The sequence below is a fragment of the Lichenostomus cassidix genome, chromosome 20 (genome assembly GCF_008360975.1).
Source record: "Lichenostomus cassidix isolate B80296 chromosome 20, HeHo_3.0, whole genome shotgun sequence".
In the NCBI taxonomy this organism is placed as follows: Eukaryota; Metazoa; Chordata; class Aves; order Passeriformes; family Meliphagidae; genus Lichenostomus; species Lichenostomus cassidix.
The window spans coordinates 8,864,194-8,988,853 of record NC_139500.1 but is presented as its reverse complement, the minus strand read 5'-3'; the positions used below and the strand labels follow the sequence as shown (position 1 = coordinate 8,988,853).

At 46.7% G+C, this 124,660-nt stretch overlaps 5 protein-coding genes across 10 annotated transcripts; 2 read left to right on the top strand and 3 right to left on the bottom strand.

Moving 5' to 3' along the window:
- The first annotated feature begins 6,875 nt into the window (after positions 1-6,875).
- KCNS1 (potassium voltage-gated channel modifier subfamily S member 1) lies at positions 6,876-19,997 on the top strand. Of its 4 annotated transcripts, none has more exons than XM_085079072.1 (3): positions 6,876-7,775; positions 12,777-13,769; positions 17,685-19,997. In XM_085079072.1, exons 2-3 carry the CDS (start codon positions 12,804-12,806, stop codon positions 18,138-18,140), a joined length of 1,422 nt encoding a protein of 473 aa, XP_084935198.1. In that variant the 5' UTR covers positions 6,876-7,775; positions 12,777-12,803; the 3' UTR covers positions 18,141-19,997. The 4 variants fall into 4 exon arrangements, with proteins under 4 accessions (XP_084935198.1, XP_084935199.1, XP_084935200.1 ...); XM_085079073.1 differs by lacking the exon at positions 6,876-7,775 and adding an exon at positions 8,145-8,251; XM_085079074.1 differs by lacking the exon at positions 6,876-7,775 and adding an exon at positions 8,391-8,497.
- Positions 19,998-23,502: 3,505 nt separating this feature from the next.
- On the bottom strand, positions 23,503-68,920 carry STK4 (serine/threonine kinase 4). Of its 2 annotated transcripts, XM_085079584.1 has the most exons (12): positions 68,793-68,920; positions 66,105-66,185; positions 65,136-65,264; positions 63,159-63,273; positions 62,466-62,630; positions 61,904-62,071; positions 61,207-61,344; positions 60,408-60,536; positions 59,909-59,962; positions 57,908-58,094; positions 45,583-45,740; positions 23,503-26,618 (listed from the first exon to the last, which is right to left on the bottom strand). In XM_085079584.1, the coding sequence occupies exons 1-12, from the start codon at positions 68,822-68,824 to the stop codon at positions 26,460-26,462; spliced, it is 1,515 nt and encodes a 504-aa protein (XP_084935710.1). In that variant the 5' UTR covers positions 68,825-68,920; the 3' UTR covers positions 23,503-26,459. The 2 variants fall into 2 exon arrangements, with proteins under 2 accessions (XP_084935710.1, XP_084935711.1); XM_085079585.1 differs by lacking the exon at positions 59,909-59,962.
- An 11-nt stretch (positions 68,921-68,931) lies between these two features.
- Positions 68,932-73,314, top strand: TOMM34 (translocase of outer mitochondrial membrane 34). The gene is made up of 7 exons (XM_085079586.1): positions 68,932-69,092; positions 69,177-69,276; positions 69,389-69,541; positions 70,150-70,310; positions 70,564-70,708; positions 71,337-71,463; positions 72,261-73,314. Exons 1-7 carry the CDS (start codon positions 68,978-68,980, stop codon positions 72,357-72,359), a joined length of 900 nt encoding a protein of 299 aa, XP_084935712.1. The 5' UTR covers positions 68,932-68,977; the 3' UTR covers positions 72,360-73,314.
- A 1,497-nt stretch (positions 73,315-74,811) lies between these two features.
- On the bottom strand, positions 74,812-86,504 carry PABPC1L (poly(A) binding protein cytoplasmic 1 like). 2 transcript variants are annotated; one of them, XM_085079091.1, is made up of 16 exons: positions 86,042-86,504; positions 85,130-85,341; positions 84,191-84,384; positions 83,591-83,706; positions 82,677-82,816; positions 81,790-81,884; positions 81,403-81,540; positions 80,824-80,919; positions 80,367-80,633; positions 79,786-79,876; positions 79,333-79,527; positions 79,052-79,191; positions 78,628-78,721; positions 77,736-77,866; positions 76,875-76,964; positions 74,812-76,296 (listed from the first exon to the last, which is right to left on the bottom strand). In XM_085079091.1, exons 2-15 carry the CDS (start codon positions 85,320-85,322, stop codon positions 76,881-76,883), a joined length of 1,974 nt encoding a protein of 657 aa, XP_084935217.1. In that variant the 5' UTR covers positions 85,323-85,341; positions 86,042-86,504; the 3' UTR covers positions 74,812-76,296; positions 76,875-76,880. The 2 variants fall into 2 exon arrangements, with proteins under 2 accessions (XP_084935217.1, XP_084935218.1); XM_085079092.1 differs by having other exon boundaries at positions 74,814-76,296; positions 79,399-79,527; positions 86,042-86,500.
- Positions 86,505-88,476: 1,972 nt separating this feature from the next.
- On the bottom strand, positions 88,477-102,513 carry YWHAB (tyrosine 3-monooxygenase/tryptophan 5-monooxygenase activation protein beta). Its single transcript, XM_085079666.1, has 6 exons — positions 102,370-102,513; positions 94,561-94,861; positions 93,426-93,549; positions 92,271-92,434; positions 90,843-90,938; positions 88,477-90,370 (listed from the first exon to the last, which is right to left on the bottom strand). Exons 2-6 carry the CDS (start codon positions 94,852-94,854, stop codon positions 90,314-90,316), a joined length of 735 nt encoding a protein of 244 aa, XP_084935792.1. The 5' UTR covers positions 94,855-94,861; positions 102,370-102,513; the 3' UTR covers positions 88,477-90,313.
- Positions 102,514-124,660: the final 22,147 nt, after the last annotated feature.

The following is a 124,660-nucleotide window of genomic DNA, read 5'->3' as shown; positions in this document are numbered from 1 at the left end:
TTCTTTCTGAAGATACAGGGGTGCTTTGGCTTACATGGCCAGGATACACCAGTAACCTTTCCCAGGGCCCCCCCACCCTCACCAGTGAGCAGCAACACAGGACACCAACTCCCACCATGCTGGGAGGGCTGAGGGGGATCGTCAGATTACAAAGTGGGGGAGACTGCATCTGCCACCAGGGAACCTTTGAGAGCAGGGGTGGAAGCTGTCTCTTCTGCCTGGCTCTGGCACATCACCCCAGCTGTGCACTGCCCCAGTCCCCTGCGTGGTGGGAGCCCCAGAGCAGTGGGGGTTGGCAGGAGATGGAACCGCAGTTGAGGGATGCTAGAGCAGCCTGTTGTGACTTCTCTCCTGCCTAAAGTGTTGCCAAAGCTCACAAGCTGCTTGTGACAAAGCCCTTCAGTCTGGCAGGGAACAGCTCTGCCTGCCCCAGCCAAGAGGCAGCAGAGCTGTTCTGAGCTGCTTGGCTCCATCCCCTCTTCATCCCACCAGGAATCCTCAGCAGGCTGCTCTTTGCTGCAGCTGCACAAGGTTGTGCACACCCAGGAAGCCTTTCAGATGCTGGCAGGACTTCCCTGAGCCAGGGAGCCAAAAGGAAGGCAAAAAAGATGAGGCACTGACAGCACCCTGTAGCTGAGGGAGATCCCTCATGCCAGCAACCCTTTTCCCCATGCAGAAGGAAAGAAAAGGAGACATCTCTTTCCTCTGCAGTAAGCCACACTGCATGAAGACACATGTGAGAGCTCAGCAGGAGGCTGGCAGTGGCACAGGCAGGGCAGCTGGGCTTCCTTGTGTCCCATGGCAGGAAGGGCAACTGGGCTCCCTCATCCCTGCCCTCTCTATAGCCCCATCTCTCAGCAGGGCACTCCCTCCACAGTCCCTCAGAGATGCTGATGTCTGTGCTCAGCCAAGCAGCTGGGATGTTCCACAAATAACAGCTCTGGCAAAGGCTGGTGGAACACTCGGAGACTCACATGGAGCAGTTTGCAAGGAGGAAAGCAGCTTCCATAGGCACCAGCTCTGCACCAGCCCCTGCTCACACATCAAACTGCAGCACAGATCCCAGCATGGATCCCAACTCGTGGCCCACACATGGTCATAAACTCATAATCTCTCCCAAATCCACCAGCACAGGAACAAAGGTACCTGCACACCCCCTCCCAAATGAGGCTGCTCGCCTGCAGAAAGCCCCTCCCAGCTGAAACCAGTGCCTCCCCATACCAAAGTGTCCTGGAAGAGGAGGATGGGCTATTTGTACTATAGGGCAGCCCAAAGAGCTCCTGTCTCTCCCCAGCTCCAGCTACAGAGGGAAAGCCATTCCTCAGCTCCTTTGGGTCCCAGCAGCAGCGTTGCATGGGGGATTTCCTGTCTCTTCAGCCCTGCCTGTGCCAAGGCACACACAGATGCTCCTTTCCCTGACACTATGTAGGTTAATAACATGCAATGTGATGGCAAGGCACAGGGAACCGCAACGCGATGTCAATATTTAGCTTTTACACATTTGGCTAATTAGGAAGCAACCTGTGATTCCCTGAGAAAGCGGCAGGGCTGCTTTGCCCCTCTCCCTCCCCTTCTGTATGTTCCCCGTTCAGATGGGATAAACGTCAGCTCCCTATTTCTGGAGTTCGCTGGTCGCAAACGGTCTGTCCCAAAATGCTATTCCCAGGCAGTGGATGTCAGAAATCATTATACTAAATAAAGCTTCATGAATGATTCATGAGGCTGGATTTCACATTAATCAGGGAGAGATGGGCAAAAGCAGCAGAGCATCGCAGACCGCCCTGTCATGTCCCTGCACAGCCGGGCAAACGGGAAGGTTTGGACCTTAAAGGCAAAAATCAGAGATATGGTGCCAATCAGAGGAGCACCCTGGTCCCAGCATGATTACAGCCTGACCCAGCAGAGACAGAAGAGGCAGCGGACTGCTGCCCAAATACCGTTCTGCTTCAGGAGCTCCTGTGACTCGATCATGTTAATGAGCCCAGGGCAGCCGGCTGCTGCTCCGAGCATCCTGAGATGCACGACTGCTTTCTGCATCAGCTTGGGACTCCTCTACTGACTCCCTGGCTCTGTGCACGATGGCCTCTAAAAATAGAAAAATGCTTTCCTGAAATGTCATCAGGAGGCTCCTTCCAGGGCTCAGGCAAATGGGGCTCCTGCCTGCATTCCATGCTGCATCCCAGAAAACCAACAGGGATCTCCTTGGGACACAAATGCTACTTCCAGTGCTCAAGAATTTGGAAAGAAGGTAGATGTGTCCTCTCTTGGTATCAGAATCTGCCTAAAAAGGCAAGCCCTGAACTCTGTTAGGATCAATGAAAGAATGAGGGGTGCTCTCAACACTGCAGCTGGTGGCAGGAGGTAATGAAATGTGGGATTCTGTGTGCATTTTGCAGGAGCAAGTGCCTGTGCTTCCCCTGGCCATCCAGACTCAGCCAGCAAGCTCTCATCTACCTGCATCCTGCATCCTTGGCTTCTCCTCTGCTGCTTGCTTGAAGATTCCTGGTGAAAAGCCTTCAAAACTACAAAAATCTAGCAACAAGCATCCAGGAAGGCTGTACAGCAGGGAAAAATCCATAGGCAGCATAGCAAATCTGGGCTCTGATATGGAGACAGCAGTGATTCTCCATGCAGCAGCAGAGGAATATCTATCAGGAGACTCAGGAGCTGTCAGACACCCCTGCTTCCCCCTGCCGAGGCTCTGCAGCCTTCCCGGGGCTGGCAATGAGTCACCAGCCCTGAACCACAGAACCACAGCAGGGCTGATCTGCTGTCAAGGGCACCCTGGGGGACTTGGGGGTTCCCATGTTGGTCTGGCCCCCCACAGCCACCCTGAAACCCACTCCCCAGTGCTCCAGCATGTCCAGCCCCCCACCCTTGGACTGAGGCATTCTGTCCATGCAGGGATGGTATCTACAGGAGGGAGAGGCAGAAATGGGATGGAGGAAGGCAGTAATTCCCCTGGCATCCTTCAGAGCTTAAAGACCTGAAGAGACTCTGGCAGCAGAGCTCTCTCACCAACCTCAGCATTTCCTGAACCTTCTGCAGAGAGCCCAAAAGACAGCATCCTTGCAGAGACAGGAGAGCAGACACTTCCCTGCACCCAAGCATCTCCAGCTGTAGTTGTTCCTGCATCTTCAACCCTGTCAGCACAGAGGCAGCTGGAGGCAGAGCTGGAATGGGAGCAGGGCGCTCACCCAGAGCCTCAAACCACTGGGGTACTTCCACCTGCAAAACTATGATAGTGATAATTCACCAGCAGTTTATAGTTTTGAAATTTTCAGCTGTGTCATCACAGCTGGGCAGAGACTGAAGAACCCCAAACCCAGTGGCCACTCTATCTCTCCAGCTCTGGTGAAGAGACAGAGCCTCAGGGCAGGTTTGCTGCCCCTGCTTCCACCACTGCCAGGCCCTCACCTGGGTTTGCTGTGGAATGAAATTGTCCTCAGGACCAGATAAATCTCAGGGGAATCACCCTTTAACTTGACCTTCTTATTGCATAAAAAGACTGATTTCCAACTTGCCTCGTATAATTTCTAAATGCTACTTTAGAAGACATTTTCATGTGCAGTGCAGTGCAGCACAGGGGCAGGTGATGGACCTCCCTGCTCCACCCAGCCTGCCCTTGCTGGCAGGAATCAGAGGCCACCTCTGGCTCTCTCCATGGCCATGGCCTTGGCTGTGCACAGCTATCAAAAGCAAAATGCAGGGCAAGTGTCTTCACGGCATGAGCTGAAGGAGAGTCAGAGCTCTGCTGCACTCTTGGTTACTCAAATCATTCAACCTGCAGTATTGTAAGATTTAATTGCAATTAAAGTTGTGCTTCCATCTTCACCAGTCTCTCTCTCTCCCAGCAGAGAAAGCCAGCAGTGAGCCCATGCTGCCTGTGCACGTGTGGGCATGATGATTGTGGCTTTCTCTGTACTGGTAAATGAAGGGTGACTGGGCTGATCCCAGCACCAAAGCTGGGTGTCAGGGAACAGACCAAGTCCTGCTATTAACCTCTCCTCTGACACCACACTGCCCTTCTGCCAGCATCCCTGCCTGTGGCAGCTCCTAGCCCTGCTGGGAATGGTCTGGAGAGGGCTAGGACCAGGGGAAGCCCTGGCCCGAGATGCTCCAACAGGTTAATGATGAGCCTGGGAATAGCCTTTGTTTTTGATTAATTCAATTTTGGCGATGTGTCCTGGCTGTTGGAGGACAGTGAGACAACCTGGGGCAGAGACAGAGTGGATGGAGGGACTGCAGCACATGGAGATTGCAGGTTGCTGTAAGATGGAGGCAATCCATATGCTCAAGGCGTGGGGAGCCTGCCAGATGGTAAATCAGTGCTCAGAAGTGCCTGACCTTACACTGCAGCATCTCCCAGCTCCCTCTCTGGAGGCTCTCCATCTATATAAAAAATAGCCACTGCTTTGGTATGACTCTCCAGATTTTCTCATGTTTCCAGTTAGAGTTTCAGAGTCCAACTGCAAGCCAAGGTCTCCATCAAGTTCAGTGAACGTTCATTAATCTTTCCTGGCTCAGGCACTCAGTGGGGTCAATAAAACTCGAGTCCAAAAGAGTTCCAGGCTGTCAGAGGGATGGGTTGTTGCAGGTCATACTAAGAGCCTGTCCTATGCCTGCTGCAGATGGATCCCAGTGAATCATCTTACTGCAGGGGGCTGGATATGCAGGTGTATCCACGAGCTGAAGAGATTGAATGAGGCTGGTTAAATAATTTCCAGCATGGAGCACACTGATATCCCCCTGACAGCACCATCTACAGACACTCTTTGGCTCTGGAAGGAAGATGGGGTTTGTAGGCATGGAATCCCCTGGAGTTTGTGTCCCCACTTCCCTTCTCCTGCTCGGAGGATGCTGACACCACAGCTCAGCTTTCTCTCCCACCATCCCATGGATTGGCTCCAGGGAGAGGCATGGGAACAAGGACAGCTGATGGCACAAGAATGGGAACAGCCAATGGCATGGGAAGGAGAAGCCCAAAGCCCTCTGGCTGGAGCAGCCCCCTCCCAGAGCTCGGGAAATAAACACACCAGCAAGCACAGAAATCACCAGGAAAAAACAGTATTAAGGAAAGCCCATGTATTTAGTACTAAGTCTTTACCACTGAGAAACACAAGACCAGGCTTTTGCATGCATCTGCCCTAATTTAGCTCTTTCCCTCTGGAAAGGACTATTTGTGAAATGCTTTGTGCTCATGTCCCTGGCATTAATCAGCCCCTGTCAGCCGCCGGCTCCGCGGATCCCCCTGCGCTCGCAGGTGTGCTGCTCTATCCCACCCTCCCACGTGGCAGGTACCCGCCGGCTCCGGCCTTTCACAACAGATATCCAAGGGGCTCAAAAGTGCTTGAAGATTTTTCTTTTAATTAGAGGAGCTCTGGAGACATGCTATATTCATATGTATTTTCTGCTATTTTTTAATTTATTGCTACATCAGCTATTAAAAAAAAAAAAAGGCAAAAAGAAGAAAGGAAGGGAGCTGCCACAAGCTGAGCGCCTTTCGGGATGACTCACTGCAGCATTGAAATGGCTGCTGGCTTCAGACTCACCCTGCCTCTGCGATTTGCTTCCAGACTGCAGAAGAGACCACGGCAAGAGGTTTTGCCCCCCGTCCCCTCGTGGAGGATTTGCTGTGTGGTTATCGACATAATCCGCCCCGGGCTTCGGCGGGCGGAGACCTGCCTTCCTCAAGAGAGGAAGATGGGGGGAGAAGTGAAAGGAAGAGATGGCGAGGCATTTCCAGCTGACCTGATTTTCTGCTTGTTCCCATCTCCACATCAGTGCCAGTTAGCTCAGGAGTGGCAGTGGGGACACGGGGCTGGCCCGGGCCGTGGGGAGATGCGTCTCACCAGGGCCATCGCAAACACAGCTGTGCCAAGGAAGAGCCCTTGCACCTCAATTTGCTGGAAAAGAGCCTTAAAATGGGAGTCTCCTTTTCCTGCCACAGCTTGCCAGTGTCAGTGTGAAGGCAGGCCAAAAAGCTGTGGTTGGCTCATGGCAGAATCAGGGCCTTTGCCTCTGGATTTGTGCAGAAAAGGGAAAATTCACCTCAGGTGCCATTGATGCAGCAGCCAAGTCCCCTCTGAAGGATGCTGTGATGCCAGCGCCAACCTGCACGGGGCCTCTGCAGCCTGGGAGGTGAACTTCCCTTCTCTGCAGTTGCTCCCAGCCAGAGCTTTGAGCTGCAGCAGGACACATGGTGGTGTCTCCCCTCTGTGTCCCCCCAGCCCCTCCCCAGGGTGATCCCTCCTATCTGGGGGCAATGAGGGCAGAGACGCAGCAACTCCCTTCCCATTCATGCTTCAGCTCCTCCACATGGCCCAGGGACACTCAGCAAACCTCCTGGTACTGAGAGAGCTGATTTTGGGGGACACAGGGCTGAGGTCTGCTCTGTAGTAGAGTATAAACGGGGCTCTGGTGCCAGATGGAGTGGGTGCCCTTGCAGCGCCAGGCACAGCTCCTTCCCTGAAAAATGGCTGGATGAGAACTACTTTCAGTCGGGAAAAGAAAATTCACCCTGATCACCATATGTCAGTGACAGGCAGAGAAAACCCCACGTGGGAGCAGCCCTCCTCCTACCCCGTGGGCTGCACCCCGCTGGGGCTCAGCACCCACCAGGCTCACAGCTGCCTGGAGCAGACAAAGATGGGCATGTTTATCTTGCAGCTTCCAGGGATGCTCAGCCATCTCTAATTGCCATAAAAATAAAAGCTTTTTGCTTCATATCACAGAACACAGGAATTTCCCTCCGTTTTTTTTCCTTTCCCCCCCCCCCTCTTTTCTGAGGCCTCCCTCAAAGTCATCCCTTCCCCCTCCCTCCACTGCCTCCTTCCCATGTAAACAAGCCCAGGCACACACAGTCTGACACATCACACACATGGAGACACGCTGATGGCCCTGCAGCGGCCAGCACTGCCTGGCACAGGGACAGGACTGGCAGCACACGCGGGAGGCGGGCGTGCGGGCAGAGGGAAGGATGCTCGCCACCAAAAAGAGCTCTCAGTCCGCCTCGTGCGAGCCTGGAGAAGGTTGAGAGCCCTCAAGCTCCAACCCCTCGGACTGCAATCAGCAAGCCGATGGAAGGGATGCAGAGGGTGGTGCGAAGTCTCGCCCCGTGCGAGCCGCCTGTCTGACACAGCTACTCTGTGCTGGCTGCCGGAGCAATGAGCCATCGCTGCGGGGACATGCAGCCCCGGCCGTCACCCTGGGAAGATCCCTTTTCCATCCTCTCCTTCCCATCCCTCTGCTCCAGCAGCTGATTTCTGGGGGAGCTGGTGTGCTTGCAGTGCTCCCCAGGCTGTCTGGGGATGGCCCCGGGCGGTGGCAGCTTGCTGACCTGAAACCCAGCGTGTGCCATGCCCGGGACTCGCTGCCTTCACCCACCTCCCCGTGAGCCTTTAAAGAGACACCGAGGAGCTCAGCAAGCCAGGGGGGCTCTTCCCCGCGGGGCTGCCCCTGCTCCCTACACACTCCCCGTTCCAGGGAGCAAGATGGAGATGGATCGCATGGAGGGCGACTGCGAGGGCAGGGGTGCACCGTGTGCCCGGGGCAGGGCAGCACGGCTGCAGGGGCCCTGCTCGGCCTGAACGCCCTCGGCACGGGACCGCCCGGCACTGCCAGCTCCGGGGGCTCAGCCCCAAGGGCAGCGCTTGCCAGCCGGGCAGCTTCGCAAAGAACTGGGGTAGCCCCCGGCCGGGTGAGACGGGTACCCCCCAACGCGGCTCCCTCAGCCATCCTGCGAGCTCTCCCGGTTGCCAAGGGACTTCCAGCAGGTAAGACTTGAGGAAAGCCGGGGGTACCCGCGCCTGATCCAGACTCCCGGCTCGGTTCCGCGTGACAGCTGTGGTGCCTTCGCGGGGGACACCGCCAGCCTCGCACGGAGCTGTGCCGACCTGTCAGCCGCTTTTGGCAAAATCAGGTCGCCGGTCTTGTCCGGTGGGCGCCCCCCGGGCATCCTTAGCCCCGTTCCCTATACAGAAGTCGGGAGGGGCTGCTGGGAGGCAGAAGCAGCGGGGAACCGGGTACCGGCGGTCTGGGAGCGGGGACTAGGAACCGGGAATCGGGGACCGGCTATCCCCGACTGCTCCCGCTCCGCGGCGCCGGCGGGCGGGCGGAGGGCGGCACCGGGAAGGGCGGCGGGCGGGATCCCCCGACCCCGCGGAGCTTCTGCCGCCGCCGCTGCCGACCCCGCAGGGCTCGCGGCTCCGCGCCGGGCGCGCTCGCTGCGGCGGGGGCGGCGCCGAGGCAGGTGAGCGGCGGCGCGGGGCCGGGCTCCGCCACCGGGGTGCTGCGGGCACCGGCAGAGCGGGCACCGCGGCACCGGCACCCGGGGCGGGCGGGGACAAGGGCAGCGGCATCCCGGGGCGCGGCGGGGACCGGCATCCTGGGGCGGGGTGGGGACCCCCGGCATCGGCATCCCGGGGAGCTGCAGGCACCGACATCCCGGGGACTCGCGGCACTGGCATCCCGGGGCGCAGCGAGGACCGTAAGATCGGTAACGCAGGGACCGGGGCACCTGTATCCCGGGAAACCGGGGTACCAGCACCCCCGGGCATTGCAGGGGTCACCGCCCTGGGGTGCGTCGGGGACCCGGGACACCGTGCCGGGGTGAGAGGGCAACCGGAGCAGCGGCATGCAGGGATGAGCGGGGAAGCGAGGCACCGACATCCCGGGGTAAGCAGGGAGCCGCCGTGCCAGCACCCACACCCCGGGATGCTGCTGGGTTCCGGGGCGCAGGGACACTCCGCCCCGTCCCTCTGCGGGCGGGTGTAGGGGAGTCCCTCGCCCCGGAGCCTGCCTCCCCCGGGGGCTGCATTCCCCCTCCCCGGGGAACGGAGCACGTTGGTCTCTCTGGAAAGCTGTGCGCACGCAGCGTGAGACCTGGGAGTGGAGGCTGGCACAGGGCAGGGATCATCTGCAGCCGGCGCTGGGCTGCTGGTAATCACCCTCTCCTGCGGACAGCCTAGTTGTTGGTAACCACCCTCTCCTGCACCCCGAGGCGAGCAGGGAGTCCCCTGTCATCTCCATCTCCAGCCCTGGGCATTTTGGTGGCCTCTCCGTGTACAGCAGTAGCTCATGCTCTGCCTGTAGGGAGCAGCCAGTAGTGGGAATCCCCTTCCCATTCTCCCCACTGCCTGCCTGGCAAACCCCCGCACCGCCCAAGGCAGGGCTCTATCCTGACCATCTTCAGGCCGATGAGCACAGAGAGGCTCAGCGATGAGGATGGGACTGCGGGGGCAATTTTGGATGACCAGAAAGCAGACGTCTCCCTCGTCCTGTCCCAGCGTATGGGGACACCACCCTGCAGGAGCTGGGAGGTCACCCAGCCCCACTGGCCCCTTCAGGTGTTCAGTGTAGAACTCCCAGTCCTACCCCAGTCCCATGGATATCCTGCACAGGATCTCCCCAGTGGTTTGCAGACACCACCCCTGCACACCTGGGACGTGCACGGTCACAAGCCCCGGGTGGCAGGGCATTGTGGTCTAGGCTACAGGCAAAGGATAAGAGATTCCTCCTCCTCCACGCATTTCTAATGGCTCCTTTGAGACAAGCCACACGACTCCCTGCTGGGAAGCCTCGCTGAGCTGTAAGTACAGGGTTTTTTATTTGGGCTGTTAATCTAAATCCATTGTACCTGGTTGGAAAAGACCCTGTGTGCAATGCTTCCTGCACTTGCTGCATCCTCACTTGAATGTCTATTAGCACCTTCCTTCCCACTCCCTTGAGTCCTCTGTGCCAGGTAGAATAAATATACATAACTTCCATTTGAAAGCCTGGGGAAAAAATATGTTGTCAAGGGAAACTCTTCTAGCATTTCTCATAGACATGCTTGATCTGTTTTATATTTTATTTTTACTGTCATATATGCATATATCAGGATTTTTCTTTTCTCCACAAGATAGATATTAATTTGAAAGCCCAACACCCAGCTCACACTGGGCTTGTGTAATTCTGACGGTTGTCTCAAAATAGCTTACAATATATTTCAACATTTATCAGAACGGGTCTGGCTTTATCTGTTCCCTTTTTCCCAATCATTCATGGAAATTTTGGGTTAACCAAAGCGAAAATTTTGCAAATTCACTTTATCCCAGACAGACACATTTGTATTCTCTGTCCGTCATGCTTTTAAACAAAAATCACCCAAGCTTCCCACAGTAAGCTTCTGTTTCCCAGCTGACACCCCTGCAAATGTGAATAGGGTGCTTGCTTTGATGGTCCAGTAGGGGAGATCACACTGGGTCCCAGTTCAAAGCCCAGTTTTGTTCTAAAGCTGAGCTTAGCTGTTCATGAAACAAATAGGCAAGAGAGTTATAAAACTATTAATTGCTGCTTTGGATTCCTAGATGAAAGCTGTATGTGGGCAGAAATAATTTGGTCTTTTCAGAAGCACACATCAGAAAGGAACACCTCTGGGAATTTGTGACCCTTCTCACTCTGCTTGCAGTGCAGAAGGGATAGAGGGATTTCCCTGGGGTACAAAGCTTGCAGGGTCCTGACACCCCCCTTTTTATTTTGAGCTGGGAGAGAGGTAGGAGCAATCTCCCTTCTGGCTCTCAGGGTTTGGAATGTCTCACCCAGAGCCACAGCCATGCACTGAGGATGGTCCAGCTGAGCTGGAGCAATGCTTCAGGCATGTCCTGCCATCCTGGGCTGTCCCGTGCCCCAGCCCAGCCCCAAAACCACCTTGCCCTTGATTTTGGTGGCATTTGGCCTGACCTTCCAGAGAGGCTGCTCCATAGGGAGGGTGCAGAGCGAGTCTGAGGCTGGTTTTGGGATAAGCTGGATCCCACAGATGCACCTCCAGGACCCTGTCTGTGTGTGTGTGTATGCTTATAGCCTGAATGCATGAGCATCCTTCTGGAAGGAACCTGGATTAGTCATCCCTACCCCACAGATGGGCTGTGTGATGTCTTCTCTGGAAAAGCTAATCTGTCACTGAAATTCCAATTTATCCCTGAAAAGAAGTGTTTACACCCCTTCTTCTCTTTTGCTTTTGGCTTAAGCATATAAAAGAATTGATCCTTCTCCTTCTTCCCTCCCCTTTGAAAGGCAAGACAATGAGTCCATTAAGCTCTGAGGTTTATCACGAGCTGGTTGCCTCCTCCAGATGAGGTGTAATGGAAGCACTGGTTGTGGTGCAAAGCTGTGTATTTAAGGAGCCCTGGCCGGGAGATGCAGTGGAGTTCTCAGATGCCTTTGACAGGCTGTTTCACGAAAATCTGGCATTTCCTGCACCCACAGCTCTGCTCAGCTTAAAAACACCTCCTGGGCTTAACCATGGCTCCATTACCTGTTCCTCTGCAGCTCTGCTCTGACCTCCAGATTTAGATGTGACTGTGTCCCCCAGGTCCCTCCCAGTCTGACAAACCTTTTACACCAAATTTCTCAGACACTGGAAAGCAAGTAGAGCTCTAGTGTTTGCCCCATAAACCCTGTAAGATGGCTGGTGAGCAACAAAGGGTTGCAGTGGGGTCCCCAGGACTCCCCTGGGTGGAGGGACCCTCCTCATCTCACTGACCTGGTCTTGGCCCTTGGTGGCTGCTGTGACACCAGGCTGTCCCATATGGGGTTTGCTAGCACCTTGGCATCTCTGCAGGGGCTGCAGCCTTTTCCCTTGGCTCCTGCTGCCTGTCTGTGCCCTCTGTCCCTGCAGCCCCTAAAAGTTTCGAAAATTCTGTGGGTGACACAAGACAGGAAAAAAATGTAACTCCTTGACCAAGAGAGCAAAGCAGTGTCCCTCAAACCACTCCATGCCAGGAGCAGGGGGATCCTGTGAGTACAGGGCTGCTCTGTGCATCCCCTGGTTGTTTTGATGAATAAGGTAGGGGGGAAAATCTGATTTCAAGGTGGTGCATAAAGATCACAACTTTTTTATTTGCCTTTTTGTTCTAAACTTCTGGTCAAGACAGGAATGCTTCTCTTTTTTTAGATGCTTTAAGTGCTTCTCATTAGAAAATAGAATTTCTGCTTACAAAAAAGCCCAGCTCCCTGAAACTTATAAATTCCTAAAACACAATAGAAATCAAAACTCTGGGCTTTTATTTCCCCATTGACATACAGATTTTATTCAGTCAACAATGATTCTGAATCATGTTTTTGTTATGTTTCAACATTATAAAGAGAATCTTAATATTTACATGACAGAACACACAAAGGAAAACAAAACAGGCAGACTAATTGTTTTGACACTACTTCCTCTCAAATTCTCCCTAAAACTGACACCTTCTGTGACAATACTTTGATTCTGGCAAAACTGCCTGTGCTGTTGGAAAGATTGCACCATCTAAGGACTTTTTGACCAGGTCTAATTAGCAGCGTAGGTAGTGGGGCTACAAAGCACTTTGGCAGAATCGCAGCAGTGGTGATTTGACAAGATCTAATTTTTCCTCTGGGAGACTCTTTGGGGAATAAATCCTCTCTTCAGTGACTAATTACCTGTTTGAAGAAGGAGAGCCCCATGAATGAAGTGCTGGAGGTGCATTAATCTGCCTTCCTCAGGCCATTAACGACCTGCAAAGGGAGAAACTCTCAGAGGTAAAAAAAGCAAGGAAAAGTTTGGAAAAATCATTGGATTTCTTTTTTTAGCTTCCATATCACAGAAGAACAACTGTCTAAAGCTGTTTCTCTCCCCTTCTCTCTCCTTGGTCCTCACTTTTCAAAATGCAAACATCCCTCCTCACTCTCCAGGGTGCTTCTGGCCCCCCTCACCCAGGAGCACCCAGACCTGGGGGAGCCCTGCGTCCCCTCCAGCCCCACTGTCTCATCCACAGGTGGAACCCACTCCTGCTCTGCTGATCATGGTCAACAAGACCTTAAACTACTGGGGTCCCAGTTTTGAGGAGGACGTTATCAACATCAACGTGGGGGGTTTGAGGAGGCGGCTCAGCTCCAGCGCCCTCTCCAAGTTCCCCGACACCCGCCTGGGACGGCTGCTCTCCTGCGACTCGGAGGAGTCCATCCTGCAGCTCTGCGATGACTACGACGTGAGCGCCAGGGAGTTTTACTTCGACCGAAACCCTGGCTTCTTCCTCTATGTCCTCCACTTCTACCAGACGGGGAAGCTGCATGTCATGGAGGAGCTGTGTGTCTTCTCCTTCTGCCAGGAGATCGAGTACTGGGGCATCAATGAATTCTTCCTGGACTCCTGCTGCAGCTACCGCTACCACGAGCGCAAGCTGGAGAGCCGGCACCACAACTGGGATGAGGAGAGCGAGGTGAGCAGCGTGGACACGTCCCCTGATGAGATCTCTGACATCAACCACGACCTGCTGCGCTACAGCACCCTGCGCTGCGGCAACGTGCGCAAGCGGCTCTGGCTCACCATGGAGAACCCCGGCTACTCCATCCCCAGCAAACTCTTCAGCTTCGTGTCCATCAGTGTGGTGCTGGTGTCCATAGCCACCATGTGCATCCACAGCATGCCCGAGTACCAGGAGGTGGATGAGAATGGCAACGTGCTCGATGAACCCATCCTGCACAAGCTGGAGTATTTCTGCATCTCCTGGTTCACCTTCGAAGTATCTTCCCGCCTCCTGCTCTCACCCAACCCCAGGAAGTTCTTCACGCACCCGCTGAACCTGATTGACATTGTCTCGGTGCTGCCCTTCTACTTCACCCTCCTGGTGGATGTGACCATGGGCAGTGACTCGGAGCTGGGCAACCTGGGCAAGGTCGTGCAGGTGTTTCGGCTCATGAGGATATTCCGGGTGCTGAAGCTGGCTCGGCACTCCACTGGACTGAGGTCGCTGGGGGCCACCTTGAAGGTAAACTGGCTCTCTATCTGCTTATCTACTCCTTTAGTCTCTGGGCAAGAAGGAGACCTCTGGCGTGGCTGGGGATGTGGAAATACCTATTTGCAGGTGGTGCCTGGGGAGCTTGCTGGGGGTGGTGGGTTGGTGTCTGCTAAAGCAAACAAGTGTGAGGAGAACTGACTGCATGAGTCCTCTGCACACACACAGCACAATTCCACCCCATTTTGCTTCATGCAGCGCTGGTGCTTCCAGGGTCTCAGGCAACCCACTGTGGTATGAAAGCCTCATTGCACAGCACTGGAATGGACTCAGCCAGGCATGGGTGGATGGGGATGTCCCACCAGAAGTGAGTCAGTGTCTTGTTGGGCTGAGTGACCTGCTGAAGCACTTGCTGAAGCAATCTTCATAACAGAGCCTGAAATTCAACCAAAGGGACACTCTCCTGCCACTCAGTGCGTGTCATGGGAGGGAGCTGCAGCTCCTGGTGCTGCTCCCTCTGAAGGGCCATCACAGGGATGAGTAGCTGGGGACACCCTGTTTTCACTGCTACAGCAGTGACAGGGCTGGCATGGGGTGTACTGGCATTGGCAGGATTCGGCTGCTGGGGTTGGACCCATTCCCGAGGCTGAGTCATGGAGAAAAGCAACCGTTGAGTGTGAATGGGGTTGAGGATGGGCAGCAGAAAAGTCTTCTGCCAGCTTCTGCTGTGAAGCACGATCAGCCCTGCCCAGAACTAATCCTGCAGAGCCCACAGAGTGTGAAAATATTCCTGGCATCCTCAAAACCTGCTGAAAACAGGGTCCCGGGAGGGTTGTTTAAAATGAAGATTCCCAAAGTCACACCTGCATGATACTAACTTCTGAACACTCACCTTGAAGGATCACTGACGAGTGACAGACCCAGGTAACACTGCTGGTGAAATTTCAGTAAACTTTCACACATGGAAAGGGCTCCCTAAGTCCTGTCAGTGCTTCATCTGAGCACGAACAACACATTTCAGCAGAGCAGGCACTGATGGACTGATGAGTACATTACTAAGCAGCAAACGAGATCCGGGGAGCCGGCAGTGTCCCGGCTCCAGCTTCTGACGAGCAGCTGATTCACCCAGTGACGTGCTGGAAAGTGCCCCTTCCTGGGGACTCCGTAGCCAGCTCTAAATGGGGATGAGCAAAGACACAAATCTGATGCAGCAGCTTGGCACTGTGATTTAGTGGGCACATAAATTACGACGTCTTGTTCATCATGATTTACTTCCTATTGCAAGAGCAGAAAGAAGGAGCAGAGCAGTGAAGGCTGTTAACAGCCAGGAAGCGGGAGTGATGACTCTGGCAAGCTAAGTGATTGTTCCCCTGTGCCACAAAAGTGCTAGCAGAGGGAATTCTGTCATTTGTGCATCATAAACCCTGAACAGTCCTCAGATTGCTTGGGGCCTGATTCCCAGCATGTTTAATTTGAAGAGAGGTTTCCTACTTGTCTTTGCTCTTCCTCCCTGTCATGCCGGACATCCATTACTGCTATTGCAGCTCTGCAGATGCAGGTTTGGAGCCCTTTTCCCACTGGCAGTCTATAGATGTTGGTCCCTGGGTAATTACAGCACATACAGGGATCTACAGGAGTTGCTGTCTGTCCCCTCAGGGGCCTAAATATGCAAAGAGGTTGGAAGAGCTGGAACTGCACATCACACATCACCCTGCTGTCGTTACCACAGGCCATCTTTGCTTGGTCTCCACACTGGTATTTCTGGCAAGACTCTAACTAGGCTCTTCCATTCTGGTTATCTTCTGCTGTACTGGAGGAAAGATGTGCATTTGGCAGAAACTTGAAGTGATTGCTGCTTGGAGGGCTTTTTGCTGGAGTCTTTTATTACCAGCATTGCCTCCCCCAAGGCTGGCTACTTGCTAAGCCTGCAACTCACCCGAATCCTGGTTAAAACTGCATCCCACCTGAATGCTGGTTAAAACTGCATCCCACCCAAACCCTGGCTAAGCCTGCATCCCAGCCAAACCCCAGCTGCAGCTGCCTTCCCCCTCAATCAATGAGTAAACCAGAAGTTTTGCAGACAAATGGCTGCAAATAGGTGGCAGCCAGTGCATGAGGATCAGCAGGGAGATTCCTGGAGCCTTCCCTGTGCTGCAAACCCTGACCCTGCTTGTAAATTGAAGCAGCAGGAGCTATTGAGCTGTCTGACTTCTCCTTGCCTTCCCTCTCCAACACATCCCAGGGCCAGAACCGATACTCTTTAAAAATGTATGAGGTTATTTGGTGCTGCTGGTCCCCAGCTGGGATGTACAGACCTGCTGTTAACTTCCAGCCAGGAGCAAGTCTTTCTTGGCCAAGTAATACATCCTTGAAACTCAGTGACTCTGAACTGTTTGTCCTCCTCAAGGAGCTCCCTTGGCACTGCTATAGGGCATTTTCAGCCACAGGTGGGGGAGGAGAAAGAGGAGGAGAAGGAGCAGGAAGGGGAGGAAGAGGAGGTTATTTGGTATTACTGACATTAGCTAAGTAGCTTTTGCCAGCTGTCTAAGCAAAGCCTTCTCACTCCCTGCCATGAATCCACCTCCTTTAAGTCTCATCCTGACCACAGAAGCCTTTTCCCACATCTGCTGCTGTTTGCTTTGCTCAAATGTTGTTTCCTTTAGCCATTATGTGGTCTCCAATAAAGCATTCTCTGTTTGTTAGGAGACTGGGAAAAAAATCCCCACAATCAAAGCTCTGCTTTCCTTTCCCCAAAAGATGAAGAGCAAGCTGGCAGGTCAGTGGGCAGAAACATCCAAAGAATTCACTTGTGGCTGTCAAAAAGTGACTGGACAAGCCATGCTGGGAGGATGGTGGTGGCAGCCTGTCCCTTGGCAGTCCCTTCCCAGCATGACCTGCTGCCTTGTCATGCAACTGCCCGCTGCCTTTTCCCCCTGGGCTTCTGGCACAGGTTTACACTTTGTCGAAATATTAACAATATGCAAAGATTGCAGCACAAAGGTTTTAGGTTGAAAGCAGAGAAATGATGGCTTCTTCAAGAAGCATTGCACACCTCTGCCATCAGAGTTGGGTGTCCCATGGCTCTATTCCCACTAAGGTTCCCAGATCCCTTGGGCTGTCTCTCATCAAGCTGGGGCTTGCAGCACCCTGTTGGATGGGTGCTAAGAGCAGCCCATGCTGACACTGGAGGGACCCCAGGACTTCCCTGATTACCAGTTTGGATGCATGTCAGCATGATGTTTACTTGGATCTCTGACAGAGAACAGCAAAACCTGAAGGGAATGTCATTATCTCAGAAACTGTAGTTTCTCCACCTGTGTAACAAAGGGGTTTGTGGATGCTGAGGCTCAGTGAAGTTGGGGTACAGGAGGGACCCTGGGGGTCTGGCTGTGGAATCCCCAGGGAGCCTGGGCTGAGACCCAGGTAGAGCTGAGCTGAGCCTGCAGCAGAGGCCACGTCCTCCCTGTGAGCAGTGCCAGCGACTCAGGAAGGTACAAATTGCTTCTTTTAGTGGCTGCCTATTAGGTGGTTTCTGGGGACCTGCCAAGATAAAAGGAAAATGTGCTAAATATTGTTCGCTGAGATCGGGCCAGAGTGAGTGCTGGAGGCAGGGGAGCAGCCTCTGCTGGGGATCACTGGCTGGGGAGCACAGATCTGTGTTTCCTTAGCACTCATAGGCTGGTGGAGTGCAGAGGCAGCAGTGGGTGCCAGGAACGATTCCTGGCTGTAATGCTCGCTCCAGATGTGGGTCACACTTGCACTCCCTGCCCCTTCCCAGCCCATCCCTGGAGCAGGACATCCCACAGCAGAGATGGATAGAGGCACTGAGATCCCTGACAGAGGTGTGCAGGGAGTCTGTGTGCGGGGCTGTTTGCACTGTGGGATCTCAGGTCCTGGCTGTGCTGGGTGTGGTGACCTCACTGACCAACGCTCTGCTTTGCCTTCCAGCACAGCTACCGGGAGGTGGGGATCCTGCTGCTCTACCTGGCTGTGGGGGTCTCTGTCTTCTCTGGAGTGGCCTACACTGCTGAGAAGGAGGAAGATGTTGGCTTTGACACCATCCCAGCGTGCTGGTGGTGGGGCACGGTCAGCATGACCACCGTGGGTTACGGCGACGTGGTGCCCGTCACCGTGGCGGGGAAGCTGGCAGCCTCGGGCTGCATCCTGGGGGGCATCCTGGTCGTGGCACTGCCCATCACCATCATCTTCAACAAGTTCTCCCACTTCTACCGCAAACAGAAGGCACTGGAGGCAGCCGTGAGGAACAGCGGGAAGAAGGACACCGAGGAGGTGGGGAGCATCTCCAGCCGCGACCGAGACTCGGAGGCTCTGAGCGAGACCTCCCTGGACAGGGGCAGCCCTGACCGCCGTGGTCTGACCCCCGGTGCCCACCCCAGCCCCTGACCCCTGGCACTGCACCCCTGGGGCACGTGGGACCTGCCTGCTCGTGCTGAGCATGGCACTGGGACATGGAGGAGCCACAGCCAGCATCGCCCCTGCCCTGCGAGGGACAGGAGGGGTTGGAGGAGATGCCCGGTGGGTGCTGGCTGCTTCCAGACCTGGGTCTGCTTGGACGTGTCTCAGCCTTCACCCTGCTCACCCGTGGCTGCAAAGAGAGGCTGTGGTGCTGGATATACCCCTGCCAGAAAGAGAGGCAGAAAATAAGAAATACAAGTGACCCCTGATCAGGCACTGCCCCAGCTGTAGAGGGGGATTTTCCTCTGTCCTGGGGTTTTTTTTGTGTTGCCCAGGGGGAGGTTAAATAGCTCAAGGGTGAGGCAGCCTTCAGTCAGGCTGGCAGCCCTTACAGGTCCTGTTCCAGGTTGACAACTCCAGCCCCAGCCTTGTCCTACCCCCAGCTGGAAACAGCCTCAAAAGGCTCAACTGCCCCCCCTGAGTCATAAAGGAAAGGGGCCTGGGAATGAGTCTGTATGGAGGAGAGGTAGTGTCCAGCTCAGGGTGAGCCCCACTGTCCCCAGGCCCTGCAGTGGGATCAACTGGACCTCACCTTCTTTCCATTGCAGCTAGGATTTATCTGCTCTCCTGCACTGCCACTGCTGGGACCCCCAGGGATCTGGGGCTGGGGCTGTGCTGGGAGTGTGGCACAGCTGGGAGCCCTGTCCACACAGAGGGGAGGGACACCAGCCAGGCATGACCAGGCAGAAGGAACACTGTCCTCTGAGGCAGGAGCAACCAGGGGGGGATCAAGCCAGGGGAACTGAAGAGTCAATCCCAGTGGGTCTCTCCCCCAAACCCTGGTCTCCCTCACCACAGCCCCCAGCCTGGCTTAATTCTGCCACTTCCCTCTGTCTCAGGGCCAGGCAGGGGCTGTCAGGAGGGTGTCACACTGCCCCGGGTGTCCCCACAGGTGCTGCTGCATTCACCTTCCCTCTGCAGGGAGAGAGCTGGGGCAGAGGGGATCTTGCACTGCTCCTTGTCATTGCAGCCTCTGAGCACCTCACAGCCAGGCAGAGAGGTCAGCCTGGAACACCAAACCCCCTTCCTGCCTGGACCCCCAGCCCACCTGAGCACTTTCAGGGCTGCTCCCAGCACAGCATTAATTCCCTACAGAGCTTTTCCTTGCCCCCCACCCCCCGTTCTCTGTTTGGAAATTGTGCAGCTCCATTGCACACAGAGGAGTGCACCCAGCAATGCCTGTTCCAAGCAGGAGAAACATGAATCCTGCAATCCCCAAACCACCTCAAACATGTTGATGGCTGCAGGATGGCCCCAGGTACCTGAATCATGGGGTTTGCCACTGATTGTCCTGTTTGGGTTTCAGCACAGCTGCAGTTACTGGTGCTGGCTCTGCCTGTTGTGATCTGCTGGTCATGGGCAAGAAAAGCCAAACCAACACCAATGCAGGTCCAGCCTTTCTGAAGCCCAGAGGAACTCAGGGAGGGTTCCCAAGGAACAGTGGTGTGGGATGGGAGGGTGCTCATGCTTTTGGCATCATCAAGTCTTCCAGTACCGATGGTTCATGGTCTGCTCTGCGCTTATTCCTGCTGGGAGCTGGGACTGGAGAGCAGCACCCTCTGCTCTGACCAGCTCCTGCTGCACTGTTACTTGAATACAGGAAGGAATTTCCCCTTCTCAACATAAATATTCCAGTAGCAAAATGTATTCAAATGTGAAGAGTAAATTACATCTATTAATGAAAAAGCATTATGCAAATAATTAGGAGCATGTAAATTAATTTTCTATCTATGCATGGGATGCATACTGTATATTTTATTAAAGAACTCAGTGATCTGCTGTGGACACTGGTTTCTGTTTTGTGGCAGTTGGACATGCCTGTGCTGCCTGGCTGAGCCAGGGCCAGGCTGAGGTGAGCAGGAGCAGCCAAGCTGCTCCCACAGGGCTGCAGGTCCCTGTCAGCCAGCTCCAGCACCACCTGGGAGCACAGCAGCTCCCCCCTCATCCCTGCTCTGGATGGTGTGCAGGCAGCTGGTCCTTGTGCCTGGACCACTGCTGTCATCCTGGCTGGAGCAGTTTGGATAACCCACCTCCCTGAGGCTCAGTGAATGAGGCATTCCTGGGTTGTGAGGGAATGGGTTGGAGCTGTGGGCTCTGGGAAAAGCCACACAGGGAGCCAGGCATCACTGCTGGGAGGGAGGGAATCCTGATACTGTATGTGGACTCACTGATGCTCTGAAATGATGGAGGTGTTTCTAGGCTGTTGCTCCACGGGGGCTGGCTGGGGAGGGCAGGACCACTGCAATCCATGTCAGGTGCATTCCTCTGCTGGGTGTGATAGGAGTCAGGGATAAAAACAGAGTTTAATTGATTTTATTTATTCCTTTGAGAGCTTTTTTACTTAAAAAAATTCAAAATCCACATGCTGCTGATCATTCCAAGGCAGAAAACCTTGGGGGCTAGAAGCAAGGCAGGACCTCCTGTGAGCCCCTCTGCCACATGGCAAAGCCACATCAGAGCAGGATGGTGCACAAGAGCCCCAAGCTCAGGCTTGGGAAAGCCACGAAAGATGTTTTCTTTTTTTAGCCTCCTGCTCCCTGTGAAGACATTAGGATTTGTATGGCTCTGAGTAACTGCACTGGGAAAATCCTCCCACTGCTGTGCAGGCAGCTCTTGCAGAGCTCGAGTTGTGCAGAGCAGGGAAGAGCTGGGAGCAGGAAGGTGCCCAGCAGCAGAGTGGGTGAGCACAGCCCACGCTCACCAGTGAGACACGGCTGTGCAGCACTGGGCGGCCAGGACAGGCCTGACTTACTATTTCTAAGGCAAGTAGGAAACTCGTGCTCTTTTGCTAATCCCTAATCAGTTTTTCCTGAGTGGCTGCATTTTCATTTGATACAGTGGGTAAATCAATTACACACTTTATCAGGTTATTCCTACAAAGCTGCTTTCCACATTCAGAAAATGATTGACTAAAGCATGACTCTCTTACCTCCAGGGAATGGTGATTAAGGAGTGACCTTATTAAGCTATTTAATGCAGCTGAGAATTAGACAACTCTGGTCAAAGAGACAAAGTAAACTTCATTACCTTTGTTTAAAACTTCTTTTCCTTTGCCAACTTTCAGATCCATGACTACCCTGAGCATGGTCTTTGCACTCAGCTGGTAATTAGAAAACCAGCTTTTAAAGGGCTTCATCTGTAGGAAGGAAAGACTCCTCACTGGCAGTGTTTCTGGGATCTCTCCTGCTCACAGATTCCTACAGCCCTGCCGACCTCAGCAAAAATCAGATCTCATTGCTTGAGCACACTGCTTGGAATGTTAAATCAGTGTTACTTCTATTTGCTGAACTATGTAAGGAAATCAGTAAAGACAAACAGTGCAGTAATTCTACTTTTTTTTTTTACAAAATAATGCAAAACCACTTTCACCTTGTAGTGAGACAGCCCCAAGGTCTCCATATACTTATGGGTTCACTTTAGCCTTTATCTGAACCCAAGCTGTTAACTTAGTCGTAGGAAACACACAAAATCAAGACTTCCAGTCTAGCCATTTGAGAAAGCCAAATGAACAGCCTTGAAGGCATGAAATGAAATTAACCAAATATGCCTAGACAGGTCACACCATTTCAGGGAATAAAAACCATGTGTCAGGCGTGCAAGGAGGCACAGCACCAGCAATGCATGCTCACATGCAGACCTCAAGCAGAGTGGGAAAAACTTCCCCATGTTTCTTTCAAGATCATCCTCTCTGTGGTGAAGGAGTGCTAATCCAGAGCTTGTGAGCCCCTTGGGCTGAGGAAAATCCACCCTACAGCTCAGTTGTCTGATGCCTGTGCACAGAAAATTCTGCAAGAGGCTGCTTTGACCACTCAGGATGGGACTCAGGGACTCTGGGCTCTCTCCACTTTCAGCACTGTATTGGTTTGAACAGCAGCAACCTAGAGAGGAGCATGACAGTCCTTTGTAGATGGAACTGAATTGTTTTAAAGTTTTTAAACACATTGGCTATCTTCCTGAGCTCTTAAATTAAAGAGCAATTAACCTTCAGTCTGGAAAGAGCTGATGGGTATTTCCTGGTTTGACTCTTCAAAATTTTGCCAGAGTGATTAGTGAAATGAAAAATTGTCAACTCTCGAGGCAGGGCTGTCAGCCAACACTCAAAGTATTTATCCAAGCTCAGACTCTTTTGGCCTGTGGACAGCAGGAAATGATAGCAAATGAGGGTGTAGAAAATGGGTAGGTAAGCAAAAAGGACACTGGCACAGCAGCCCCTGTACCTTAGTGCTAATAGTTATTAAAAACTGCTGGTGCTATGGGCTTAGTGGAGAGCTGACTTTTTCCCTCATGGGGGAGAAAAACATGGCTAAACATCAGTCCCAGCTCATGAGAACCTGTTGTTGGTTTTGTCAGTCACATGCAGGAGTTTGTGCAGCAGGTGCAGTGCTGTCAGCATGGAGGGAAGGCACACAAACACTCCCTAGGTATGGCTGCACAACCCTCCCTCCCTTTGTTCTGGGGCTCCACAACATCCTGGTAATGCTGCTGAGAATATGTGAGAGCTCCAGGCTTTCCCAGTTACTAGAAAAGCCGGCAGCCTCCCTCCCTTTGATTTCCATGCTCCTTCCCAACATTTAAAAGCTCAGATCTATTTTGTTTCTTCCGGAATTGCTAACCAAAGCTGACTCCTGAATGAATTCTGTCTCTGCTCCAGTTAGTCATCCCTCCAGGACAGATTTAGTAACTGCTCAGGGAAACCACATCGAAGCCAACAGTTCAGCATTGGAAGGCAGCACCCACTCACTGTCAGCTTCATCTTTTTCTGAGCTAGAAAGCTCAAAGTGCACCAAGTGAGCCAGAATTAGGAGTGAGCCTCTAGCCTCACCTGTTGTGTAGGAAGGTGGATAAATTGATATGTAGCTAGCCCCAAACCTGCCTGCAGGCTCAGGGAAGCTGCTGCAGAGATGGCAAGGACCTAGAGCAGAGCTTAGCATCCCCATCTGCCAGCACCCCGTGGGGCAAACAGCCCTCCTGCATGACTGGAGCTCCAGGCAGGGCTGCCCATGCTCCTCACTGTTGGAACTGCCTGAGCATCACCTCCTGAACCCCCCAGAGCTGGCAGCACTCAGACATGCCCCTCTACTCCAGCAATCTCACCCCGAGCTGCAGAATTAGTAATGTTTTAAAATGCATGTCTGACATGTTCCCTGCCTGTGTTCCTGAAAGCTTGTACTCTCCTCCAGAATGTTGCATAACATTGGCTGATTAGAGATGCAGCATGTTAAAACTTGTTCTGATAAACAATAACACCCCACAGTATTTTAGTGCATAAATATGAGTCACAACACTGATGTTTTCAGGGAGGGACAGTTTATTTGCCCCTTTGAACAAATAAGGCGAGATATTTGAGAAAGATCAAACAAAATCTCCTGTATCAAACTGAGAAGAATGCAATAAAAGTTACTGTTTCATACATATACAAACTAAAGACCCAACACTATTATATACAAACAGCCAGATCTTACAAAATACCATTTCAAGTCAGCAGTTTATGCCAGTGTTGCTAATTTCTTTGTTACAAAAAAAAGTTAAAGCTACGAACTTCACATTTGTAAATCTCACATGACTGACACCATCAGTATCTCTGGGTTTTAGGAACAAAGAGAACAGTTTGTCCAGAACCCTTTCCACAATGCAGATGGACCCACGGAGCACGTGAATGCAGCTTCACAATTAAGCAGTTTTTTGCTTAAAACTTTGTCAAAACAGCCTTTCCTTATGGTACCAGCCTTGGTCTTAGCTTGGGAGGACTTTGAGAATTGAACAGGTACTGTGCTCCCAGACATTCTACAAAGGGACCAAAAAGGGAAATATTTTCTCTGACAAATTGAAAATCAGTGAAGGAGAAAATAATTCCTCTGCATTACAGCTCCAAGTGCAAGAAACATCATTAAGTCTCACCCACTGTATGCATTTAAGAAAGGTTCAAAGACAGTTAAGCCATTGGACCAGTTTTAGTTATTTTGGTTGTTTGCTGTATTTTAAGACAATCACGTCAGCAAAGCAGAGTATTTCAAGAGTGCTTACATTCAGTTACAGCAGTCACAGGTTGCATATTCTGTAAATAGACACCACCCCGTGGTGTTTCACCTAAACGTTTGGGTTACTAATGCCCTCTGATCTCCACAAAGTCACCTACACAGTGCAGAGGAAAAACTCCTTCCAGCAGAGCAGGCTTAACCCATGTCACACACAGGCAGTGCACAATTCACCATGCCACAGATCTCTGTCTGTCACACCAGAGGTGCTGGGCCACGTCCACCAAGTGACTTATACAAGATCTGACACTGACCAGAGAAGTCCCTCCTCAGCTGGGGGAGTTTCTCTGATGCTGAGGATGCTCATGAATATTGCTCATCATAAAGACATGATTAGGGCAAAGCCTATTGCACAGATTCAGGATGAGCATGGCATGAGCCCTCATGCTCCCCAGCACCTGAGGCTATCAGATTGCTGATCATCCCAGGATGTACTCTTCCTGCAGCACCCTACATACACTGCTTACTACCTGCCATTTGCTTAGGGACAGCTGTGATCCCACTGCATTATCAAACTGAGACAAACTGATGCAAGGAGCCCTGCAGAGGGTAAGAATGGCTTGGTTCCTTTCACAGCTGTGGAGCAGAACTCTGAGCAGTAGCCAAGAGTCTGCTCCAGTGGGGAAACAAGACCCTACAGAAACATGAAACGAGTATGTCACCTCTGTAGCAGCATTTGATCTGGGAGACACTGCTGTTTAATCATCCATGTCATGTACCAGGGCCCTAGTTCAGAAACACAACGTGGAAACCGTTCCCTCTATCAGAGCAAAATAAAAATATATTGATAGAAACACTTGCTCTGTCCAAACATTCCATCATAAGCTAGGAACACCTAAAACTACACAGCTCTGCTGTTACAGCCCCAAGGGCAGAGGCACTGCTGAGTCTCTGCCCTGCAAACAGGCTTTGTTTTACTCTCCACTCTGATGTGAGTTGATTGCACTGTCCTCACAGCGATTGTACATGCTCGGGGCATTGTGGCTGATTGAGTTATGCTGGGTGGGGATGGCAGGGAAATAAAAAAAAAAAAAACAACACAAGAGCATCCAGAGGAACTGGAAGAGACTGAATCTCCTCCAGCAGGACACTGGTAATTGTCTTCTCATCCAGATCAACTCTGCCTTTGCTCCACCACCATAAATGCACATCTTTGTTAATTCAACAGTCTTTACTTCCAGTTCAACTCTCCTGATGTGCTAAACTTGGCAGAAATGTGAAGGATTGTGAAATCAAGTCTTTATTCAAGCATCTCAAGATGTAAATTTGAAATGAAGCCTATAAAATATTTCACAAGCTATGGAGGTTTTTAAGTCCTCTTAGACACAGCCAAAGTACCTAGTTCCTGAGAGAAGTTCACACAACTTCCACCCATTCAAATACTGTTTCCTTTTCCCACCACTCCATTCTCAGCAGGGTCTCCCTGAAGGACATTTCCAAACAGACAGACAAAGGGGTATGAGATCACTGACTGGCTTTTGGTTTTAAGTGGGTGTGGATTTTAAATTATAGAATGTAATTTCTTATGGAGGCACAACATGCTTTATCTACTTGTATAAATTCATAAAATACACAAAACGAGGACAAAACTGAGGTCTTGAAGAAACAACGCTTGCTTAAAGCACACAGTGTAAGGCATGGGGCTCATTACAGGCTTTTTAAAAACTGAGATTTAAGTTTCTTTCCAAAGGCTGGAACAGTCTGTACATATTCTCACCTGCTCTCTTCAGTGACCTAAAACTTATCAGTACCTTAACAGTAGAAAGAAACAGTTAACAGCTTGAAATTGAGTTTGTGCATTCACAAAGAAAAACAAAAACAAAAACCCCACAAAAGAATCAGCTGTTACAGACAACAATCTGTATTAACTTAAACCAAAATGGACTCCTGAAAGTTCAGTGGAAAAGAGACTGAGCCAACTTTGACCAGCCTATTTCTATCTGGTTCCTCTGGTTTAAAAACAATCCTCCTAAAAACAGTAACAGAACTCTTTTGGAATAATGTTTTAAATATATGTCTAACGTTAAAACATACAATCAGGATTTTCCACATACTGGCATTCCTGAGTTCACAAAGGTGCTATGGAAAAATAAACGAGCAGAAGTATTGCCCTCTATTTTGCTAGCATATTTCAATAGAAATCAATCTGTTCAGTAGTCAGAAAAGCAAGGGGCTGATTGTTTTGAGGATGGAAGAATGTTCTACCCGTGGCTCAGAAGTTCTGCTGCCGCCGCTTCTTGGCTTCGATGGCATCGAGGATCGGCTGCCGCTTGGACTGGTACTTCTGGCGAATCTCCTCGATCTCCTGCTCCATCATGGGGTCCAGGGCTGAGAGCCTCTTCTGAAGCTCATCCACACTCCAAGTCTTCAGCTAGCAGGGAGACAAAAGAGGAACAGACATCAGTATCAGTGCAGCCGCCGCTCACACACCTGCAGGGATCCTGCTGCTCCTCTGATGGCCACAGCGCATCTTCCAGCAGGGAAAGACATGAAGAGCTCTGCTCCAGGCTGCTGCTCTCAGGGAGACTGGCGTGAGCCTCAGGATGCTGCTTCTGCTCATTTCACAGGTACATTACATGCTCTGGTTACTGGCAGTGTGAGCATACAAACAACCAGTGAAATGTTTCCCCCATGGAGCTGCTTTTCTAATGCTTCGTTTTGCAGGCTTAGGACAGAAATGCTGCATTGAGATGGAAGAGAAGCAAAGTTCTCTTCCCCTTTCCTTGCAACTAAACCTCCTTATGCTAAATGACAAAAGGAGACAGAGGGGAACAGGAAGAAAATAATATCATTGACAAAAGCTGCATGTCAAAAAAAAAAGGTAATTATGTACAGCCAGGCTGAATCTCAATCATGGTGAGCAATTCACTCTGCTAAACTAGAAATCCCAGAGCACAAACACACACCAGGTCACTTTGGGTCAGCCTCGTACTGATAAAATATGCAAGTACAATTTGTATTTTCCTGTCCATGTGAAGATGTCAGGCTTGTCTGGACAAGCTCTCTCCCCCTGAATTCTCTCTCTGCCTGCCCTTTGTTAACTGGCTGTCTTGTCCATGCCAATTTGCTGAGAACTGGCACAGCAAAGTTTTACTCTGTGATTGCAGATGCCAAGTGTGGCCTGTGACAGTCTAGCCTGTCCACAGCTACACCTTTTATGTCATGTTGTAATATTATAACCTGTGGAACAGACAGGATTTTAGGATAATGTTAAAAAATATGGACACTGGAAGTGCTTAAGCACCAGTCCTTTTCCCATCCAAGACCAAGTGACGACAGGAGAGGCTGTTTTACAGCCACTGCAGCAGGACAGAAACAACTGTGCAGCACCTGCTGTCAGTGAGCACCTGCTGTGGATGCTAAGAACATGCAAAATAATTTTTCTAGTGCACAAAACCTGTCATTTCTTTTACTGTCAACAAATGTCATAATTTAGTGACTTTATTTTAGTTACATGTGAGTGGGGCTGCCCTAGTTTAGCTGTTTATTAGTCAGCTGTCATGGTTATTCTTCAAGCCATTTCTGAACCAAAACACACAGTGAAATGTTTGCTGCCTACTATAAGGCAACAAATGAATGTTTAATGACAGTTTGTATCACTCCTTGAAACTAATATTAAGATATGGAAATCCTGATCCCTTTTCTTGAGGTGGAAAACATACCAGTCCCCAAATCACAGTCACCTGCTACCTGATTTCTCATAATGTCTTTTGAAGTTCTTTAGCATATTCTGATAAACAAGATCTTTTTTAGTTGCTGTATCAGGATTACAAATCCATTTTAATAATCCAGGCACAAGTAAAACAACCTTTCTGCCCAGGGTATACAGTCTTTCAGCCTCTCCAATCAGGCAACTGTTCATTAGAAAGACAAAGCACTTCCTCCACAAAGATATATATTATTTATACACATTAATGCAACTTTAACAGACAGCAGTTTAAGTTGATGCATGGCACCAGTTGCCTTTTCACACTAATTTATTAAGGAGCAGGTAATTATTCAACATTCCACTTCCTCACAGTCTAGGGAATTGGAAAGTCAAATAAAAATGCAAACCAGAAGAAAATATTAATACAAGTGCTGAATATATATACTAAGCAGCTACAGCTCTCCCAGTGCTGGACTGCTTAAAGAGAGTATTGGAAGAAATCTGAAACACGTTGCTCAAGGCTTAAGCCAACTATTAGACGTCAGAAATTGCCCTGGGGCTGCAATCTTCCATGGATGCCCTCTGAGCCTTCTCTACCATCCTCCCGAAGTGTTGGGTGCTGCTCAGAGCCAGAAACAAAGAGCCTGAGCTGGCAGGGCAGATGTACAGCGATGGTCCCTCCAGAATATTGCACGAGGCAATAAGAAAACACTGCCCTGCTGCTGTCCTTGAACAGGATGGAGCATCACAGGACAACCTTCATAGACATTGAGACACAAAGTCTTCCTGCAAAGTGTAACAACTGCTTGCCAAAGGACACAACAGCTTTGACAATTCCCGGGACTGTGTTTGTCAGGACAGATGGCTAAACAGTATGGAAGATGCTGGAGCACAGCTAAGTGTGGAGTGGGCAAAGCCCACAGATTTATATTAGTATGAGCCAACTGGGAAGTGGGTTACCTGCATGACGCAGAGCAGAGTGGCTGCTTATGGAGCCTGATCACGGGTTAGACAGGATGGGGATGGTGGGAGAAGGAAGGGAGGCAAGTCCATGTGGTGCAGCAATCTGGGAGCACAGGAACATCCTGTGTGCAGTGCTGTGTCAGCCAGGATGAACTAACTGCAGAGCTTTCATCTGGAATAACAGCACCCTGGCTGTGAATGCCACTCTACTCCTGCAAGAGGGGGAGAAACCAAGGGGCAGCACTGGTGAAAGGTCCAGGAGGTGACTGCTGAGCCCAGACGAGCTGATGGGAGACTGGCAGGTGCCCCCTGGCTAATAAGAGCCACGAAGAGCAGAGGACACCCAGCCCTCTGCTCCTGCTGCACCTCAGGCTGCGACAGCAAGAGCCCAGGGACTGGCTGAGCAATTAATCAGCCTGTCCTTCCACTCACACACACATCTTTAGAACAAAAAAACCCAAAACCTGTTCAAAAAGCGACGGCCTCCATTTCACTTTGCTGCCTGGCATTTCACTGTGAGCCAATGCCACAGACAGACTTTCTGCCAGAAATGAAGTTTTCGACTCCAGTATATCTGTTTCTGCAGTGGTGCACTCCTGGGACACTGACATTATTCTCTTAGAGAAACGCCAGGAGCAAAATAAGACAAGAAGGACAAGGACAGCATCTCATGACAGACGGTTACTCGGGGTAAAGTCTCAGTGCTGAGCAGCTGCAATTAGAGCTGGGTTTAGCTACAGGCTCAGTCCCATTCCTCTCCTCACTTCTCAGCAATTCCTCCACTCTAAGAAGTCCAACTGTATCTGTAAAAGCTATCTATTTTTGTCCATGCTGATCAAATACCTAAGATAAACTTTTAAAGGGAGGGATCTCATTTCAAATGTAAAGCCTGATGCAAAATACTTCTTCTAAGGTTGGCCAAACAAATATATCAAAATGGTGAGGAGGCAGCACAGTGAAACTCTTCCAGCAAGCTTGTATGTTGAGAAAGCTAATTTTTAAATTGATTAACAGTTGTGTTTTTACTCGAGGTTTTGAGAACGATCTTAACTCTGTAAAAATGCCCAATTGAAGACAAATGTCAGAAGTGGAAGTGTCCATCTGAAAGCCTCTCACCCACGGCTGTGCTGTTTGTTTTCTTCAGGCACCACTGACAGCAACATCTTGTTTTAATATGCTGATGATTCCTACTATATAATTCAGAAGGACATACATAATTATATCCTGTGGAAGGACATAACCTACAGCCTTTCCATGCCTACACAGTAGTGAGGGACAAATCAGAAACAGATAATTTGAAATACAATTTCTTCCTCAAGGAGAAGATTTGTAAGCTATTCATGACATTCCTTTGTCAGCATTTCTGACAGATTTGCAGACAACTACCCCACTGAATAATGTTCAACTCAGCAAACTCCTTCTGAGTTGCACTTCTTTCAAATCAGCATTTTAAAAACAGAGGGGAAAAAAACCCCACTTGCATTTCTTACAGTCAGGTAAAGTGTCACAGCAACATGATATTCTACTGAATGTAAATGAACCTGAGCAGCAAAAGGAGAATAAATAAAAGCTCTCTGCAGATATGTGAGACACAACCACAGGTCTGATATTCAAGGGCACCATGGTCTGAACTTTGTAGCTCTGCTGTTCTGTCCTAAGCAGGACACAATCCAAAACCTTGCCATGGTATTTTAAAACAGACCATGCCAGATTTCTGTTTCACATAAAACAACAAAAAAAAAAATCTGTTGTAAAACACAAAGCCTGGAGAATAACTCAGCCTCTGCCCTGTACTCACAAAAACCAAACAAAAACCCAAACAGTGAAAACTTTTTGAATTAGAAACTGATGCAAATGATTTATCACAGCCCTCACACAGAGGAGCACCCGTGCTCTTTGCCTACAGCAAGGTTTGTAGCTTGACCAGTCTGGGACTTGGCACATCCCCTGGTCCCTCAACAGCTCTTGAGCAGCACAAAGTCACCACTGCCTGCATCAGCCTGCACTACTGACATAAATACAGCCATCCAGTAACCCCTGAGTCACTTCAGCTAGCATTCTTATTTGCTCCTCTAGCAAAAACACTGCCAGCAGAATCCCCTTGCTGCATGAATTGAGAACATCAAACAGAAATGAGCTGTTTCCCTGCAGCTTTCACCCACTTCTCCCCCAACAAAGGGTTTTGGCCAAGCTCTAGCTCACTGACTGCACAGGAATCAAAAAATATTATCTTGGGGCAAATGGACAACATGTTCCTCCTGAAACTTTCTTTCTACTCACTGACACTGAATTTGATCGCTGCATTTAGCACAAAGCCTTTGCTTGGCTTGTCTGCAGCTTTTCAGGCTATCTGGGCTTTGCTTTTAAATCCTATCTTTGAAGCCCTGAGGCTTGTGCCAAACACAAACCCTCCATCCCCTGGGTGGAGATGCAGTTGCTCTACCATCACTTTTCAAACATGCAGATGGATCCTGACTTCTGGAACAAAATTGGAATATGCATGACACTGGTGAGATGAAGTTACTTTCCTCGTGGTGAAAGCACTTGAAGAGAGTTTCAGAAGGAGGATATTTTCAAGTCTTGATACTACAGCCAATCCCACAAATAAAATTAGGAAGTTGTTCTCTCCTTCTCTAGCCCTCTAGTCATATCCCTCTGCCATAATTTCTGTGAGTTTGAACACTTGTCTTCCACATGGCTCAGAGTATTTTCCGAATATCCTCCCACTGTTACCAGGAGCCCATGGCTTTTTAGGAAGAAAACACCCAGCTGCAGCAATCCCCCTGCCTGCCTTTCACCCAGATATTCCAGGTGGCATTTACTGCTCAACATAACTTGATGTCAAACTTTAAAGTTTTATATAGCCTTAAGAAAAACTGGCTTTAGCAATTATCACTTCATAAGGGGCAGTGGGAGTTTGAAGACTAAAATACAGAAGTAATAAAATTGCAGCTTCCCACGCTACACAGGGAAATAAATTCTTAGTAGAAAAGATACGAGCTAGATGGGAACTAAGGAAAAAACAAATTAATTGTCTATTTAGCACAGCTTTTATTGTTACAGCTTCCTTTTAAGCCTACTTTTATGCTGCAATCTAACAGTTCTTGACTGCATACCCAGTGATCAAACCCCCCAAGAAACTCATCAATCCCATCATCAGGGAGCACAACCCATCATTTATTTGTGTGTATTTAGACAGGCAAACTCTAAACACGGCTTGAGAAGGGGTTTTACCCAAATCAAGTTACCCAAGCTATGCTAAACATTAAATGCCAAATAGGAATTTGCTGTTAGAGATAATGAAAAGTATTACCACGGTAATACAGTAGCAACTCTCTACTTTGGAAAAGCAAAACCAGAACAACCAACTGGTACTAAAACTGTGTGGAAGCTCCTGGGAGGCTGTTGATGATCACACTCGACAGCAGAAGTGGCTACATATCAGAGACAAGTACAAAACAATTCCTGCAAGTTCACTTAAGTGTTCAGGTGTCCTTTGGGAAGGGAGGCTCTTCACAGAAGAGAATAATTAAACTCTTGCTTCACCTGACCTTGGCTATCACCAAGGCTATCAAGATGCCTCCCTTCTGATAAAACCAAGGGCACACTCACACCTCCTTCTGCAGAGCCCTGCAGATCAGTTTGATGTGTATCCACCTCAACTCCTGAACCTTTCTTCTGTCATCTCCTCACACAGGGTTTTATTTTTGGGAGGATGCCACTTGCTGTGCCTATTTGTAGCAATCCCCTTGGGGCAGAGCTCAGCCTGCAGCACCCAGTGGTGCCACAGAGACCAGGAGCCAGGGAGGGATGTGAGATCCCAAGGATTCATCAATGTGAGCTCTGACAAGTGCAAGAGCTGAGATTATCCTGGAATTAGCTTTCTGTAACTTGAAAGACTGGTTAAGCACAGTATCCATTAAATGCTCACATCAAATATACTCTGAGGACACAGATTACTCAAAAGTATGATGCGCTTTTTTTAAGCCAGGGAAAAAAAAAAGGTACTCAGTTTCTCTGGCCAAAATTAAATGTAGAAGGTGATTTCTCACGCTGAGCAGTGCTCCAGACTTTAGATCTTGAAGATGGTGATATAAATTGGTGTTGGAATAGCATGCCGTTTTTTCCCATAGCATTTTTCCTGAAATGCTGCCTCAATACCACTTGGCATACTTTCAATCACTGCTCTAAAAATTAAGTGCCTTGTTCTCATTTACGTTTCCAGCACAAGGAAGCCTTGATGTAATGTATGAGCAGGCATTAACTATTTATTCACTTTAAGTTGTCAAATGCAAAGGACACAAGGAGCTAGTGGCATTTTCTGGCCATTTTTCCTCATCCATCAGGTCCCTACAACCTCACAGATCTGTCAAGCAGAGCAGCCATGCTACAGAGGGGCTGCAGTAAATCAGAACAAGCCCTGGTGCCTAGACAAGCACTAATTATCTTGATTTTCCTCCCTTTTAGCATCAGCATGTCAGTGAAGTTTCTCACTGTTATGAAAGCAGTGGATGAAACGCACTCATTGCGGGATTTCATGCAAGATTAAAAATACAGATATTAATCTTTCAAAAGATTTGAAAAATAAGTCTCAGCAGCACAAGGTTCTGCTTTTAACGGACCTTAATTATTTAGGCAATGTACTGGCAAAACATACCACGGGCTGCAGCATCCAGCACCAGCCAAAACAGCACTGCAGCTACAACTTCCCAAAGGAAGAGAACAGGAGCTGAGACCAGGGCACATCTGGGGACTGTTCTCAGGCACCTCACCTGAATAGCAGATGGCCTTCCACAAAGAAATAACACTGTCAGTGAGATCATGATATGACCTAGAGGTCAAGTCAGCTTAAGCCAGTTAAATATATCTAGGTGCAATCACAGCATCACTTTTTGTGGAAGAAAAGATGGACTACCACACACTCAGCTTCTGCTCCCCAGCTGAACTGGAAAAGTGTATTTTAATAGAGAATTGTATCAGAGGAGACTCTTGAGTGAGGTGTTTGGGATGGCTCTGCCTCACTTGCACAGATGTGGAGCTTTATGGCTACTGGAAGTGAAGCACCTTATTGCTGTGATGCCAGTAAGGATTCCAGGTAATTTTCTGTTTAGCTCTGCTTATTTGATTAAAATAAGGGTTCACCACACCAGACCAATGTACTATCCCTACAGAATTACTGCAGGGCCATGTGTGCCATCCTTCTCCCTGCCAGACACACCACAGACAGCAGGGACTGCAGAGCTGTGGGGACACCACAGCCTGGATCAGCAGCACTGACATCCCTGGGCTGCTCTTAGCCAAGAACTGAACTTCACTTATCCCTATTGTAATCCTTACAGGGCTCAGGAAAGTTTTGGTGTCCCAGGTAGTACAACCACAGAACCTCTGCAAGCTGTTATTACCCTCAGCATTGTCCTGAAGTATTAGGGAAGAAAACCCATCTGAAGGTCCACTCATTGATATGAGTGCTGAATGGTTGTTAAAAAAATAAAGCTTAAAAAAAATAGCAATTCATTTTAATCATCTAAGCTCCAAGATTAAATTTCCATTTTTAGCCTTAGTAGCAATTATGAGTATGAATAGCACCATTCACTTCCAAAATCATCCCAAGTACTGTACACACTTTATCTAAACAAAGGGAATGACAAATTGAGTCAGTGTTATTTTGCAGCACTGAACTTCAAGAAGTCCAAACCTTGAAATCCTTTAGGAACTTAGAAAGTGGCTGACTAATCCTATAACCACAAAGACAAGTTATCTCACTGTTATTCTTTTCTCAGTAACTGAATTACAAACCAAGCTAAAAGGTCAGCCTGTCTGGACTAGCAAGCGAAAATAAAAGAAAAAAAGAAAAAAGTGCAAAAAAGGAGCACCATTTGCTTTTAAAAAGCACTTGCTTGCCAGAGGTTTGATTAAATAAAAACAGCAGGGATTTTTTCCTTCTCTAAGTGATTATGATTTAATTTTCTTAAGTAAGAGTACAAAAATACCTCTGAACATGCTAAAATAAATCATGTCATTGGGCTTTGAGGATCTGGCTAGCTGCAGATACTATAAAGTACAGAGCTGACCAACATGGGGTTTTGCTCTTTTTTTTTCCTTAAGAAAAGCAATCTGTCAGAAAATGCTGATTCCTTTAAACCAAACAGAATTTTTTTACAAATCTGAAAGGTCTAACTAAGTTCTGCTAGGAAGGGTACATATGTCCATAACAGAGCTTCCTTCCAATCCCAGGTACCCTTCACCCTCTCCCCCTTGCTCCTAAGGGCTCTACTTGCTGAAGGATTAACAATTAACTTCTTTATTCAGGATCACTTATCCTGAATAAAGCAGAACAACTGAAGGAGTAAGAATACCTGAACTAAGAGCGATTCATTCATACAATATTGCTCAGGATAAAACACAAATGAAGTGGTAACCAATTAATTAACACTAAATCAGCACTTGAATACAGCCTTCTTTAATGATGTAGAGCAAGAAGCATCATTAACATATCTGAAGATTTCACACATTCAAATCTGCAAGGCACAGTGAAGGCTTAAAACACACAGTTTCAGTTTCAAAGGCTTGAGACTACATCATCCATGGCAAGAAGCCATTACAGCTTTAAATAACTTGGGCCTATTTATCTTAACACTTAAGAGTATTAAACTTTATTCAACAAACATTTTTGAGTCTTAGTCTCCCATTTTATTTGCAGCTCCAGGAGAGCTGCTGAAAGGGGTTTGTTCCCAGGAAGACCCCATCTTGTCTACCCAAAAGTGAGGCTTATTACAAAACCTTGGTCCACAGCTGCTCTGCCTCCCCTCCTTCACTGAGGGAAAGGAGGAAACAGCTGCAATTTGAAGGCAGAGAAGACAGGAGAGAGAATTAAAAGATTTTTGAGAAAATATTGAATTACAGAGATTTCCAGGGCATTCTGAAAAAAAAAATAACTGCATGTCCATGCAGTTGTCTTTAAAACCAGGGGCAGGTGTTTAATAGAGGCAAAAGGTTCTTGGGGCAATGTCCCAGTGAACCATCTCCATACAATCCATGTCACATGAACCTGCACAATTCCCTATGAAAGGTTTCCTCAGTTGCTCACTATTACTTGGGTATCCATTTATAAGGCAAGGCACAAAACAAGAAGGAATGAAACACTTAATTTCTGAATAATATTTCTTTCAGACTGTATCAGTCTATGTGTATTATGCTGCTCTCTCTCCCTCTTCCTGAAGGTCAAAGCTTTGATTATGAATCATAAAATGGTTTGGGCTGGAAGGGACCTTAAAGATCATCCAGTGCCACCCCTGCCACGGGCAGGGACACCTTCCACTGTCCCAGGTTGCTCCAAGCCCTGTCCAGCCTGACCTTGGACACTGCCAGGGATCCAGGGGCAGCCACAGCTTCTCTGGGCACCCTGTGCCAGGGCCTCAGCACCCTCCCAGGGAAGGATTTCACCCCAATATCTGACCTAAGACACCCCGTGGTTACACACACCAATTATGCCAGCAGTAAGAAACACCTCGATGTTTCTGCAGGTTTTGAAGTAATGCAAGAAGAGGCTGCACAAGGTCAAATGCACCAGGTCCAGCAGCCAGAGCTGAGATAACTTTGCTCTTCTCACACTTCATCATTTCAGGCACTTGTCCAGATCACACCCTGCCTATTGGAAAGTGTTCACAGAGGGCTGATGGAGACTTTATCTGTCAGCTTTTCCAGATGGTCCAGACTCCATCCCTCAAAAAGCAATCCAGAGCAGCTATAATAGAGTCCCCATGCAAAGAGTCTCCAAAAAGAGTCCTTTTTTGCTACAGATGAGAAAAACCTGGACAAGCTTGTCTTTTTAAGCTACATTACCCTTTACAAACATTTGTACTGACAGATGAGCTGGAAGAAGATTTTAGAAGCATTTCAAATAGATCTCGTTTCAGCAGCAGTGTTCTTTCTTTAAGGGAGATGCTTTGCCAAGAACACATCCAGCCCTGAAAACAGATCTCAAGGCGTAACAAGGCTCAAAGAGGTTTGCTAAAGAATTCAGTGTGCTCAGAGATTATTTTTCCAGCATCACACCTTCAATTACTAATTCCTCTCCCCTTTCTCCCAAAGCACAAATGCATGTTGCAGCCTGAACTTAAAACATGCAGCAGCAGTGGAACAAATCCAATAATCACAGACCCAGGATGAAGTTCTGTTAGTTACTTAGTTCATCCACAAAACTTTCAGTCAGTGTCTTACCTGATTAAATCTGCAGCAGGAAAAGGGCCTCAAAGATAGTCCAAGATATTGAATTTACAAGTCTGAGTGCTATGAAGTCGATTTCAGGTTACATTATTTCAGTCTCCATTAAGGGCTATGACCTAAGCAATTCGACATAAACTACAGCAACTCCTTTTACTTCCCACTCACTGCAGGTTTCATCTAAAAGCCTCATGTCACAGAAGGCCTGCTATATACAAAAATATAGCAAAAAATGAAAATTTGACAGCAAGTTGTGGCAGTAAGTGCTTTGCAATCAATGTCAGTTTGCACCAAAGTGAAAGCAGGTGGTGAGCAATGACCCTGTTACCAAATGGAAGAGAGCAGGAATCTATTCTCTTCCCCAGCAGACACACGAGTCATGTCACTGAAGTACCTTTTTCAATTTTAAATATTGCTAACAAATTTTAAAACCAAATGTGGTATATATTCTTTTTCTTGTTGTTGTTTCTTGTTGTTGTAAAGGGAATTTGGAAAGGTTTATAAAACCTTTCCAATACAGAACTTGCTGTGAATCACACTGGTGGTTTGACACAGCCACAGATCCGATGAGGTTTGCGGTGAGGTTCAGAGTGTCTTCCTCATGCAAATGTTACAGGAGATTCAAGACCACTTAACAAACAAGAAAAGAGAGAAGCAAGCTCCTCCTGGGTTTATTTTTAAAAAGACTGTTTGACTACAAGGTGACAGAATGAACCATTTGTCCTTAATAAAGATGTCACAAGTTAAAAGTATTTGCTGGGAAGAACGTACTAAATATTCTGGAAAGGTAATGCTTAAAAGAGACATGAACAATTAACAGAGCTTTAAAAAATCTTGGCAGATGGCTGAAGAGAAAAAAAGAAAGGAAACCCATTCAAGGGATGTCAATGTTATGAATCAAGACAGGTGACATTTAAAACCAATGAATAAAACATCACGAAAACCTGTCTCTTTTTATAAATCATACTTCACAGTGGAACTACATCTAGGTAATACACTTCAAGATCTTCCTCAATAAGCAGGAGATACCATGGGGGTACAATTCAGGTTTGAAAGTTAATAGCTGTCTATCTTGGACTGCCTCCTGTTGTCAGAAAAACTGTCCTTTTATTAGAGTTTGTTTCCCTCCCATGAAAAAAAAAAATGTAGCTTTAATACTCTTCCACAGAAAGAAATCTTTATTTTAGATTCAGCACAGAAGAAACAAGTATCTCAAGTTTTCTTGCTTCCCAACTAGGAATCTGCCCTAGCTCCATTGGCCTGGGCAGAGATATCTATAGCCATCCCAGATCTGGCTTTATCTCTCACACTGATGAATGCACTAGCAAATAAGTTCACTTTATGTTCCAAGTAAGACTATTGGAAGAAATCAGTGCCTGAGAAGCAATTTTTATTCTAGCCACCACTGGGAAAAAGGAGAGTTCATGATAGATGAAGGGAAGACACATTTGGACAGAGAAATCCCTGAAGATTCACTCAGAGTGTTTAGTTTAGTCTTCGAAAAATGGTATTGAAAAAAGCTCTACTTTACCCAAACTTTTTTCTTCTTCTACACAAAACTATACATATTCAAATGAATTTTTTGAACAATCCATCTTCATTCATGACACAAGGGTCAGAGAAACTCGCTCTCTTATAAAATAAAGAATGTAATCTAAATTTCATAATAATTCAATAGAAGTCTCAAGATTATTTGATTTTCAGCAATGCCATTTAAATGACCTAAAAATCTGCACACTCTAAAGCTTTTTTTTTTTGCTCCTGTTCAAGCAGACAGACTTTCTGGTGTGTTAGTAACCAGTTCAAATTACTCACTTAAGTAATTTGGATGGGAAAAAGGAGGAACAGAAAAGTTAGTGCAGAGCCCTGCATCTCAACACCTTTACCAAGCTGCTTAAAAGGCAGGAGTAAAAAGAAGATCACAGAAAAATCAGGAAACACTATAAAATGATAAATTATAAAAAGTCACACGCCAGCAGCTTACCCACATAATGCAAATGCTCCTAGCACCTGCCTTAACCCTATATCCTCAGCATGCCTTCTCCCTACTGCTAGCAAAGACCCAAAACCAGTTTCAACAAAATTACAGCCAATCATTCAGTCTGCCATCATTTTCAAAGCTGGCAAATGCACAGAAAATACTCTCAAGTTTTTAATCGATTGAACTTTTAAAAGGACAAAAGATAGTAAAGCTATAAAGCATCAATATTAGACTGCTAACAAATGCTATCCAAATGGATGTTCAGAGAAACCAAAGATGTTGAATGTTCCAGGTACTGGCAGACAACGAGCTGCTCACAAGACAAATGACACCTTCACAGACAGAATACAATAAATTAGAGACTCTGGTCATTGTAAAGCAGCATGTGTTTACTGATATTGATAAGCAATAAATCACTTGCCCTCCAACAGTTCCTCCCTATAAATCACTTCCAGTGAAAGAAACAGATGGTTCCAGCATGCAGGCATTCTTCACCACAGGCTGAGCTGGAGAGGGGATGAGCTGTGCTGAGCAATGACCACTTTAGCTGCAGTTGTTCTGCAGGGTGCAGGGGAGCAGCAGCAGCTCTAATTCCCTGTTCTGAGATTCCAGCTGTGACTGAGGCCAGGCTGGGCCAGGCTGAGCAGCAGCTGGTGCTCCAGAGGGCATCCTCACTGCCCTGCCCTGGCTTGGGCTGCAGCCCACTGCCATCCATCCTGCCTGGACCACACACTCCAGCAGACTCTGATCCACAGGCACTGCCAGGCTGGTGTCACCCCCAGAATCCAAAATACATCATGAGCCTCGTGCTCTGACAGCTTTGCTCTGGAACAATTCAGCTTTCTATACACTTCTCAGCAACTTCAATTTCTTGCTATCACACCAATACCTAATTTGTCTAACTGGAAGGAAACAAATTCACATTTTCACTGCAAACAAACAGCCTATTGTTCAGGCTGAACAAGCTGAAGTCAGCATTAGTCCAACACAGTTTCCTTTTCTGCTGGCAAAGATGCCAGAAGTGGGTTTACTTATTTATTTATTTTTTTAATCTGTTTCCAATGTAACCTTTTGAACTACTGAGTAAAAGCATAGAAAGAAGGATGTGAATAATAACAGAATATCCCAAATGAGATCAGCATAATGAAACACTGTCTCCAGTAAGCAGAAAATTATGTTTTTCTTTACTACTTCAAGAAAAAGATTTACACCTTCACTCAGGGAAGGGCAAGGTTTGCTTTTATATATATTATACTTGTAAAAAAGAAAAATCTAAGCAGTAGCTCTTAAAAGCTCTGTCTAGAAGTTTCTTATGGACACACAAAAATCACACCTTCCTACCAAGTAATTATAAATGGACATACAGTTATTCACCTATTGAAAGGAGACCACAGCTGCGATACCAACTGTTGCACTGCAGGTAATTTAAAATCTCCAAAAGATGCAAATACACTTTTAGAAACTGGACTTAATTAAGATTTAAGTGTTTTGATGTTTTGCTTCAACCACTTGCCAGACCATTGGTTTGTCTCTTATCTGAACAAACTTCAATTCCAAGTGTGAAATACATTTCTATTGTCCACTCCTTTGTCCCACTGCCTTGGTGAGCCAGCAGCCAACCCCTAGAGTTTCCAGTTCCAAGGAGCCCTGGGCAGAACTCAGGGCAAGCAAACAAAACCAGAGACCCCAGCAAGTGGTCTACAGACACTCTTGAAATGAAGATGTCTCATTTCAAAACTGGTCTATTTTAAGGAGCACATTCCACAGAGAAGTCACATATGGACAGCAAATTGTGGCCTCAGCACTTTGGAAGCAACAGGCCAAACAACTGGAAAGGGATCTATAGCTGGGGGAAGAGCTGTGTGTGATCCCACAACTCCTGCAGCTCATTGAAGCTCCTTCTCTGCCCCTCCCTGACAGAAAGACTGAGGAGCCCAGAACTTGTACCTGGGGCTCTGCCTGTGCAGCCCTGACAAGAGTGGCAGCTGATGAGAACTTGTATTTTTCCTCCCAACTAGAGGCAATTAACACCTCATCCTCCTTTATTTTGCCCTGGAAAAATTTCATAAGCCACAGCTTTATTGCTTGCAGGACAGCCTTCCCCAGCAGTAGAGAAACAGATGACATTGTGCACTGAAAAGTGATGAAGTCTGTTTTGCAATCCAGGGAAATCACAGCAATCTTTCCTGTCCAAAGAAATTCCCGTCAGCAGCCAGTGAGACACTGCTCAGAGGGAGCTAAAAGATGAGCTAATGCAGAGAATGGCACTCCCAGCATGGAAACACAGAGCTGAAACACAGCTTCACTCCCAGCACACTGCAGGGTGGTGGCACTGTGACCAAAGGCCACTGCAACAGTCACCTTCAGCAGCAATCTGAGGTTGGCCATGCCTACTCCTTCCACTCCTGCAAACCCTGAGATTCTCAAGGGTATTTGCTAGTTTGATTTTTGTAAGGACAGAAGCTGTGCTCCAAAGTGTTTCTGCTTCAGTGAGAGGACCTGTGAATGCAGATCCTCTTCATTAAGCCAAAGAGAGAGAAGGACAGACCCAAATTATGGCTGTTGATAATTGCAGGAATGGGAAGGGTCTGACTCACCAAGACCTTGCAGATGCAAGCAAATCAAGGTTTTCCCAAAAGAAGCAGTATACTTTTTAGGAAAGAGACATGAACCTTGTTTCTTATCTTCCTTCCCAGCTCAGAGGCAGCAGGATGGAGATTGCCAGTGCAGAAAACAAGGAGGTCCTGCAGAGGAATTGCACTGCCTCCCTTTAACAGCCCAGCTCCCTCCTGCTGCTATTCCAGGGCAGCACACAGAGCAGCTACAGACAGTGTGGAAGTGTCTGTACCAATTCAGCTCTCAACAGGCAGGTGTCTTACACAGGTACAGACAACACAGGTGCTGGAATCACAGAAAGCCTCAGAGCAAACAGCTCCAATTCTGTGTGTAGAGCCTGCAGAAACACTCAATGTCTTGCAGTACTGCTGCCCTAATCTCTGCTAAAAGTTCATGTCCTACTTGACTTCACATCCAAAATGAGCCCCCAGGACAGCAGAAATTCAGTGATAAATGTAAAACTTGTGACTTAGAATTACAGCAGAACCTCAGCTCAACACTACAGATATTAAAAAAACCCAGCAGTTGCATCATGATGGCAAAATGTGAGACTGACTGGGGGTCACCTGCCACTGATTTTTGCCTGTGGAACCACACTCCTGAAATAAAATTGAAAAGGTTTCAGTGTTGTGACAGCTCCCACAAGCCAGGAGTGGCTGGCACCTGCTAATTTGCTAACAAAACAGGCTTTCAATAAAAGGATTACTGATGCAATAGAAAACATTCATGACTGGCTGATCCACAAATATGTGCTACAATAGGTTTGGCAACAGTGACGGCCTTTCAAGCAGGGCCAGAATAAAAACAAGTAATTCTACTTTAGCCACAAGTGATATTAGAATACTGACCTGCTCAGAGCAGTTAAAAGGCTTTTAAAATAGGTAGTAAGTAAAGGGTTTGTTCTGTCTAAGGGCAGGAAACACTGCACAACTAATTTTCCTGTATGTTACAGTACTACTGAAAGATTAAAGTGAAGAAATGTAGGACATTGTCTAAACAAACCTTCTAACATTATTAAGTCTGTGCAACAGCATGTGACTAATGCTCGCTGGCAAAATTAAATTCAAGTATAAAAATTCTGAGATCTGATTATGGCAATTAGGAATTCTCCATACAATGCAGCCTGCCCATCATCAGCCTACCCCTGCAGCAGTCTCCTCTTGGAGTTTGTTATATTCTTCCTAAAAGCAATAATTTTTGCCCATAATTAGTATTTTTCTCCCCATGTTAAATAAATCATAATGTTGTTGAAAACATTGTTCACAATCAATCAGGGTGTAAAATATTCTTGTTCAAACGTGAGAGGGGATAAACATTAACAGCAGCAGGCATTGACTAATCAGTTAATAACAACTTCTACCTCAGAATTCCAAGGCTGGAAATATTTTCCTGGAAATACTCTGGATTAATGCCATCTCTGATCACAACCAGCACACAGCCAGAGCATCACATTTAGGAGGACTGGAGTTCATCACCTTTCAGAAGAGGATCTCTGGGTTTTCAGCTCTGCAGTGGATGGGGTTGACTCAATCTAACCCTCATCTAATGTGACATTGCCATTGTGATATAAATAGTGTCTTATTTGCCTGCTTCAGAAGAACAATGTTAGTCAAGAAAAGGTCAAATGGTTTTGCCACAGGGAAAAAAAGAGCAAAAAATCTTTTGTAATTTAATATTGTCCTTTTTTTTTTTTTTTTGGAAGACAGGAGACTCCAGGTGCTAGTCACACAGGAGGGAGAGGAATACAGAAAAGAAGAGAAGGCATATTTATCTAGTCTGCAGTAGCAGAAAGCAATAATATTTCAATCATTTCTTAAGGCCCAGAGGAACTAATATTTACCCTGCATCTCACTGATCTCATCTCTACTTGGAATGCTGCAAACTCTGTAGAAAAAGGCTGCTCAAACCTGCCTACTTTGACAATGCAGAAATTATAGCTGCAGGCAGGTCTAGGACAGATGTACTGGGTACAACTGATGAATGCTTTTTTCTTCATATTCCCCAGTGCTTATTGCATTGATGCTTTCAATTAAAATCATTAATAAATATGACTTTTACCCATAGTTAGCCATCAAATCAATCAATTTTTTGCCAAATGGGAAAAATACATGATTTTAAGTCTTTGAATACATTACACAACGTGAGCTTGCTACTAACCCTCAGATAAGGGCTACACAAACACCCACATTATTTATTAAGGCTGCTTTCAAGCAATTTTCTCATCCTACAGAAAAAAAAAAAGTAAGTAGCTCTGTTCCAAAATTTATATGCAAGGCAGGCTGGAACGTTCATACATAACTGAACTGGAGAAACACATACAGCTGGGAAGTGAAATTTCTACAAATGACTTCACAAAGGTGACCCAAAGGCCGATTTATTGCTCGCTTTTATTGCTTCCAGCACACTGGGAATCTGTGCACATGGCAATACTGCAGTACTAAAGGAAATCAGTAAACAGGGTCACGTGTGTCACAGGAGCTGCTTTTCATGTTCTAAAAATATTTGTGGGTCCTGTTTGCTGGAAAGGCACTGACCTCTGCTAGTGCTGCCTGTGCTCGCTGGGTGTTCCCTGCACCTCCACTGTGCCCAGGGGAGTGCATCCCACTCACAGCAAACACACTGCTAAACTTGTTATTCACCAAATTAGGAAGTAAAATAATTACAGCAAATTTCCCCCTGGGCCATCCTCTGCAGACTACAAAAGACTCTGAAGATACTCCGAAGCAGACCAGCTCTCCTGGGAGATGCCACACATTGAAAAACAATTGTTTATCATTCAATTAAAGTACAGCATGAAGTGAATGAGATAAATGAAGTATCTGACTTGACTGGAATTGTGTGCTGGGCCCAAACCCTGTGACACACAGGCAGCTTGAGGGTTATTTTTGCACAAAAATTATTTATGCAGTGACTTTATGCCTTGAGAGCAAAGATAAAGGAGCACAAAGGGCTAAGAGGGAGGGAATGCAGGAGGTCCCCCTCAGCTATTCTTTGCAGCCTGAGTAAGAAAAGCAGCAGCAAAGACAACAAAATAACAGCAGTAAATCTATACAATCTATAGAAAGAGAAGGAAAAGCTCCAGCTATTATTCCAGCCTTGAAGTGAGGCATCTCCTCCAGTTGTGAATAGCAGAGGGATTTTGCTTTCCACACTTTGTGAAGGAGTGAAAATCACCAGCTACTGCCAGACTGACAACCTGCACCACAGGCAGTGAAAGGGCACAGAGTGCACCAAGTGAAAGATCACTGAAGAAAAATGATGAGGCAACAATGTTCAGCATCTTCTGGGTTTTTTTGAAATCAAACACAAAATTTTACATCCCCACCAACAGAAAAAAGAATAAATCAAATTTATCAATAATTGTTCCTTCTCTGAACTTCTGAAAAGTTCCTGAAAATTCTGAGTATGTCAGACTTAGTTACAAAGAATGAAAATATGGATTTGGAAAGATAAAATGAAGACAAGCTTGATGTTTATATAATAAAATAAAACCTGGTGCCAAAGCTTGAGAAAAATAAGGAAATATAATGGTTCTAGCACTGTTCTTTGTCAAACACTACACATTGAGGATTTGCATTTTCCAACTGCCATCTGGATTTTTTTTTAATAATTTTAAATGCTTAATGGGGAAGTAAAGCAAGACAGCTTATATCTTCATGTCCTCAGGCTTTTTTGTTCCTTTGTTTGCTTTTAAACAACGAAAGTTTACAGATAATGACTGGCTATGATTACTGAGAAATACATAAAGAAAACGAGTTTTTCAAAATGCCCCATCCAAATGCATTAGCAATTAGAACCTCCTCAAGTTTCCATTAGTCTGTCAAAACAAGAAATAATCTTATGGCAGCTGACTAAAATTCTCAAAGATTGTCACATTGATTGAATTTCAAAGTATAGACTTACAAATTCGTAGTCTCCATCCTGTGGTACTTTCCAATCAGATGAATTTTTTGTCTGGCCAGACACATTCTTCCCAAAGCTATTGATTTGATTCTCCTTCTCCTTCTGTTCAAAATATTCAAGGAATGATGGTCTGGCTGGCTGCATCGTTTCATCCCTCCCTGGAAACGTTAAAAATAAGAAAACAATAGTTGTTTTGAAACATACAGTTTTGGTTATACAGCCCTGCATCATGCCCAGAAGTGATTTTATTTATTTAGCACGCGCTAAATCACACAGTACTGCTAAAGCACTTGCTAAAATACTATTTTTCAGCAGCTTTTCCATGATAAAACTGACTGCACAGGGAGAAAAGTGGAGAAGGAGAGCTGGAAGCCCACCACAGAAGTGATTACAATGCTGGAAGCCTTGGCCTCTAGACCTGCAATCCATCCCTGACAGCACTCCAGGTAACCAACTTCATGCACTGAATGCCAGAACTGAGCAGCTGCTGGCGAGACAGGCTGGGATTTTTTTCCCAGTCAGGTTTCATGCACTGCAAAATAAGCAAGCTTTGAAAACAGTGCTGTTTTATAAGCAGAAATTCACCTTTCTATCTGTGAACAGAGAAGGACAAAAATAAAGCTTTCAAAGTCCACAAACACCTTATAAATACCACACAATTTGCCTTGGGTACAAGTGGTCAAGTTCTCTATATTGTTTGTATAGAAAGGCTTATTTAGCTTGCAAAACTACTTTTTTTCCCCTTTTTATAAATACTCAGTAGGTTTTCAAGTTTACTGCCATAGTTTTCTTTTTGTAAATTAATTCTCCTGAACTGACTTTCTTGGAAGAAAGACTTAGACTCAAACAAGCCAGATATATAGATTAACCATTCAATTCTAGACTCTAATTAAGAAATTTGGGGTAGTAAGAAATGGGAGGGCTGCTTCATTTGTAGGGTGACGACAGCACAACAAGGAAGGAAGTGATGAAATGTGAGAGGATGGAAATGCTGATTCCTAACACAGACAGCAAAAAAAGCCAACGCAGGAAGAAAACATGAAATTTAACTTCACAGCAAGTCAAGGTCAAAAGGCTTCCAGCATCTCCAAGGGAAGATTTCTTCAGCAGTGCAACCAGTCCAGCACCAGATGCTGCCCAGGCTCTGCACACTTAAACTGTCCTATCCTGAGTTACAACTCAGCTAATACCTTGAGAAGAGTCTCAATCCAAGCTAAGAGGCAGGCTTGCACAGCAAACATGCTTTACCAGAGCTGCAACACAGGACCATGGCAGCTGCAGACACAGCTAAAGGCTGCTCACAGCTTAATGCCACTGCACTGCTCTTGATGAATAAATGCTCCACCAAAACCTGTGAGCATCACGGAATCAAGCACTGCAACCTACTAAATGGTTTTGTTCTGTAACACAAGGTTCTCTAGACACTAGAATGGGTTACTCATACTTGAAAACATATGTTTTAGGTGATGCAGAAACCATAATTTTCAGAAAGTAGGATGAGGACTGCAGTTAACAGAAAATGGCATCAGAACAGCCTAAGTCTGGACTGCGGAAATAAGTTCACTGCTGAATGCCATACGTTTGAAATAAATATAATCTGTCAGGCAGGCAACCAACCAAGAGTTTAGAGCTTCAAACAAGCACACAGGGGATGTCCTGTGATGGGTTGGCAGGGTCTGTGTAATGCAGAGACTCTCCCACAAGAATCTGTACAGAAGGCAGGCTGTCACAAAACAGTCCTCTCTAAGGACATTCAGCAGTGCTTTCCTCTTGAAAAAATATTAGCTGCTCTGGAAACTCATTAAGATTTAATCACAGAATATTAATCTTGCATATAAAATTGCCACCCAGTGATCCAGAACTTCCCAGGCAGACTCTGTCTGATCCTCAGAGAAAGGGATGAATTCCTTGGTCAGCTTCAAAATACTCTAGGAAATTGTTTGTCTATAGACATGTTAAACACAGAACAAATTTCCACAAAGTATGAGAAATTCTGGCAGGACATCTGGGTTGTGATACTGAGAGAAGTGTGGCTCTGCACAGCCCTAAATGTCACGATGCATTTTGAAAAAGCCCTGCATCGTTCTGCCTCTCCAGGGCCAGCTGAAAGCTCAAGCATGAACTGAAGTGCTGATACTTTTGCACCATGACAACTGGAGCAAAGACAAATTATTATACCCCTGGCAGCAGTTCCCCTTTTTTTAAAAAACAAAACTAAAAAAACTCATCATACATAATTAGATGAAGAAAGACACCTTCAGACCGGCAGCGTGAAGGTCAGGCAAGGAACACGTCTGCGAAGTGGAGAACAGATTTGCTGTTGGGAATAATTACTGAAATACAATCACAATCCAATTACTGCTGAGTGATAAAACATTTATTTAGAATGAAGTAAACACACCCCTTGTACTCTGCTGCAGCTCAGCCTGCTTGAAGCAGGAGGTAAGTTATTATAGACAATCATGGCAATGTTTAATACCAACTAATTTTGTAGGAAGAGAGGAATTCGTAACTAGCCAGGCTAATCTATACACAGCTCACTGATAGCCAGCCTGGGTCTTGGTAATTCAGACTTCCTAGGGGGAAAGAGAGAGAAAATCTAAATCATGCTTGTATTCTGTTTTGAAGATTATTGTTTGCAGCACAGGAGACTTGGAAAGCAAATGTTTCGCTCTGGTGACATTGGCTTATTCAGTTGTTTTCTATTTACTTTTTAAAAAACTGTTCATTCCAAACAGAGCTTAATTGAGACTGTCAGTTAAAATAATCATGCTCATTTCCTCACATCTTGTGTTTCACCAAGAACTGCAGTATTTGCACTTAGTATAAGAGATTTTCAAAGTCCCACCTCTCCATTCTAACCAGGTCCCTCTGGATGGCATCCCTTCCCTCCAGCATGTCAACTGCACCACACAGCTCAGTGTTGCCAGGGATAAAAGGAAGAACAGGGAAAATGACATACCTATGGAAGCTTTTCTTACTGCCCTTGATGTCCCTGGCCATATTTAATTGTCAGGGCTTTAGCTTTCCTAACCTGATCCCTGGCTGCTTGGACAATCTCTGTGTATTTCTCCGAGGCTACCTGTCCTTTCCTCCACCTTCTACAAGCTTCCTTTTTGTGTCTGAGTTTGACCAGGAGTCCCTTGTTCATCCACGTGGCCTCATGGCATTTTTGCCTGACTTCCTCTTTTTGGGATGCATTGCTCTCCTGAGCTTGGAGGAGGTTAGCCTTGAATATGAACCAGCTTTTTTGTGCCCCCTTTTCCCTCCAGGATGTTATCCCATGATACTCTACCAAGCTTATTCCTGAAGAGGCCAAAATCTGTTCTGCTGAAGTGCAGGGCAATGAACTTTCTGAGTGACCTCCTCACTCTCCCCAGCGAGAGGATGAGAGGAGTGGTGTGAACTGCAGCAAAGGGTGACTTGGCTGAACATAAGGAAGAAGGTTTCACAACAGAGGTGGTTGTGAAACACAAGGGGACTAGAGTGAATTTGCAAGGCCTCACACAGCCAGATCTGATGTTGTACTTGTCCCACTCCAGGGAAAACCCAAAGAGGGAATCAGAATGATGAGCCACAGAGGTCCCTGCCCAGCCAAGTGCTTTCGTGGCACATGCTCTTCACACCCACCACCAGACACTGCTAACCCTGCAGTCACCTTGGGCCTTGGAAACCCAAGCAACATTTAGTCACCAATTTAAACACATTTACTCATCAATTTCCATACATTTCATTGCCAATTTTAGTACATTTCTACAAATCAACATATAGCACTGCATCTTTTTTTAGTGCTGCTTTGTTTTTTAACTGACGTAAAACGGAGATTGTTAGCTGACAAAAAATAGAGAAAAAAGATAAAAAAGGAGAAGTAGCTGGGCTGCAGATCTAAGGTATCTGAAATTTCAGCTGCTGCTGTGATCTCTGTAGGGGTGCAGATGCAGCAAGACTGACAGAAACGCTCACAGAGACAGAAAGACATTACACCAAATCAATTATCATCCCAGCACGACTCAGTTTCTTTTAGTCAATCTTAGCACTTAACAGCAGTGTCATCTTTCCAAAGATGACCTGCTATTAATTCAACACAAGAGTCACACCACTACACCTTTAAAATTTTGATACCAAGCAGCCGAAGACAAAAATCGATCTCTGCTATTTGCAGAAGCAGATGCTGCTGAAAGATGACACCGCACCAAACGTGCCTGTGCCAAAAAGCATTTAACTCCCCAATTTTATAGGGTTAGGATAAAATATGAACATTTCACAGAAAGTGAGATCACAACTGTGGTAGAAAAGAACCTTTTATGAGAAGGTCACCCTGCGGTGACAAGAAAGGCTGCACTGTTGCATCTATTTTGGAATCTAAAGAGTTGCTCATAAGGATGAGCCATGAGAGCTCCCTGGAGCCATTAAAGGCCTATCATTTAGATATGCAGTCATCTTTTAGGAGCTATATTAATTACACAAATGGAACACCACAGCTCTGCTGGGGCTGGTCCAGCTGACTGCAGAATTGCAGGTTCAGAGTGGCTGTGCAGAGCCACAGGCGCTGGGAGAGCTGCTCAGAGCTCAGTCTCTGTCCTGTGAGGAGCAGAAGCTCTCCATGGAAAATTCGTAAGTGTTCTCTGGTTATAAAGCCATGTTTAAGGAAGTATAAGAACATCAGTACTGCTGCATGTGAGAACAGAAAAAGGTGTGAAACTAGTGGGTCCAAAGGTAGAGAATGCTGTAAGCTGTGCACAACAAATACCCCTGAAAAGTTTGATTTCTGTGCTATCCTTCAGCACTGGAAAGGAATGTCCAGCTGGAACAGTCCCTCTCCAAGCACCAACAGCCCAGACAAGCCAAAAGACAGCTGACAGGTATAGGCAGGGCTCTGCAAGAAGACAGCACTGGATCCTTTCCTCTGCCAGGCTACAGCAAGGGCAAGTTGTAAGGAAAAAAACTGAACAACAATCTGCTCCTTTCCAAAAAATGTCACCTGTCTGAATAGTTGAGGGAATGGAATAGGTCAGTCTTAGAGGCTGCCAGCAGTATACAGACCACCTCACATCTAGCAAAAGATGACAAAGAAGGTGTGGAGAGCCTCCAAGTCATTTGCATTTCCATGTGTTGCTGCAGAGAAAGCAGAATGATAAAGAAGAAACAGCCCAGTCAATCAAACCAGCAAGGGATTTACTTTTCATTCCCAGCAGTAAAGAAGGTCCAAGAAACCAGATCATTTGCTATCATCTAGCCCCAGAAATCAAAAGACTCATTTCGTTGATTTTGTCAAATTAGCTCTCTCAATTGAAAATTCTCTCACGAGCTTCAAAGGATGCTTTCAAAAAAGAAAGGGAGATTTACAAAGTCCTTCTATCTATCTGAACAGGCTTGCTGAGCAATGAAACTAAAATTTCTGCTTTTCTCTAAAATTATTCTTCTCTACTCAAACTTGACATCAGAAGAATCCTTGTTTTATTATTCTTTCCTCTTGGAAGGGATTGCTAAGGTCTACCTAGGGTGAATATTCTGGAGTTACAAAGCTTGTGATGAGGGAGAAAGATACCCTCAGGAATACATTTCGTGTGCTCTTTACTGAAGCCAGTTTATACAGTTAATACTTAAATGTCAATTCTTGAAGTCACAATGGTTAGATTTCCTCCCTATACCACAAAAATTGGAGCAGGAGTTATGGCTGGGAACAGTCAGGATATAATGCTGCAAATTAATTCACAATGACACTGACATAAATCAACAACAATGAAGTGATCAAGTGCTACATTAGTGATTTTGAACTAAAATGTGATGCTTAGTACATGTATGTGTATTTGTCAAAAATTCACAGGCTGCAATCTCTACAAAGCCCTAGTCCTCAGTAGTCTCAGTAAGCTGCTGCTGCTTTATATTCAATTATGTAACTTTAAGACTGAAAATACATGTTTAGGATGCACAAAACAGTGCCTGATGGTCTGTAACCAAGACTTCATTAATATTAAATTTCAGATGGAACTGTAGTTTTATGTGCTCTGGGCTATTTTTCAGAGATCACAGGTGAACTTTAGCAGCTGGACAGCATAATTTGTACAGTCTGAAGAGGACTGAGTAATTTTAAGCAGCAGAGCAGAGAGATGTCAAATTATTCAACCAGAGCAAAAATTGCTCCATCATTAATAAGTTCAAGACGAGCTGAAATTTCCTCCTATTAAAAGCAGAACGTGTAACACTTTTAATCTCTTTACGAGGACAAGTCTCCCCATAATTATGGCTTATCTCAAATTAAATCAAAGCAAAACACTCCCAACAGGTTCTGCTATTAATAAGAAACTCCTAAATGAACATAAAAATCAACACTAGGTATCCTAAAACTCTTAATGAATAAGGTGTGAGAGACATCTAAGGAGAAGAGTACCAACACTCACCCAAAGCTGTAGCATCTATAGTGAGAACCCTTCCAAAAATAGGGGAGGAAATCCTCGCAGTAATTGAAGGTGCTTACGACCAGGTTACCTCCTTTTGTATCTCTTTTGCTTTAAATCTCAGACATGGTTATAAATATAAAGCAGCTTTCTTCCTCCATCACAAATTTTCAGTGGACACTTCGTGTCTTTCACCTCATTAGCTTCAATTGCTAATTTAGTCCAGCAGCCACAGCACAGTGACAGGCAGAGAGATGTGAAGGTACATCGAGAAAGAAGTGAATATTTCCTATTCTGCATCCTCTGGCTCTGCTCCTGATAAATCATAATGAGAAACAACCTCCTCATCAGTTTCCACGTCCAGCACCTGTGGGTAACAGCTCAGGCTCCCCAGATGGCACAGAACCAACTAAGCACTTCCCAACTCCCTCTCTATTCATAAGCCAGAAACTCATTTGCTTATCTAGAGAGAACAGAAAACAACATTGCAATGAACATTTTTTCCCCCCGAAGCTTGAAAATCTGCTGGTAAAAACAAATTTGGTTTTGAACTTCTGCAATGAATGAATTTAAGAGTTTACACTTTTTCTTACTCCTGCTCAGGAGTAAGGCTTTCTCCAGGGTTTATTCTGGTCCAGTAGAGAGTGAGTTTATTTTTAGAAGAGGCAGGTAGGCTCCAGTTTGCCTGTATGTGCATATGTATGAATGTGTATGGGACAGAGATGCACTTTTTAAGTGATTTACTACTACTCTGTCTCTTGGTTGAGTCTCCTGAAGCACACTGCCTCCTGTATATTGCTCAGGACTCTGTTACTCACACCTCCCATCTTCCCCAGGAAAAATGCTTCTGTCCAGAAAAAAAAATCCCCTACTTTCTATCCCCCACCAGCCTAAATACACAAGTGCTCAATAAGAAACAGTTAAAACCAGCAAAAATAGCTCTGTTAAACACATACATCCTTCCTCCAACTTCAGTGTCTCTGAAAATATAAATATTAACAGATAATTAACTTTGTCTTAGCATTGAAGCTTTGTCAAATACGCAGGACAACCAAAGGTGGATAAGCATCCCACTTATATCCTGAACTTAACTTCTCTTCATGCTTCAGTTTGCACAAAGCCCCTACTGCAATTACTAGGGCCAGCCTTCAAAAAGAAAAACAAAACACAACAAAAACCCCACAACAAAACGACAGCACACACAACTCCTCCCATCACTCAGAAATGCTGTCTGCATGTCCACGCAGCTTAAATACTCTTAAACAAATTTTGCTGGCCACTGCTTATGTCAAGCTTGCCAGCAAGGCTGCTATTAGAAGTCAAAAACCAACAGAACATTTATTTCTCTGTGAGGATTTGTATTCTCTACACCCCGAGAGTGGCAGTAGGATGATTCTTACAGTTCGAGAACAATTTAATCAATGTAGGAGTTTGTATAAGCAGCATGTTATTTAAAAGCATAATGCTGAGAGTGTTTTATGGCTCAATTATGACTAAATGGACCAATTTGCTTTAAACACAGAACTGTACCACTGGACATTAATAACACTAAGTAGTGGGAAGCTGCTGCAAGGAGCTATTATTGTCTATGGAGAAAACCAGAGGCAAAACAAGCACCTTTGGCCAAAATCTTTGACGCACACATGATGTAAATCCTGACAAGACGTGGAGTTATTCTCCACAGTAGCTGCATGAGCAATTTGGATAACGTGCCAGTGCACTTTTCTGGTCATCTAATGGTATTATCATCTATGGCTACCTCAGCTATACACCAGTGATACTTCAGTCAATTACAATATTAATGCAATCACATAATCCTTCTGCCACCCATACTCATTCTGCTGCTCACCTTGCAGCTTTTAGAGTCACTGCTTTATGTGAAAAATCTCAGGTTAACTCATGGGGAAAAAACGTTTCCTGAGTCTTGGCAGAAGCATTTCTCTGTCTTAGGTTTAAGTGTCACCCACTGGATGTCTCACACAGCCACCAAGATGACAAGCTTACTGTGAATCACTTTTCAAATAGGAAATTGCCAAGTTTGCATCTTAGCCCATTTAATTTGCTAATGAAGCTCAGTTCCCCCTCAAAAGGGGAAGTCCTTTTTAAAAAATGACACAACCATGCTTAGCAGTGTGGGCATGGTAAAAGCACAACAAACCCCAAATCACCCCAAACTGTGTATGAAGCCTGGATTTTTTTTTTTTAATTTTAATTTTGATTTTTAGCATTTACAAACTATTAAGAATTTTAACCAGCACATTACATTATGGAGGTAGAGACAACAGTGCTATTAAAGCTTCTGGTCTCCCTGTGCACCAGACACTGTATTGAATGTGTGCCACATGAACAAAAAACCCACACCCCACAGTCCTTCCCCTGTCTCCAGATTCCTCATTCATCTCAATCCAAAGACCAGACAGCCCAGCCCAACTCACACTACTGCTGGCAGTTCTGCATTCTCCAATATAATTCACCAATTATTTGATGCTTAAACAAGCAAGATGTATTTTAACAGAGAAAATAGGGCAAATTATAGTACTAGACAAACTAGATCCAATTTCACTTGGATCTGATTGTAGTGCAGCGTTCAAAGGAAGGCAACATTATTATAAAATTATGTTCCACTCTTTAAATCAAAGAGACAAATTCATGCCAAGAGTTCACTATCTAAACCAGTACTGCAAGGAAAGCAGAAAAAGCATAAAAAGGAGTAAAAAATGCTGCACTGTTTACTAGCACTATATATTCTCCCATAGAAAAATTAAAAAAAGACATTTCCAGACATTTTAACAGCTCAAAAGTTATTCCAGCTCTCAGACACAATGGAAATGTCTGTTATTACAAATCATTGCTCATCTATAGTCCTCCAGCTACATTTAAAGTTTTCCTGGAATAGTTTAACTGCAATCCATAAGTAATCTTTCAGCAATCGATTTAGAAGTAAAATGTGTCACAGCACAATTTAGGATCTGCAGTCTCAGGCAATCACTTGAGTGCTTTCAGAATGTGTAACAGAATGTCACAGTGACATTTTTAATGCTGCCTGACTATTTATATTGAGTGCCCAGAATAAAGCCAAGCAAATGAAAGAATTTAAGCAAACACAATTACAACTCAATTGACTGCAAAACAAAACTTCCCTTGCAATGTGAAATACTGGAATTTAAGATTCCTCTGAGCCTGAGAAGTCACAAATTGATTTATGCAAGAATCACTTTCAAGTCTACTGGAAGTTGTTTGCACTTTCAAAGCTATTGGAAGTTGTTTGCTAGAGATTTCTAAGACAATCCTATCTACAAAACATTGAAATATGATGCTGTAAACACTTTTTGCATTAAAAAGAAATATAACCAAACAAAAAACTAGTCAAGACACAGATTTATTTTTTTTAATTAGAAAGAAGGGCTGGAACACAACTTCAGAAACCTGAAGTTAAAAAGCCCAGGACACCTAGGGAAGCTATAATGCCATATAAAAAAACCCATAAGTTTTTTATTGGCTTAAAAATAGGTTCTATTGTGAGTCATAACACAAACAGCCAAAAAAATATATAGATCTCTTTAAAAATATGAATCGATGAAGCTCCTTCAAACTCAGTTGCTCCCAAACATTATTACATTTATATTTAAGATTACAAAACACCACTTGCTCCAGAGGGTTCTGCAGCAGGCTGATGAGCTTTAGGGCTAAATCCATTAAACTGAATGTTATGAATATGTAAATGGCAAGCTGGAAAATGGAGCTGTAGGCAATTCTCATGAAGGGTAAGCTGCTCAGAGATGCTGCCTTGCATCCCCAAAACAAACTGAGAGCTGCAGCAGCCAGCATTTCAGAGTTACACTACCACGGAAGGAGGAAAAACAGGTGTCAAGGAAAAGTTACCATTTTTATCAACATCAGATTTGCTGGAATCAAGCTACAAACTGTCAAAGTGCAGCAGAGAGGGGGATCACTGGGCATTGCTGTGTGAAGCCCATGATGGAAGTGTCCCTTTGTCACCCCACCTGCACCCAGGACCTCCAAACTTCCTCCAGCTGCTGCATCTCTGCCCACACCCAGCTGGGAACAGCTTGCACAGCAGCAGCTGAAGAACAGAGAGTTTTGAAGAAGCCTGAAGTCTAAGGAGGGATTAAAATAAAAGCTCCACTTTCTAGTCACGGAGATCTCGAGGTGCTGGAGCTGGTTGTGGAGCTCCCTCTGGAGGGTAGAGACTGCCCTGTAGTAAAGGCATTGCTGCATCCTCCTAACTCATCCTGCTCAAAACCAGAGCATGTCCTTGCCAAAGATATACTATCAAAGGCATCTCCTCGAGCCTCTGAACACCACTTCACAGACAGCACTAGGTGCTTTTGAGTTGCAAGCACTGCAGTCTTCAAAAGACAGCGAGAAGATAAGCACATGTCAAACACAGGATAAACTCAAGAAGTGCTTTACTTACACACAGTGCTGGCAGTGCAGGAGCACCAGACAGCAAAACCTCTGATATTGTGAGCCATTAAATGGAACAATACACAGTGATGATGAGAAACTGTCAGTGCTGTCTGTTGGTAAAGAAACTGCAGCTTCACCAGGTTTATTTAATACTGTTGAAATGTCCCTTACTTGGGATGACACTTTAGCTACTCTAAGCATCCATCCATCTCACCAGACTGACCTTGTTCCACCACACCATTGTCTCTGTCACCCTAAGCTGCTACACAGATTGACACCTCTGGGTTTTAATGTGCTGAATCATGTTTACCCAAGTTTGGGAAAACCTCTGAAGGTTTTCACCCTCAAACCCAACATCATTCCACATGCTTCAAAGGGCCCTGACAGGGAAGAAGCTTTCAACATAGAAATTCCTGAGGAAAGGTTTTTCAGAACTCCTGTTAAGAATAGCTAAAGGCTCAATAACAGACAGCCAAGGAAGTCTTTGGAAGCAGTGCCAGAGCCAAAAGAACAAGCCTTGCATGTGATGGTCATATTTGAGTACTGCTGAGCCCCCAGTCAGCACTTTCCTTAGTCCTTGAGCAAACAAACATCCAGGCTGGCAAACTGAGTCATCCCTGACTACCTCTGCCTCAGCACTGTGAGGTTAACAAACCAGTGGGAACAGATTTCTGTGAGAATCTGTAAATCAGAAAAGATTCCTTTTCTTGTAGACATACTTTTCCAGGAAGGCTCTTCCTGCCGTTTCTTTAATCAAAGAAATATTTTCAATCCTTTTCCAGCTCAAGCTGTAAGGTCTTCCACAGACTATCAGTCCCATAATTTTAAATCTTACATCCCCTGACAAGGCTTGTAGTTTTAGTAAGCTTTCCTCTTTTAGGGCAGAATGGATTTCAACTTGAATGTCTGAAACAGCAACACAGCTCATTTGGCTGTCCTCAGTGATTACAGTAACAATAAAGAAACACACCAGTCTAGAGAGATGCCAGTCCCTCCCACTGCATGTCCTGCTGTGCTTGAAGCCTGCAAGATATTTGTCATTCCATATATCTGGCTCTTCATTGGATGCATCAATCCTAAAACAGACTTGCTGCTTTCAGATGCCAGGTTACAGGCAGATCATCTTCTAAAGCAACACACTTTTTTTGATTAACCCTCTGTTAGGGTCCCTCTCTACATTCTGTGAAAAATACAAAACCAGCAAAAATGAACTGACCAAAAAAAAATTACTAGCTAGAATCAGATCTTGTTTGATTAACACAGAAGCTTGTGGAAATTGTGCACATCAGCTATACCAAGTGCAAGACTAAAAAGCATGGCTTGAAACTTGGACCTAGAAAGGTTTCTCTGTCAGAGAACACTGACCTAAGAGTTTTAGCTCCCTAGAACCAAAAGACACAACAATCTACCAAAAACATCCAAGCAGGTTGGGAACACATATCACAGCCCACATGAAGATTTAAGTCATATTCCAGAAATCAGAGATGTTTCCTTACTTTTCATGGTGCCCTCCTCCTCCTCCTCCTCTGTGTTGATGACCATTGTTCCCAGCTGGGACTCCAGGGTGCCATCGTGCTCTATCATGGTGTTGGCTCCATCCCCCATGGTGCTCACAGCTCGGATTGTGCCAGTTTCATCTCCACTCGCCCTCACCATCGTACCCGAATCCGTCTCGTCCTCCTCCTGTTCAAACATGCCACAAATATAGATTTTACTGATGGTGGTGAAGCACCATGAAGAATGGCTGTGTTTAAGGATCCTGGCAAGTCACACTAATTCAGAGGTTTTTACAGAGACACACACACACAAGTGACTTTTGGTTTATGCACTTTGTTCTCTCCCTGTCATCTCCAAACAGGTAATGAAAAGTAATGAATACTTTTCTGCTAGCATGATATATAAGAGAATAGATAAATCATCAGCAGGAACTTCTCAATGCAAGTTGTACCTCATTTCTGAGCTGGTGATGTGTCTGTAAGAGTAAATTAGAAAACTCAATCAGTCATTAGTATTTCTATTCATGCTGCCAGTTCTGACCCTAAACCACTGTCTCCAGTGTTACAGCTACTGAGGAGCCACCAGTTAACTTGACAGCAATAGGTCTAAGTCTGGAGATTATGAGGCACATGGAAGGAAAAGCCTCATCCTACTTTTTTTCTACTTTTAACATTTAAGTAATTTTACTCGTTATAAACTTGAGGAGCACTGAAGAAAAACGAACTGCATTAGCAAATCTTTGAAAAGGATTCAAATAAACTATCAAAGTTTGGTAACTTTTTTCAATGAAAATTATTTTTATCTTTCCGTTTGTTAACAGGAATTAATAATAGAAGTTGGAATTCCTGCTGCCAAAGCTTAAGAGACTGACTCTGTAGGAAAACACAACCTCTTCAAACCAATTCCAGCAGAACAATTTTCTGGCAGAGAGCTATGCTAGACAAAGGCAGCAGTTTCATCAGGTGATGTGTGCTTCACCAAATATGGATTGTGACTACGATTTCATGAAGAACAAGGTCAGGATTTCCACAATCCATTTAGCTTCTTGGAAATGTGGACCAGCTAAACAACTGCATGAACAGAAGTCCCTTTCTAGGTTTACAGCACAGTTTTTAGGCATCTCACTTTAGATGAGATGCTCATGTTTTGTTCTCAGGATGAAATTCACATTCTTTATGTGACCATGGCCTTACTGATCTGTGTTAGTGTTAGAGGGAAAACACACAGGTATTGCACATCAAGCTGTAATATTACATCTCAGTATCATGGAAAGAGAGAATTCACCTCTCCACATTCTCGTGTTCTGAGCATTTTACCTGTTGTGTCAAGAGTGTCTATGAAATTTACTTTCCAACCTCAAAACCTCAAGAGAAAAGGAAACTACACAAGATGTTAACTGAGCAAAAGTAATTTTGTGTGGAGTTGAGTGGGTGAGAGGAAGTAATAAATTTGTTAGCTACACATCATTTAACAGAGGACTACATCAGAACTTTGCACGGCACTTGGGAAGTGTTTGGGAAGCTTTTCTACCAGCAGACACAGAGTAGAGAAGCTTCAGGAAAACACAAACACTAACAGAGAGGACTCAACTCCACGACACAGACACCATCTCTCAGCATGGTGACCCCAGATCAGTCAGAAATGAAGAAGGGACAGCAGGGACAAAACTCAGGGCAGGGACAGTACTCATAGAATTGACATCATGGCAACATGACCAACCAAGTTACTTCCACACTGAATAAATATCCAGTCCTAGACTGCAAAACCAGATGCACAATGTGTTCAGCACAGATACTGTGGACCATGCTGTTCACGTGTCACCCCTGAACAGGGCTGGCATACAATGCCTTGTGCTGCCCATTTCATTTATTCAGGCTGAAGCAGGCAGAGGCTCAAACCCCAGCTTTCAACATGCTTCCCAAATTCACATGCTGTAACCACTGAAACAGAGAGCCAAACTGAAATTCACAGCAAGCCCTGGACACTTCCCATGCCCTCACCTCAGGCTTCTGTCGGTTGCTCTTGTGTAGAAGAAAGTTTCTATAAGGGATGTTCTAAAGCACAATAGTAAAACAACACAACAGACTTACATCACTGTCCATCAGAAATTATATTATTATTCTATACGAGGAGAGCAGTCTAAGGCCTCAATCTACAATGAAAAAATTCTCACTTATAAGTAACAAATAACAACATAATCCAACTAGGAAAATGTACCAAGTCTTCTGCATACAGTACTTTGTAGTCCTACTTAATCTTAGCTCTCAAGCTACACTCTAAGGTGAACAGTACCCCACACATGCTGCCTGTCCCACTCAAATACAGCTTGAGCAGTGAGCCAGCATCAGGTTTACACATTCATAAAGCAGAAAACTCCAGAACTAAGTCAAATCCACTGGCAATCGGACAAAATATTGCAAAAACAAAACCCAAAGTAGTTAAGTGTTATGAAAGGAGCAAAAGTTTGGACTTTGCACACTGTTGCTAATAAATACTCACTGAATTTTCTTCATCCTCCTGATCGAGCTCACGCTGCTGTGCCTCTTGGCGTTTCAGCTTGATGTCCATTGCTTCATTAATGAGGTCCCGCAGAATTGAGACTCCTTTGGCACTTTTAACAAACGGATGCTGAGAAATAGTTTAAAAACAAATTAAGCACTGCATCCAAAGCGGGATATAACAGTAAAACACTGTTGCTATGGCCTACTTCAAATAAAATTAAGGTTTAACTCGAAACATTACTTAAATAAAAATCCAGTTTTTCTGTTTGGCACAGGAGGGAGACCTTCCACCCTCCAAGCAAGATCGTGCTCCAAGGGCACTACTGATGTGAGACCTTGGGCTCATTCACCTCCCACAACTCCACTTACTTCTTTCCTTAGCTTAGCTGTCAAGAAGCAATTACACAGACCATTACCATGCCAAGAACATTCTGAGCAACCACTTACACTCAGCTCTGCCCTGTTTAGTGTTTTAAGAGACAGTTTCTTGGCAGTGCTGGTGGGAATTTGAAAGCAAAACAACAAATCCAAACCAAACAAAACCAGCAAACCAACAACAAACTCCGAAAGCCAAAACAACAAAAACAACCCAGAGAAGACAAAGGAAGTTAAAGTCAGACTGGTTCTTAGAGGAGAACTGAAAAGCTGAAGTTGAGTGTGAGATTTTTAAAATGAGTTATTAAAAAGTAATATCTGTAGTGAGCAAGAAATGAAACCAACATCTCAAGAGCCACACAGCACAGCCTACCCTGGGCAAGCCTCCCCCAGAGCTTATGCTCTCCTAAGAAAAGGCAGACCTGCAGAAGTTGTGTTGCAGTGGCTCGCTGCTCTGGGCTCTTCACAAGGCACTGCTTCACAAAGTCAGTAAAATTGTCTGACCAGAGCTCTGGTTTCCGGAATGTTGGAGGTGGATTGGTAGGAATCATGAAAATTGCCTGAAAGCAGAAGAATATTCCAGATTTTCAAAACAAAGCTTAAAACCAACAATTCAGAATAAATACACCCAAACACTAAAGAACAGTGTACTTTTCAAGGTGCTGCCTCTGAGGAGTTTATGCCAATATTACATACAAATCTGCTCACAGGGATCAAGTAGCAAGGAAACAGACTTTTCTCACTAGGTGCTCACACATGGCTGAGCCATTATGTGCCCCCACAAGTGTGAATCTGGCACTTTTAAGTCTTTAAAATTTGAGCTTGCATTAAAAAAAAAAAAAATCCACTTTGGATAATCCCACTGAAAATATGTTTCATCACATCCAACACAGAGCATCAGCTATGCCTTAAGAGATGAAGATTGTGATTTTTTAATTCCCATGCAGATTCTTCTTGACAAACACCTGTTTTTCATTTAATCAACAGTACAAAGAACTGACAGAAAACAACTTGCTCTATACATTAAAAGCAAGGCTACATGCTGATACTTGGTTCAGCCAGCTATAACGGCAAACCTTTTCCATATAGCAATACATTTAAAAAGGCCACAGTCCTTACCCTCATGGGATGAATATCTGCATATGGTGGCTTGCCCTCAGCCATTTCTATTGCAGTGATTCCCAGAGACCAGATGTCTGCAACACAATTATACCCAATTTCCTGAATCACTTCTGGAGCCATCCAGAATGGGGTCCCTATGACTGTGTTCCGCTTTGCCATGGTGTCCTGAGAAAGAGGGAAGGATAAAGATACAGACTATGGCAACTGTATTAGCCACAAACAGTTATTAATGAATTATCACCCTAATTATCTTGCACAGATGGAGATTATTAGACTTAGCAAGACTGGAATATGGAAGCCTGCAAAGAAGAATTAAAATGTGCTCATAGAACTTAAAAATATCCTGAAGAAATCAGCAAATGCAAACCATTACTTAAGTATAACAGCTTCCAAAGAGGAAGATCTGTTCTAATCTGCTGATGGTTTAGCATCTCATGCTGATGCAAAGTGCTAAAAACCAGCTAGGAACAACTTGCCAAAGTCTCCACAAGTCCATCACTCTAGCATGGAGGTTAAGAAGATAAACTGAAATGTCCACAGCTGTCCTGCTTTTACTTACTGTAAGCTGTCCTGCCACTCCAAAATCAGCAAGTTTAGCATGTCCTTCTGTATTTAGCAATATATTTCCAGCTTTGATGTCTCTGTGTATTTTCCTCATAAAATGCAGGTATTCAAGTCCTTTCAGCGTCGATTGCACTATCGTAGCAATTTCCTCCTCTGTGAGCTGAAGAAGGGAAGAGTTACTGCCAACGTATCAGTGGCTGAGATAAAGCACCATTGTGCTTTGGTCTGTATTTTACTAAGATTCACTAATTGCCACTTAATTGCCTTCACTAAAGGCTGCCATACTGATGGGGAATTAATTAGTGACTTACAGCATTATGTAGCAGAATCAGATTGCACACATATACAAAGCTATAATATTTCAAATGCCATAACCCTTTCTCAACTAGTAATTCTTACCCTGCAATAAGCAAAGGCAAAGTAAGGTCTTATTTGGAATTAATCTGGGTTTTCAGGAAAACCAACACACCAAAACCTGCTCCACCAATATAACCATCCAGATAACCAAAACTCAATCAATGTAATCAGTTTTCTCATTTTCAGAGGAACAAAGGACCTGCATCTCAAGTTAGGGCCAATGGTTGTGTCAGGCACTGAACACTGAGAATTATGCCCAAACTACTCAGCTTCCCTGAGCTGCTGGACACCCATATTTCCCATCCACACACTCAAAGGAGAAAGGACATACAGTTTTGTTTCGTAACCGAATAATGTCAGACACAGATCCAGCACCACAGTATTCCATGACTATCCATAGGTCTGTGTTCTTAAAATAGCTGCCGTAGTATTTCACCACATGTGGACTGTGAAAAAAGAAGGAAAAAACAAATGGTCAAAGACCAGTTAACCAGCATCACTGAGTAAGCACAACACACTTCAGAGACCCCAAATATGTTTTAGAAACTCAGTGCTGAAGTGCCACTTAAAACCTGATCAAAAGTATTCCAGAAAACCCTGAATTCTGCACAGGGCTAGCACAGTCCTGCCAAGCCTGTTCACACAGCAGGGCTCATATGACCTGCCAGTAAGTCACTCCAGGGAGCTAAACTGTCCAACAAATCCCAGGGAAACAAGGAGCGATTAGCCTTCAGTCTGCTTCAGCTCTCTGGAACAGGTTACAGCAGGGTCAGTGCTGGGGAAGATGAGGGAATGGGAAACAGGTCACAGCAGTCCCTGGTAAAGCTGCTGCAGAGCATTTGCAACCAATGGGAAACATTAAATAAAGTCCACAATTTGCTGGAAAACAGCTATCATGGTCACTAAGACAAATTTTCCCCCACTATCACATGAACCTACTTGTCTCTATAATTTAGTACAGGAGATATTTTAGGATGTAAGTACAACCTAAGACTCCCTCTCAGTCAGCTATCTGGTTGCCCAAAAAGCAAACAAAGTAGTAAAATACATTGGTCAGAAAAACTATGCATCCTCTGGAACAGGTAAAGCAGAAACTTAACAGAAAGACTGTCTCTGATTTGATGGAAATGGAGCTAAGGAACAAAAGTGTGTTTAATCCATTCTCTGCTGAACATTTTCTAATGAAAAACTCTAAAACTAGCACATCAGTCACACTGCATAGTGTCCCTTAATGCTTGCACAGAAAATGTGATGCTCCAGTGATTCACTCCCTCTGCTGTTCACAACAGCAAGGTCTCATTTTAGGCCTTACAGTACTAATATTTAATTTAAGAGACATCTAGTAATGCATTTCAAGTTACACAGTGAGATTTTTCAGGAAAAATTTCAAGGTACACTCTGCTGCCTGCCCTTAAGTCATCTTCATTTAAATATAGTGAGAGTGGAATGCAACAGAGTGACCGGGACCACAGTTCTATATTGCTCTTGTAATTTATTTTAAAAGGCTTTCCATGCAGGAAGTCCTTAAAAGTAATGTTTCTTAAGGCCAGATTCATAATACCAGAAGAAATGAGTGCATTTTAATCCTTCAGGATTGGACACACTTTGAGAGGGTCTTCCCTACCCACAAGCTCTTCACTGGCTAAGTCACTGCAGCATCTTTTCCCATGAAAACATGCACAGAGAGGGACAACCATCAGCCCAGAGAGCTGCCAGCAGGTTATTCTGGGGATGCTCACATCAGCAGACAGCTTGTACTGCAGCAGAGCCTGCACAGGCACAACAGGACCAGGACAGACAGTCCTGCCACCGCAGCAGGTGACAGCAGGGAGGCTGTGCCCATGCAAGAGCAGTCATGCATTAGTGGCTCTCATCCACGTGCTCTTTGAAAAACAAACCAAAAAACCTCCTTCTAACAGTTTTCCGTGCCTTGTTGGGAAGCCACCACCCCTGTGGAGAGGGGAGCTGCTGCTCAGCACCCAATCAAGTTACCACTGTTCAACAAGCAGCAGTGCTTGGGCAGAACAGTGACTGCTCACACGCTTGGCTCTTGGCTGGCAGCAGTGCAGGGTTACTTGACTCAGCTCAGTGCTGCTCTTGCTGCAAGCTACATTTCTGTTGTCTTACCTTTGCACTACCCAAAGGGTCAGCTAACATGGCTCAGTGCATACGAGGTAACTTGATTGTACAAGTCCTGCCTTTTAAAAAACATTTAAGGCAACATCATGGCTTTCATTTGATTAAATGCCAGGTGACAGGTGATACTTTTCCTTGCATCCTGCTACAGGGTTTTGCAGCACACACTTACCTGTCACATTGCTGCATTATGGATATTTCCTTTATGATCTCTTGCAGGTCAGACTCCACAGGAACTTGTTTAATTGCAACAACTTGACCCGTTTCTTTATGGATGGCTTTGAACACGCTGCCATAAGAACTAGAAAACAAAATATTAAACAAACACTGAATAAAGTAACAGTTTAAAAATGCAAATGTTATGGCTTTGCTTTTTGCAAGTGTAACCATCAGCTAAAACATTAACTATCCTTTTATTAAAAACATTTTGTATTTTAACGTAAATAATCAGTCCACTAACTTTTAAACACTGTAATACAAATATGTCAGCACAGTGAGGAAAGAGTCAACCATCATTATACTAACCATAGCTTTGGAACGGCCTTTCGCAAAATTCAATGACTAAAATTCTCCTTTTCCCGCACAGAGTACAAGATGAGCATCAGTAAGAACTACAACTCTGGTCAGAGAGGTTTGCTTGTTCTTGTCAGATGTTATCATTCTTACTTCCAGCTTCTGTACTTACAGCAGCCAGGCAGATTTACAACTCAGTCTTTTCAAATGAACTGCTTAAGGCAGTGGACATGTCACTCACTGAGCATTACCATGCTGCTCTGCCTCACCAAGTGGCACAATGTCACTGAAGTTCGCTTCCACCAGGCAGATCTTCCTCAAGAGGCACCAGGGATGAACTACAAAACCTCTTGAGTTCCCACAGGTCTACCAACTCCAGGCTGGCATTTTTCAATGTTTTAACTCCCTACTGCTGACCCATAACCTACTATTTGGATTAAGATATTACACTCTTGGAAAACAAATTCTTTGTTCTGTTACTAACCAAACACTGTCGCTGTGTTGGTACATACTTTTCAGAAATAGGACCATGACAAAGTGAAATATCAGAGTCCACTGAACACACCCCCATTACACAGATGCATTCTTAGAGAAATGTACGTTGGGCCCATTGGAACACAACACATACCCTTCTCCAAGCTTCTCCAGTACATCAAAAACTTCTTCAGGTTGTTTGGTTAGACTGTCTTCATCTAACTTCTTCAGCTGCCTGTATGGGTAAGAAGAGAGAAATTATTACATTTAATTTCATGGTAGTTTGGGCTCTGCTGAAATAGAGGAATAAATAGCACCACTTAAATATAGAAAAGTTTTGGCATTGAGTAAATTGATTATGAAGTAAGTTTATTTCACCTGACAAGTAAACAGAATATTATTAGCATCCAATAGTAAAAAAGGACTGGGAATTACAAAGAAAAGAATGTGATCAGGCACCCAAATCTACAGCTCCTCTTGGCAGAAATCAATTTCGGGATCTATGTGCTGGTGGTACCATGTCAACACAGGACAGCAGAGTCTTGAAGCCATTGAACACATCTGCTGAACTGCAACATCTGGAATGGAATAATACCTACCCAGGCCATGCAAAAGAGATCATCTTCTCTGATGTTTAGAATATGTGTGGAATACATTTGCTGGGAGGCAGGAGGCAATACTGATCTCACCTGTACATTTCTAACATCAAAAGTTCAGCTCTTAACTTTGTGGGCTTGGACATATACTAGGAAAATTCTGTTGGGAAAAAGGAAACTGTATCTGACTATTTTAGGATCGTAATGCCATCCCTGTTAAATGTGTTGCTAATCAGAGTCAGCTGAAATAATTTCTAGGGAAAAAAATGTGCCATGTACTGGGATTCTTCATATACCCCCCTGCCCCAGTACAGCTTTTAAGGAGATTCTGTACACAAGGCAACAAGAAGATCAATCATATTTGTTTGAGTCTACACTGGAGAGCTGTTCACCAAACCTCCTGAAACAGCTAAGGACTACATAACACAAAGGTCTGAAAACAGTATTTTATTGTCAATGGTAAGAGTATCCAACAGCCCACAAACAAGCGCTCTTTCATTTTCACGTGAACTAAAAAAAAATCTGAGACAACAATAAACAAAAACAAAAACCACCCAAGAAAAACCCTTCCAAACTCCCCAAACCAGCTCATACAAGTTTTTAAAACACAGAAACTTAAGAGTCTCAGAGTTTTTAGTGCAGACTGGTGTTTACAGTAAAACACACGTGGTTGCCTGCAACTGGAAATTACCCCTGAAAGCTCTTACAGCTGCTGCTAAAGATCAGGACTGCAGTAACAGGAATACTAGTTCTTATACTAAATATATAACATTTTTTTCTCCAATTTCTTCAGAAATAGAGTGAAAAAACATTAATTGATCGCTGGCTATTATATTTACGTACAAAAGCCACATGGGAGGAGCAGCTCGCGCATGGAGCACATACAATGGCTTCCTGAAGCAGAGGAAACACTATATAGAAGCAGACTCAGGAAGTGGTGAAATACTGAAAGTAGCTGCTAGCTTCCCTGCTCAGATAAACATTAAGTAGAATGTTACTCGTCCTTGTGAAAATGAAGAGGGAAGAAGGTGTGGGAAAAGGGGAAAAAAAAGTAGTACATGCACCAGAAAGCACATAAGGCACCAGAAAGCACACAAGGCACCATTTCCAAGGAGCTCAAAAAGTGGCAACACAAGAGGCAAACCCTTCTTGCTGAAGTTAAGATGAGGCCTAAATTCTACTAGCATAAAAGGGAAAAAGCTTTGCACATACCCAAACACCATAACCAGGCAACAGCACGGTTTGCAACAAACAGCCTAATTTCTACTACAGACCAGGAGCCCAATTGGTTTGCACTGCCCTGCTCCATCGGATGCACTCCCTGATGTCTGACACGCTCTGTAATTCTGCATGCTTACACCACACGGATGGAACAGCAACACAAACCCAATCTCACCTTTGTTGTTATTCAGATCTAATCTTAATCACCTGCCCCACAAACACTGGCATAAGCAATTATAAAATAAACCAAGCTTTTTGTTTGTTTGTTTCATATCAGATCCATCACTGCTTAACAAAACGGACCGATGCCACTGGGGACCAGCGCCAGCAGCTTCCTTTGTTCGCTGCCGGAGCGTTCCCTGGGCCCCAGCTGCAAACCACTGATAGCATTCTGACATTGACACTTCATTCAGGCTGCCGCCAGTGTCCAGCTCTGCCCCGCAGCCCCGGCAGCCCGAGATAAGCACTCACGGCTTCCTTCGTGCGGGGCTCGCTCCGAATCCCCGGGGTGCGGGCTCGGTGTGCTCGGTGTGCCCGGTGTGCCCGGTGTGCTCGGTGTGCCCGGTGTGCTCGGTGTGCTCGGTGTGCCGGCGGCAGTGCCAGGGCTGGCACCGCGGGGACACACCGCACCGAACTCACCCCGGAGAGCCGCGCCGGGAGAACAAGCGCCGGGGCTTTGTGACTCCGCCGGCACGGGCCAGCACACCTCGCACAGCCGCGGTACCCTGTTGGAGCTCCGGCAGCAGTGCAGGCAGCGCCTTCTCGCCCCGTGTTTCAGTGTAAGCGCTTTCCCCCTAGCCAAGCGCGGTGCTGTCCCAGCAGGGACCTGCGGGCGCTGCCCGGTGCGAGGCGACTGCCGCCCAGGCACCGCGGCTGCGGGCACGGCAGCGCCCCGGAGAGCCAGGGGGCCGGAGCTCGGTGTGTCCGCGGCCCCGCTCCCGCCGCTCCCGGCCCCGCGCCGACAGCAGGGCGGGTGACAGGGACCGGAGCATCCCCGCCCCCGGCAGGGACACACCCGCGCTTACCGGCGCGGGTTCCGCAGCTGCACCGTCTCCATGGCGGTCTGTCGGCCAGCCGGGTCCGTCCCTCACTGCTCCATGGCACCGCTCCGCGCTCGCCGCCGCTTCCGCCCGCCGCCGGATGCCAGCAGGGAGCTCCCGCCCCGCTCGGCGGAGGGGCGCGGCTTCCCGGGCGCGGCGGCAGCGGCGCGATGGCAGCGTCCCCCGGTGCCCTGCGCCGGGCCGGCAACGAGGAGTTCCGCCGCGGGCAGTACGGCCCCGCCGCCGCGCTCTACTCGCGGGCGCTGGAGCAGCTGGAAGCCGCAGGTAGGGCACGGCCCGGGGCGGGATGGCGGGCGGGCGGGCGGGGGGACCCTCTGAACCGCGGCTGTCCCGCTTGTGCCCGCACAGGGGATGCCGCCGCCGAGGAGCGCAGCGTGCTGCTGGCCAACCGCGCCGCCTGCCACCTCAAGGACGGCGCCTGCAGCCTCTGCGTGGCCGACTGCACCAGGTGAGCGGCAGCGGGAGCGGGGCATGCCCCGGCTCGGCTGGGGCGGGCGGAGAGCCGAGCCCGCGGCAGCCCCGGAGCCGCGCTGCTCACGGCGCTCTGTCCCTCCGCGCAGCGCCCTCGAGCTGGTCCCGTTCGGCATCAAGCCCCTGCTGCGGCGGGCAGCGGCGTACGAGGCTCTGGAGCGGTACTCGCTGGCCTACGTGGACTACAAGACCGCGCTGCAGGTGGACTGCTCCGTCCAGGCGGCGCACGATGGAGTCAACAGGTAACTCCGCAGCGGGGAGCACCGAAAGGCTCCGGTACTGCTGCTGCCAGCCGTGCTCGTTCTGCAGCGCTGGCAGGAGCAGGCTGGGTCCCAGGCATACGAGTGAAGCAAGGCCTGCCCGTGATCCCTGTGCCTGCTAGTGCCTATAGCTCCTTTCCAAGATGCTGTCGAGGGTTGGGAATGATTTCTGTGGGACTGTTGCTCCTTTGCTCAGTGTCTGGTTTAAAGTAATTAATAAACTAAAGCTCAGTACTTTATCCCTTAAGCCTCCCTGTGTTTACTGTGTTTCCAGGCTGCTATAGTCCTTTTCCTGGTGCTCTCTGCTTCACTGCATGGCTTGCCAGACCCAGGAGGGAAATGCATGTCTCTTGCTCACCTGAGCAGTGACAGCCCCAGCCCTTGTCCTATCATATTTTAAGCTTTGCTGGCATGAAGATAATATTTTCATAAATGTCCTGTAGAAGGAACCTAGCTGAGATGTGTATAAAGAAATCAGCAGACAGAGAGATGCTGTTCTTAATACACGACCCAGGTTAAAAGTGACCCTGCTGGCTACTGCATGGCCCATCCAGGCAACAGCCAGGGTGACTGGGAGCTGTCTCTTCCAGGATGACTAAAGCCCTGCAGGAGAAGGATGGCGTGAACTGGCGTCAGAAGCTCCCGCCAATCCCCACAGTGCCCATTTCTGCCCAGACGAGGTGGAGCACTCCTTCTGCCCAGGCCCCTGGGGCAAACACTCCTCCTGCAACTGCACCACAGGGAGAACGAGGTAGGAACATGCCCTTGGGCTGGGCAGGGAGCCCTGCAGCTCCAAGTCAGCTGCCACACCTGCTTGCTGTGTCTACTTCTGGGGCTGAAGCCTGGAGAAACCTGGGCCTGGTTCTGCCACAACCTTTTTGATTGATTCTGGTTCCTTTGATGTCTCTGTGTATCACCGCTGGTATGGGGATATTTGTTTTCTGTGAGGCTGTGATGTTCTTGTTGGGTTTATAGAGTTCTGTATCCTTTCACACCATTTCCAGACCAGACTGCAGCTGGCAAGGAGAGAGCTCAAACTCTGAAGGAAGAAGGAAATGAACTTGTAAAGAAAGGAAACCATAAAAAAGCAGTTGAGAAGTACAGTGAGAGTTTAAGGCTCAACAAGGAATGTGCAACTTACACCAACAGGTATTGCTCGGCTCTTTGCCTGTATAAAAGCCACCATAGTACTTCCTGGCAGAACTGTTTACTGTTTGCTCCCAAACTAATGAATAAAACAAAAACACCCACTCATATTTACGCCAAGTGCAGGTTCCCCTGTGGTATAGAATTCTTTCATCAGGTACTGCAGAACCCCTTGGACACACTCCCCTGTGGGCTGCTAAGGGACTTTTCCCTTTACTGCTTTGTCTGCCAGGTCTGGGGTATTTTAACTGAATCCTGCTGCACTACAAACCACAAACTACAGACTGCTATTCTTAAAGGTTCAAAATAATTCTAAGGCAGTTGCAGCAAGCAGAGCATATGCTGCACTGGCATAGCAGGAACCTGCATCCTCTAAGTGCAAGTGCAGGTTCTTTAGCTTTAGCGCATGTTGCTCTAAACATCTTCCTTTTTGTTTCTTTTAAGTGTAAATCCCATTTCCTTTTTTTTTCCTCCCTGTAAACGAAACAAACTTGAGCTCAAGAAGTAAGATGACGTAACACAAGGGTGGTTTAGGAGTCCAGATTTGTGCTGCACTGACAGCTGCTCTGTGTGTTGCAGCAGTAGCTGCTGCTTTCAGCCAAAGCTCTCTAAGCAGGTGTCTGTGTTGCAGAGCTCTCTGTTACCTGACCCTGAAGCAATATAAGGAAGCAGCACAGGACTGCACTGAAGCTCTGAAGTTAGATCCTAAGAATGTTAAGGCACTGTACAGGCGTGCTCAAGCACTTAAAGAACTGAAGGTAAGTCAGGAGGTTTTGAAGGGCTTTAGGCTAGGACTGGATGGCTGTTGATGCATGATCAGAGCCAGAGATGCCCTTTAGGGCATGTTTTCTGTGCTAGACAACATCTGCTGTCAGATAGCTGAGACCTGTAGGGACTAAGAGTGAAAGACATTACACTTTGCTGTTTGAATCTCATGAGTTTGTCAGCATCAGACCATGTTCCCAGAGGTGCTGAAAGCAACTGCTTGTTCACAGAATATGGTGAGTTGGAAAGAGCCCACAAGGACCATGATGTCCAACTCCTCACCCTGTGTAGCACCACCCCCAGCAATCCCACCATGTGCCTGACAGTGTTGTCCAAACACTTCTTGAACTCCAACAGGCTTGGAACTGTGACCACTTCCCTGGGGAGCCTGTTCCACTGCCCAGCCCCCCACTGGGTGAAGAGCCTTCCCCTAATGCCCAACCCAAACCTCCTCTGACACAACTTCAGGCCATTCCCTCAGAGCCTGACTCTGGTCACCACAGAGACCAGTGTTGTGTTGAGCTTATCTTTTGTCTTAGGAGAAATTCTGCAGTTAGTGGTGGAGCACATACTGCATTGGTGTTGGACTCAGAACCTGCTTGAGTGATGAAATTATCTTCTCAGCCCTAGTTTAAGCATGTTTTAGAGCAGCTACATCAATGCCAGTGCTTGAGCAGTTACAGAGAGGGAGTCACAGGCTTAATTCTGTTGTCTGCCTCTGTTGCTGGCTAGTAGTGCTGCCTTAGACTGCCTTTTTAATGCACTAACCCTTAAAAAATACTCTCTCTAGGATTACAAATCAAGTATTGCCGACATCAAGAGCTTGTTGAAAACTGAACCAAAGAACACAGCTGCACTGAGATTACTGCAAGAACTGAGCAGAGCCTAGGGTAACCAAGCAACAAGGAAAGCTTTCTTTTCCACTGCAGAGGAAAGCTTTCTCCCTTCTGATGTTGTTACATGGACCAGTCGATGCAGGATTGGTATTGAAATCTATCTTCCAGTGCTGTTGAGATTTAAGAGGTTCTGTACCAGCAATGAATGTAAAGACATAATCTGTATCAAACTCTATTAAGCTGGCTCTATGATCATGCATATTTTTAATGCCCCTCCCCGAGAGGCATTTAGGTTAATTTTCCTGGTTGAAGTTAACTTGCCTCTAACTGTTGGCCTCAGGGACTCTTCACTTGTTGGTTAAGATGCACAGGAAGTGGCTGTTCCTGTCTGGAGAGCTACAAACAGAGGGGGTTTAGTCCTTATTCAGGTGACAGTTTTGCTGCATTTGGGCTGCTATTACTGAAAGAAAGTCGCTGCAGGAACTGCTGTAGTTTCCAGAGCACCACATCCCCTTCTTGGAACAGGGGCACAGTTACTTGCACAGGGCCAAGCTGTTCCCTCTCCCCCTTCTCATGCCTGCTGGCCCTCAGCTGTGTTCTGCTGCTTAGTGTGGCTGGGCAGATGTTTACAGTAGCAGCTTTCTTCAATTATTCTGCACATTTAAGAAAATAGCAGCAAGTTAAGCCTGCCTTGTTACACTGTGCACTAGTCTTTCAGATTCTGGGTGCTTGGGATTTTGCAATGGTTTTTTGTCTTGTTTTTTTTAAAAAACCACTTTAGCTCCTCTGTGCCTTTTGGAGCAGTTGCTACAGGGTGTTACAGGGAAGAAAATATGCAGTAACACCCCAGCTGAGGTCTGGCTTGCTACTTCAATGCATGTTTATACTTCTCCTGATCTGGTATTGATGGCACTGATTTTAAATGGTAGATAAAAGAGATATTTGGAGTTACTTTGTGAACTGTTAAAACCTGGTCTCAATAAAGTCATGTTTATTTTCACTCTAGAACTGTGTTTTTGTGATGGAGGGAATTGGGGAACTGAAATACTCATTTAACCACTTCATACTGTCCCCTCTGTTTGTCAGAGGACTTCAAGCAGTGTACAGTGCCTTGCTCTTTCAGACAGTGACCTCAGTTCATACTTGCCATTACAGGTCAGAGAAGCAGAAAGCCTACAGCTCCAGGGATGCTGGGGCTGTGGAAAGGCATGCCAAGGAGAGCACAGCACTGTGTCAGGGCTTCCAGCCATTGCTCAGCCTTGCACACTGCCTCAGCTAGTAAGTCAAGATGCTGGGCAATGCTAGACCTGGTTAACTCATAACCAGGAGACAGAAGCTAGTCCTTGGTCAGGGTTAAAAAAATCTTTTTTTCCCACCTTGCCTCTCCCAGCAGTGTTTCAGGCAGGTACCCTACTGAATTGAATTTAGAGAGCAATCCCTCTAATGCCATTTAAGATGAAGACTTCTTACCTTAGCCTGATATTAAACAGCTTTTTGTAGGTCCCAGGGCTGTACTCCATCAGCTGTAATGGGCCAGGGCTTGAAACAAGTCATCCCTGAGGGGCACAAATTGCTCCATTCACTCCACTCCTGCTCTAAGCATGGCAGTTCCATTGCTCCCACAGCCAGCACTTGCCCAAGCTCTTAGCAGGTATGATGGATTTCAGAGTGGGGAAGCACACAGCACTACACTGATAAGCAGAGAAAAGTCACAGAATGCAGGAGTAGGACTGGCTTCACTTGATTAAGAGCTATTGTTTTGGCAGCCCTGCTGTTACCTGAGTGGCAGATACCTGTCCTGTTCAACAGCAGCTCATTACAGCACCCCTAGGCAGCAGCAGTCACCTTCTTCTTTCCCTCAAAACTGCAGTTTTGTTTGTGCCTGATATCAAAGATTTTCCCTATTAATAGCACCAGGTAGACAAAGATCATGCACAGCAACAACACACTGCAAGCTCAGGGTCACTTGTGCTCCTGTTGCCCCTTCTGCTCCAGCTGAGCTGCTGCTGTCCATGCAGAATACTTCCCAGGTGGGCAAAGGTAGTGCTGGCCACAGGACAACAGAGAGTTTGTCACATGGACACACCTTCATCTGCCCCTTTCAGAAACAGCAGCTTTTCCAGACTGGAGACTCCTGACTCATTTGTGTTGCTGCCTCAGCTCCCTAAAGCCTCAGACTTCCCCAAGGACTTCAGCCAGGGAGCTGCTCTGAATAATTTCCAGTAACATCAGGGATCCAAGAGCCAGCTTTACCTTTTCTGATTAACATTTTAAAAATCCTTGTCCTTGTTCACATCCTATCTTAGGCTATTCTGTATCCCTGTGTTCCCAGCCTGCATTTCCTCTGTCTTTACAGAGGAATTACCCAGCCCAGCCATTTGGCACTGTAGGTGGTGTCACAGGCACACCTGAACTTGTCCTGTTACACCCAAAAAAAAGATTGCTGCCAAGCTAACCAACAGCAGACTGAAGTTTACCTGTACAGCTCCATTCCAGCTCCTTATGTGCATTACACTCATGCAAATACATGTTTTTCCTCTAGAGACCAAGCAGAAAAGCTTCCAGCCAGTGACACTTTGAGGGAAATAACTGCAGGTCCCAAATATTAAGTGAATTAAAGTCCTTTATAAGCATTGCACTGAGGAGGCAATGTCTAAACACTGCACAGTTCAGGCTGAGGCATCCACTAAGAGGAAGATAAATATTTAAGGAGGTCAGAGGAAGAGCTGGCGAAATTAAGGTGAGAAAAAGGAATGATGAAAAGCTCCAGTGAAGAGTCCCAGCAGAGCAGAGCAGACACCATGCAGGAGCAAATGTGTAAGTGGTTCTATTAAAATGCTGGAAGGAAAACAAGAGGTAGGAGGGGTGACTCAGCAGGGAGCTGAAGCGAGAGTATGATACAGCACAGAAGGAGGATTGAGACAGCAACACCAGCACAAGCTGCACAGAAAGAGGGTGGGTGGTGCTGGCGGAGGTGTGCTCCTGTCAGCTCGAGGAAGCAGTCAAGTGAGGTCAGTGCATCACCAGCCTCAAGTACCAAGGAGTCTCTAGGGACTGAAATGCCTTTCCTAACTAGGAAGGGCAGAGGATTAAGGCCAGGGTGATGACAGCAACACAGTAATAACAGGTTCCAGCTCCTCCTGCAAGCAGGGAGTGTCCCCATGGGATGCAATGTGGTTGTAAATGTTTGAGGGCTCTTTAGTAGCTCCTTGAAAGCTCTGGCCAGGGACACACTGGAAATGCAGCTTTTGATTTACAGGTACTCCGCAATACCTCAAAAACTTGCTCTTGTGCACCACAGACACAAAGACACACCCTGGGGTGACCAGCAGGAGACACTCGAGGCCAGTACTGCAGGTGTACACGGTTCATTACAAAAGGAGAACAACAGGAATCCATCCTGTTTTGCTAAATCCATCCACCTAGAGAATTAGAAAATATCAGAGGAGCCTGTTGGTTGGCACATTGTTCGTGTAATCCTGTATGTCCCTTCTGTCAGCTCTCCAGACTGCCACCTCTCCAGCACCACAAATTTCAAACACTGATTACCACAGCCCGAGTCCATCCTTCCACCTGCAGGAAAAAGTATTGTCTGTCTTTCTGCCAAGGGAACTAACCTGTTTTTGGGGGGTGGAAGTATCAGTTCTTTTTTAATGTCAGCTGCGTGAACAAATAAAACTACAGAGCCCAGTAAATTCACTAAAATGATGATTCATCAGCACTCCTTATTTCCTGGGTAACTGACCCAGGCTGGGTTCCACACTACATTTCACAAGGTGCTTTCATTGGTGAGAAGAGTTTTAATGTGGGGATTTTTACAGGTGCAGGAGGAAGCAATTCCACAAGGGTTACAATACACACAAACAATAGGATGGGGCATTTGAAGACAAGCCAGGGTCACTGTACAGGCATGATTCCAACAGCATGGTGGGGTTCCTGCTCCTGTTCTTCAACAGCAACATTCTCAGGGCTTGCTCCCAGTCCCAGAGCCTGCAGGAAACAGAAAACCCACAGATACAGTTTTCAACTGCTAAAGGAGGAGTTTCATTCAGACAAGATGAAATTCACCTGAACTTGGATTAACACAGTTCCTTTAATTTCATAAGTCAAGAAAATATCTGAAATATCTTCAAATGGGTACATACAGTCTGAATTGCTAGTGTGTCTATCCTAGCCTCAGCAGCAGGGCCAGCCCTCCTGATCAAGCACACAAAGGATATTTTATAGGATTTCTACTGCCAAGGTTCTGCAGTCCACTGGAACTCCTGGAAGTCTGGGAAGTCCCAAGAAAGATTGTGCTGGTTCCCACTAGACCTACACAAAAGCAAAGACCTTTCTGGTCACGCAGTCATTGCTCTCATCAACATAGAAAGGACCCACACACAACCAGGTCTCTGCAGTACAAATAAGTCTGGAAAATGGTGGATGCAATTTAAGAGATGGAGTATTACACTGGAAGATACTGATATTGCTCATTAAACCTCGCTTTGCCTGGATGAGAAACCCAATCCCCAGTTTCAGAGGCAGAAACCAGAGACTCTGAGCACAGCAGAGCTCCCAGCACCCACCTGGAGTCACTGCAGGAATGCCCCAGCACCACCCTTGTGGGGTGTCTCGGTGGTCTGGTGTGCCTGGAGAACGGTGACAGCTTCCTCAATCTGACAACAGAGAGCACAAGGGGGAGAAGTTGAGTTGCCCCAGTGTAGAAGTGAAATCCACCAGGAATTCATTATTTCAGGTCCCAATCTGGCCTCTACACAGATCCACTTCCAAAAGCTAAAGGACTTGAATAACTACAAAATCCAAGCCTGCTGTTTCTGCAGGAGGTTGATCAGCCCAAAGACCTTCTCCTTCTCTTCCCAAGTGAAATTCTGGGGCATCTCTCCTTTTCTATCAAGACAAAACTTGCTAGAGAGAAGTCAGTTTTCAAAGGTGAAACTGTTTGACACCACCCAGCAGAGCCCAGGCTCCTCAAAAAAAAAAATATTCAATTCACTACAACTATTTTGATGGGAATCAAATCTAAATATTCACCAGGATTAAGAAGGAAACTGAAGAAACACTGCAGAGGGGCAGCAGTTTATCTTGTTTCTATTCTGAGGAAAGAGCATCTCCCTGGCTGCTTCCACGTAGAGACACCACCCTGCTTTTCCCCCTCTTGCTTCCCAGCCACCTCCAAACCACCCTCAGAGTTGGCCTATGCTTTCAGGGAGCTGCTTCCAGCTTCTCCTTTTGCTGAATGCAGGCAGACATTCAGGCACTGGGTGTGGTGACATCAACCCGGGGCTCCTTTTTCACTTGAAAATAAAAGCAGCAGCTGCTTGCCCTTCCTACGGTGATCCCTGTCCTGGGCTGTGCTCACCTTTCCTTGCAGCAGCAGGTCATTAGCCCTTTGGAAGGGATTTGTTTGGTCACCGAGTCCCTCCTACCTTGGAGCGCAGGGAGTCTGGGGACTCCAGGAGCAGCAGCAGCTCAGAGTTGTCTATCTCCAGCAGCATCCCAGTGATCTTGCCAGCCAGCAAGGGGTGCATCACATGGATCAGAGGGTAGAGGCGTTCACCTGCTCCAAACATCAGCAAGGACATCAGCACTATGCAAGCCCTCCTGCCCTCTCAACTGAAATGGGATACAAGGGCGTGGAAAAACCACTGCTCACAAGCAAACCCATTCCAGCATATCAAAGGAACAGGAAACTGCTGGGTGAAGTCAGCAGCAGGCACCTGCAGTGGGCACAGGGCACTGGAGCTGTGCACATCTGCCCACCAGTGGGCAGGTGAAAGTGCCACTTTCTGCAGGAGCAGTTTTCTCCTGGGGAGGAAAGGGCTGGTCTGTGACCTGCTGTGCTTTGGCCAGGCCAAGTGATGCTGTCCTACACCAGGGCACTGCTTGCTCCACCACAGGGCACCTGAAGCCCAAGGGTTGTGTGGCAGAGCTGACCTTAACCCCTACGGCCACCAAGCTGTTCCTCAGTGCCCAGGAGCAGCAGTACAGGTTGGTTCAGAGCTCAGGGGAATTGCCAATGCCCTGGCATGGTCTGGCAGCACAGGCAGGGTGGATGGAGCTCTGCCTCTCTGCTGAGCTTCCCCAGACGCTCTCTCACTGCCAGGCAGCTCACACAGACAGGGAGTGGTTTTATTGCTCCCATCCAGTTCCAGCACAGACTGAATTTATTATTTTTTTTAAAGCAGCATACTATCAGAGCAATCCCACAAAGCCTTACAGCTCCTCCCAGCATTCAAGTTTTCCTTGGTGCATGCAAACCCACATGCCCCCAGGGCCTTGCAGCTGGATCTGCTCCAGAAGAGCAGCCATGACACCCACCTATCATTTGCTTCTGCTCCTGAGGAGGGGCTGCTGCAAGCAGGGATGCTGTCAGTGGCTCCTGCCCCTGGACATGCACAGCAGGTTCTCCCACCTGGAGGGAAAACAGGGAAGAGCAGCAATCAAAAGCTGGAAGGGATGTGTGGCACCTGGCTTGCAGGAATGGTGCTGGATACCAAACACAACGAGGCATTTCAGCCTTCCAAGATGCTGGATTGTCTGTTTCTATTCAAACACCAACTTCCAGGAAAGCTGGAGTCAGGCATTGGAGCTGTGTGGCTGCAGGATCCAAAGCCCCACAAAAGCCCCTGGGAAGGTCCCCACAGCACCAGCCACAGAGCCATGGGCATCCCTGGGGTCAGCAGTCACATTACCCCAGAGCAGGACCAGGAATGTCACATTATGGTGGCTGCAGAGCACTTACCTGTGGGGCCACCACGGGTGGCATGTGCCCCATGGGCTGCATGTTCCTGACAGAGGAGGAGTACTTGTACTGTGGGGGACCCCGTGGCAGGGCAGACGAGGAGGGCATCCTGGTGCTGACTGTCTGTGTCCCAATGTTGGCTGCAACGGGGACAAGAACATGTGACTTCCCCAAAAGTTACATACTTGTTTACTACAGACACCACCCCAATTCCATCACACCAGACTCCTCCATGAGCAATCCCACAAACCAACCCCTCCTCAAAGGAGACCTGAGCTCACTGTAAGCACCCTTGCCATCATGGTGATGTCCCAGCTGGATATCATGGGGGTCCTTCCCCCACTCACCCACTCTCTGGGCCTGGGGGGGCACACGGGGCACCTGGGTGGCAGCCTGCCTCGTGGTGCTGATGTTGGACAGCAGGCGCCGGGGTGGCACAGCAGCCCTCAGGACGGGTGTGGCTTCAGGATACACTGCTGCAGAGAGAGAACATACAGATACTGAATGGAAGGAGACATGGGGGGAGTTACTGTGGCTGGGGACAGTTCAGGAGCACCACACCTCTGGTGTCACCGCCAACACCTCACCTCTTACTGGTGCCCATCACCACAACCCTGCACACTTCTCCAAGGTAAACCCCCATGCTTACACACTCTGTGCTGCTTTTACAGACCCTCAGCTCTGACTGAGCCCAGCTCGTGCCAAGAGCCCCAGGGAGAGACAGGCAGACTCACAGGGAGGCCGGGAGGGCTGCGCACTCCAGCGAGTGGCAGGGCGGACTGGGACAACAGGGCTGGGGCCGTAGAAGGCAGCTCTGGTTTGTGGCTGGGAAAGGAGAACACATTATCTATCCAACATGCCTGGGGAGCTGGGCTGAGCCAGAGCTAACACAGAGCCTTTTGGTGGCTGCTGCTCATGGACAGACAAGCCAAAACCATGCTCTGCAGGGTGCTGCAGCACTTTAAAGACCAACCTCTAGCCCTCCTGCCAGCATGTCCTCCAGCAGCTCCACTTAACTCCTCCCCAGGAGCTTGTGCACCTCTGTAACCCTTCTCCCTTGCTCTCCATGCTCACACTCTCCCACCAAACTTCTTTGCTTCCCTCCTCTGAGCAGGAGCAGTAACTGCTAAATCCCCAGGCTATTACCTGGAACACCTGCACCCCAGCCTGCTGCTCACACAGAAGCCCAATGCAGATCCCAAAGGGTGTGCCCAGGTCTGCACAACCCAAGCCCTGCTTCTCAGCCTGACTGCCACCCCACTCCAGGGCAGACTTTGGTCCCTGTGCAAGGCTGCTATTGGGGAGCAGGACTCACCTGGGGCATGGGGGGAAGAAAGTACCCTGGGGGTGTCTGGAAAGAGCCCAGGAGAGGGCCAGGCAGGGTCCTCATGGCAGCCAATCTCTGCATGTACTGGCTGGTGAGGATTGCTTTCCGCTCCTCTTTCCTTTGAGCAAGTGCAACGTAGAGAGGCTTTGTGCTGACGATCCTCCCGTTCATTTCTGTCACAGCCTTGGTAGCCTCCTCTGGGGAGGAAAAACATACAAACCCAAACCCTTTGCTGCGGCCACCCTCTGTCATCACCTAAAATTGGATTAGAACAAGACAGCTAAGTCCACAGATCACTGCAGCACCCACAAAACACGGTGCAGTTTTGGGGGAATTACAGCAGAGAACTGTAATTCAGCAGGATAATAATCCCAATCCATTTCCAAGGACCGAGTGCACTGGCTGACTGACACCAAGAGCCCCCGTGGCAGCCCCAGTCCCTCACCTTGGCACTGGTGATGGTGCCATAGGGAGCAAACTCCTTCCTCAGCCTCTCATCATCTATCCCATCATCCAAGTTCTTCACATACAGGTTGACTCCCTGCACACAGGTGAAAAAAACCAGCTTGGGATCTGAGTTTACAGGAGTTTGTCACCCTGGATGCACATTTTACCAGCAGCTCAGCCCCCAGAGATATGCCCTGCAGGACCAGTGATATGGAGAGGGACCAGGACTGTGCATGTGCCTCACTTGCAGCACAGACACCCCAGGTGAAGAGAGCACACAGACCATCACTGTGAAGCTGCTCCAAGACCTCAAGAAGCTGTCTCATTTCTCGACTAGTACTTCTGGAAAGGAGCAGACCCATTTCTTCACCTCCCAGTGTCATCCTGGGTTTAAATCTCTCTCTCCTCTTTCCCAGTATTGCTTCCCAGGACGTCCCCACCCAGTTATTGGACTCCAGTGCCTAATTGCCGGAGGGGCCAAGGATCCTGATATGCTCTGGAGAGCTCTGTGCCATCCGCAAGATGAGGATGTCCCCAGCGCAGACCTGCAGGATGGAGCACTCTGCTCCCTCCTTACCTGGTATCTGTTCACTCGTTCCTGCTTCATCTGCTCAAATTTCCTCTTGAGCTCGCTCTGGCGCTCCAGCCGCTTCTGGGCGCGGCCCACGTACACCACCCTCCCATTGATCTCCTTCCCGTTCATGTCAGCCACCGCCTGCCAGGGGAGGAAAGGACTCTGAGATCAGCAGAGATCCCATAGCCACAGCTCTGCTCTTCACCCACCACCCCAGTGCAGTCCCACCTCAAACAGAAACCTGCTCCCCCTTGCCAGGTCCTGCCCATCCAGGCACCCAGCATCAGCTTTCAGTCAAGCACAAAGCTGGTGAGGTTCCCCCTGAGGAGCAGTGGGAACATCACCAGGGGACAGTCTCAGGTGAAAGACGGGCAATGAGGAGCTTCTTGCCTTCTGTGCTTCTTCATGCTTCTCAAAGTTGACGAATCCGAAGCCCTTAGAACGACCAGTGTTGTCCATCATGACCTTGACACTCAATGTCTTTCCTACAACAGGGAAGGAAAGTATAGTCCAAAGGATGCCCACCAAGGGGGTGCTGCCAGCTTGCAGCATTGTGCTGGGGAGCCACCATGAGAAGCCAGCCCAGAGAGGAGCCTGGATAGCCACAGAATGATAGAAGAGCCCAGTGGGAGGACAGACAATGGGATCCCTGTGAGGCAGGGACAGGAGGCTGTGGGTGCTGGTGAGAGCAATTCCTCCCACCCTGGGTGCTGCTCTCATTGCCCTGGGCTCTGCAGCCTCTGCAACCAGTGCACTGAGCTCCTTTAGCTATGAAATCTTATCTCCTTTGCACATGAACACATATATTGGCTTCATGTGAAGGACAACCACAAGTTACCTGTGATGGCACTGACCAAGCATGGACAGGATGGCCCATGGGTTGGCACAACACTAAACCCCATCACAAGAAGCATTGCCCAGCAGTAGACTAAACTGAAAAGCCTTTTTTATTTTAAATTCAGACTCAACAATTCCCAGGGCTCCTGTAACCAGAAAGCACGCTGGTAACAAGGCCATTTTAAAAAACCATCCAAGAAAGGAAAAAAAAAAAAAAAATTTTCAAGAGAGCACCAAGTACAAGTCATCCTCCATCACAGCAGGAAAGCACATGTAACATCCTGACAATTGAAGTGACTGTGGGGAGGATGTTTAAACAAGCCAGATGCCACTGACAGAAGGGGCTTGCTGTTTCAGCCAAGCACTCTCCCCACCTTCCTTTTCGGTTGCCCCAATTCCAGTTTGATCAGACACGAGGATACTTCAACAACTGTACTCACCAAACTTGGAGAATATCTCCCGCAGTCTGTCATCATCCATGTCATCCCCAAAATTTTTGATGTAGACGTTGGTGAACTCCAGTGCCCTTGCCCCAACCTCTGCCTCACGCTCTTTGCGGGATTTGAAGTGTCCAACAAACCTGCAGGAAGAAAGGAATAGGACTCAAACCCCGCATGTTCCCTGCAGAGGGAAGATGGACACAGGCACACCTGTCTCAGTACAGGCCAAGAGACACCCCATCTCCTCAGGCCATAATTTGCTCACCCACAAACACACCATGAGTTTCATATACAGAAACTTCAGCATGTCCTACTCTGGTGTATCTCTACCCAAACACCCCCTTGTCACTGCCAAAAGTAGGGATGTGTCACTACAGGAGTCATCAGAAGACCTCAAAGGATGCCACCACTGCAAAAGACCCCAAAGGATATCACCAAGTGCCAGCTCTCTTCCTCCAAAGTGTTCCCAAACACTCTGGGCAGCCCTCTTGCCTCTGTGGGATGTAGAGAGTGAGGTGATGCAATGCAAGCAGAGAGAGGAACAACAACAAAACCTCTTCCTGCCCAGATTATCTGATGCCAACAGCGAAGATCAAGGATCAGCCCTGCTTTGTGGGCACTCATTACATTGCCTCAGCAATAAAACCCAGACTGGGGTTGGACTCCTTCCTCACCATCTGGGAACAGCTCCAAACCACTATCACACTTCCACCAGCATCTACCACAAGTGACTCATTGTCCCAGAGAGCAGCAGAGCCACTGTGTCCAGCAGGGATGGAAAAAGGGAAGAACACAGAGCAGCAGGAGGGGGTTGCCCAAGGAGGGCAGGCATTTGCTCCTGATGGCGCACCAAAGCAAGAGAGGAGCAGAGCCAAGTGCAGAGCCCAGAACAGACTCTCCTCTCTGGCACTTACACCTTCCTGTCGTTGAGCAACATTCCATTCATGGTCTCAATGGCCCGAGTCGCTGCCTCGTGTGTCTCAAAGTGGACAAAGCCATAGCCACGGGATCCATTTTCATCACAAACCACCTACAAACACGGAGAGAGGGGAAAGACAGACACTGTTTTTCTCCACATTTGTGCACAAGTACATCACAGAAAAACCCATCCCCATTTTCCAGGGGAATTTTTCCTCCCTGACATCCTGCTCCCACTGCAGCTGAGTTCTGTTGGGGTGGTGGCAGCAGGTCAGGGAGGGGGGCAATCCCAGGACCAGATCTATGGTGCTTTATATGATATCCAGGAACTCAGTGCACCCCAAGACCCACATGCTGCTGGTGCACTGAGCTGGGACAGGAAGACACATGATATCTCTGTGGAGGGGCTGGGGGGAAAAGCCCCCATTCTGAGGGGAAACACAGCAAGACCTTTTGGCTTCAAAGCATGTGAGAATTGAAAGGAGATGTTGCATGAAATGAAATGAGAAAGTGAATTTCAGCTGGCTGGAGCACGCTTCCCAGAGCGAGGGCAGCTCCACAGCAAGCCCTCTCCTGCAGGGCCTGGGCACACCTACCTTGCATGACAGGATGTTTCCAAAGGTAGAGAAGGTGTCATACAGGGCTTTGTTATCAATGGAGTCATCCAGGTTCTTGATGAAGATGTTTCCAACCCCTGATTTCCTGAGCCCAGGGTCCCGTTGTGACCACATGATGCGGATGGGTCGGCCTTTGATCACCTCAAAGTTCATGGTGTCCAGGGCTCTCTCAGCTGCCAAAGAAGGGGGAGGAGAGGGGAATAACAGAGCCAGATCTCCCTCACACCCTGCAGCAGCTGACATGGGCACAGGAATCAGGGACTGGGGCTTGTTAACCTAAATGAGATTGGCAGCTCTGTCTCCCCTGCTGCTCTCCTCCCCACCCCTCCAGCCACACCACTCCTTGATTAATTGTTTTTTTCCTCTCCAAAGCATGTCTGACTCCCATTGGACCATCTATTTCACTACAAGCTCCAGTCTGGCAGATATCCAACTAAGTTATCCACTCAGGATTTTGGTCTCTAGGGCAACTAACTCAGCACTTTCCCATCACTGCAGCTTCACTTCAGCATGGAACACCTTCCAACTACAGTACTGTGTTATAGCAACGCCTGCCAGAAGAGCAGCCTCACTTCACACTGTGAGCCAGTGGGCAGCTGGCTGCCCCAGGGAAGGGCAGAAGGGGTTTTGGTGCCCTTCTCTGATGGAGAAGGAGGATGGAGGCAACTCTTGCAAGTCACCTTCATCCCCTCACCAGAGCCCAGCTGCTGCATCCTTTCCCAGACCCTAAAAAGAGATGGAAGCAGGATGGGTCACCATCAGTGAGCAGATTGGGATTAGCTACAACCAAGCCCCAGCAGTTGATGCAGCATTCAGACAACTGCTCCCTCCTCTTCCATTGCCAAGCCTTACATGACTTGCATACCCCAGGTCCCCAGTATGAGGCAGTTCTTCAGAGCAGGGTTGTGGGGAACATACCATCCACAGGCTGCTGGAAGTTTATGTAGGCATAGCCCAGTGAGCGGCGTGTGGCCACATCCCGGCAGACTCGGATGGACATGATGGGCCCAGCAGGTGAGAACTTCTCGTAGAGCATGGCTTCAGTCACATCTGGGTGCAGGTCTCCCACGTAGAGAGAGGCTAAGGGATAGCCAGGGCCACTGGCATTCATGGTCACCCACAGAGCTCAGCTGCAGAGGGAGACAGAGCCAAGGGTGCAGGTTTCAGATTATCTGCAGCAACCCCAGACCCACACTGGGGCTAGCCCCACTGCAGCAGCACAAGTGCAAGCAGTGCCCTTCCCTTCCCACCTGCAGCACTAGGAACAGGAAGCTGCAATCCCAATTTTTTTTCAATTACACTGTTGGACATTACAATATTGGTGTAAAAGATGAGCTGGGGTAACCACACGGCCCTTGCACATCCTGGAAGCATGCAGAAGGACACACCAACACACACAGAGATTTGCTCCTTTCAACACTCAAACCCCAAGAGAAATAAAATGGAACTTAATTCCTTGGAAGGTAAACACCCCTTCTCCACCAGAGACTTCCATTTTAACTCCATAATGGCTCCCTCCAGCCAGAGCAGAGTGAGGGTTTGCATTGATGCCCAGGGAGCAGACCTGCAGCCCATGCCACTCCATGCAACTGACTCCATCTCTAACAAGGCATACACAGGGTTTTAGCCACCCCTTCCCAGTTTCTCAGCTTGCTAACTAATGTTCCCAGAGCAGGCAAATTTATGCTCAGTCTCTGCCTGGCTTAAGTTGAGTATAAAGTTCTGGGTGAAGATGACAGTCACAGGTTGAGACCCATGGGGTACTGCCTGGGAACACAGAAATACAGGTCCTGCCTTAAAAGCTTATAAACCTGTCCTTGGGGCTCTTACCTGAAAGCTCAAAAGTCCTGAGACACTTGTTTAGATACCTACAGATACCCAAAATTAACACACATATAGAGGAGAAGTGCATCGAGCAATCCCCCGGCCAAAGGCAGGTCCCCACCGCGGGCAGCCCACGGCAGAGCCGCGCACCGGCTCCGCAACACAGCCCCGCTCCCAAAACAAGGCCAGAGTAACAGAGCAGACCCAGCGCCCCTTCACAGCCAGCGGGGCAGGCGGGAAGGGAGCTCAAAGCGGGACGAGGCGGCCAGAGCCCAGCGGGGACCGGCCGGGCCGAGGCGGCACAGCCGCACCGCGGAGCCAAGGGCAGCGCGCACCGCCGGCAAGGGGACAGCGCGGCGGAGGAGCGCTGCTCGCCCTGCCCAAACCCCGCCGGCGGCCACCCCCGGCCACCCCCACCCCGGAGAAACGGCCCCGGCAGCCGGAGCTGGGTGGTGGGAGCCGGGCGGGCACTCACACCGAGCACTCGCCTCGCCCGCTCCGCTCCGCTCCGCTCCGGCTGCGGGCACCGCCCGCCTCTTCCGCGGCGGCCCCGGGGGCGGGACGGGACCACCGCCCACCGCCTACCGCCCACCGCCTACCGCCCCGGCCAGGTGCGGCCCTGCCCCGCCCAGCCCCGTGCGGAGCGGAGCTATGCGCTGCGGACACCCCTGCGGGCAGGGCAGCGGCGGACCCCGCGGAAGTCAGGGGTTCAGGGGTTCAGCAGTTGCATCTCCTCATTTTTGCGAATTGCAGCTCCTGCGCGTCTCGTGCCTTCCCAAACGAAGAGCAGGGGAATTGCGCTGCGTGCCGCCCTGGAACATTGACAGCGTGCCCCACCCACGCGCTTTTAGGAAATCACATGCACCTTCTGGTATGTAATTCTCTGAAGTTAAGGAGTACAGACAGGAGCCTTACACAGCTCGGTTACAAATTCCTCATCACCGGGCGCTCACGCAATTCCAAACTCCACAGCAATCTCCCTCAGGACCCAACAGAGACCCAGAGGATATGGCCTCTGCCATCCTCACCTCTTGTCTATATGGCCCAGGGGTGCTTTCCTCTATAGGGATGACACCCCAGCTGTTCCGGACGTAATTGTGCCGTTGAAACGCTGGTGAAAGCACACAGGAACCTCGAGCCCCAGGCAGTGCAATTCCAAAGCAGCTCCCCCAGCATCCGGCTCCACCCCATCCCGTACCCTCGGAAGGGGCAGCTGCGGGGCAATCAGGAGAACCCTTATCTTTACAAAAGCCTTCTGGTGGTTTCCCACAAAAACATGCCTCACCCAAAGGTCAGTGCCAAGAATGAGAACTGCAGCAGCAAGTTAGATGAGTTACACATGTAGAATGCACCTGGATTCGTACTGCGGCTGGGCCAGCTGGAGTGCCCTTTCCCAGAACAACGAAATTAACTAAAAAATTGAGACACCCCCTCAACTAATGATTTCTGCAGACCAACCTCCTCAGCTTTTGATTTCGCCAAAAGAGACAGTAAGGCTGTTATGTGAAAGGACTAAGACAGGTGGTCTCTGAACAGGAGCAGCTAGCAGACACAGGAATTTTTCTTAGAGCTGACAATGTCATCAGCATGAGTTAGAGTTAGTGCACACCATAAAATCATTTAAGATGTATGGTATGTGCATACATTTAGGTTATGTCCCTAAAGGCTGAAGAAAATAACAAAATATAGCAATAATTACAGACAGGGAGGGACCACCACGAAAAGCCATGGCACAGGGCAGAGCAGTAGTCAAGCAACAGCTGGTTAGATTTTGGTCTAATACCTTCATGGTGGTCAATCAAGAGCAGCTGAGTGACAACTTCCACCATGCACACTTCAGTGTTTCCCCCCTGCAGAAGCAGGAGGCTCTGGAAGCAGGACCAAGCTCCCCTGAAGCTTTTAGGTTGCCTGGCACCTCCTGCCTGGTTACTGCCATCCATTCCTTTGTGTGCTCTTATGTGCAGGAAGATGCCTCCACTTATTTTCCTCTTGGCATTGCTTCAGCACAGCAGTCTGAGACATGCAGAGCAGGGTGTGCAGAAGTGAAGCCAGCCCTGTGTTCAGAGTGGGTATTTAAAAGATTCCCAAGAAGAATCTCTAAATGTAACCAACAGACTTTTCTCATTTACAGTGTGTTCAACCCTACAATATGCAATGACTCATGGCAAGTTAAATGGTTATTTAGAGTTGCATTTAAGCCCTGCAATGACAATGTATTACAAGTATGCCCTCGACAAAAAAGAAGAGAAACAGTGTTTTCTCCTACAAATCTGGGAGGGTGTGTGGGAAAGTCTCTCGGCAAAGGAATGAGTAACTCAGTATTTGTAAACCATGAATCAACTCATACAATCCACAAACTGAGAACTGAATACAAATGGTGATTTTACTACCACAGGTTTTGCCCCTACTACGGCAAAGACAACAGACACAACCAAATGATAAAATTTTTTTTTATTATTCACTTTTGAATTCTTTTACACTTTCCTGATTATTTTGTGTAAGGTGAAACTAGAACTGTTTAAAAGACATACACAAATCTAGTACATCAATAACCAGGTATTTCTTTTTGCTATACTATTCTCACAACCACGTGTGTGCTAGGCAATATAACCGTCACAGAAGCAAACTTTAGGCAGAATACTGGTCAGTAAAAACAAAGCGAAAAGAGCTACCAGATATACAGACAGGCTCGGTTCCACATTCACTACTGCATTTATCAAGCGCCAAGTATTAACTGCACAATTTGTTCAGCTAGTAGAGGGGAGTTTTAAAATCAGTGCATGAAATTCTCTTCAGCAGACAGATGGACAAACAGATGGATCCTATACCTAAGTGGAATGTGAAGGCAGGGGATGATACCACGGGACTGATAGGTGACTATTCCTAATCTTTTCCACTGCATTATTCACGCAACTCTTGTTAGGTTTTGTTTAATGGGACATGTTTGAAACATGACAAGGTGAGGACATTTGGAGCTCAAAGTTACAAGCATTACAGATGTGTAGGTCTGCATTCCAGTACAAGATGGGAAATCCTGAATATTTGAGCCAGTACTTGAGCCAGTTTCCTGGTACTACCAAAGAACGGCAGACAAGAGCTGAAGAATGCATCAGCACTGGCAGCTCTTAAACATCCAAGGAAGAAACCTGTCCTTGGTGAGGTGCAGGCCTCATCCACCATCCTGACATCACCAGGAACCAAAGAAAGGATGATGCATATGTGGGAGTCCAAAATTGCTTTAATGGAGTTTAAACAGGTGAGAGGGTCAAGGATGAACAGAGTCCAGTGGGAGAAACATTTCTATAAAGTGAACTTAAAGATGGCTCAGTGGATTACTTAAGAAGTTTTCAGGATAAATTGAGAATGGGAATACCATGGAGATTTTGATTCACCTAAGAGCAAAGTAATGCAAAAGTGGCAGATCACTTCATGGTATCATCCAAACTAATAAGGCCATTCAAAAAATTGAATCTTCTCCTATTGCAAGTCCATGGCAGCGAACCAAGAGTTTTCACTACTGAAGAATATCTAAGTTGTAACTAGGTAAAAGTTATTGCTGTGGGAAGGGGCTTAGTCATGCATGTCATATGAGCATGAAAGCACTTTGAGAAGTCAAATCCCAGTTATCTGCCAGTGTAAAGAGTTTGGAAATCAAGCTGCTAACTCCCCCATTTCCCTCCTCCCCAAAACATACCCCATCCCCAGAAAGACAGGATTGACAAAGTGAGCTTTTGACTGAAAGCGGTGCCTCAGACTCGGTTACAAATGTCTACAGAGTGTGCCTGTTCAACTACCTCATAGCAGTGTCCCTAACTGGAATGCCATACATTGGATTGTTTTCCTTCCATGCCCCAGTGTCACAATAGAATCTCTATAACTTTCTGTACAACTTTACAACAGAATTGTACTTCGACTATTTTGGTGCCAAATTAAGCTCGCCAGAGTTACATAATTGATGTCTACTTTTCTACCAGTAAGAGTTTTGTAAAGTCAATTGCAATCACAAAACCCATTATTATTATCACAGTGTTCAGTTAAAAATATAAACACGGTAATCGGAACTGTAAATGTTCAGAATAGGAAAGTTTGGAATGCCATTGGAATAACCGACCTCCGCTCTAGGTACACAAAACACCAACCAACCGGTTTTACCCCACAGACAGTTTTTGCTACGTTGAGGTTGTGAAAGTCGATGTACTATTCTTTTTGCTTGTCGCACAAAGGGATTATGTGTAGGATACAGGGTGACATTGAACATATAGTGAAGCGTGACAGCCATTAGTTCTCTCCCTCCCCAGCATCCCCTTCATCTCCCTGGTTTTCCGACGTCCATAGCTGTAAGGAAATACAAACACGTGTTTATACTGGAAGCACACAGTTCATTACAGTTGTCAGGAAAGGGAAGAGAGCATAATTAGTAGTAGCTGTGCAATTTTCTCAGCTAAGAGCAATGCAGAACTTAATAGTAAAGCTGAAGAATAATAAACAAAATGAGAACATGAATGAAAGATAATTAGTAATAAGCCAGCACAAGCTTGCAAATTCCACATAAAACTGTCTGTTGAGAACAAACTCTACTCTGTGTTACAAAAAGAATCTGAGTTTGTTACACTAGTTAACAGATGATTCCTAGCTTGAACAAGCAAGTCTTACTAGTCTGGTTACAAAAAGCATTGCAGTTAACACATGCAGTTAATGCATCAGAGAAGGCTTTTATGGTACAGAACTGCATCAGCTTTCAGATGCTAAATCCCACTTCAGGGAGTGCAGCAGCCTAGAGTGCAGTGGTTTGTCCCATGGTACTCACAGTGAGGTTGTCCCTAAGCAGCTGCATGATCAGGGTGCTGTCTTTGTAAGACTCTTCATTCAGCGTGTCCAGCTCTGCTATCGCTTCATCAAATGCCTAGAAACACAAACACAGCCCTTTCCCACTCTGCTTTCTGGACTCACTTCTGCTTACACAGAGCTTACAAATTTGCCACATTACTATCCAAATTCTGTAAGAAAACCTTCCAGTATTTTTCTTTTCCACCAAAAGGAATGTAAACCAAAGTGAGCACTAGATCCTAGACAGCCAGGAGAAAGCAGATGTCTTCACAGGTGTCCAGATTAAAGCCCAAAAAACTTTACAAGTCATGCCAATCCCAAATACTGAAGAGGCAAGAGCACTCTCTGTGTCATGCTGAAAAATGGTTCACATAGGTTGAAGTCAGGTTTAAGAACAACACTTAAAAAAAGAGACTTCCTTTAAAACGAAAAGTCTCACTGGTCTAAATTCGCAGTGAACGACAAAGGCACCTTTACTTGGATATATATATATAGATGGTACATGAGTAAGTAGACAAGAAAATGGAACACAAGATTTTTCGACAGTGAAGAGGATGGTTTTCAATTTCTTTTCAAAACAGCAGAGGAAATCAGGTATGTTCCACTAGAGATTAACAAAGCCATTCTTCCCATCCATCTGTTATACGTGAAAATCAATACTGTAAGTCTGAGAGCTGTGAATAAGTGCTATTTTTTCATTCAGGTTCCAAACACATGTAAGCATTTAAACTAAAAAAAGCAAGAACAGCAGCAGCATTTTACAGCAAAATATCTTACTTACAAAGTCTTACTGAAGTGCATATTAAGAACAAAAAGATGCACCTAATGCCATGTTATTCAAGTTACTACCAGACAATTTTCACAGACACAAAAAGCTCCATTTAGAAGACTAATCCTATTTTAGGGAGAAGGCTAAGGAAAAAATGACTGTCTATTTGTTTGGCACAACCCATCACAAAAGCTCTTTTTGGTCTCTGGAGAGAGGGGCACACATGCATATGGATAACAAGGACATTTAGGGCTACAAAGATGGGCACACAGACAACACTTCATGTGCTTGCTAAGTGCTCTGATTTAAATAAATATTTCACTTTAGAAGTGCTAAATTAATTCAAGTGTTTTCAATTTTGACACATACACATTCTAAGAGAATTAGGTGGACATTAAAAGAGGCAATTTGTCTTCCCTGTCACTGGAACAACTGCAGCAGCAAATTTAGCTTCACCTAAAGCTAAGATAGTCCAGCAAACCAACTTACCTGAAAATACACTGCAGTGACAACAGTTTAATGATGGCATTTTTAAGGAATTTGATATGAAAAAGCACAATCATCTACAAAGCACTACTGCAACCCTGTAATTACCTCCTCAGCCTCCACAAAAATGGGTGATATGAAGAGTCTGCTTACCGTCTTTGCCAGATTACAGGCTTTTTCAGGAGAATTTAGTATCTCATAGTAGAAGACAGAGAAATTTAGGGCCAAACCAAGTCGAATGGGGTGTGTTGGCTGCATCTCTTTCTTGCTAATTTCAAATGCCTCCTGATAAGCTTGCTGGGAGTTTGCTACCGTTGCTGCAAGAAGCAATTACAACCATATAAATACACAGTACATGTCTCTATTTCATGGGGGAAGCAATTACATTCTTATCCTAGACTACCGTGCCACCAGAAATTCACACAATTACCTATGCACAGACACCTCTTTCAATGTTTTACATGCAAAAGTCTTTCACTTGCTGAACTATTAATTAAAATAGATTTTTCAATTAATAGTTTTTAATTAATTTTTTAGAGATTTAAAATAAAATTTATTCAACAAATTCCAACCAAACAATGGACACAAACTCTACCTAAGTCAAAGTGTTCTGGTATTAAACACTCATTTCCAGCCCAACTGAAGAAGTCCTGATTATCAATAATAAATCCAGAAAAAAAACATAGGGGGAAGAAGAGACAACTAAACTCTGCAGTTAGGTCATGAACTTTGTATTTCAGGTTGGGATTTCAGAACAAAGCCAACAGTTGCTTCCTGGCTAATGAGTAACAATAAGCTCCATACTGGTATCAAACTAAGTTTGCAAGACATGGACTGCATCAGATACTCAGAGGAATCCAGGCACAGCTCATCACTGCTTTCCCATTTCAGAATAATTGGACTTAGAACCCAGGAACCCAATATCCCATATTTGCATGCAGAGAATTTGCAAAAAGTGGGGCTAAATTCATAGTTTAAACAAGAGATCAAAGGAACAAAGCATTTTCCATGAGAAAAAAAACTACAGTCTCCAGGAAAATGATTTTACACTGCCACACAGGTTTGAAAATTAGCCACTTTGGCCAGGGGCTGCAAGTAGAGTTTGCCTGTATTGATGAACGTCTGTCAATCACTTATATTCATTTCAGTGAAGTTGTTCTCTAAAAGTGACTTGCACTGCACCTATCTTCATAACTACAGAGCAGTAGTGAGAAGAAATAAATATTTGACATTGGGGAAAAGAACAAAAGAGTTTTTTATATTTGATTCTGCTTGGCCCTCAGAATGAGAGATTTAGTTTCTACTTACTTTGCTTATTGTCTCCAGATGCCACCTCTGAGAGGTATCTGTAGTAATCACCTTTCATTTTCAAATAGAAGACCTTGCTTTCTGGCTGCGTGGCGTTGACAATAAGGTATTTATCCAGGAGTTCCTGAGAAAGATTTTTAAAAAAGTGATGTTTCCTGAGTCATAAAAATAATGTCTGAAACAGAGCCTTTGTTACAATGGTGAGCATGAACTGTTCAAACAGTAACAATGACTTCTGTCATGACTTACGTAGACTCATGTGTTAATCACTTTGCCTACTATTGTCCAAACTCTGGAAAAAAAAAAGAGAAACTACTTGCAGCCTAATCTATGGTGAGCTGAACACTTGCTACGTTGAGGCTACCCACAATTTCCTCCTGCAGAATCTAATAGCTATCAGGGCTTAAACTTGCTGATGCAAACTCACATCCATGACCAAACTAATGAAAAGCAGCAGCTGGAAATTAGCACATCTGGGCACTTTTGCTGCCACAAATTTGAATTCTATGCAGAGCTGTAAAACTGTCCACAAGAAACTGATTCTATCTCCAACTTCAGCTGAAAAGCTCAACAGTGGCACAAGGCAGTACATGCGCATTCGGAAAGAGATGTAAAGATTGACTGCACTGACAGCATCTGCTCCTGACTGATCTTAAGCAAATGGAACAGCAAGAAAAGGAATCCCTCTTGTCTGAGTGAAAGAAAGAGCAAAATCAGTTTGGGAGAAGAACTACACACCTTCTGCATTAGAAAAAAAAAAGCACTAAACAAGCCTCAGGATGTCAACATTCATTAATGAAAGAATTTAAACAGCAGGCCTTTTAGCAGGACTCATGCCAGCATCCCAGATCTAAATTTGTTTTCATGGTGAACCCCCTCCAGCCAGTAGCCAGGGGTTTTCAACATAGCCTTGTTCGCTTTTCTTCTGCTAAAAAAAAATATACTGTTTTATAACAAACTCCCTAAGAAGCAAGCTAAATGACTTAGGAGCTAGAATTGGACCCAAGTATGTAGCTATGCAAAATTATTCCCCTGCTAAGGTGCTGCAGTGTCTACAGTACTACTAAAATTCTTGAAGCCTCTCTGAAGAATGCTGCAGTACTAACTACTGTTATTTTTGCTGTTGGATTATTACCAGAACATCATTGCAGATATCCTGCAATTCAGCCTCAATTTTCTCACGATATTCTTTTCCCATCTGCTGTTTCTTCTCGTTTCTCTCTGTTTTCTGTTCGATGCTGGAAATCACACGCCAGGACGAGCGACGGGCACCGACCACATTCTTGTAGGCCACAGAAAGGAGATTCCTTTCTTCATTGGACAGTTCATGTCCCTGCTCGGTGACAGCCTTCATAGCAGCAGCCATGTCATCGTAACGCTCGGCCTGCTCAGCCAGCTTGGCTTTCTGTACCAACTCACTTTTATCCATGGCTGTCCTGCAATGAGCGAGGAATAAAAATAGAGAAAAATGTCTCGATTGTCTGCACTGGGGAAGTTCAAGTTGAAGGGTGAAGCAGATCTTACAGTCACTAATAAGAGGGAAATCTATCAACTCTAATAAAGTAATACAGAGGATTTAATTTTAAATATATATTTGATCTTTTGCCAAATATGGATAATTTCCATGTGTAAATGACTAATGACAATCCTGAAGATATGAAAGCATCATTCTTCAAAATCCAGCAAAATATTGGCATTAAGCACAGCCTTGTGTGAATCTCTCCTCTTTCCTATACCAGCCACACCTGAGATGGAGATACTAACCAAAAAACCACCGGGTTGGTGGGTTTTTTTCAGGTTTGTTTGTTTGTTTTGCTGTTGTTACCCTCCAGTGCAATACAACAGCAACTACTTAGGAGAACTGAAGCACTGGACAGCTCCTCCTGACACTGAAGATTTTTGGCAAGTTAGAGGAGATGTTTCTGCAGGTTTACATAAACCACACCTGGGAAACCTGTAGTTGTCGGCAGCCATGGGCAGTACACTTATACTGTTCTGCCAGAAAATAATGTGGTTTTTTTACATATGCATCAACATACACATAATGGATGATTCTACACAGCCAGGGTGGCTGCAGTCTCAGGTTTTCAAGACTTTTTAAATAACATTGACATTCATAAAATTAATAAAATCTGAATGGGATGTGGCCCACATGGTGGTCATTACTACAAAACAAATTGCTTATATGGAAACAACTTGTTTATCATTTCTGATAATGCAGTGCAGCAACCAAAGCCATAAAAAATACATCACATGACTACAAGGTCACTGAAGAGCTTAAGCCATGGAGAATGAATATACCACCCAGGCCAGGCTCACAGGAGAAAGTAAACAACTTTCTTTGCCTTTATCAAAACGGACCTAGACACCTCACAAACTTACAGACAAACCAAATTCATCTGTAAAATTTCTCCAGGCATGCAGGTTCACTTTTGGGCACATCCAGAACTGTTATTCTCACCAGTACTCAGCAGCAATTATCCTCTCCTACTCCTGCATGCTAATCAGGGCTCTTACTGTCTAGGTCAGTTGTTAGGCTAAGACTTAACAGCCTAAAGACAACTTCTAAAAGAACAATAAAAAGCAAACAAGAACAGTAAGTTTAAATTTGTATTTCACAGACTTCTGTTCATTACAGAAGCATTAATAACATACAGTCCTATTAGAAAGAACCAACATGCTGAAAGTGATTGCTGCAGCCTTTTCCTGGCTCTAACCTTTGAAGATTCCAGTCTGACAGGCTTCTGATGGAGAACATCTTGCACATCCTTGTATTTCACTCCAAGGATAACCTACCACACTATTATAGAGGAAAACCAGTCCCCTGTACCAAATCCTCAACCAGGACAATGAGATGCAGACCCAAATTCCCATCGAGTGTATGAGCAGTTTCATACACTGCTCACACTGCCAAGGACGAGTCCTAACTACAAAATTATTTTGAGATGAGCACATTCTGTCCCTCCAGCTGAAGATATTCCACTTTAGCCAAAAAAAAAAAAAAAATCACCCAGGACATCAAGTCAAACATTGCTATTTCACATAAAAGTTCCTGAGGTGAACCCAGCAACCAAATGTACCTGTTCTATACCTGCAAGTCACACTCACTCCTGCTTGTGTTTGATCCTGGGTAGATCCTTATGCATCCATATTTGTAAGGCACTCACAGGAAGGACACAGAATGCTAAAACCAGCCTTCTGGAAAGGGACCTTTTGCAGACTGGTAAGTAAACTTGGGCTCTGGTTCAGCTCTGTTTCAAGTACTGTGTTTAAACCAGTGGATTCTGGGACCTATTGAAAGGTGCCACACAGACTTCAGATCAAAGCCCTCAACAAGACAGGGTGACTGTGGGCAGCAGTGTGACAACTTGTGGTAAGGCATGACTCATTTGGTTCTCTCCTCCCCAGTAAGCTTTCATCCTGAGGATATTATCATTGGTTTCCACAGGGTTATCAAACAGATAGATCCTGATGATGGAAAAGGTTAAGTGGGATTTGTGATGTGAATTGTTTCTCCCTACTTTGAAGGCTATTATAACACCAATGCAGAACAAGCCCAAGGAAATCACTGGACCATCTCCCCTTGAGACAACCCATCCCACTTTTCCCTGCTGAGTCTATCAAACCTTGTAAACCATTCCCTTAACTCAGCACTAATTGCAGACTATGTGCTTAAGGCAGGAAGTAATTTGTGAGTGGTATGTCTCTGCCCACTCACTAAAATCTGAACACGAGCAAAGTACACCTGAAGAATGCTTTTTACATTACAAGAGCCAACTTTAAACAGGACATCAAAACTAAACAGTTTCAGAGCAGTTTTAGCTTCTTTATTGTCTGCACAGCTTCCAGAAGTATTTCTACTGCAAACATCTTATCTTCTCCTCTTTTTCTTATGGAATGTGATTGTTATGTGGAAGCAGCCTGCCTGTTGAAGTGCAGAGGCAAGTAGCTCCAACTGAGTTTACATTTTGCCATTGAAACGTCAGTTTTATCTTTGATCTGCACTTTGCCAATAGTGGTCTAATCTGTAGACAAGTCATCTGTGCAGAATTCCGTTTACAAACAAAATAGAGTTTAGTTTTGAAAGGGTGCAGAGTTTGTTTTATCAAGCTCACTGACATATTTATATTTAGATGCAAGACAGTTCACGGCAGTCAATGGGTTCATATAAGGACACATGAAGGAAATCACAAAGGGAACTGCACATGAAGGAAAACGCTGGGGCACAAAGACCTAGTGGATAAAAGAGATCCAGAAACTAGTTTAACATATCAATTATACAAGCAAAATACCAGCACAAAGACTAGAATGTTGCTTCTCATCAAACAACTTTCCTCAGCAATGTAACTAATTTATGTACATGAAACTCATTTATGCATATATGAAACTCAAACTCATCACTAAAGATGGAACTCTTGAGAACTTCACTGGCTTAGTTTTGACATAAGAATTCAGTGTATAGGGGCTTGAGTTTAGCTAATTTGTGTTGATATCAGTACTGTTAGTAGGCTTGCTATGAAACACAAGTATTATTCAGTAACATGGATTTAACAAAACTTAAATGCAGTAAGAAATTCATTGCCCACACCAAAATATCTGCCAATGACAGTAAGCCTACCATTACTTCCTTCCCAGGATGCTGCATAAAGGAATACTTAAAATCCTCATTTGATTCTCCATTGCTTACCTTGATAGAAGCTTGGAGAGAGCTTTGCAGAGCTATGCTGGCTTGAGCTCCAAAAGAGGGAAGTGTTTGCCAGAAGGAAAAAAGATACAAGGAAAGGAGTGATGTTTGAAAAGGCAAAGAAGCAACTATCAGTTATAACTGGTCCCTCCCAGAGAGGAGATGAAAGCCACACTCTAACAATGGACCAGTGTGCCACAGTCTGAAACAAGCAAAGCCTAGAGCTAAAAATACACCTAGGCCACACACAGAAGCCATCTACCAAAGGTTACCTGCAGCTAGGAGCAAAACACACAAAGGTGATGAACAGGAGGCTGACAGGAATGATCTATTCTAGCACTAATAAAGCCATGCCATGGCGGCAAGGGGAAAAGAGGGAAGATGGAAAAAGGAGCAGAGACGTGCAGATCACAGCCATGGAGGAGTCCTGAAAGTTGCCTGTTCTAAGCAGAAGATTCTGATATTAGATGCATTAACACAGTTCAAATTCTTAAGACACTGTCTTCTTAAGAATCTGTCCAACACAACTTAGTAGCCCTCCAAAAAGCAGTGGCTGGACACTGTTCACAATAAGGAATGCCAACCACTGCCCAGCAGTCACAGCCAATAGCATCAGCTGCCAGAAATTCGAATCACCTGAAGTCCCACACAAAATGGGATTTTTTTACTATTTAGTTTCCTCTATCTCCCATACAGCCTAGAGCCCTTTCAATCTCTCTCACAAATGCAGAAGAGCATGTGTGCAGGCACTGTAAGTTACAAGTGCTTACTCCCACCCAGAAAAGCTTTACACCTGCGTAGACAAGACTGAAACATATCCCAAAGCATCAAAAGTAAAGGTCATAACCTGTAAAACTCAGCGTGTAGCTGCCTGCATCTTTCAGTGGAAGATGCAGTAAGAAGGGGATGGTGTGACCAGCCTGGGAACAGCACCTGAGACAGTACACCCACGGATCTTTCAAGAGTGGATGGACACAGAACTGGAGGTTTACACCCCATTAACAGCTCAGGGGTAAAACATGCAGCTACTGTTCTTCAGAAGGCTGCAGGATTTTGAGAAGTATAGCTTACTCCTCAGCACTTACTGCATCTGCTCTGTAGCCTTTATTGTTTCCCGTTCTAATGGGCTCTTCAGGACAAAGCCAAAATGGATCAGAACTAACAGTGCTTAAAGTCTGTAGAAATCAAATGAAAACTGACACTGAAAATAATCTGGCTTATATAACATATCGAACTGACAGGACAATACTAATAAGCTTACATTGGTCTGAAGTCTGCTGCTCTTGATGACCTGTTCTTCTGATGCTAATTAAGTCATCGATTTTTGTGCACTGTTTTTCTCTCTCTACAGCAAGCATGAGAATCTATCAGACAAACACTTCCACTTTGTAAAAAAGAGTTGGTGAGAAAGCAGTGTAGTTATTGGTTTGACATACTGGTCCCTAACGATGCAAGTAGAGCTGTAGGTTAACAGACCTGCATGTTTCACAGTGAAAATGGAATACAAAACCATATTTGGTGAAATGGGAGGCAATCATACATCCCAGTCACAAGCTCTGTAAGTCCACTCAAATTCTAACAGGAAAAGCAGCAGACTGGTACAGAATTTGCAGTTCAGTATTCCAACAATATGTGAACATACCTTATTTGATTTCTGGATGGGCAATTCATTCTGAAATTAAACATTCACGTGAGGTGAATGGTATTTCAAATTTGAGTTCTATAATTACAGAGAGTAAGCATTTTGGAGACATTATTTCTAAAATAAATAGAAAATCCTTCCCCATCATTCAGGCACACACATGCTGACACAAGTATGTGCATGATGGGGATGGCATTCCCTGTCAAGTAGACAATGCTTCCAACATTTATTTTTTTACAGGAAACAGAGTGCAACTCTTTCAACTGAGCACAAGGAACCTTCCTTACTTTACTGCAGTGTCAGGCATTTGATTTTATTAGCTGTGTTTCTCTATTTGGTTCCCTCAAAGGCTACCATGGATTGTTAAATAACTAATTAGAAAATTAATGGCTCTGGTAAGATCTGGACAGTAAAATCTTCCTGTCAGAAGCTTAGGTATAGCAAATTCAGTAAAATATCCTGCAATCATAATGAGGAAAAAAGGAAAATGACTTCACAGCTGTGAAATTCTTGTTGACCTTGTGGAGCACATAACTTTACCCTCCTCTGCATCTACCCTGGCCTTCGGCTCAAATCTCTATGCAAACGTTGAGATAAAATTAACATTCTATAAAGCCATGCCTCACCCTGCTCTGGCCATCTGCTGCCATCATTACTTGTTGCTTCCTAAAATTGAATAAAATGACACTCAAAGGTTTGCAATCTCCATTGAGAATTACGAAATGCCTATGCCCAATATCAACAGCATGTGGGAACACTGATCTTGTTTGGACACCTCAAATTTAGTGACAGCAGCCTTGTTCTTCCTAATGCCAGGCTGAAAAGCAGAGCTCTGCTGCCTGCCTATGGCCCTTTGCTCAGGACAGCTGCAGGTGGAGACACGCTGGCACTTCCCCACAGCACAACATACCCACATGGCAAGACCTTTTTGTTCCAATGAGCAGAATTGGTTTTGGCTAGAATCCTGGTGGAAATAGTGAGTTAGCCCAAAAAAATCTTCCCCCAGGCATAAAGTTCATGCCAAACTAATGAATTCATATCACAGGTAAATCACTTTTGTTAATAATAAACTGACAGTATTTATATTACAGGGTGGGGCAAGAAGTGTGGCCATATAACAGACACACTACTGTAATGCCTGGTATTAGGATACCACACGGATCAGAGCAGGAGCTTTTACCTCATTAACCAAATAATTATTTACTGAACTCCTCCTCATCCGAGTTTATTCACATGCATCACAAAAAGCTGCATACTGGCACAGGCCTGCTCAGGAAAAAATAAAAAGACTCAACATCAAAATAGCAGAGATCAGAACATGCGGTACTGACATAATGAGGTTGAGAAAACTGCACCAGGCCCATCTGTGCAACGAGTCTATCACTTTATTGGTATCAATTTAATAAACAAAATATGATACGGGGGATATTTTTGCAGTCCTTTAATATGAAGGGGGGAAAAGACACTTGTGTTCTTGTTTTCTCTTCTAGACCACATTGTATCTCATTATTTTTTTTAAATAAAAGCTCATCTTTTTTATATAAAAGTATTAAAATTTCTAACTTACGTGTCCTGCATTAGTGAACACGTGAAAACACAAATATTTCTACAGCCACTGAAGACACAAAACATTACACACATTCCCAAAATCGCTGATATTTTTCCACAGGAGTTTAGTTTTTATGGCACTGCATGATGTGTATTTTGTTTTCCTATCAGTGAAAAAGGTATTTTAGCTACTAATAAGAAATCTATCTGAGACTAACCAATTTATATTGTGATCTTTGTGTGAGATGCATTTACGCCGACACAGTGACTGTGTGCCACTGTCATTCATCCTCCCAATGAATACCTGGTTATACATACCTCAAACAAAGCCCATGGCCGTTAGATTTGGGCTACTGCCCAGCCTTTTTGTAGGCTGGGACTAGCTCGAATCAACCTTCACTCCCTGTGGAGTCCTCCCTAAACGCATCTCTATTCCCAAACGGACACGAATGATTAAAATCGGAAAATAAAATAATTTGGTTCCCTTCTAAATCGCTCCTACATTGCCACGAGCGCCTTCGGCCCTACGTGGGCCGGCTCACCGCCACAGCCCGGGCACGGCAGCTGCGCTCTGCCGGGCTGGGCACGGAGCTGCCGGCACCGGGAAGCCCGAGGCGCCCCAGCCCTGCCGCGGTCTGGGCTCGCTCTGGGCAGCGCGGGCTGCCGGCCCCGGTGTGGCGGGGCTCGCTGTGGCTCCGGGCGCGCAGCCCTTCCCGCCGGGCGGGCCCAGGTGAGCGCGGCCGCGCCCCGGGCAGCGAGTGACTCACCGGGGCGGGGCAGCGCCGGGCGCTCGGGGAGGGGGCGGCACCGCCCCTCCGGGCCCGGCAGCGACCGCCGAGCGGGGGTCACACCGTTAGCGGGGCGGGGACGCGGGACAGGGGAGGCAGAACCGGGAACCCTCCCGCGGAGACTCCCCCCGCGGCGCGCCCGCCGCGGCCTGCGGCTCCCCGCGCGGGGAGGAGCGGAGCGGGCCGGGCGGGCGGAGGGCAGGCCGGCGCGGGCTCCCCCGCGGGTCGCGATCTCGATGCCCCGCGCCGATGCCCACCCCGATGCCGGCCGCGGCCCCTCACCTGGCGGCGCGCTCGGATCCCACGGGCGGAGGCGACGGGAGCGGCGGCCGCTCGCACGGACACGCGCACACACCCTGCGGCGCTCGGCCCCGCTTCCGCCGCGCGACACGCCCCTTCCGGCGCCAGGGGGCGCCACCGCCCCGCGCACCGCCCCGGCGGGACCGTTGCCATGGCGACGGTGCTCATCGCGCCCGGCCGGGCAGGCCGCGGGGCTGAGCGGAGCGGGGCCGGTCGGTGCCCGCCCGCCGTGCGAACGCACCGGGAGCGGGATAAAGCCCCGAGACGCGGCCCGTGGCGCCCTCACACCGCGGCACCCGCCGCGCTGCGCGCTCTTTGTCTCCTCGGAGCTCCCCGGTGCGGCAGGAAGCGCTGGGTGGGAGTCCAGGCAGTGTGCTGCTCCACCCTGCGAGTGCGGCAGCTTCCCCGGCAACAAAAGAAATAGAGTTTCTGGCTTTCTAGCCATTTGTCGCTGTTGCTCTTTGGCTGGACCTCACCGTATCACGGAATCACAGAACTGATTAGGGTGGAAAAGACCTGAAATGATGGAGTCCAACCTGTGACTGAACGCCACCATGCCAGCTAGAGCATGGAGCTGAATGCTGCACCCAGTCAAACAGCTCCAGGACAGTGACTCCAGCACCTCCCTGAGCAGTCCATCCAAAGGGACATAAAAGGGGCATATCCATGGAGAACAGGCAGTGGGGCCATTCTGCACCCCCTTACAGAAGTAAAATTTCATTGTTTTGAATTGCAAAATCATCTTGAAATGCTGCTTTAGTAGCAGCTCCTCCCTACAATTTAAATTGCATGTTTTCACTGAAAAATCAAGATTCTTATTGGCTAGATGAGTTTTATGCAACTAATAAACTGCATTTTCTAGAGAAATGGCAAGAGAGAACATTTTTCGGGCATGAGGAAAAGTCTAGCTTGGTCTCCAAAAAGGAATCCAAGTAAAAGAGGTCAGTTTTGTAATCCATATAATCCTTTTGGGTAGAAGTGACAGGACACACAAGCCCCTTGCTGTGCGCCCAGATCTCAAATTCATGGCAGCAGCACTTGTCAAAGTGTTATTATTGGGGCTCAGTTCAATTACAGCATCCCAGAGTCCAATTTTGTCTTCTACTTTCAGATACGGTCCTGGGCCCATCAAAGTTGCTGTCAGATTCCTTTTTGGTGATGGAAGGACCTCATTAATTTCCTGCTTAGTCTCAGTCCAAAGGTTAATTACTTTGGAAAGTCAGAAGGAAAATTACTTGGCACCCACAAGTTATCTTAAGCTGCAAACACCGATTCAGCTCCATCAGTTGCAGTCATCGCTCTCTTTTTTCTTTTTTAGGCAAAACTTGTTTTTTCCCCCCAATCTTCTCCATGGTCCCTATCTTCTCAGTTTCCATTTGGGCCATTCCCCATGTTCTTGCTGAGGCCTTGGGGGTGCTGATTCATGGCAGAATTACTTGGGGTTGATGCTCCATACACTCCTAGCATGCGTATCTGTGTATCATACTCAGTTTGCAGAGGTGTGCTGTCAACACCTGATAATTTAGACTCCTGCTGTGCCTCCCTCATCCTTCTCCCCTTGCTGCCTGTGTTGTCACAGCTCATGCCTCTTACCTCCAGCGAGGTGCACTAAACTCCCTTCATACCACTTCTCCAATTTGTCCGCATAAAATTCTCATTGCAATCCTTCTTAACTGGTATTTTTGAACTGTGCTATCTGCACTGCAATATCCAGGTGGGACAATTCCACACCATGTAGTCGCAGAGGTGAAGTATTGCCCTCTGCTTTCACAGAGCTAGGTCCCTGTTGGGCCAGAGGCCACCGAGACATAACTGTGTTAATGATACAGGTCATTCCTCCCTGAGCTCTTCCTACCCTGGGGCCTTCCCAGTATTTGTGTGCTGGGTCTGGCACAAGAGATAAGCAAGGCACCCTGCAGTTCCTCCAGGCACAGAGGGGTGAAGGCTGGAACCAACACCAAACCTCAGCTTTGAAAAAGGTTGCAGCAGCAGTGAGTGATTCAAAATCTCACCTTTCAGAGAAGGAAGTGCACGTCGGCTCAAAGGATCTGAGACAGGAGATCCAAAACTCTGTGCAAGAACAGCCTTTTCCTCAGGGACAGGCTGGATCCATGAGTAAACAAGCACAACAGAGAGACCAGCCTGGCTGGCTCTCCAGCAGAAAATGTCCTGCTGTCTGTTGTCCCAAAGAGCCACATTTCAGGTAAAAAAGTGTGAGGTACAAATGGAATTCGGGTTTAGCAGCTGGTCAGTGTTAACCCTCACTGCCCCGGGGAGCACAGAACAGCTGCACAGAATGCTCACACAGAACTACAGCCTCACAGAGAGTAAATCTAGAAGAGAGGAAATCCCGGGATTAACTCTGAAAAAGGACACAGCTCATGGCCGAGGTGGAGTCCCCTCATTAGAGGAGCAGTTCATTACGAGGTCTGTGAGACCTGAGCTCTTCCCTGGCTATACCACAGCTTCACCTTTTGAAGAAGCCTCTCTGCAGGCAGCTGGGGCTGCAAGGACAGTTGGTTCCTGTCTTTTGCACCTGCTTCGCTACAGAGGGAGGATTTCAGTCTTCAAAACGCTTCTCCAGCAGTAAGTATGCAACATCAATAGCAGTTAAAAGAAGTGGAATGAGCTCTTTGTCAAAAATGTCAGCTGCCAAACAGGGAGGCCTGACTCTGCTCTCTGTGCGAGCAGCAATGTCAAAAGGAGCTGTTCCCAGCAGATGGCACAAGAGCTCGAGCTGTTCAGTCTCTGCTCTCGGCAGCCTGTACCTGTCCTCAGGTGTGCGGCTCCTGGCACAGGAAAAATGAACCTGAGATTTATACTAAAATATTGTATTGCAGTTGGTAAACCTTTGTTCAGAAATGCCGTCCTGACAAGTCTCTCAATTTTTGTGATTTTTTTCTCGGTCATTCGTGTTGAAAGCAGTGGGGCTCAGCTGCTGTGGGTACCAGAAGCAAACAGTTGATGGCACTGCATGATCGCTGTCCCTGCAGTTGATGTCTCCCTGCAGGCTGACTGAATGAAAAACGAGGGTGTTACCATTCCATGCTGTAGGAAAGACACGCTCAAAATGTAATCATCACCAATTAAGTATATTTTATTTCTTGATTCTTCTGGTACTCATTTTCTCTATCTTCTGCTCTGTGTATGAGAGTGTACAGCCTGGCTGTTCCAATTGTTCTGGAGCTGGATCTCACAGGTCACTAAATGATGGATTAGGTGATGGATCTTAAATGGAACTGGTTATAGTGGTTTATTGCAGCTGTCACGACTGACCAGCTGGAGCTGCTGGCGCTGACAGCTGGGATGTCCACCAGAAGTCTCATCAGCATATTAAGAATTCCATCATTTGTCAGTGCTGGTTGTAGTGTACTTTAAATTGTACATGGTGGCCCTAAGGAGGAGACTTGTAAGGAAGCAACAAGGAACTCAAAAGAGGAAAACAGTATGTTTTTTTAATCAATATTTCTGCAATAGGAAATATAAAAGAACTCCAAGGGAAAAATTTCTTGTCTGTCTTGTATTTTCTCTGTGCATAAGCTGCTTGTGACATTATAGACTACTGTGATGAAGTTAAAACTAGAATTTGGTTAGTTAGAACTAAAATTACAACCAAACTGGGTTCAGGGGTAAACATCTTGCATAGGATAGAACTATTATTAACTTTAATTGAAGCAACATTTAAAGCAAAGAGCAGCAGGTTTTCCTCACGGTCCCTGCCAACTAAATGCTAGACTAAATAATACTTTGTTTGGGCATCTTTCAGTTCTTCCTTCTGTCCAAGGAATGCAAGTGGTTTAGTGCAGCTTCTCTATTAAATGTGATTTGGACCAAAGTCAAAAGGCTGTTTTAATTTGAAGGTGTTTAAAGGTCTGAAGGTGACTTTAGAGAACACAGTTAAGAGCATAATTGCAAAGCAACTTACAAGAAGTAACTGTGGGAGCATGAAAATATAAATGACCTAAATAGTATAAAATAGTATGATGGGAAATATGGTTGGAACAAATGTCTTGGATGGGATAGGAATTCAGCTCCAGGAATGCAATTTTGGCAGTAGTGCCCCAAACAGAGAATGCTATTTCTGGGGAAATGCACTGAACTCTGGGTCATGAATTAAACTCAGGTAATTTATGTTCTGCTCATAAAAAGTGGCAGTGCAAAAAAACAAGTAGAAATGGAATGGAATATATTGCTGTAGATTTTGTAGCTGCTGAGACCTGGGGAGTTGTCGTGTACATCTGGTGCCAGGTTATGCCTAAGAAAAATTCAAGCCAAGGAACACATAGCAAACCCTTCAAAGCTGCCAACTCCGTGACCCTAGGGAAATTCAGTTTCAAAGCAGCATGTGAAGAGAGATTTGAAGAGGTGACTTCCCAAACCCTGAATTATATTTATTAGCTGTTTCTGACAAGCCCAAAGAAAGGCAAATGTCTCGATATTTTGAAATTGCATGGCATGTGTTCATTTTCATAGGAAACTCTGTTCTTTAGGAAATACCAATTCTATTCCATTTCCTGATTTCTCATTCTTTTCTCTCTTGGTATTTAATACCAGTCTGCTATGCAGAACTTCCAAGCCAGTGTCTGTTCCAAGACTTGGCTGCCTGGGTCCCACAGAGCTCCAGCTTCCTCACAACCAGCTATCTTCCAGGTGCCTTTGAAGTGGGATTTCTGCTAGAAAAGCAGCTATGGAAGAAATAACCCTCCCTGTGGTAATGACAGTTAGGTCTGCTAAAGTTTTGGTAATATTTCACTCCTTGGTGTGGGTAGGTCAGCTGGAATTCCTTATGGGGAGATGCAGCCAGAGGAGAAACCTCCATTTGGCAGAAGGATGGGTCCCTTTGGGATTTGGTGAGATCAGCTTGGGCAAGTCCAGGCCCCTTATGGCAAATGTGGGAGAAAACTCTCCTTAATACACACAGTGTAGAGCTCCTTCTTTGGTATAATGCATAGGGGAGCCTGGCATGACGTTATCTCTGGATGTCTCTGGGGAAAGGCAGCTTCTCTCACAGCAATTTGTATCTCTTTCAGGCCATACTTCAAAGTCCAGCCTGGGTTTTTGGTGTTTGCTTTTCTCTTTTTAAACAGGAACTATCCAAAGGGCTAAAAATCTGAAGTTTAAAGAACTATACAAGCTGCCTGGAGCTCCAAAGTGTTTCTTTATAATTAGTATAAACGCATTAAATATTGAACCTTCATCCTGTGAAAACCCTGACTTTTAAAAAAGAATTTACAGCACAGGGTGGAGTTGTATCTGCTCGTAAATAGGACAGTGATTTCCTTCCTTCCATTTCTGCCCCAAATCTCAAATTCCAGAGTGCAATGAATCAATTGCAGAGGAGGAGATGACTGTTCATCCACCTCCCTGTGCAATTGACTCTAAAAAACTTGATTTTTCTCCGACGAGTCATGATAAGAGCTGTGAAGTAGCACTACTCCAGCAGAATATCCGTTCTTTATTCTGGTTTGTAGTTCAAGGTGTCTTTTTCTTCATAAGCACATGCTACCAGACCATTAACAGCCTACAGCTTCCAAAGAAGTGCTTACCAGCAGTCAGAGCTGGAAAATAACTTGGAGAATGGCATAGGTCTGATAAAAGGATTAATAAATCACAGTCCTGAGAGCTGTGAGTTCACTTTTGTCTGACACTGGCTCTAAGGATTATTTTGTACATTCAGTGCTCTTAATTGCTTTTTCTCCCTAGAAGTTTGTGTGCAGCTATGGGATAGATTTGGAGAGTTTTCCTAAGCAAACTGAACTAGATTTCTTCCTAAATTATATTTAAACTCTGGTCCTTATAGTAGACACTTGTATTTGAGCTGTACTGAGGGGGCTGAAAAACACAGGAAGGAGTGACACCTTTTCTCATGGCAAAAGTAGAATATTTTTGCAGAATAAAACTGCCAACCATTTCAACCTAGCTCTGCTATTCCACTTTTACTGGAATTCTTCCGTCTGTTTCTCTGAAAATGAAAGTCTGTTTCTACTCCTGCCACCTGCTATTTCCATATGAAAAAGCTGTTTGGTTATAATGAAGGTACCATTTCTCCCAAGGGCAAAGTAAGGACATTTCATCACACTGCTCTTCCTGAAATTTCAGTAACCAGATTCAATATGTTCCTAGATTTGATCTACTTTTTCACAAAGCTTAAAGCCTGTAAGGGAAACCTCAAATTCTGTCTGTGAGTATTTACAAAACAAAATGTCATTTCCCTGCTGAACTGTAAGACAGTCTGATCTGGCAAAACAAGAAAGAGAATCCGAAATCAAGATTCACTTTAGCTTTGAGACTTACCCAGTGACAAGCATTGGGAAATCACAATGATTTCCAAGCACAGACCATATTTTTATCTGAGGCACAAGTTAACAACAGTGTAAACAAAAAGTTCCATCATGCTGACCTCGATGTGAGCAATGGGGGGCCAGTTGAGATGGCCAGGATTTGGTCTCCTGTGCAAATCAGCTTTTGCAGATTCATTTGTGTTTTTTAAGAAGCTGTTTACACTGTCCCTAGACTCCAGGAAAAACTCTCCAACTGAGTCACTTTTGACACCCACCTTTTAGTGAACCCCTTGATATCATAAGCATTGTTCTCCTGCTTTCCTGGAATGGAGCAAGAAAAGTCTGTAGGCTGATCCTGGGCCACCTGAGTTTCCCCAGCAGGATTCCTGGAGAAGAATCAGGGAAAATTGATCCTCCTCTTAACATTTGTATAGATGACTCGAAATCTAACCTGTGGCAGAGTGTACTCTTGAGTCCATGACCCCCAGGAGTTTTTAACAAAGTTATTTCAATGTTGCAGGCCTGGATCCACTGCAGGAGATGCCCAACCGGCTGCCCAAAGGCTTTGGCAAGGGAAAGGGCAGGGGGTCTGCCCTGGGCCATTTGCTGCACTTTCAGCTGTGCCTCGGGTCACCTTTTCAGAGCAGTGCTGACACAAACATAAATCAGAAAAGATTGCCACAGATACAAAGCTCTTTTCAGTACTTTATCCTTTCTCCTGGTAGCCTAGCAATCCCCTGGGCTGAGATACACTCTCTGCTTTGTCCAGGGTTAATAGGTATCATCAGGGATAGAAAGGTACAGGCTGCACTGAAGACTAAATAGAACACATAGCAGAATTTTTTCTCAAATTCTCAGAAAGCCATCAGTTGTCACTAGAGCTCTGGTCAGGATGCTACAGCTCGTTGGAGACTATCCAGGTTCATAAAAACACACTAGGACTATTGCTTCTTCTTTGACTCCTTTAGGTTCCTGCCTAAGGTGAATCCTGAAGGAATAAGGCTTGGGGCCCATAGCAGCCTGAGGCTTTCTTCAAAATCTCAACTGACACTTCCCTATTAATATTCAAGATCTGCCTGGTTTTTGCAAGTCATCTTTATTTCAGGCCTGATTCATTTATCAAATACTCACAGATCAGCCAAAGGCCAGGGCAGTACATGGGAACGTGTTAACACATTCACTCTTGGATTGCCAAAGCATTTTTCAATTATCTATGCTAATGCCAGCTGCTTGGAACATGGAAAGCCCTTAATAAAGAAACAACTTAGGTAAAGAAATGATGAAATGAGAATAGCTGAAGATGTTTCCCCAGGCTGGGTGAGACAGAGATGCAAAGGAATCACAAAGCCATCACAAATGCACACCTAAATATTTTGCAAGCATGAATATATCAAGGGATGAAGTAATTGTAGCCCCAGGAACAGAGGCAGAGTGTGTCTTTTTGGTTTAAATCAGTTTTCTGATGGATTTCTTGGAGAAAGCACCACAAAACTGCTGTAAGCCCTGAACTACAAGTGCTACCAGCCACTAGATGTCCCAGAGCTGCACTCAAACTGCACCCATCAGCTGCAGACAGAGGGAAAGCAAACTTGGTGTTGCAGGAGAGAAGATGTCATTTAACAGACGAATTTATTTGTCTGGAATCAGGACATATATGTACTTCTTTAGGGCTTGTATTGTACCTGTGATGGTGTGAGGAAATAAGGAATCAGAACAGATAGATCTGAGGAAGTTTCCACATCCCAAGCTGGTCTTGCTTCATTTATTGTTGCCTTGAACAAGGGTACAGCAACACTTCTACCACAACAGGAAAGCAGAGAGGGATGGGAAAGCTGACACTTTGGGGTTAATAAGCTCCTCAGAATAACAATATGGAAAGAGCAGAAGGCAAATATTTCTGACCTTGTCAAGCTGGTGTAGCCATGTGATCTGCACGTGCACATAAAGGTGAAATGTCAAGTTGCTTTTCTTCTCCTTTTCCTCATTTGTGGTTTAGCAGCTTTGCTCAGCAAGCTGCAGTGATGCAAGTTTCTATACACACAGACACTGTTCTGTGTCTGTTGTTTCTCCCTTCATTTAATTGCTATACTATTCAGAAGTGCTGTGATTGACCCAGGAGAAAGTTGTGAACAGCTCACACAAAGGAGAAAAACAGAAAATGGTGCAAGCATGGCTTGTGCTCCTTCCACACAGAAGTGTTTTAGAAACATACATCTTTCCGACATCCTGATGCCCACAGGACCTCCCTCAGCCCATGTTTAACCTCCCTTCACCTCCAGTTCTTGGCTAATTCTTCTCCTCTGAACCATCTTAATGATGATTAGCCATATCTCTGCTTGTATGAAGCATGCTGCAGACACTGTATTAGGGCTCCTGTATTTCTCTTCTCCACATTGCTCCTTTGCTTGATCCATCTGATAGAGCCCAAGCAGAATAACTTTGCCTGACATACACAGCATACCCTGGCACTGCTCTGAACACACCCTCACACATGGTTGGGATTTTGGGGCACCCAGAAGCCCAGGGGGAAAATCCTCAAAGCCCACTGCTCTGCTTCCTGCTCTAAGTACTCTCCTACACAGGATTTTTTCCTGATTATCGGGGAAAACATAGACTGTGGTCCTGCAACATTCCTAAATCTGCCTCTTTCCTATGGCACTCGCCACTCAGTTGCAATTTCTTCTCTGTCAGAGCAGTAATTTAATAACACGTACCAGGATCCAGCCAGCATGTCCAATAAAGAAACAGAAGCAATTTAGTGTGATTCATGATCAGTCACAACTAAGCAACAGGACTAATTTTTGGCATTCATTGCTGGGAGTAAGGATTCAAGGAAAAAAAGATATCCTTGATTAGATTCAAAGAAAGTAGAGGAGTCTACAACCTCCTCACAGACAGAAAGCAATAGAAATGAATCCAGGGCATAATTTTTTTTATAAGTGACCCCTGCACTGCTGAGTGAGGAAGGAGAAAAGGTTATGTCGGAGAACTGTGGTGCTGCCACTTGCCTCCTCCAAACCATTCCTGCCAGAAAGTGTAAATAATTTCAGGAGACATGGCTGGATGTGACTAAATAGTTCTTGAGGTACTCTGACAACTTGCTTGCTTCCCCTTGAATACACCAGCTGCTGAGCAGGGTGAGATGGAATTTGGGGTTTGGATGCAGAAAGGTTTCGTGGGGGCATCTGCTCTCCATTCTGGTGCAGAATGGTGGTGTCATTTATGCTTGGCAGGTTCTGAGGATAAATGAGAGAGAACTAATGAGAATATCAGGAAGAAACCATTTATTAATGCTTCTCTTGGTAGAAAAATCCATCGTGTCAGTCTCCTGTTCCTTCTACTTTACTTACAACTCAGTGACATGGGGTGACATTTTTAGCTTAGTCATTTTGTCAAGGCTGTGAGATTAATCACTGCCCAGTGTGGGAAATGAGCTCAGCAACATTTATAACAGTGTGGAGTCTCATGAAATCTTAATTTAATGACCTTTGAGTAAGAATAGAGGCAAATCTACACCCCTGTCAGGCGACCATATCCTGGACTCCATCAAATCCTGCCATCTACTTCTCTGGCTGGTCTGATCCTGTGCTGCAAACAGGCCCAGGTCTCAGACAATCCTCTCCTTCAGTCTAATGAGAGTGCTCAGAGAGTTCATTTCTGCAGCCAAAGCTGCAGGCAAGAGGGATAAAACCTTTTCCCAGGGTGCAATGTGCTGGTGAAAGAGCTGTCAGTCATCAGGACTGCAAGGCATGGGCTTTAGCTGATGGTCAATGCCTTCTAAAAGCAGGCAGGGAGGGGAGCAGGAGAGGCTGCAGCCTTGCTCTTTTGAAGCCTGTCTGTGACCATAGGAGCCACACTCAAGACCTGTAACAGCATTATCACACCACATTCATCTGACAAAGCTGGCATTTTGCACTTCGGGCCTGGGGGAGCCCCATGGTGGGCAGGATGGCAGCCAAGCCTCTATCTATGCATGATGTGACAGCCCTGTCACAGTGCCTAGCGACCTCCTGTGGCACGTATGGCCCCATGGTAATGGCATTAACCCAGGCAACAACTGTAAGGGATCAGGACAACGTCCTGGGAACTGCATCCCAAAAGCTCATTGGTGCCAAGTTTACAGTGCAGCTGCACAAAGCTTGTGACCAGCTGGCAGCAAGATAAAGCAGGGTGGGCTCCTGAGCAGGTGAGCTCAGACTGTCCAGGCTGTCACACCCTTGTAGTTGTCAGAGGACTGGTGTTACTATCCTACATAATACATCCTTTTTGATGCCTCTTTGCCCACTTCTCTTTCTTTGGTCAAACCTCTGTGCTCCTCTCTGCACTTATATCTAAATAAAGGAAGAAATCAGAAGAAACACTGGAGCAGCAGTGATGCCACTATTCCCATGATGATCATTATTTGTCATCTCTACCATCAGTTATGGTTTGTTTGTGCTGGTTTTTATCCAAAAGCATGGGAAGAAGATATTCCTTGCCAGAGGGAACACAGAGTGCAGTTTAGGATGTGATGCAGCAGGTGGGGGTGGTCCAGACTGGCAAGGACCATCGCTCCCTGTTTGGCTGCATGGCAGATCTCTCTGGCCCTGGGCAGGAGCAGCCCCACCAACCAAGGAGCCTCTCACCTGCGAGGAAGCAAAGAGAAAGTGTTTGGTGTCAGCTCTGCCCAGTGACAAGGACACGAGCTCTCCTCAGAAGTGGAGAGCTGGCTTTGCCAGGAAGCTGAACTCCTGGGTGGTGGGACGCGGCTGTCAGGAAGCCCGGCCAAATGTCTCAGAGAGCTTGTGACGTGGCACTGCTTCGCCACCACGCGCACACCATCTGCCACCAACCGTCCCCAACACAGCCTGAATGTGTAGCTGCTCTGCAAAGCAAGGCTGCAAATTAGCTCTGAGAGAAGGAGGCTGGTAGCAAATGCCACCCCATGCAGGGGAGTCGAGTGCAGGCTCTGAAATGAGGTGGGGGCACTGCACAGCGTCCTGCAAGTGCCTGGCCACAGGTGTCTCCCAAGGATGAAGCTGAGGGTTGCTCAGTCTGCCCAGTTCACACAACCACCAACTCTACAGCACAAAATCACTTCATCTTTAATGGCTTCCTTGCAAAAATCAGAAGAAACCTCCCTAAAGAGAGAGAGGAGACAGCTCACAGTGACACGATTGACCCTGTGCTGTGTTGGGGTGGTGGAGCATGTGCATGTGCAGCCCCTTGCACCTTGATTTGTTTGAGCAGATTTGGAGCCCAACTCCCTGGCCAGCACAGGATCTATCAAACTGCTGATTCCTCTGCCAACCTTGTTCCTCTTCTGCAGCTCAGACCCCTCTGGTTTCTCCATGACATGCTGCAGGATTAAGTCTGCCTTTTATCCATAGCATACCTGTGGAACTGGTCACTGGTCCCTACCATGGGTGCACAAGATAACCTGGAACTGGTTTTTGCTTTCTGTGGGGCCTGTATCCCTTTCGTGGTCCTTTGCCTTCTTTACTGGTACAACTCCCCTTGAACTAGAAGAATTTGCCATTTTGAGAGGAAATTATTATTGATGAGTACTAAGGGTGTCACAGATTTTACTGTCCTCTACCCTCTACCTCTCTCCTCTCCTAATTTTCTTGCTGTTGGAGACAGCCTTTTGCTCTGCCTGCCCCAGGGCTCAGCCCTTGGGATAATAATATTTTCGAGCAGTCCTGAGAAAGCTACAAGTCAGTAGACTATATGAGTACCAGAGTGAGGAAGCCTCATCATCCTCTTGGAGCACTCCCTTCACTTGAGGAGCTGAGACCAATGGCAAAGAGAAGCTGCTCTGGGTTATCACTGCTGCACATGGAGCAAACCTGTGCCAGGCATCTTTCTTGATTCCCAGGCTGCTTGGCACCTGTCTGCCACCCAGCTCAAATCCAGAAACTTTGTGAAAAGAAAAAAGAATCGCAATCTTCTGAAGCGCATACTAGTGAGTTCCTTCCCAGGAAAGAAAATGTGGCTGTCTAATGCAGCTCCTATTCTCTAGGGGTTTACAGTAATCAGCTGCAGCCTGACAGCACCGTGAGGACTCCACAGTGTCAGCCATGCCACAGTCAGCAGAGGCTGGACAGAAGGAGCTGGCAGCTTGGGATTGCCCCTTGCCTGGCCTTCTGCAAACTGGGACTCCAGTGCAGCTGCATGTGGCTGATAACCTGCTGCACTGCTTCATGTGCACATCACAGAGCTGAAGGGATTGAGCCCCAGAATTCTTTGTATCAAAAGGGTGGAATGTCAAGTCCAGTTTGGCCAGCAGAATCAATTCCCTCCTGCCCAAGGGCAGGGTGAGTTTAGTAGGCTGTGCAGTGAATAGGTAGCATGAAAAAGTTGTTTCTTGGAGAGTAGTGTTGAGCTCCACCATCCAGGGCATTTCCCCTCCTTGCTCAGGAAACAGAACTGTGCTCCACTTTTTCCTCTAAGAACTTTCCTTTCTCCCTGCAGTCTCTAGTTAACAAGACATCCCCCTCTAGAAACTCTGAAAAAAAAAAAGGTAAATCATTGCCAACTTTCTTAGAGATTCCTTTACAGGGAGTCCAATAAAGCACAGGAATAGATCTGATTTGCTCGAAAGTAGGACTTTTTTCCCCTAGAGCTTGTTCCTATTGACATGGAGAAAGCTACAACATGGTGATCCACCCACTCCTGGGAGTGTGGTGGGAACAAGACCAGAGGCAGGTGGTGGATCTCTGGCTTAGCAGAGCTCCTGGAGCACTGGCAAAGGGCTCCATTCTAGTTCTCTGTTCATGGTCACCTGTGACTAGCACAGGTCTTTCTCGTGAGAACATTTTGCTGTGCTTTATAAACAAAGATAAAGTTTGGATGCTTTTGCAAACAGGGTCTCAAGATTTGGGCAGTTCAGGCCTGGCCAATTAGGCCTAGGGGGAGGTTTTTGACTGACCAATCTGGGTGACCTGTGAAAAGTCTATATATATGGAAATCAAAATAATAAAGTCTCTCTTTTCTTGCCTGAGAACCTGGGTTTCTACTTCTCTGCTAGCGGCTCAACAGCGACAGTCACCCAGTGGGTTTTAAAGTAGGGCAAACGTACATTAACTCCATTTCTCTTACCCTCCTGCCAGGTATGAGCTGGATGTGCTGGAGAGCCTGTCTGTAAATGATTGACATAGACAGAAAGAAAAGTTATATAAGAGGTGACATGGTGTGAGCCGCAAACAGCCTTCGAAAGAGGCAGCTGGGTGTCTGGGAGCTTTCAGATCCAGGCTGAATGTTGTCCTACTAAAGTGGGAATATGGACAGTACCACAGCTGCTCACCTGCTCAGGTCCCTCTGTCCAGCCCAGCAGGTCCTAGAGCCCACCTGGACTCCCTGGGGAGGGCATCCACGTAATCCCATGTTTACAAAATGCCCACTTAGCACTGGAGCTGGACACACTGGGATGACTGCCTTTGCCAGGGAAATAACGCTTGCTGGAGGTGACAGGCTGCCTGCAGCACTGCACAGGCATATAGGACAGGAAACCAAGGAGAACAAATATCCTGTTCAAATACCGGAGGACAGCGTGTAATTACCTGAGCTGGGAGCTGGCCAGGACTCCAGGAGCCATAGTGCTGCAAGAGCAAAAGATGAAAAACGTGAGGGAGAGAGGGATGGGGGAGGTGGGTATGGGAGAACTAGGCACCGATCTTTACTCTCTTTAGGAAGGCAGTAGCGCTGCATCTCTGCTCTGTGTCTGTCTCTGGGGCTTTGATCCAGCAAGGAGGAAGAGAGAGATGTGTGTGCCTGCTGCACCCTTCCCAGGCACTCCATTGCCCTGCAGAGCTGGGGATTTGCCCAGGGCATGCTCTGGCCCAAGTACTCCTTGTACCATCCCTCAGTGCTGTGTCACCTCAAATAGAGCTCACGGCAGCTCCACTGAACTCAGTGCACTGGGCCATGTTATACCCTGTGCCAGGCCAAGGTTCATCCACTCCTGAATGCTGCTGGAATGGCACATAAAGATTTGAGTCCAAAGCAGTCCTAGAATCTGGTGAGGAAGATTTGGATGGGTTGGAGCAATGCATCACAAAATATTTTGAGGACAGAGCAGGGAGTCACAGCCTTCAGCTGATGGTAGGAAGCCCCTGTCACGGGGCCGTGGTGCTTGCAGAGACCAATCCACAGTTTCAGCCTCACCTCTGTGACCTTCCTCCGAGCTGGATGAAACCTGCTGAATTCAGACTCCTCCAGGCATTTCAGGGCTGTCAAGCACCAGGTCAGGCTATGCTCTCTAATTCAATAGCTGCCAGCTGATGTGTGCATTGGGGAAGTGGCTCTGCTGGGCTACACACCAGGATGAAACCCTCTGTGTTTCCTGGGGGAGGCAGTGCCAGTGTGTTCGCTGAGGAGCCTTCTCAAATTGGGCCAAGCCCTCCTGGCTCAGTTCTGTATACCTATTGAAGGAATCTGGATGCACACAGGATGACGATGTGCCATTTTCTCAGGATTCTGCTGGGTTCCCCTGGCTGTCTGATGCTGTGCTTCAGTTCTCCAGTTCTGAGGATGACCTGTTATGTTTGATGGTGAAGTGGACCAGGCTCCTTCATGGAGGAGACCCTCACCTCACAGAAGCTGGTCCCACCACCTGTAGGTGCTCATTCTGCTCAAAGCTCATTGTGTTTGGTGCTGCTGGACCTGATCTACCACCCCCTTGGCTCAGCGGAGCCACTGGCTTTGGCTGAGATGTAGGGCCAGAGCCATGGCTGGCAGTGCCTGGGGGAGACAGGCAACTGGCTGGCTCTAGGGAATGTGTGTTAGGTTCCAGGACTTACTATTAGCCGTGAACTTTTGTGTGTCCTTTGGGATCTCACAGCTGCTGTTGAACTGATTCAAGGGCCAGCCTGGTCTCAGGAGCTGCATTTAAGCAGTCTCTGAAACTATGCAGTTCCCTCTGTGGAGAAGTGAGCAGCCTCCACCATCTCTTCCTTCCCATCCACATCACCACATATCCCATCACACTTTTCAAGAACCATTTTTCTCCTTAATCACCAGCCCCAAGTTTCAAAGTTAATTGGGGCTGGTGAGGTATAAATAGATGCTGGACCAGATGGAAACTCTGTCGTGATTTATAGCTCGCTGAGCCATCACATGTTCCACTTGTACTCTGAGCAAGGGCACCATTAATTACGACACTGCCCAGGCAGATCGCAGGGGTGGTTACAACAATGATTTTCAAGTGGAGGACTTAAATATAACCAGGTTGTGACGTTTTGCTGAGTGAGCGAGATGCAGACAGGACCTGCTTTGTTGCAGTGGCACCATTTTCAGAGCGTTTCTCCAGCAAGCACAGCAGGAACAGGTGAAGCAGGTATTTTGGAGACCTTTGCGTGGACAGAGCCAACATAGCCAGTCCTTTGCAGGGTCCTGCTTTTGTCCAGGCAAACTGCAATAAAGCTGAGGGATATTTTCTAAGCACTGGGAAGGGAGCACCATGCATTCCTGGCCTGAGGAAACCTAAAAAAGAAAGGAGGTGTGGGCATCCCACGCCACAAGCTCTGTGTGCTTTTCTCTGCAGCTCCAGCTGGATGTGGACCATCACTTGGAGCTCATGCATCACCCCCAGGGGCTGCAGTCCAGGCTGATGAGAGCAGTGGAGAGGGACATCTCCTCATCAGTGTTTCCAGGGGGATGTAAGGATCAAAGGACTTGCTGAAGGTCATCTGGGAGGGTCTGGTGCTGCATCAGGTCTCCTGAGTTTCAGGCCTCTTTTTATCACTGCCTGTTTCTCCTTATAGCCCACGCTTAAAACTTCTATTCCGTTATCCATTGTGAATTGGGATTTTGCTAATTACTGGAAGAAAGGGAAGCTCAGGGCAAAGGGGGTGACTAGTCCTGCCTTTCCCCGGGCTCTTTTCTGCCTGAGGAACACACTCCCAATCGCTTATGAAGCACTCAGTTCAACAATAGTTTGCAGTTGTCCTGATTTTCCTGGGACCTGCTCCTCAGAGGTAAAATGAGAACGCAAGCCACAGCCTCCTCTTGCTTTTTAAAAACATCAACCTCTTGCATTCCCTGCACTGAGCAGCTTCAAAAGACAGACACGTGTCACACCCTACTGCCAGATAGGGAGAAATCTTTACGAAATCTTCCTTGGGAACTCTTTGCATGACAAACTGAATAAGATGTGCAATTACAAAGCCATGATTTAAGAACTTAAAACCCAGCTAAGCTCAGTAGAAGGTATCAGACTTAAAAACAATACGTAGGGAGAATTTAATCTTGCAGGGACTGCAGTTATTTGAGGGGAGAGATTGTGTTTGGGATTAAGAGTCAAATTACTCCACAAGTTTTTATTAAACCCTTATATTTTCAGCTGTACCTTCTTATGGCTGCTTTGGGACAGGAGCTTGATTTTATGATGGGCATAAATCCCCCCAAAACAGTTTGGATTCTCTGAAACAGGCAAAACATGAACAAAATGGATTTGGACTTTATCTGGGCTGCTGACGACTTAGAGCCCACACACAAGCATTTCATTAAGGCATGCAATTTTCCAGAGAGCACAAAAAGGTCCAAAAAAAAAAAAAAAACTAATTTCCCCAGTATTCCTAAAACCCCAAAGAAGCCTTGAGCACTGGGAACCCTCCTGTCCTGCATGCACACTCCTGCTGGGAAGTGCATTTCTGAGCATCCCTATTTTGAATTGATCCCAGCATTAACACACCACAGAAACATTCACTTGGGGAAGCTACCTCCTGGTTATCTTGGAGCTCCAGGGACCACAGCCCAGCTCTGCTGGTGGGATGCTGGGTGGGATTAATGTTCTATACAGGCGTCTGTCAGTGCCTGCATGGCCACAGCCCTGGTGGGACACATGATGTGGCTTTCTGGTGGTGGGGGGCTGGGGACTCAGGGGCTGCCAGGGGCTCTCTCCTGTGACTGTATCCATATATATCCATCTTCCACCTCACAAATTAATCCAAACACACAGACATCATGTCGTGGTGTGCAATGGATGTATCTGTACAAGACAAATACTTGGTTTTGAGTGAGCATCATTGCTGCAGCAGAGAAGGCAGGAGCTGGGACAGATGCTTTTCCCCACTGATGTCTCCAATTAAGTGCCTTTATTCAGCTGGCAGCCAACTCTAGGACTGGGAGCTGAGCTCAGAGCCGAATGAAGCTAGCTGTCCCCAGCAGTAGGGTGGCATCTCTCTCCAGCTGTGTGATGGGTAATGTCATGTTATCAAAACAGCACTGCTTGCATAAATACCTGGGAAAGAAGAAACTAGTGTCTCTGGCTTGATGCAGGCAGTGCTGGCCCTGAGGTCCCCATGCAGCAGCTTCCTGCAGCTTGTCCATGATGCCATCACCCAGCAGTGAGTGCTTGTCTGGCTGGGTGATGGTGAACAAACCTGCTCCTGTCTCTGCACCTCTGCAAATGAGGTGAAAAATGCAAAGTGATTTGAGACCCTCTGTGGGAAATAACTCATTCCTGCTGCCAGACCTGAGCGTGTGAAAATTATTTTATCTACTAGGAATGCAGGTCCATGCCAGATGAACATGGGTATAGATCACCTGTCATTAAATGAACCACGGAGGCTGGGAGCTGGGAGAAGGAAGGAGCAGCCTGAGATGGGGAGAGAAATACTAAGCACACACTGAGGTGTTTGCAGGTCAGATCCACGGCTCCAGAAACACTTCTCTGCTGTGTCTCTGCACTGGCTCTGTGCCACCTCCCTACAGTCAGGGCTCCTGTGCAGACTGCTGAGACCCCACTGTGGCCAGGCACTGTCACAGCTGACATGGCAGCAGGAGAAGCAGTCTGTTCCCTGTCACCTCCCGCTGCAGTGCTGCTGGCTCACCCACTGCTCAGTAATGGCTCGCTCTCCCCAGCTCTGCTGCTTTGCTCTTTCCAGCCCAGCTCAGTTGCTTTATTCCTGCTGGGATTCACATGATGTCCGAAATTGTCTCAGTCTGGGCAATTCCAGCTTGTGCCAGGTCCCAAGGACTTTTCACCTTTGCACTTGTTATTTGAAGAGGATGAGGCAAAGCTGGGGCAGCAATGTGCACCATGGTATCTGAGGTGGGTACCAGGGAGCTGCACCTCTGAGAGCATCACAGGCACCATGGACATGTGTATGAAACATTATTTGAGCAGTAGTGTGGTAACACACTGCTATGAAAGTGTCCTAGTCACTGTGGCTGTGGTCACCTGCCATTACAGACTGATCCAGGCAAATGCCCCTTTCTGTCCAACAGCTTTGCAAATGCTGGCTGCTATCCCTGGGCCAGCAGAGCTGGCCTGAAGCACCCTCCCAGTGCAACACCATCCTCCCTGTCCATGCCTGCTTCTCTGCTGGGCAGCAGGAAGGCAAAGGATAGGGAAATATTCACCTAGTTCAGGGCTGGCTTAGTACTGGGGAGAAGCCCTGTGCTCTCAGCAGGATGAGCACTTCTAATTTATGGTGACAGAGGGAAGTAATTTGATGTTTTCTGGCAGCTACACTCTTCTATCAGCCCTAACCTAATCACCACATAATGTGGTGTGGAGCCCTGGCTCTGTGTGGAGGGAGCTGGCAGACAAGGCTCCCTGTCAGGAAATGATCCCACCAAGGCTGCAGCCAGGCTCTCCATCAGCACACAGAAAGCCCTAGCCTAGCTGCTGCTGTTTCCCTGGCACAGCAATATTACCTCTGCAGGGATGAAGTGCCAGACCACCTTGCTCACCTCCTGACACTCCCTGCTCCTCACGCCCTCCTGGGAGGGATGCTGGCTGTGTACACTGCAGTGCCCTCTCAGCTCTGCACACACCTGCCACAGCACATGCCCTGCACAAGCACCAGCTCAGCAGCACACAAGGAAAACGAGGGTCCTCCCCACCAGCACCTTTGCCCAGGCAGCACCATCCCTGATGCAGGGCTCCTTCCTCCTCCCCGAGCCACCAGCTCCTTCCCAGTGACCCTGGATCACTCCCACTGCGGTTGCTGCTGCTCTGGGTGATTAATTCACTGTGAGTAATTTTGGAGCAGATGATCTCATTCACGTGGTTCCTGCTATTTCTCCGGCAGAGTGGAGAGAAGGGGGAGAGGAGAGGGAGAGGGAGAGGGAGAGGGAGAGGGAGAGGGAGAGGGAGAGGGAGAGGGAGAGGGAGAGGGAGAGGGAGATGATGTCCATGAGAGTTGTCTTCCTGTACATGCTCAGGAAGCCCAGCACCAGTTTGATGACCACTTAGAAGTACAGTGTTACAGGCAGAACAGAAGAAAATTTGCTGGCAAATTGGTTTCTCTCAATAGAAGGCAATTTAATAATTTAGACTGATAAGAGCTCAATTATGGCTTTGTAACAAGGCCAGCATTTGGGGCAGCTAGTGGCTCCTGTGCCTGAGGAGTAGCCTGGCTTGCTGGGCTCCTGTGGAGCTGGGGAGGGTCCCCAGTGTGGGACATGGCACTGAAAGTCTGGGCCATTGGGGACTGCCAAGTTCTGCCCCCACTAGGGGCTGGGGAGATTTCTGAGTGGCTGCATGAACTCACTGCAGTCCTCAGTTACCAGTAGGAAACCACAGTGGATTTAGCAGCCTCCAACTGCCTGTTCAGAGAGTCAGAGACATTAAAGAAATCTGTAGCCCGTGTTTGGAGAGAACCTACACAGAGGTGGCTGCTCCACAATGGGAGAATGAGTGATGGCAGTGCGAGGGCAGCAGCACTGCCCTGTCCCAGGATGCACCACGAACAAACTGGAATGAACCCTACGAAATGGGATGAGATTAACAAAGCAGCTGAATTATTCTAAGCTAATAAAGTACCAGGTCCAGATGGCTCCCACTATGAATACTATTAAAGAAAAAAACTCAGGGTAAATTAGGAGATTTGAAGCTAAGGCTTTTCATGTACAGAAGATGCTATGTGGGGTGGGCAGCAGTCTCCTCTCCCTGGCTGCCTCCAGGGGCAGAGATTTGGTGCTTCCTTGCAGCCCTCAAAAGAGTAGTATGTGCCCCTTCTTACTCAATTTCTGCTGTCTTTCCCTTGGAAACCCACGCTGGTCCTTCTTGTTGCCTCCTGGCAGTGCCAGGCTTGGAGCCATGGAGGCACCTTCCTGCCACACACATACCCATGCAAACCCCAGCTGCTTGGGGTCCATGTGCAGAATTATTTCTCATCTGCAGGAGTGGTGTGAGCCCCCAGCCATCTCTGTGTTGGCCCCCTCTCACTGTCTGATGGGATCCCACTTAAAGACTCTCTGCTAGGGGAGCAGAAAATGAGTTTGCTTCTGAATTTTGGTGCCTGAAATAAACCATAAGCAGCAGTAGACCTGCGCTGTGTTTGGCATGGGAAGAGCTGAGCTGTATCCATGCATGCAGAGGGGCTCAGCAGGAGGCTGCATTTAAGGGTCAGATCCAAACTGCTGCATGCCAAGGACTGTTTATCCATCCCTCGGCCTGGGAAATGGATGCCAGAGGCAGTAAGTGGCTGCAGAGTCGGGTGGCCACAGCCCCGAGCTGCTGCAGAGAGTGGGACAGTGCTTACCAGGGTTCAGAGCACCTGGGATATCTGTGCCATGCAGAAGGGAGTGACAGCTCGTGCCATGGGGTTGACACAAGCCAGAGCAGCTCAGGGCAGGGCAACAGAGTGGGCAGGACACAGTGGGTGCTTATGGGCACAACATTTCCCACCCACCCTGGTGCCGTGGTGTCTGGCCGAGGATGGACATTTAAAGCACATCCTTGTTCCAAGAGGGAAGGGAAGAAACTATGGCAGAGGGGAAAGAGCTGGTTGTGCTTCATCCACAGTGCCAGGGGCAATAGATGGCTGATGTATTTGGTTTCTGAATTACCCTGATGAGATGTATAAGCTTGTTATTTGTTTTAATTAATGTGAAGGAAACTGTTAAGAGTGCCAGAAAGTGTGAAGAGAGGGGGAGCAGAGAGGGGAGATGGGGACATTTGGAATTGAAGCATCCTATTAATATCTCTGCTGTTGAATGAAAGGTCATTAATGAACCAAAGAAAAATGAGCGTGGAGAGAAACAAGAGAACCAAATTCCTCTCTGCCTCCCATCACCCACGTTGTTAACAGAACATCTTCCAAGCTCTGTTGCAGTCCAGTCTCTGTCTTTGTCCTCTGCTTTTCTCTGCTCTCTTTAATCTGCCACACTCCCATTAGTGCTGGATGGGGTGGGAGGGTTTCAGGAAAGATGAGAGTTGGTGCCTCACAATACTGACATGAAGCTCCTCAAAACTGCACCCATCCCCTGAGATCCAGAGCAATGTCTCCTGCCTTTGTCTCAGGACCTCACCTGGATACAGCAAGTCTTGATTTCTGCTGAAGGCATTGAAACCCCAGCCTTGGGGAGTAATGTTTTACAGGGAGAGGTGCTGCAACAGGCAGAAAAAACTTACTTGGTTTATTTCTCTAATTTTTTCTGCTCTTTTGGAGGTTACCGTGACCAGTGTGTGTTCCCAGCCTGCACTGAAACTGTGCTTGCCCAGGAATTGATTTGCCATGCCTGAGATGGAAGCAAACACAGATTAAATTTAAGCTATTTGTTCAGTATCTCAGTTACGCAATTGGACATCATAGATTAGGGAAGGTGACCTCCTGTAGCACAGGGGGGATTTACTGACATGTTCAAGCAAATATTACACTTCTTGGTATCCAGCACAGCTCAGGACAAAGGAGGAAAAGGTACTGGCTGGCTTCCTTCCTGCACAAGCACCTAAACCCCAATGATCTCTGTCTTCCCTCAGAGCCTCAGGCTGGAGGACCCAGGATCTCCAAAGCAGGGGCCAGCCCTGCTTCCTCCTGCAAGGAAGAAAAGGAGAAATGGAAAGAAAGAGAAATGGAAAGAGAAGGGGGAAAATGAGCCTTTGCAAGGTCTCAACTACCTGCTAAACACCACCAGCGCCAGGAGATGCAGGATTTTGTTCCAGTTGCCATGACCCACACTCCTGACACCTGAGAGCTTCGTGCTGTTGGTGGATCCAAGGCTTGAGGCTCTTGCTTGCTGCAGGGAGGCTCCCAGGATCAGGGCTGGTCTGAGGGCTG

Coding starts and splice junctions, on each gene's coding strand:
- YWHAB (XM_085079666.1), bottom strand. CDS start 94,854: ATGGATAAAAGTGAGTTGGTACAGAAAGCCAAGCTGGCTGAGCAGGCC. Junction 92,435..93,425: donor ATCTGGAGACAATAAGCAAA/GTAAGTAGAAAC, acceptor TGCTTCTTGCAG/CAACGGTAGCAAACTCCCAG. Junction 90,939..92,270: donor CCTGTAATCTGGCAAAGACG/GTAAGCAGACTC, acceptor TTGTGTTTCTAG/GCATTTGATGAAGCGATAGC.
- PABPC1L (XM_085079091.1), bottom strand. CDS start 85,322: ATGAATGCCAGTGGCCCTGGCTATCCCTTAGCCTCTCTCTACGTGGGA. Junction 82,817..83,590: donor TTGCTCAACGACAGGAAGGT/GTAAGTGCCAGA, acceptor TTCTTCCTGCAG/GTTTGTTGGACACTTCAAAT. Junction 81,885..82,676: donor GGAGATATTCTCCAAGTTTG/GTGAGTACAGTT, acceptor TCCCTGTTGTAG/GAAAGACATTGAGTGTCAAG.
- STK4 (XM_085079584.1), bottom strand. CDS start 68,824: ATGGAGACGGTGCAGCTGCGGAACCCGCGCCG. Junction 63,274..65,135: donor ATAATGCAGCAATGTGACAG/GTAAGTGTGTGC, acceptor CTTTTTTCACAG/TCCACATGTGGTGAAATACT. Junction 58,095..59,908: donor GCAACCGACAGAAGCCTGAG/GTGAGGGCATGG, acceptor ATGTTTGAACAG/GAGGAGGACGAGACGGATTC.
- TOMM34 (XM_085079586.1), top strand. CDS start 68,978: ATGGCAGCGTCCCCCGGTGCCCTGCGCCGGGCCGGCAACGAGGAGTTC. Junction 69,093..69,176: donor GGAGCAGCTGGAAGCCGCAG/GTAGGGCACGGC, acceptor GTGCCCGCACAG/GGGATGCCGCCGCCGAGGAG. Junction 69,542..70,149: donor GCGCACGATGGAGTCAACAG/GTAACTCCGCAG, acceptor TGTCTCTTCCAG/GATGACTAAAGCCCTGCAGG.
- KCNS1 (XM_085079072.1), top strand. CDS start 12,804: ATGGTCAACAAGACCTTAAACTACTGGGGTCCCAGTTTTGAGGAGGAC. Junction 13,770..17,684: donor CGCTGGGGGCCACCTTGAAG/GTAAACTGGCTC, acceptor TTTGCCTTCCAG/CACAGCTACCGGGAGGTGGG.